Source organism: Pyrus communis, chromosome 10 (genome assembly GCF_963583255.1).
Source record: "Pyrus communis chromosome 10, drPyrComm1.1, whole genome shotgun sequence".
Classification (NCBI taxonomy): domain Eukaryota; kingdom Viridiplantae; phylum Streptophyta; class Magnoliopsida; order Rosales; family Rosaceae; genus Pyrus; species Pyrus communis.
The window spans coordinates 7,669,357-7,810,816 of record NC_084812.1 but is presented as its reverse complement, the minus strand read 5'-3'; the positions used below and the strand labels follow the sequence as shown (position 1 = coordinate 7,810,816).

The window sequence follows — 141,460 nt, the reverse complement described above, 5'->3', positions numbered from 1 at the left end:
TTTTTTTTTATTTTATAATTTTAATCAAAATTTATACATAACATATTTACTCATACCTAAGTAAAAATATAAATTATATATAAATACATAAATTGCAAAATATAATGACATATAGATTATAAAGTATTAAAACATACCGAAAATATGAGGAACAAACATATGATGAGTGCTCATCTGATATCTGGTAAGTCTCTTACAATTCATTGAAAAGATAAAATCAACATGAAAGTAATTGATCTTTTGTCTAAGTGAGAGTCACAACATAAACAAGTGAGAGATTAATTGAGGTGATGACCAGCTGCCTAGCACCTAAACGGCGGTAAACGGGTCTAGACATTTATTTTTAGAACAGTGTGCTTTAGTAGAGGCCCAAATGGATAATGTTGAACCTGAACAATGATGTGTCTTTCAAATTTGAACAACGAAGTATTTTTTCTCAAATTATTGTAGTTACTAATAACTAATGAAGTCATTAGTTAGTTCCTTTTTAAAAGAAAAAAAAAATTGCAAGTGGTCTTTCATCACAGTGGTGGAGATGAGTGTTGCCCTTGCACCACGGCGTGATTCGAATCATATCGGCTCCCTAATCTAACATATAATTTAACAAATCTATTGTTTGACAAAAAAAAAAAAACAAAAAACAAAAAACATTTTCTGCTTAAATGAATAAACATCTTTATTCCAAATCCCTCTTAAGGCATGATTACTTAAAGGATTGAGTTGCAGAGTATTAAGATCATGTCTTCGATAACAATCAAGGAATAACCGAGTCATTGATGTTGAATCAGCAAAATAAAACAGAGAATATTTTGACAAGTTGTATTGACTTTTTAATTGGAGAGGAGAATTTCTTTATTAACTCATGTATGAAATATGGATAAAGTATATATATTGATTGGTGACAAAAATATGAAATCATTAATTGGTAGTCAAACTTTTTCATAATTTTTTTAATCCTTGAATGATCAAATAATTGATAACTAATTGTTTTGATGTTACTGTCATCCTCTCAAACATTATTTATTTGGCAGGGAGTCCAAAACACTCAATAAGAACACATTTTAAATCAAATTTTATATTTGATTTATATATATTTTTCCAGTTATACTAATCATAATTCCATAAGTGACATATAAAATTGGGACAAAAAACCAGCAAACTTGGGAGACATATAGTTCGAGCTCCAGGAGACATTATTGATATTTCCTCCACCTCATTTGTCAACTTGTGGAAAGATACGATATTGGTGTATGGCAGTTGCTGAAAAATCAAAACCCTAACTTCACAAGAGAAAAATGGAAACCCTAGTTTTCTCCATGGGCGCATGAACCCAAAAACATGTCTGCCCTACAACTCCCCACCTCTCACCTGACCTACTTATCCAACACAATCCGTTTCCTGCATCCAAATTAACCAAATTTATTTGGGAAATCCCCAATTCAGAATAAAAGCAGCAGCACTGTGGTTTTCGCAAGATCAGAGAAAGAGACTTGTACCAGAAAAAGTTTTGTGGGTGCCTAATATCTTCCATGCAAATTCAGCCATGTGTTGGATTTTAGTTTCTCTTACATTCATCAATGTTAAATGTTTTGTTGGTAAAGATCTAAAATGTTGGGTTCTCCATGATTTTTCAATTTTCATGTATTGGTAGGGTACATGAAACCCTAAGTGAAAGGAAAGTTAGATGCAAGAACAAGATCTCCCTAGGCAATTGCTTAATTCATGATGGGAGTTAAGGGGCTTAATTAGTTAAATGTATGAAGCATGTTGTAAACCCATTTGGACAAATGACAAACTTTGTGTTAATTTCGGTATATCATCTTAATAAGATTATAAAAACAAATTTAATTACGTACTATTGTATGCAATTGCATGTCACAAATTCATAATATATATATATATAAAATTTAATTTTGTAGCTGACGTTGGAATTTCATCAGGACACGAGGCACACATATTTAGCCACAAATAATGGGACGAACTGTGTCTTCGATGTAGAAGGGATTGGTGATGAGATTAAGTAGGTTGGGGGGTTCATGTAGTACTTTCTACTCAGGCTTTTGGTTCTTTATGGAGAAAAACTTCGGCAGCCACTAGACCATGCTAGTGACACTCTCATTCACTCAAAATTGTTCACTTGTTAAGATTTAAGTTAAGTTATTGTCGGCTGCATTTTTTCAAATGATTTTTTTTGATAATTTTATTGTGGATAATATAACGAGAGAGTTCTTTTCAATCTACATTGTAATAGTAATCAAAATGATTTGATGTACACAAAAGGGATAAGGTACAAGAACTGAAATGGAAAGAGTAAAACTGATTGATATGGATGGAAAACTCTCAATCAATCAACATAATAATCAACTAAGAGGACCTAAATCTATGATTCAGTTTGAATCCAATAATTAATTAATGGTTTTTAGAAAAAGATGATGTGAAAGATTATGGCGTCTTTCTTTGATCACAACATTCTCATGTGAGCTTTGTCTCCTTGATTATATATCACAAATGTTAGGTTAGCGACCAATCCCTTTCTACCAAAATAAGGTTATATGCCTCTAAACGCAATTAGTTTGGAATCTTGGAGGTTAAGGAAATGGAAAGGAATTTGAACCGTCCAAATTGTGGTGTGCATGCAGCATTATACGATAGATAAGGATAATCGATCCATCATCAATGAATTAAGATCGTAATTAGGGTATGTACGACTAATAACAATGTGATAGATTAACTAAATTGTGATTAAGAGTCTCCTAATAGCCAAGAGCTTCAAAGTGGACATTGAGACCCACTTGCATGTGCCTCTAAACGTACAAAAATGGAGTCCAATTAATTAGCATAAAGTATGCGCGTCACTAGATTTTAAGCTGGTTAGGTTTTTGAATAATATTGGTTGAATTGATATCTTCTTTTTTCATGGCTTTTGAAGAAGGATCGACTTTGTGGTGCATGGTAGTGGTCTGTGGTTGGCACTTGGGTTAGGGTCCATAAAAAGAAAAGTAGAGATTAATTAACGGATTTGTTTAAATTAGTGACTTCCACAAATTATAAGAAGTAGGTACTTCAAGTTTGTACGATATAATCTGTCGTGTGGGTGTCTCTAACTATCAAATAAGTGCAAAGTTTTTATTAATTAAAATGTTCCTAAAGATTGTTTAGTGTGCAGCTAATATGAAACTAATTAAGTATGTAGAATTAGAGGATAAAACGATTTACATGAAATAGAATACCAAATGTGATTGACCAAGTGTTAACACAATAAAAGAAACACTAATGCGAACTTGAACTAGTCAGTACTTTTGCATCAATGAGAATGAAACAAATCCCTAGAAAAGTTCCACAACGAGAAATAGAATAATGCTAGGTCGACCAATTTTTTAGACCAAATTTGTAAATTAAGTGTTGTGTCATCAATAATAATTGAATTATCAACATTCATGTCATATGATTACAAAATTAAGTTTGAATATATAGTCTCGCTCGCATTAATATAGGCTTATTTCATCTTGTTGCGCGCATACAAATGATCCGCAACATTTACACAACCGTATTAGTAAAGCAACCCAAAACCCTAGCACAAAAACTTCTTTCAACCCTAAACCTAACATTAGAATTGGGTTTTGTTATGTCCTTTTTCCTTACGATAAACCTTTTGCTTGACATAATGTTTATTTATTTTTCATTGAATTTAGTTTCTGAGATAAACTTTCATTCGTTTTAATTTATCATCTGTATTGGTTATTTACGGAAGCATTAGTCTATAGTACTTTTTTTAAAAAAAAAAAAAAAAAAAAAGAGTACTATAGTACCATTTCTATTGAAGGATTATTTTCTGCAATGTTATTAATCACCTCCATGCATAACATCCTACCTCGATTTACGTCTATTGTAACATCCCACATCGTCCAGGGGAGTGATCCTTATATGTATATTCTCATCCTTATCTAGCACGAGGCCTTTTGGAAGCTCACTGACTTCGGGTTCCATGGAAACTTCGAAGTTAAGCGAGTAGCGCACAAGAGCATTCCCAGGATGGGTGACCCATTGGGAAGTTCTCGTGTGAGTTCCTAGAAACAAAACCGTGAGGGCGTGGTCGAGGCCTAAAGCGGACAATATCGTGCTACGGTGGTGGAGCGGGCTCGGGAAGTGGTCCTCCTCGAGCTCGGATGTGACAAATTGGTATCAGAGTCTAACCCTGGCCGTGGTGTGCCGACGAGGACGTCGGGCCCCTAAAGGGGGTGGATTGTAACATCCCACATCATCCAGGGAAGTGATCCTTATATGTATCTCATCCCTACCTAGCACGAGGCCTTTTGGGAGCTCACTGGCTTCGGGTTCCATGGGAACTCCGAAGTTAAACGAGTAGCGCATGAGAGCACTCCCAGGATGGGTGACCCATTGGGAAGTTTTCGTGTGAGTTCCCAGAAACAAAACCGTGAAGGCGTGGTCGGGGCCCAAAGCGGTCAATATCGTGCTACGGTGGTGGAGCGGGCTCGGGAAGTGGTCCTCTTCGGGCCCAGATGTGACAATTTGGTATCAGAGCCTAACCCTGAATGTGGTGTGCCGACGAGGACGTCGGGCCCCTAAGGGGGGTGGATTGTAACATCCCACATCACCCAGGGAAGTGATCCTTATATGTATCCCATCCCTACCTAGCACGAGGCCTTTTGGGAGCTCACTGGCTTTGGGTTCCATGGGAACTCCGAAGTTAAGCGAGTAGCACATGAGAGCACTCCTAGGATGGGTGACCCATTGTGAAGTTCTCGTGTGAGTTCCCAGAAACAAAACCGTGAGGGCGTGGTCGGGGCCCAAAGCGGACAATATCGTACTATGGTGGTGAAACGAGCCCACGAAGTGGTCTCCCTCGGGTTGGGATGTGACATTTTGGTATCAGAGCCTAACCTTGGCCGTGGTGTGCCGACGATGATGTTGGGCCCTTAAGGGGGGTGGATTGTAACATCCCACATCGCCTAGGGGAGTGATCCTTATATGTATATTTCTATCCCTACCTAGCACGAGGCCTTTTGGGAGCTCACTGGTTTCGGGTTCCATGGGAACTCCGAAGTTAAGCGAGTAGCGCACGAGAGCACTCCTAGGATGGGTGACTCATTGGGAAGTTCCCGTGTGAGTTCCCAAAAACAAAACCATGAGGGTGTGGTCAGGGCCCAAAGCAAACAATATAGTGCTACGGTGGTGAAGCGGGCCCGGGAAGTGGTCCCCCTTGAGCCGGGATGTGACATCTATAACGTGACATTATTACAGTAATAACAATGTTATACGTGTTATTAACTATAACTTTACCATTATATATAATTTTATGTTGTAAACTTTGACCATTATATATATATATAATTTAAGGTTGTAAACTTTGACCATTATAGCTTAACCTTACATTTTTTATAATTCAAAAGTTGAACATTAACATTATATTGTAACATTATTAAATGTGAATGTAGAAAAGCCTAAAATTGAATAACGATGATAGATAATTTCATGACGTCTACTGATAATAACTTAGTCTATAGTGTAACAAGATGTTCATAGTGTAATAGTCAACGTTGATGGTGTAATAAACAATATCATTTTATAATCTCACACATTTCATAACGTCTACTGATAATAACTTAATCTATAGTGTAACAAGGCATTCATAGTGTAATGGTCAACGTTGATGGTGTAATAAACAATATCATTTTATAATCTCACACATTTCATGGCGTATAATGATAATAGCTTAGTCTATAGTGTAACAAGACGTTCACAATGTAATGGTCACATTGATGGTGTAATAAACAATATCATTTTATATCTCACATTACAAAAAAAAAAAATCCCTTTCTAGACGAAAAAAAAATTGTCAGGCAAAATAGGGTTTTGTCACCTTTAAGTTTTCCTCATGGTTGTAGTTGTAAAAAATCAAAATCGGTGCTAAAATAACTGTTAAATCATAATTTTTCGTTTCTAACTGTCAAAGGATTTTGCCCCGTAACCTCATCCCCCAAAGTCTGTTTTTGGTGATTTTTGGCTTATGCGATCTCGAAGTATTAAAAACAAGTTTGAATGTTGGATTGTTAAATTAATTTTGCAAACTGTGAAAATCATCGAAGGAATTGGATATGCCAAAATGTACCTCACCTTGCATGACGAAATTGTATATTTTGCCCTATGAATAGTAAACACTAAACCTTTACACTAAATCATAAAATATACATTAGCGTGATGATGAAACTTGAACGGTTCTTTGCGTAAAGGATGCCGTATTACGTGCCAAGTTTTTTTGTTGGCGCAAAAACTATACCCAACGAAGGAAACTTTGCCCGTCAAACTAGTTTCATCAAACTAAAGCCTTTAAAGAAATCAAAATGTTGACCAGTTTTGCCCGACGAACGTTTATATTCCATTGGTTAATGTTTATTTGCCTGACGATATTCATCCATCGAGCAAAATTTAGTCAAGCAAATGATAATTTATGATAGTGTCACTATCATTATATATGTGACTTGAACGGTATACTTTTAACTCAAAAAGTAACTTTTTTGAAAGAACATCCCAATGTTTCTTTCTGTTTTTCCTATTTCAGGTTATATCATTGACCAAGACAACTAAAACGGGTTTCTCAAATTGGACCTGTACAGTTTATGAATTGCAAATTTGACCAAAATCTTATTCGCAATTAAACTCGGCAAAATATATATCAGTCAACTTTCATCGTGGATTATTGCATGAACTCCATCTTTATATACTAGTGCAAGATAAGGTGTGTAAACCAAAAGAAAGCCAAAATGAAACAGAATAAATTAAGAGAGATAGAGATTAAAAAAGGGGGAGCTTTGGAGCTCCTTCGAAATCTTTCATTAAATGTCTAATTGAAGAAAAACTCCTTACGTGTATGATCATATATGCATCATCAATATACGATCACTAACGTTAATAAATCACGGTCAATTAGAGCCACCAATTTTCGACGACATATACATCAATTTATATTACCAATTAATCAAAGGTTTGCAGAATGCTTGAAAAAAAATGAAGCAGCTAGCATGCAATAAGCTTCATTTCTGTTGCACATTCTGCAGAAACCACAAACCCCCCTCCCCCCCCCCCCCCCCCCCCCAAAAAAAAAAACCCCCTCCTTTTCTTTATCATCCAGACGACGATTAAGAAATCAATAAATTTGGTGGATTAGAGATCGAAAAACGACTTCTTCGCAAGGAATAGTTAAACCCATATCGTGGTTAAATCCAAACTCCTCCTCAGCTCTTTGGAGAAGAGTTTGAAACTCTGGATGCCCCAGCCATGAAATTGGGATGATGTATCTGCTTCTGTTTTCACCAACATACACTGCAAAATGCCCTCTTGGCACATCATCTGGAAGACCACCTTCATTGTTGTGCCCATTTTTCTTCCCAAAACTTGAGCATCTTTTCAGAATTTGCTTCAAGGCTGCTGTTTGAGGTAGCTTGTTTGATTTTTTGCTGATAGCCATTGTTGTGTTTGTGTAAAAGGTTTGAATAGTATTGTTTAATGGGTTGAGGGTAGAGAGAGAGAGAGAGAGAGAGAGAGAGAGGAGGGGAAGTGTGAGAGAAGTTTTGATGGGGAGATTGGAGGGATGGAGGGGTATTTATATGGGGAGAGAGTGAATTAGGGAATCGGTATTGTGAGTAAGCAAGGCCATGTGATATTGTGATATGTGGGGGCAAAGAACAACTCACAAGTAAATTGGGGAAAACAGTGTTCAAGAGGCATGCATGGCTGCTAGCAATCCCATTGGGGCTTGGCCTACCCATGCTTCCCTCATAACGTACACCATGGACCCCCCTCTCTCTCTATGTACTAGTTTAGTATCTACTCGTACAAGTACTTCGTTATTCCTATTCATTTTTAAAATCCGGTTGATAACCATTTTATCTTTTGTGTTCTTTTTGTCTCTTTAGATATCTAAGATAGTAGAAAGATAAAAGGAAGGAAGAAGAAACTGCAATGGAAGTTTACATAAATTGAAAACTAAAACAATATATATATGATTTTTCTTTTTTAAGTTTTTGTTTCGTACATTCTCTTTCATCTTTTCATCCTCTAACCCTTCTCCTTCTCCTTTGTACCATATGTCTTCTCTCCATATTTTAACTTAAACATGTAAAAACAAGAAACTAAAATTAAAATGATTATCAAATACAACTATTAGTTTTACTCATGCTATACGTGACGTCCTCTGTATATGTATGAGCTTTGGAGAATTATGAGAATGAGATTGTTCGAATTTTCTATCATGAACAGTTCATTGGCCAAAGAAAAATCTATAATGTTTTTATTGATGGAAGGATCTGTCACGCTCAACTCTGTTGTATCCCTCTCAATGTGTTAACACCGCATATTCTCGCAGTTAGGTTTTGTTTCATATTTACTAATGAAGACAAGAATACTGTATCATTTATATATAAAGTCAAAATTATTGGATGTTTCAAACTTTTATTACATAGAATATACAGTAGCTAAAATCGAAGTTACGTAATGCATGCTTACGTAGCTTTTTTGTTTTTTTTTTTTTTTAACATATGAATACTTGGGAAGGAGAATTAAATCTAAGACCTTGAGTGTACAAGCGTAATTTCAGGCGTTTTACCGCAGTGACGAAAAGTAATGATGCCTATGCATCATAGTACGGTTTTGATCCCCCCAATTTTCTTCTTTTAACAACTAAGAATTTAACCTACTAAGCTATTGTTTGTCAAAAAACAAATTGATCTTGATTAAACTAAAATAGATTGACAGTATGATAACCCAATTAAAGAGTTATGAAAGAACATTAATAAATAAAGATCAGTTTCCTCAAATCCATGCCTATATATGCCATATTTTCTAATGACTCAAAAGAGTGTGATGTATGAAAGTGGACTTTACAAATTTCATTGTCATGCACCCTAATATTATACGTAGACATTTTGCATATCCTACCAAGAAGGCAAAGAAATTGCGATCTCATTTTGTTTGATAAACCTTTTGGTAGAGTACAATTCTTGGTAAAAAAAATTAAGTCACTGTATTTATTTAATCAGACCCTTTATTGAAATGGATCTTTATTTTTTGATAAAAATGGGGACTAGTTGTCAAACTCACTTCACATAGAACTTCAACTATCCGAATCTATTTTTCAAGTTACACTTTATAGATCATCCTTGCAAAATATTAGTCAAATAAAAAATGTTTGAGACATCTAATTGACTTCAAAGAAATTGACGAATACTATGTTCTAAGAAACATTAAAATTTCATCATAATGATCATTGAGTACATGATTTTGGATGAAATCGATTTTTTTACAAGAATCTATAAATGAAGACTTAAAAAATAAACAGGTCGAATCATTGAAGCCCTGCAGCAAAAAATGGGCATCCTTTAGATAAACACCGTGTTTATTTAATAGATGGCACTATACATAATGCGTTAGTCTTCCTCTAAACCACACCGAAATTCAAGCCGTCTTTCTTAACAAGATTTGCCAACTTATTACCTATCCTGACAACTTTCATTCTGTGCTTTACGACTACAAAAATAATTAAAAATAAATATCCCAAAATAAATACAGAAATAAGATTTGTAAGGTTGTAAAAAGAAACTAAATAGTTAATTCGACTAATAACCTATCAACTATTAATCAAATAAGGACGCTTCTTACAATTCGTTTGGAGTATTTTTAAAATGATTGAAGTGTTTTTGGTGCTTCTTGCAGTATGTGTTTCTTACGGGAGGCATTTTAAGTATATTTTTTCAAAATTTACTTATATTTTTACTACTAGCTTTGTTCTAAAATTGGTTTCAGTTGTTTTAAAATCACACACAAACAAGGAGTAAGCATTAACCTAAACTAGTTACGTAGTGATTATAACTCTACTAAGAATAAAAGGCAAAATTTTCGTTTTTTAGTACAATTAGAGCAGATAATGGTTGGTTGCAGTACAACCATATATAATAACCCAGCTAGCTAAAACAAATATAAAATCTTTCAAGGACAAAATGTTGGAAGATTTTTTGGTTGGCAAGTGCAATAGAATTTATTTATTTTTTATTTTTCCCAAAAGGTGGTCCAAAATCTAAATAATGGTGCATTTACTTTGTTCTTCTTAGGTACCAAGTAAAGACACATGTAATTACTCAATTGCATACAAGGCCGTAAGATATAAAAGGTTGTGTTAGGTTTAAAGTTTAAACAGGTTGAGTATGTGCAATTATATATTCTGCAGTTATATATATGCATAAGTATATTTTCAGACGTAAAGCGTCTAAATTTACAACTCATCTCATATTCACAATTTTTATCACTAAATCAACAACCATACTTCAATTTATCCTTCGTGAACAGTCTACGAATGAATGTTTATATACAACAGTTTAAGGACAAATTGCCCCAACAAGTGAGGGGAATGGTTACAAAGCCTTTTGTTTAAGATTCAAGGTGTGCCATGAGAAATGATATATGGTTCCTAACTAGTTACATAAAAACTTAAGTGTCATCGAGATATAACCTTATATTACTACAACACTCACCACGTGCCTGAGCGCTACAAGGATTCAAAAATATGTAAGGATCTCCTCGACCTCCTCGATAGGGGACCAAATGAACACATATTTGTCTCACCGTTTTTTCTATGCTTGTCATGTACACAAAGTAACAGAAATAGCAAGATACCAAACATCCATATGCCCAACAGGTTAAGGGCAACCTTCCCTCGACATCCTCCTTAGGTCAGCCTAGTTGCCCGCCGGAAAAACGGGGAGCAAACTTCTCACAGTCACACATTTTTGTTGTTGCTTGCTGCCTTGTGGAACTGAAACTCATTGACAACCATACAATTAAAACACAAAAATAAAAAAATATATAAAAATTTTAAACTTTGCAGATGAGTTCATACATGCATGAATTTTGTGACAGATAATTCGTAAGGAGCACATGTTCAATTTGAGTTCCATATGCTGCATTGAGTTCCGGAAATGTCTCACCATTTAAGTCTGCCCATGTTACCTTCTTGATAAAACCAAAAACCAGACCATACATATGTAGAAGGAGCTGCTAAGTTAAAGACATATATTCCTCATAAAATGAGCACCACTTGTTACAGCAGTACTAGTCTCTCTCTCTCTCTCTTTGTGACTCGCTATTGAGAGAATTTAATTAACCCATGTTCTAAGGCTCAAAAATTCCACTCGTGGAGCTTCTAGCTAGGGCAGCAGCAGCCGGTATATATGGCCATCTGTCTTGTTTTTAATTTCTTCACCTTTTTTCTTTGTATTATTTCACATTCCCAATGATTACCCTAAATTTGTTTACATACATACATATGTACAAAGACACAATGTTTCATATCCATGCAAGATTGTCCATATACGTATATGTACGGGGTGATAATTTTGGAAACGACACGACAATCTAAATAAAAAAAGACGTGAAATAATCGGGCTTATGTTGATCATAATCGTGCCAAATGGTCTATCGAGTCAATCTGCCTAACTAAAAAATAACACACTTTAACATGTTTATGTAATTGTGTAACTCGTTAACACATATGTGATCCACATAGCTTGTAATATAAACCATGTTTACGGGCCCTTTTTTTTGGTAGTGTGTTGAATTCATGTCAACAAGTCCTGATATGATGTGAATACGAATTGCAACGCTTTCACGTGGAACATTCAAACTCTAAATAAGCCCGTTATTCTCCCGAGTGTTCATATATCTACATATGCGGCTACCCATGTTGTGGATATGAATATGGATAGAGAGTTCAGAATTGAATAGTGGAAGCACCACAGACCATATCATCGTAACTGAAGGCAGGACCATGATTGCCAATTGCCATTCAACAGAGAGAGAGAAAGAGAGAGAGAGAACCTCGTGTTACAGTAGAAGTTCAAAACCTATTAATTTATCGACATGTGAATGCCGTGTTACTCTTGTCTTTAAGAAACCTCTGAGAGACAAAAACAGATATGGCGGCTTTGATGACACCATCTTTAAAGAACCTGATGTGAGAGGAAAAGAACACAGAGAAATTGAACAGTATATGCACATTGCCCTGCAAATCACTGTATCGAAAGTCAGAATTCTCTGCATTTGAATTCAGAGTTCTACTCGAACACTCGATTAAGCCGATTATATTATTGTCGCTGCATCAGCAGAAGTTAATGAACAGATTAACGCTGTTTGAATTGACTAAAATGCTTGTTGTAACAGTAACTAAAATGTGTAAAATGACTGGATTCGGTTCGAATCATGTATTCAACTTTTAGTTGAGAGCTTATCTTGAACCTCTTGCATTCAGCGAAAGTAAACTCCGCTTGTAAGACCGAAAAACATCAAAATTACTAGGACAAAATGTTGAATTGTAAGTTGTGAGCTGATAATAGTAGTAAATAAGTTTTGATTTTAAATGGTGTATTCACTTGTGTAAAAGAATGACTAGTGTAAGACTCAAATATGTAAGGTCATGGGTACCATGTGTCTTTTGATCCTAGTTATTAGCTAGATGAGTGGCTGTGATCAAACTCAAGAGAGATAATGATTCAGCAACCTTTCCTAACGGTAATATTCTCTCTACATGACTTGTGTGTGAGAGAGAGGTGTGTAAGCAATCTATGAAATGATAATTACTCCTCTGCGACCTGCAGAGTGAGAGAAGCAGTTGCCATTTTTTCTTTTCCTCTTTGTGTAATCACCCCTCCTCTGAATATACCTAATCGGAATTTCAATATACTCTAACATGGCCTCAGAGCCAGCTTACGATTAGAACTAGGCGTGAACTGTGAATTCGATTATCACTAACATTGGGTTCTCTGAGCTATATCTAGGCTCACTCAAGGTCAGGTGAAGTTCGTCGGAGTTTGTTTGTGATCTAAGAACTACGTTTTTTGGGTACACTCAAGCTCGCGATGGCTGGATCTAGACGTACTGAAGTTCGGACTCTGATCTTCTCTGGTGAGAACTATAAGTTCTGGAGAATTAAAATGGTCACAATTTTCAAGTCACATGGGCTATGGAATTTGCTGGAAAAATGGATTACGACTTCCGATTTGAAGAAGAAGAAGGTGAAGGTTGATGAAGACACAGACACTGATGATGAAGATGATGAGAAAATGACTACAATCTTCATGAAAGATGCAAAAGCTCTTGGTATCATAGAAGGTGCTGTTTCCGATCAGATCTTCCCTCGTATTGCTAATGCAGACTCAGCAAAAATGGCATGGGATATGTTATATGGAGAATACCATGGTGGTGATCAGGTAAGATCTGTGAAACTTCAAAACCTTAGACAAGAATTTGAATACACTAGAATGCATGATGATGAATCATTATCTGGGTATCTTACTCAATTAAATGATCTGATTAATCAAATGAAGACATTTGGAGAAGCTATTTCGAATGAGAGATTAGTCCATAAAGTGCTAATTAGTCTCACTAAGATGTATGACCCTATATGCTTAGTGATAGAAAACACAAAGAGTCTGGAATCTATTGAATTGCAAAAAGTGGTAGCTATCTTGAAGAGTAAAAAACAAAGGTTTGATTTTCATTCCATTGATGCAACTGAAAGGGCCTTTGCTTTATTCATTGTTAGTCCAAAATGACAGAATCAGGGTATTGCTCAGTCTAGCACATTTAAGTCACAGATAAATTGGAATCAAAAGGGTAAGAAGTGGGATTCAAAACCCAAGTTTCAGCAAAGGTCATTCACCAATGCTGCATAAAATGGTAATTCTTCTCTAACCATGGGTCAAGAGAGTGTAAAACCTCAGTGCAAAGTGTGCTCCAAGTTCCATTATGGTGAATGTAGATTTAAAGGGAAATCTAAATGTCACAACTGTGATAGATTTGGACATTGGGCCAGAGAATGTACTATAAGAAAAGCTATTCAGAAAGCAAACTGTGCAAATCAAGTGGAGGTGACAGGAAACTTATTTTATGCAAAATGTGTTGTTGCTGAAACAAAGGTTAATGGAGAATGGTATATAGATAGTGGCTGTAGCAATCATATGACTGGGAATGTCAATCTTCTTGTTGATGTGAAAATTAATGTTGCAAGGAAAGTTCAAATGCCAATAGGTATATTAGTGGATGTAGTAGGAATGAGATCACTATGAATTGAAACTAATAAAGGGAGAAAATACATTAGAGAAGTCATGTATTTACCTGGTTTAAAGGATAATCTACTTAGTGTTGGGTAAATGGATGAACATGGGTATTATCTTGTGTTTGGTGGAAGGATGTGCAGTGTCTTTGGTAATCATTCTCTTGATTGTCTAATTATTAGTGTGAAGATGAAATGGAACATATGCTATCCTCTATCTCTAATGCCTAAGAAACAACTTGTATGGAAAAACAATCTTACTCACTGCACTTGGACCAGGCACAAAAGATTAGGTTATTTGCATTTTGGAAGACTCAAATTGTTGAGAGATAAAGACAGGGTTCATGGTTTGCCATACTTAGAAGAGTATGATGGAGTTTGTGGGGGTTGCCAGTATGGTAAACAACACAGGGAAAGCTTTCCAAGATATCAAGCTTGGAGAGCTAGTGCTCCACTTGAACTGGTCCATGTTGACCTGTGGGCTAATGAGAAATGAATCTACTAGAGGAAATAAGTACTTCATGCTGCTTGTTAATGATGCAACTAGAATGATATGGGTGTATGCTCTCAGGTATAAATCTGATGTTTTCACTTGTTTCAAGAAGTTCAAAGCAATGACTGAATTACAAAGTGGGTTAAATATGAAGTGTTTGAGAAGTGATAGGATGAGAGTTCTTATCTGCTGAATTTAATTAATTCTATGACACTGAGGGCATTCAAAGACAACTTTATCTTACACACACCCCTCAGCAAAATGGATTGGTGGAGAGGAAAAATAGAACAGTGGTTGAAATGGCTAAATCCATGTTGCATGATAAAGATATGCCTTATTATCTGTGGGCAGAAGTTGTGCACACTACATTTTATATCTTGAATCGATGCCTTACTAAATCTCTTGACAACATAACCCTTTTTGAAGCCTATAATGGAAGAAAACCAAGTATTGCTCATTTGAAGGTTTTTGGCTCAATCTGTTATGTTCACACACCATCTGAGCTAAGGCATAAGCTTGAAGCAAAGAGTATCAAGGGCGTCTTTGTTGGATATGCAGAGTGTGAGAAAAGGTATAGAATTTTCGATCGAATTTCTAAGAAATTGATCTTTTCAAGAGATGTTGTGTTTAATGAAAATTCAACTTGGGATTGGGAAAGAAGCACAAAGAAGTATATGTCATTGCCCAATTATGAATCTATTGATGTATCAAGAAGTGAGATCATAGAAAATAAAGCCAATACTCCCAATAGCTTGTCACCTGCTACACTGAGAGAAACTCCATGTGATTTTGATGATGCACATATCACTTCACAGTCACATTCATGTGAATCTTCTAGCAAAACATGTGAGAGTGTGAGAGACACTCAAGCTATCGACCATACTCCTTTAAAATGAAGGAAACTAGATGATGTACTTGCTCAGTGCAACTTGTGCATTATGGAACCAGAGAAGTATGAAGATGTTGCCGAGGATGAGTCTTGGATGAAAGCCATGAAGGATGAACTCTCCATGATTGAGAAGAATGCAACCTGGGAGTTGGTAAATAGACCAACTAACAAGCCTATAATTGGGGTTAAATAGGTTTTCAAGACTAAACTCAATCTTGATAGAACTGTGCAAAGAACAAGGCAAGGCTTGTTGCAAAGGGATATGCCTAAAAACTAGGGATAGATTATAATGAAACTTTTGCCCCTGTTGCCAAATTGGATACAATTAGAACTCTCATTGCTTTGGTTGCTCAAAATAGTTGGAAGCTCTATCAACTTGATGTCAAATCTGCCTTTCTAAATTATGTTTTAGAAGAGGAGGTTTATGTAGAACAACTTGATGGTTTTGTGATCAAAGGAAATGAGGACAAAGTGTATAAACTCTACAAAGCTCTTTATGGTCTCAAAAAGGAACCTAGAGCCTAGTATGTAGAAATTGACACTAATTTTGCACAATGTGGATTTTTGAAAAGTCAAAGTGAAGCAACCCTCTACTTCAAAGCAAGGGGAAAAGAAATTCTGATTGTTGCAATCTATAAGGATGACATAGTGTACACTGGTAATAGCAATGAGATGTTGAAGGAATTCATGGAAGATATGACGGTTAAGTATGAAATGACCGATTTGGGTCTTCTTCACCATTTCCTTGGCATGAGAGTTATTCAAACTCACTCAAGCATATTCATTCATCAAAGAAAGTATGCAGCCTTTTTGTTGAATAAGTTTGGTCTGAGTGAATGTAAATATGTACTCACACCTCTTGTTCCATCAGATAAGCTATGCAAGAATGATGGTAGTGGACTGGCAAGTGAGAAACAATATAGAAGAATTGTGGGAAGTCTGTTATACCTCACTGCCACTCGACCAGATATAATGTATGTTGTCAGTCTCCTTGCTAGGTTTATGCACAGTCCCACAAACAAGCACTTTGGTATAGCTAAAAGAGTGCTAAGATATGTCAAGGGCACTTTGGATTATGGTTTGGAGTATGTGAAGGGAAATAGTGCAATGTTAATCGGATTCTGTGATAGTGATTAGGGAAGATCTGTTGATGACAGTAAAAGCATTTTTGGTTATGCTTTCTCCTTTAGTAGTGGAGTATTTTTGTGGGCCTCTATGAAACAAAACTGTGTAGCTCTTTCCATTGCAGAGGCAGCATACATTAGTGTTTCTGAAGCCACTTCACATGCCATTTGGCTCAGATTTGTACTTGAAGACTTTAGGGAGTTACAAACTGAAGCAACTCCATTGCAATGTGACAACACAATTGCAATTGCAATCACAAAAAATCCAGTGTTCCACCACAAAACAAAGCATATTGACAAAAGATACCATTTCATTAAGGATGCATTGCAAGAAGGGATAATTGACTTAGTGTACTATTCAAAAAATGAGCAAGTGGCAGATATATTCACTAAGGCTCTAACCAAGGATCGGTTCAACTATCTCAGAGACATGCTTGGTGTGAAATTAGCTCAAAACTTAAAGGGGAGTGTTGAAATGTAAGTTGTGAGCTGGTAATCATAATAGTAGTAAATAAGTTTTGATTTTAAATGGTGTATTCACTTGTGTCAAAGAATGACAAGTGTAAGAGTCAAATATGTAAGGCCATGAGTGCCATATGTGTCTTTTGATCCTAAGTTATTAGTTAGATGAGTGGCTGTGATCAAACTCTAGAGAAAGAATGATTTAGCAACCCTTCCTAACGGTAATATTCTCTCTACACGACTTGTGTGTGAGACAGAGGTGTGTAAGCAATCTATGAAATGAGAATTACTCCTCTGTGACCTGCGGAGTTAGAGAAGCTGTCGTCATTTTTTCGTTTCCTCTCTGTGCAATCACCCCTCCTCTAAATATACCTAATCGGAATTTCAATCTACTCTAACACAAAATGTGCAAAGAATCCGAGTGGCTGGCTTATGATAGTTCAGGTCATGCTCACAAATCGATCGATCAAAACATACATGTAACTGTAACATATGCATAAGTGCATCCATAAATGTTTTACATTCAACTCTTTTTCGGTGATATGCTTTGCTAGAGTCGTTTGTTCTTCCTATACTAACCTTCAGTTAGCTCTAAAGGAGAGATTTAAAAAACATGGAGTTTAACCATAATTGTGGATACACATGTTTATATCAATAACGATTCTTTGATCTTCCGTGATTGACACAGACGAGGAAACTTCAAGGATGATCGAGCATGATCATGCATATTCGTATCCTGACGGTGGCATTGACAGTTGGGGCGGCCCATCCATCATACTCAATCTTCCTCTCACACCAAGAATGTGGGCTTGGACCTATCAAGTTGAAGGCAATGTAAACATGTTATACTCCCAAAAATCCCTATTTAGAAGTCCGCAGTCAGACCACTCAAACAGGCGCAAAAGGAAGAGCGAAACAAGCCACAACAACTCTGTACATTGAATTGGACATAGCTAAATGTCAATCCAGGCCGATAATAAAGCTCATCACATGCTTTCTGTATTCGTGAATAACACACAAGACACTCAACAGTAACCCGGCATTAGACTTGACCAACAGTTAGAAGAAAGAGGAACACAAGTTGCAAGAACTGATAAGGGCAACAGTACATGCAATGGCGTCATAGCTACACGTGAAACCCGAGATGAGTTCATACATATATACATGAACTTGGTGACAGACAATTTGTAGGGAGCACATGTTCAACTTGAGTTCATATGCTGCAAAGAGTTCTGGAAATGTCTTACCATTTAAGTCTGCCCATGTTACCTACTTGATAAAACCAAAAAAGGGACCATACGTATGCAGAAGGAGCTTCTAAGTTAAAGACATATATTACTCATAAAATGAGCACCACTTGTTACAGCAGTACTGGTCTCTTTCTTTGTCGCTTTCGAAATAATTTAGCTAACCTTTGTTCTAAAGCTCAAAAATTCCACCCGTGGAGCTTCTAGCTAGGTCAGCAGCAGCCGGCATGGCCACTTGTCTTGCTTTTTTCACTTTTTTTCCTTTGTATTATTTCACATTCCTAATGATTACCATAAATTTTGTTTGCATACAGATATACAAAGATACAATGTTTCATATCCATGCAAGATTGTCTATATACGAATATGTATGGGGTGGTAGTTTTGAAAACGACACGACAGTCTAAATAGAATAAAATGCAAAATAATCAGGTTTATATTGATCATAATAGTGTCAAATGGGTTGAAATGGTTAATAAACAAATTCGTCTATCAAGTCGATCTGCCTAACTAAAAAAATAACACACTTTAACATGTTTACATAATAGTGTAACTTGTTAACACTTATGTGATCCACATAACTCGTAATATAAAATTGAAGAGAAACAATAAATTTAACCCTTTTATTTGATATACATCATGTTTTAGCACCCACTATTAGGAGATATTATTGGCATCCCAAAAATGTCATTGTGCACTCTCAAATTTTTATATTTGGGAGAAAAATACAATTATAAAGAGTAGTGTGCGCATAATGACTTTTTTGGAGTGTCAGTAACACCACATTATTCTTATAACGTTTTGTGGGCAATTATTACTGTAACACCACATTAAAAAACTGTGTCATGCGCGAATTAGGGAAACAAAAATTACGTGTTTATAATCTTGTCGTGTTCAGGTTAACTTTAATCACGTTCGTGTTGAATTCATGTCAACAAACCTTGAAATGCGAATACGAATTGCAATGCTTTCACGTACAACATTCAAACTCTAAATGGGCCCATTATGGTCCTGAGTGTTCATATATCTATATATGCAGCTACACTAGATGTTCAAAACCTATTAATTTATCGGCATCTTAATGCCATGTTACTCTTGGCTTTGATGAGATGGCACTATCTTTAAAGAACCTGATGTGAGAGATAAAGAACACAGAAATTGAACAATATATGTACATTGTGTTGCAAATCACTATATCAAAAGTCGGAATTCTCTGCATTTGAATTCAGAGTTCCACTCGAACACAATTAATCTGACTACGTTCATTGCCGCTGCATCAGCAGAAGTTAATGAACAGATTAAAGCTGTTTGAAATGACTAAAATTTTGTTGTAACAGTAACTAACATTTGTGAAATGACTGGAATCGGTTCGAATCATGTATTCAACTTTTAGTTGAGAGCTTATCTTGAACCTCTTGCATTCGGTGAAAGTAAACTCGGCTCGTAAGACCGAAAAACATCAAAATTACTTGGACAAAAATGAGCAAAGAAACCGAGTGCCCTCCTTACGATACTCGCAAATTGACCAATTAAAACATAATATAACTGTAACATATGCATAAGTGCATTCATCTGTTCGTGCATGCAAACTTCTAATTCTTGTTCGGTCATATGCTTCGCTAGGACCTTTCGTTGTTCCTATACTAACCTTTAGTTAGCTATAAAGGAGAGATAAAACGTCGAGTTTACCATAACTGTGGAAGCGTGGATACACATGTTTACATCAACAACCATTCTTTGATCTTCTGTGATTGACACTGACGGGGAAACTTCAGGGATGATCTAGCATGATCATGCATATTCGTATCCTGACGGTGTTTTGACAGTTGGGGCGGCCCATCCATCATACACAATTGTCTTCTCGCACTGACAATGTGGGCTTGGACCTATCAAGTTGAAGGCAATGTAAAACATGTTATTCTCCCAAAAATCCCAATACGGTCCAGTCAGACCAATCAAACAGGCACAAAAGGAAGAGTGAAACAAGGCACAACTCTGTACATTGAATTGGACATAGCTAAATGTGAAGCCAGGCCGATAAATTAAAAGTTACAAAGTAAAGTTCATCGCATGCTTTCAGTATTGGTGAATATCACACGACACTCAACAATAACACAGTATTAGACTTGACCAAAAGTCAGAAGAAAGAGGAACACAAGTCGCAAGAAATGACAAGGGCGACAGTACATGCAATGGGTCATAGCTACAAGTGAAACCTGCAATGAGAAAACTAAATCAAATGCATTCAAGATAGTGTGGGACATGTAAGACATCCAGCAATAACGACTCAGACTTGAACACAATGGACAGACCTCGCGAGGATACACATACACTATAAGGGAAGAGAAACAGATCATAATCACCAGCCCAATAGAAGCTAGTAAAAGAACGTAATCTCTAGTAAGTAATCTTCTAAAGCAGCACCCTAAATATGACCACAATTTGCATGATCATATAAGCTCTTACATTAAAAAAGGAAAGGCCCGTATTAGGTCCCCCGGGGGGGGGGGGGGGGGGGGGGGGGTGGTGAGGCGGTGGAATTTGAGAATATGGTAGTTCCAAAGCATTAGCACTTTACAACGAGACCAAAACAAAAAACTATTAGCATTGTACAATGCACCAACACAGAATAAAACTTACAGCATTGACCACATTGATTAGTTAAAAAAGAAAGAGAACACATCTACTAATCTACTAATTCTAACCTCTTGACGAGCCACTGCAAGTTTTAAGAGCTCATCTGCCTCTGAAAAATTCAAGAACCACTGACCAAGTGTATGATCCTTCGTGTTCCCTCATTCCTTGTCATTCTTCTGATCTATCGGCACTGAAAAAAAATCCAGGTAAGACAAATAAAATCAATGGATTATAAGAAGCGAAGGTTCAAAATGATATAAAAAAGATACCAAAGCTATAAAATTTACCAGGATTAGGCAAGTTGAAATCAGCAGGTAAACAGGGCACTATAACAGCTGGATGGTTCTGCACACGAGCAAAACAGGCTTCTAAAGGATCAGGGAAAACTATTTCATTGTAAGACTCCACAACAACAGGTTTCTTGGTTGACTGGGGACCAGATTCATCTTCAGTATATAACTTCAAATGGTGATACCTGCATGATATGAGCTCAGGTAATTATTGTACTATCTTGTGGATGTTTTCAAGTAGAGGAAATCAATATCAGAATACGCAACTCACAAGTCTAATTGTCTCTCACAGACATCATTGTGGAAGAACAGACTGATGGAAATTTCAAATTCACCCCAACCACATTCCGTTAACCCAAATGGGGGCGAATCAATCACTCTCGTAGGGTTTATTGAAACTAGGATGCAATTGAAATATAACTCGCTATACCACCACTCCAAGATCCTCGTTTGTTGCCCCACGAACAGAAACCATCCACTTATGGGACTGAGACCTAATTAACGGAAAACATAAGCGGAAATTATTCAAAGGCACAAAAGGCATAAACGAGGACCCAACCAAATGAAAATACTTACTCACTGACCTTCCTGCCGAGGTAGAATGCAACTGTCCCGTATACTATTGGCACACATATATCAACATCCTTCAGTCTCCTGCTTGTGCTCTATCATAACCGAAACGGAAAAAAATCATCATAGATGTTATGCAATTACATCGAAAAATGAAAATTAAGCGGCATTCAAATATATGGAACCAACAAATGTATAAATCTTTCGCCCCTTCCCGTTGCTCCCTCAAAGTCAATGAACCAAAAATTTACAAATTGCAGAAATAAACAGCAAAAGGCTACAATTTGCGCACGAAAAAAGAAGAAAAGTTCAAAACTTTCAGCTTCTTATTGTCGTTCACAAGAAACCCACTAAATTATTGAGCTAATTTACAAATTTAAAACCAAAAAAATTGAACCCAAATGTTAAGAACGAACAGCAGAAGAATGCACTCCCTTCTTGTCTCCATCTTCTGTAGGCTTTGAATTTCGGACTGGCTGCGACAGTTGGGCGGAGCCGCCACCCTCCTCCGGCTGAGGCGGTTCAGTTTCACCTGCTTTTCTTACTGACATTGTGAGAAAATGTCAAGCTTTTCGTTTTCCAATTTAAACAAAGGAATCCAAACAAGTAGTTCGTCGAATAAAGCAGAAAAGGGCTTTTCAATTGGGCATATTTGCTAATTGGTATTGCAATTCCCTTGCAATTAGGTTTCAGAAGGGGAAAATTGGAGGAGTAAATAGGGGTTAGGTTTTTAGTTCGTTTGCCTTTGTTTAATTTAAGCGGGATTTCGAATTTGTTTGTTTTTTCACAGGGAAATTTTTTTTTATTAATTTAAAATCAGTTGATAATTATTTTATTTTAAATTTTTTTTACTCGTTTCATAACTACTTTTAGTTTTTAGTCAAATTCTAAAAATTAAAGAAAAAATAGCTTTCAAACTAAGTTACCAGCGATGAAAACGAAATGATTATAAAATAGGTAAGACTTGCATAAAATAAGAACGCCAAAGTAATGGTATCTTAAATCAACCATACGACGTCATGTGAAAAATTAAAACACACGGTAGCATGTTATAGATTTGGGACATTGCCGCCTCGGCATCTCTCCCTTTCCTGCAAGCCTTTATCTAATAATTAAACTTGTTTAGAAGCCAACACAAATGCTGAGAAAACAGGAGCCGATTAAACTTCACGTAGCCTACAGATTAAATCACCATGCTTGATATAAAACTTCACCGGAGTTCGGACAAATGCAGATCATTCACCAACAATATTCAAATGAAACCTATACAGCAAGTGATTAATAATTTAACAATGAGATCGCATTCCAATCAATGTATGATTTTCTGGGTTCAGTCCAGCAACAGCGCAAACGCAGAACTAGATAACGAGTTCAAGGGGCTCTTCACAATGTTACAATTGAAAGAAGGGGTCTCGGACATAGATTTCCATCTGGAGTCGCTCATTCCTGCATGCCTCTCTGGTATGTTGATAGGTGGAACTGATCCAAACTGTGTTGCAAGGCAAACCACCGGCCAGGTGAGCGTTAGCAAATTAGATGTTCAAAGCACTCAAAGCCATCACCTTGCATTGTTCATTCATGGCCAGAAGTTGGGCCTCTTTCTTGTCAAGAAGAGCGCTCAGCTTCACATTTTCTTCCATAAGTTTCTGGACTTCGGTCTCTTTCTGGATTTTCTCACCCTCTAACTGTGTTGTTTTTGCAACTAGCCTGTTTCAAAGCAGTATCAGATAATAAAGCACCAATATTTCCAGGTAGGGTAGATGGTTGTACAAAAGGACGAGTTTCGATTACCACACAGGCATAAAAATATTACGACTGCTGCTTTAGAAACTTAAAACCTTGTGTCCACAAGGAAATACATTCATGTGAATGAGAGTGCACATATGCAGAATAAATTCAACAGATGTTTTAAACATCATCAGTAGCATAAATACTTCAAATACATTTTCTCCATCAATATTCTATGTACCTTAACCATGTAATTGAGACCAAAACAAGCTAAAGCTACTTTCTTAATGAAAGGATCTAACAGTACCAACCTAAAAATCTTTTTCTAGACATATGGTGCCTAGCAAAGCACTCAATCCATGATAATTACCATGGATTATACCAAGAATTATACTTAACCATTTCATGTTTGATGTCACTTGTCATGACACAAGCAATAAAGTGCCTAGCAAAGCACTCAATCCATGATAATTTGTAGGACAAACAAGAGAAAAACAAAGATAGCAAAGAATCTGACATAACCAACTAAATGATCTAGCGGAAGCACTCAAGAAAAATGAATATGTATTTCAGAAGAAAACATACTCACCGCTCAAACAGTCTCTCTATAGTTTGAAACTGCTTCTCTGATGAAAGCAGAGTTTCTCGCACAGTGATAAGACTGCTGACATATGATTTGAGAGACTCAAAGTCCCGCTTCACATGACAAAGCTCCTGTTCGTTTTCTGCAGCTCGTAGCCGCTGTCTAGTAGTTTCTTCAACCAAATCCTCAACTCTCTGCCGCATTTCATTTAAAATACCATTTGTTCCTAGAGCGAAGCGTTCCATCTCCTCTAACTTCACAGACATGTTCTCAATTTGAACCGACTTTTTTTTAATTTCTTCCTGACCAAAAGTCACCTTCTCCTTCTCAATTGCAGTTTCAGATTCTGCCAGTAAAACTCTCTTGACAAGAGCTTCCATTACATCCGTAACCATCTGAACAGATTTAAGAAGTTCACCAATATAAGCCGCATCTTGTTCATCCAGAGGATCATGTTGGTTGCTAATCCCAACCCAAGTCTCTTCATCTAGACTATCAAAGATAGTGAGATCAACATTCCTAGACCAACCAGACAACGGTGTACCATTTTTATCAACAAGGCCCACCCCTTCTAATTGTTTGATGCCGCATGATGTATGTGCTAAATGCGGAACAGCCATTACTCTTGCTTTTGATTTCAAGTATGTTAACACAGTTGCAGTAGTTTTAACTCTACGCCAAAGAACCTCTAATTCCTTTTTTGAATCTTCCTCGGACCCCTCTATGCAAAGCTTTACCTCCATAAGCTTTGTTTGTAAAACATCCACTTGGGATTGGCGCTGTTCTATCTCCTGCTTCCAAGGTTCATGTGTTTGACCCAGCTGAGACTTCAAGGTTGACAAGTCAACATCTTCCTCTGCTGCCATCCCCTGTCCAAAGTTACAAAAATGAAAACTTTGAAATTTAATACGACAGTGACCAGTTCCATATCAAAGGAATAACTACCAGTAGATCCTTCAAAGGAATAACACATGTGATAAGCAGAAAGCAAGGTGCCTAGTAACTCAAATAAACTTTATAGCATAAAAATATATACGAAGTTTCCATCTTGCAATATTTGGCATAGTGCTCTAGTTAATGCAGCTGAAATGCACACAAATCAAAATAAATCTAAGCTTAATCATATTAAACACATTCACCACTCCAAATTACTCAATCACGGAAAAAGGCTTAAATCCAAGATGCATATGCGAGCACTAAGAACTGGGATATCTGAGTGATGTAGTTGTTCTAAGCTTCAAGTAATGTAGGTTATACACTCTAGCCCAACGAACCTAATACGTTGCTTAACCAAGACTTAAAGTCAAATAGAGCTATATCCACACCTCGAGAACAAATATTAACATGCATAAAAAAATGTTTTAGTTCGTCAATAGAGGAACAAATGGGTGATCATCACCAGAGCACTTTTCAGTATTTCACTGAAAAGCTACACAATCACTCAAACATGCAATCAGATCAACAGACCATCAAGTCATACGCATCCATCAACTACGACTCGGTGAGTATTACGCAAAATAAATCTACCCAAAAACAGATTCAAGAAGATACAAAATGTGAATCATAAATCCAAGTCCATTTCCAGTTCAAAAAGTCTGAGAAATGGAGGTGAAGATTAAGGAAAATATTATTTGCACGGAAACTTAAATTACGCTTAATTAACAGCAATTGCTGCAACAATCACCAAATAAAACCCTAATATCATATGTTGAATTTTTGCTCTACAGTTCATCAAACTTTGCAGACAAACAATCCGATCTTAACAAAAGACCTAAACTTTGACCAAATTAAAAAGCAGAAACTGAGAAAAGCACGTAAATTTCGAAAACAAAACGGAAAATCTAGCATCGGACGCACCAAAGAGAAGGAAACGATGAACGATTAAAGCAAAAAAGTAAAACATTGAGAGAGAGAGAGAGAGAGAGAGAGATGAGAAGGGACCTTCGGAATCGACGAAAAGGCGAGCAATTCCGACGGAGGTTGGAGTGTGAGAGGAGCAGATGGGTGGGTGGTGGGCACCGTCTTCCTTCGTCTTCGTCCAGCACGCCGGTCTTTTGTTTTTTTTTGGCTGGAGGGTAAGAGAGGGCAATGATAACAAAGAGAGAATGTGAGAGGGAAAGAGCAACAGTGCCTGCTTTTTTGGGGACAAGGATTGTCTGCCCATTGGCCCCTTTCGTTTTCTGTTTTCAAACGAGCCTCTGCCACGTATGTGAATTGACTCTCTTTTATTTATTTTTTTTAATTTGTAATGTATTTTTGTTCAATAACTATATTATTTATTGTTTCTTATAGATTTTCAAAAAAAAAAAAAAAAAAAAATTGGATCCGCTCCGGATCTTAGTGTTCAGATCCTAAGGATCAACTAATCTAGGCTGTACAAAGTGAATTCAATGGTCTCCATTTACTCATTTTTCTAGCCCACCACACGCGAATCAACAGTTCTGATTTCTTTTATACATAAAATCAGCACCCAGATGGATTGATCCTTATTTGAACACTAAGGTCGGGAATGGATCCAATTCCAAAAAAAATGAACTTATAAGGGAAGGGGAAATACAATTTATTTAGGCATTATGAAAGCTTCACTTTTTTATATATTGGGTAGTGTTATTCACACACCCCATTCTCAGTATTCGGCAATCAAATGAAATTGAAAAATATCAATGTTCAAAAATTCTAAAAAGTATATAGGAGGTAAAAAATGAAGGTATGAACATCACTTTTCTATATATACAGATAACAAATATAAACTTGAATTTTTCGTTTGTAATGAAAAATGTCACATTTAAAAAAAAAAAAATTAATACAACAGATATGGGCGATGAAGGAATTGAATCTATTATTCGCTTACAATGATAAATGTTGTTCCTTTCATGCAAGCGATACTAAGAGAGGACGAATCGAACTTATGACCTTAGGCCTTTTTTTTTTGTTATAACTCAATAGTAGGGTTCAAAATCTTACCGAGATGAGGGAGTCTGAATAAATATCATGTGATTCAAATATTCTTACCACTTGAGCTACAAATTATTTTTTATGATAAAATAGACAAGGCACATCAGTATAATTAGAATTATGAATAAATTTTTTTGACTAATTATGTAATTTAGCGTGATTCCTCACCTTCAATATCAATGTATAACTCTAAATAAGTTCTAAAAATTATGTTAGGTTTAGGTTTAAGTGGTCCTTGACTTCTGACTTTTGAGCAACAAGCTTCAAAACAACGTTAGCTTTTTTTTCTTTTTTTTTTTTTTTTTTTTTTTTTTGGAACACGTTCGTTTCCATTACACAGCATTTGTCGACAACAGTAGGTTGAGATAATGTGTTTCTAACTAGTTGCATATTTTTTTCGTGTCGTTTTCTCTCATCACGTAAATAATAATTAAAATTGTCTAAAGATCTGGAAAAAGACGAGTGGAGCTTAATATGCTTATATAGAATCCGAATTTTTTTTGTGAGGATCCCGAGAATCTATGAATCATATCCGTTTATCGTATATTATGCGGTCAGAATTTTTTTTAAATACTTTTATTTAAACTTAAATACAAAGAATACCTGACAAAAACTTATCGCAAGATGCACGATGAAATGACACGATTTACGGATCTCCATGATCTCACCAAAAGGATCTGGAGAGGATCTTGTTGGGTTTATATATACCGCATAAATCATTTTCTCTAAATATTACAACTTATTAAACAAAAATTCTTCAACAGTCGCACGATCCCCATGAGTTATATCTTTTGGAACTGTCGTGAACTTGGGTCCGACACGGTGGTTCGTGCCTTTTATGGGCTTATCAGGAAATATCAGCCCATTATGATTTTTCTAGCAGAAACGAAGATGAATGATAATACAGTGGATGGCATTCGGAGAAGAATGGGGTACCCGTCTGGCTTCAATATTTCTCTTATTGGTAAGTCTGGTGGTTTGACTCTCTGGTGGGATATACACTTAGAAGTTGTTATCGAGTTATTTTCAAAGAACCTTATAGATGCACATGTGCGAACGGTTGGGGCATCCACCTGGATGCGAGTGACAGGAATATATGGTACTGCCCATAGATCAGAGAAAGCCGAGTTTTGGCAATGGCTGCAGCACCAATTACGACCTACCTCTATTCATTGGCTTTGTAGTGGTGATTTCAATGAATTTCTTTGGGAATCGGAGAAAACAGGGGGCTCGCCTGTTTTGTATAATATGCCTCAATATTTAGCTGACTTTATGTACTCAGCGAAGCTAGTTGATCTTAGTTTCAACGGTCTTTCCTTTACTTGGCGTGGAACTCGGAATGGTGATCTAGTGGAATAGCGGTTGGATAGGGGACTTATCAATCAGATATGGCAAGATTCTTGGCCAGATACAGTGGTCACTCATGGAACGTTGTTGGGTTCCGATCACTGCCCGTTAATTATTCAAAGTGAGAACATGTACCTAGTAGGGAGGAAATTATTTCGATTTCAAGCTTTTTGGGCAAAAGATGAGACTTGTAAACAGGTGGTGACCAAGTGTTAGAAGCATCCATGTGGTGGCAATGCTTTGGTGAGATGGTAAAATCGTCTTGCTAATTGTAGATCTCAACTCATCCAGTGGAATCGGCGTACATTTAAGAGACGGGAACTGAATATCACGGCCCTTATGTCAAAACTTACTAAGCTACAACAGAATTGGAGTGCCCATATTGATGAGATTACGGAAACAACCAAATTGGTGGATCGGTTGTTGGTCCAAGAGGAAAGTTTTTGGCATCAACGTTCCCGAGTGAAATGGCTAAGGGAAGGAGATGCTAATACCAAGTTCTTCCATCAATCTACTTTGCACCGCCGGAGGAGTAATCATGTGCTAAAACTGAAAAACGGAGAATGGTACGTGGGAGGAGAGGCCGCATAGAGTAAAAGGGCTTATTGATGATTATTTTATATCGCTTTTTACCTCTACGAGGTGTAGGGAGTGGGGAACCATTTTGGAGTATGTTCCTCCTTTAGTCACTGACAGTATGAACATGTCCTTGTTGGCTTCAATATCTGATGACGAAATTCATGAGCCTGTGATGCAAATGGGTAGTCTCCAGGCTCCGAGACCCGACGGCTTTTAAGGTATATTTTATCATTCCTTTTGGGAGGCTCTTAAGACGGAGGTTCGTGCCCTCATCCATCTGTTGGAGTCGGGTGAGGTTATCTTTAGCCGAATTAATGCAACTCATCTACTGCTAATTCCTAAGATCATCTCCAATGGTGGCTTATAACCTAAATTTTTCCTTTTTTTCCCTTCCAAAATCCACTCCAACCCAAAACCTAAACCAAACCTAAAACTTAAAACTTAAAATGAACCCAAATACCGGTCACAAATTTAGCCCACAAATTGAAGTGGGACCCACAGATGAGAGTGAAAAGTGGGCTGTGAAGCCCACACCCCAAAACCCAATCTCCCTCACGCGCATAAGCAGTGCTGCTGAAGGCCCACCCATGTGGGTTGTCCCATCAGCTGTCAGTTTTACTGTAGCCCAACGGCTACTTTTCTTCATCCAACGGCTCCATTTAAATAGGCTGTTGGTTAATCCAACGGTCCAGGTTCAAATTATTTTTTTTAAGTTTTATATTTATATATTTATTGAATCCAACGGCTTAGATCGAATATAATCAAATTTAATGGTAAAAAAAAGATCTAATGGTCCAAATTTAAATCTAACGGCTAAAATAATTTAAAAAAAATTATTTAACTTAAAATTCAACCAAAAACTCTATAAATACTTATGTATTTGTTCAAACATCCACACAAAACTCACTTTTCTCCTAAAATTCTTCTAATTTTTCTTTCTACCATTTCTTCTCATTTCCAAAATTTTTGAGATTGCAAAAGAGCATCTTAGAGGTCGTAATTGGACCTTTGACAAAGATATTGCTTTATGTTTGACATGAATTTCTGTTAGTGAAGATGGTGCCGTCGGCACCAATCAAAATAGAAAGGTTTTGTGGGGTAAAATCGTTGATAAGTTCCATGAAAACTCCAACGCCGGTCGAAGGGAAGTTGGTGGTGTTTATGATCGGTGGAAGATTATCAACAAAGCGTGCACTTTGTGGAAAGGAAGCTTGGAGAGAGCCATGGTTGATATGCCTAGTGGAAGGGGTGCCTCAGAAATTGTGAGTTTCTTTGTTGATATTTTAGTTGTCATGTACATAATAGTATTTTGCAACTAATTGTTTTTATGTATTTGTTGCATAGGGTGACAAAGCAATGACAATTTACAAGACAAGAACTACACCAAAAAATCAAGCTTTTAAGTTGCATCATGCTTGGAACATCCTCAAGGATTGTCCGAGGTGGGGAACCGATGCGAATCAACAATGTGTAAGATTATTTCATTATGAAGCCCCACCCCCAAATGATGTCAATGAAGGTGTGAATTTTGCCGACAATGAAGGTGTCGACCAAATGAGCCCAACTTCTTCTTTTCCAAGGCCCCCAGGTAGAGATAAGCAAAAGGAAGCAAAGAGAAAAGGGAAGTCCCAAGATCCGATACGTGCACAATTTGCTAGCGAAATGGCAAGAATGAACGAAAACCAGTGCCGTCGGCAAGAAGAATCGGCCCAAATGTTTTTGGCCATGAAGGAAGAAGGGGATAGGGAGCAAGAAAGGTATAAAACTAATTTGATAATGGAGGACCTCGACAAATACACTCCAGAGAGGAAGAAATACTTACGTGGTAAACAAAAGGAAATTTTACGAAGGAATGCCACAAGGAGTATATTTCAAGATGATGATTCATCTCAAGACTATCACCCAAGTCCATCACCAAGTCAAGATGATGGATATCATTATTAAATTTATGTAGTCTATGAGTTTTCGATTGCATTAAGTTTATGTGGTTTATTAATTGTCTTCTTTTTTTCTTTTTTTCTTTTTTTTTAAGTTTATGTGGTTTATCATGATTTTCATGTATTAATTTAGTGATTTTTCAAAATTTATCGGAATTTAAATATTTTTATGTTAAAATATTCATAAAATTAATTTAAGATAGTCTACATAATTTTTTTTTAAAGTTAATTTTTAAAAAAATAGCCTTAATTCATTATTTGATAATCTAGGGCTAAAATTTTAGGCTAGAATAGTTGAAGTAGAAAAACTGTTTCTGTGCTAAAACCTAAATTTTCTGAGCTAAATATTTTTAGGTTTTAGGTCACCATTAGAGATGGTCTAAGGTTCCTAATCCGGAGATGGTCTCCTAATTCAGACCAATTAGCCTCTGTAACTTTTCTTATAAGATCTTAGCGAAGGTTTTGGCTAATCGATTGAAGCTGCTACTACCAACTCTCATCTCTCTTACGCAAAATGCGTTTGTTGGTGGTTGCCAAATTTATGATAATGTTGGAATTTCTCATGAACTATTTCATTTTCTCAAACTTCGGAAAACTTATCATAGATTTAAGCTCTGCATCAAGTTGGATATGCATAAGGCAAATGATCGAGAGGAATGGGATTTCCTTGATGCAGTTATGGCAAAGTTGGGGTTTCATGCTAGATGGCAGCAGCTGATTATGACGTGTGTGTGCTTGGTTACTTCTTTTATGCTTCTTAATGGACAGCCAGGTAGTTGGTTCGTTCTGTCACGGGATCTATAACAAGGGGATCCTTTATCTCCTTATTTAGTTCTATTGGTTAGTGATATCTTTTCCAGGATGCTTTATTCGGTGGTGGACCAGAAACAATTGGAAGGAGTGCAAATGAACCCGTATGGCTCGGTAATATCTCATATTTTCTTTGCGGATGACACACTTATCTTCTTGAGGGCAACTCGGCATAATTGTTGTAAGTTGGTCTCTCTTCTTAATCAATATTGTACAACTTCGGGTCAGGGTGTTAATCTGCAAAAGTCTTGTATGTTCTTTGGGGCTAACACGCCGGCCACTGTGGTGTCGAAGTTAGGTCAAGTTCTTAATATGCCAACAGTTTCTGATCCGGGCACTTATCTAGGCGTTCTTGCTTTGTGGGGCCGATCAAAGCGGCAAGGTCTTACTTATGTTAAAGGCCGGATTTTACAGAAATTACTAGGATGGAGGCAACGTACTATTTCTCCAGCGGGCAAGGAGGTATTAATCAAAGTTATGGCCCAAGCGATACCTACTTATCCTATGGCTTTATTTAAGTTCCCGGTTGCAGTCTGTAATGACTTAGATTCTCTAATCTCTAGCTTTTGGTGGGGACAAGGTGCAATTGAAAGGAAAATTCATTGGGTCTCTAAAAATACTTTGGGCATCTCGAAGCAGGAAAGGGGTACGGGGTTTTGGAACTTTAGTGATTTTAATGATGCCTTACTTGCTAAATAGTGTTGACAGTTGATTTATCACCCTCATTCTCTTTGGGCTCAGGTCCTCAAAGCTTGATATTTTTCGCATTGTTCTTTCCTTGACGCTAAGCGGGGGAGTTGGGCTTCTTGGGTGTGGCATAGTCTTTTAGTCGGTCGAGATCTCTTAATGAAACAGGCACATTGACAAATCATGAATGGGACTTCTATTCCTTTATGGGTGGATAAATGGCTACCCTCTCTTTCGTTGGGTCATATGTGTGCGTGGGATCTTAGCTTCTTTCACCTTTTTTTTGTCGTATGAGGAAATGACTGCTATTTTGGCTACTCCTCTTGGAGATCCTCATTGTGATGACTGTTTAGTTTGGCCTTCCACCAAAAATGGATTATATGTTGTTAATTCTGGGTATTACTTGGCGCGATCTCTACATGACCCTCAGGTTGATCCTCGGCCCTCTTCTTCACATATCCATCTCGGCAAGTTTGGCATATTATTTGGAAATTGCGTACTCCTCTAAAACTTCGACACTTTATGTGGAGACTAGCTCACTGCGCTATGGTTACAATGAAGAACTTATTTAAAAGGAAATGTGCTCCATCACCACAATGTCAGATCTGTAATTCTGAACCAGAATCTATGGAACATCTTCTCTTCTTATGTCCTTGGGTGGAACCTATTTGGTTTGGAAGTGTTCTTAACTTTCGAATTGATCGTTCTCGCATTTCTTCCTGGCTTTAATGGTTCCCAACTATTGCGAATGCGCAATTTGGGTCGAATGTGGAACATTGCTTTTTCCTTGCTCATGTTGCTTTTACTTGTTGACATATTTGGAAAGCTAGATGCCAATTTCTATATAATCAATCTCCAATCAACCCTTCTCAGGTCCTTTTTACCATTTCTACCTCGGCTTCTGTATTTTTGCATGTTAATGCTCTTCAGTCTATTTCCATCTCGGCTCTCTCAGGTGTGGCGGCCCCGGTGGTTATTTGGTCACCCCCCACATCTCCCTTCCTCAAGGTTAATATGGATGCCAGCTTGTCTTCATCAACACGAACAGGTTTTGTTGGAGTTGTGGTTCGTGGACCCCATGGTCTCTTTGTTGCTGCGGCACGGTATGCCATTTTTGCTCCCAATGCTACTACTGCAGAGGCTTTGGCTATGATGCGAGGCTTTGAACTTACTTCTGCGTTGGGGCATCCTCAGGTAATTCTTAAATCCGACTCGAATGACACGATTTCATTTTTATCACATTTGTTGGATGTTGGCAGATGTGAGGCTTTTCCCACCTTATCTCGGGTTAAACAGTATAGGGAAGCTTTCCACAAATGTCGCTGGTATTGGATTCCAAGATCAGCCAACCAAGCGGCGGATTTCTGGCGTCACCACGTAATACGGAGATGTGCAATTGAGTTTGGGTCATCCGACCTCCATCTTCGTTGGTTCATGTTCTGAGTAGAGATGGTTTGCCTTGTCCCCCTTTATCTTCCTGAGTAGCTCATGGGGTGACACTTGAATTTGGTTCCAGTGTCTTTCTTTTATCCCATTTGCTGCTTTGTTTATGTTGCTTTTGTTGTTGGCCTTGAATTAGGCTTTCTTTGTATCTCTCTAGCTTTTATGCCCTGGAATGCTAGCTTCTGGTTTTCTCCAAAAAAAAAAAAAAAAAACAAAAACAAAAGTTAACTTCTTAGTTGACAAATGGCACATTGCTCATCATGAGTGAAAAGTGATGGCCCTTGAAACCTACATGTTAACTTGGTAGTTGCATAATCATTTGAAAATAACAGAAGAAGAAAACCCTACAATTTCAAACCAAAAGTCTGCTTATATTACAAGGAGAACAACATAAAAAATAAAAAATAAAAGATATTGTACGAGTGCAAACCTAATGTAACCAAGCTGGTTGGCCAACGCAGTGTGCTCACCTTCTGCACCCAAGTTTGAATCCTTTACCCTAGTTTAGAGTACATTAAAATATCGCTCGAACTTATACAATCAAATCTACATGCTACATATTATACAAAAACACGGCTTGCCATAAGTGTAGTAGAAAGAGACGACTGCTTAAGGCGGCTTAAGGCCTCGCATCGAGAAGGCCCCATAAAAAGCTTATGTGTATATTAGAAAGTCTTGCCTACTGGAGAAGTGGTAACTAAGCCTGAGATGAGCCACAATAAGGGCACTATTGTATGTGATGGGTTCACCTTGTGTTGGATTGTTCCTGGAATCAATGTAGGTCTTATTCATGAAAGAGCCACAAACTAACGCACCAACAGCTACATTTAGGTTCGGATTGGGAGAGTCAAGCCACTTAAACTCGTCGCTCCAGCCAGTTTCTCCATCAACTGGAATTGAAACTTCCATGTGGTGAACATATTGAGGGTACCTGCTTTCGTACCCTACAAGGTAGCTCATCCTCATAGGGTTTTCGCCTGGCACATAATTCGCCTATGGTTTGCAATTAGGTCAGTTTGGTGAAACCATACAAGAAAAATCAGCTTATGAAGATCGGTGGGCTTGTAGGATTTCCCGACACCATACAGCATTTCAGTTTTAGATTACGCGTGTAGTCACTATAGAGAATGGCTAGAAATGCTGAAGCCACAACACTTTGTAGACTGTTCCATTTTATCACCCAAACAGACCGCCTAATGAATTGTCCCGATTCACGATCTAGCCGCCCCTAGTTATTCTAACAAGGTACTAACATAATACTAAGAGTGATGTTCTTCCCTTCTTATATCACAAGACCAACACTTTTCGTTGCTAGACTGTGAATTTAGATGACAAATTTAGGCAATGACAAACCTAACAAATTGTCTCGATTCACAATCTAACAACCTAAGCATCCTGGTCTATTCAAGATTAGAGTTAATAGCATGTCAACGGAGATTTGAAGTACATATTAAGCTAAAAATGTAACTAACCTCCACAAAAAGCACATTTGGAGAAGGATGTTCATTGATAAGGTAACCAATGATCCGCTTAAAGTAGTCATGGGCATGATCCATTTGCTTCATAGCTTTCATTTGGTCTCCATATTCAAGAATTGCCCAGGACAAGACAGTTGCAGTGAAAGCCAAGGGAAACCCAAACTTACTAGCTGCAACAACAAGAAAATACCACAACATCATAACATGCTTGGTTTACAACATACAAATCAAATCAAGGGCCTTTTGAGACTGTTCCTGTCAAAATAAGCGTTTTTGCTCAAAGTGTTTTTTATGACTCAAAAACGCTTGTAAGTTTTTCCGGTAAACATGCAAAAACGAATTTATTGATGTCAAAATAACACTTTTAGTCTTTTTCAGAAGCAGTCTAAAAAAAACCGCAAAAACAAGAAATGGATAATAAGGGGTGTCGAATGCAACCGGGGGGTCAGCGTGGCAGGTGGAGAGACGTGGCCGGAGAATGATGCCGTTATGAGCGTCGAGAAAACCTTATGAATTGCGAAAACAGCAGGCGTAGCTTGTCCGTTGTTTTGAAAGATTTTTGCTTTCTTTGTTCCACGGTTAAAAAACCCATCATTCACTTGCGATGAGCCTATTGGGCCTGAGTATATCAGGCCAGGGCCTTAAACAGGTGGTGACGGCGCATATTATTCTTTTTTTTTTTTTTTTCAAAGGCCAACTGGTCAAGGGCGCGAGAGGTAAGAGCTCCAACGGCAACTCAAAAGCTCCGTAGTCCGTACGATCCCTGTGTCTCGCTTGCTCGCTCGTCCATCCTCCGAGCTTAGCAGACACACAGATATATATATATATATATATAGGCGGAAGACAAAGGAGCAGAGTAACACTGAGAACTGTAATCTAATCGAACAATGGCAGAAGGAGGAGAAGGGGATTGGGAATGCAGTGGATGCAGGAACAGAAACTACGCCTTCAGATCCTTCTGCAATCGCTGCAAGCAGCCTCGCATCCTCGTCGACACCAAAACTCCCGCTGACTCCAAGTGGCTCCCTCGCATCGGCGATTGGATCTGCACCGGTTAGACCTCACCCCCCCTCTCTCCTCCTCTCTAACTTCCTCTCTCTGAGATTTGTAGAATTCTACTAGGGTTAATTTTGGCTTACTCATGGTTATGGGTTTTGGGAGTTGAAGGGTTCAAGGGTATTTATATTGGGTTTTGATTGAATTGTATTTCACGTATAATAACGGCTACTTAAGTGGGTTTGGTGTTTCCTTTTTGAGGAAGAAAGGAAATGAAAATGTTTTGAAAATTTTGAGTTTTAATCAAAATGATAAAAATATGTTGTAAGTGAATAGTATCAGGAGTGATTTTTTAGAGTAAAAATGTCTTTTTTTTTGTTAAAGTAAACAGTATCAGAAGTGTTTCGTTAAAACTCCCAAGAAGAAAAGCAGAAATGTAAACAATTCCCTTTTCTTATTTTTCATTAACCGTTAAAAAGCTTATGGCCCAATTGATCATTTCATTTTTAGTTTTTAGTTTTCATTGACGGTACTAACATGGACGGAGCTGGCTTAGGCTCGGTGGCAGCGGATGGCCCCACTCAATTATTTTTTGTTGAAAAAAATATACTCTTTTAGTTTCTTATGACATTAGTATTAACTTTTTAATGCACTATTGCCATCGTTGGAAGAGCATATTCAACCGTAAAATTTCTGTTGAGAAATTAGATATGAGATCAATGAATAAACAATAACATGATTAATTTTTTATAGAGAGAGATTTGATGGTATTAGTAATGAAGTTGTCATTCACTGTTTGAAAACATGAAACACATCGAGAAATATTGTAATAAGTTGTATAAAAAACCTTATAGATTAATTTACAAGTGTTTTGTTGAGTACATTCTTGAATTTTTTAATTTGTGATTTTGTTACTTGAGGATACCCCATCCATGCAGATTTCTAGCTTCCTCCTTGCATCATTTGATATAATTTAATAGACTTCAAATGTTTCATTGACTCCAAGATCTCTGGAACGTTTTCAAGTTCAAAGCTGCCGAAGAGATTGAGTTCCTCGAGATATTTCAACTTACAAATGCTCTTTGGGATACTTGAAAGCCTTTCGCAACCTTGTAGTTCAAGTCTTTTTAGCGCAGGTAGAAACTCAATTGATGAGTGTAGCTCTTTAATGGTTGTTCCACTTAAATTTAAGGACTTCAAATGTTTCATTGGCTCCAAGATCTCTGGAAAGTTTTCAAGTTCAGAGCTGCCGGAGAGATTGAGTTCCTCGAGATATTTCAACTTACAAATGCTCTTTGGGATACTCGAAAGCCTTTCGCAACCTTGTAGTTCAAGTCTTTTTAGCGCAGGTAGAAGCTCAATTGATGAGTGTAGCTCTTTAATCGCTGTTCCACTTAAATTTAAGGACTTCAAATGTTTCATTGGCTCCAAGATCTCTGGAAAGTTGTCAAGTTCAGAGCTGCCGGAGAGATTGAGTTCCTCGAGATATTTCAACTTACAAATGCTCTTTGGGATACTTGAAAGCCTTTCGCAACCTTGTAGTTCAAGTCTTTTTAGCGCAGGTAGAAACTCAATTGATGAGTGTAGCTTTTTAATCGCCGTTCCACTGAAATTTAAGGACTTCAAATGTTTCATTGGCTCCAAGATCTCTGGAAAGTTTTCAAGTTTAGAGCTGCTGTAGAGATTGAGTTCCTCGAGATATTTCAACTTACAAATGCTCTTTGGGATACTTGAAAGCCTTTTGCAACCTTGTAGTTCAAGTCTTTTTAGCACAAGGAGAAACTCAATTGATGAGTGTAGCTCTTTAATCGCTGTTCCACTTAAATTTAAGGACTTGAAATGTTTCATTGGCTCCAAGATCTCTGGAAAGTTTTCAAGTTCAGAGCTGCTAGAGAGATCGAGTTCCTTGAGATACTTCAACTGATAAATGTTGGCTGGTAGACTCACTAGTTTCTTGCAACCAACCAATGATAATTTACTTATATCCCTAGGAAGCTCAAAAAACTCACCAAGAGATATGAAGCCATCTAGATTAAAGCAACCAGAGACTTTCAACTTACACCTGTTGCTTGGAAGTTTCTCAAGGTATTTACAACCAGTAATATCCAAGTGAGAAATATTTTCGTTAGACCAAACTGATTCAGACAACTCCTTTATACCACTGTTATGTAAATCTAAGTATTTAATATTTCTTGGCATCTCTGGAAGATACTCGAGACTGGTGCAGCCTCCAACATCAAGATGAGTAAGCTTGTCAAGATGTTGAAAAGACGAAGGAATTTCAACCAAACTTGTACAGCCAAAGAGATCTATGCTCACAACTTTTAGACTCCCAGAGAGATTTGGAAGTTCAATTAGATTCCAAGAGTGCTTCAAATCGATCACTTCTAAGTTAACCAGTATCTGCAGCAAATTAAATAGAAATATCAAGAATTAAAATATAATTTCTACACTTCATTTAATAAAAGAATTAAAATAGGCATATAATATACCTGGTCTTCTTTACAAAGCTTCTTAACATTGCTATATCGCATATGAAGCTCAACTAGATTTTCAGGAGAAAAATTTGACGGCAAAGATTCCTGCGGATAACTAGGCCAGTAAAGATAACGAAGAGAATCGGGAAGGTCTAGAGAAGCAACAAAACTATCCACAATCAGCACTTTTAGGTTAGACATCACTTTGAGGTTTGCTCTATTCAATGGTTGCTTTTTAATCTTTGACCAATCAAACGTTATGGCTTGAACAGTTGGAGCTTCCTGAAAATAAGACCAAAGTTTGTAATGCTGTACAAGGGTATCCTCCTCTAGTTGTCTAAAAAAACAAACATTTGTTCCTATTCCAAAGACTTCCAACACAATCAAAATCCAATCAAATTTTTTATTTTTTTTATTTTTATTTTTATTTAAGAATTTGACTTCTTTATTATAAATGAGTTTTACTTTGTTGTGTCATCATCTAAAGTTCGTTATTTGTTTTTCTAGAAAAAGATAAGAAAAAAATTGAACGCATTTGTCTCTTACCTTGTTACTCTTCAATACACGATATATATCCTCATCATTGAACAATCTATTCCGTTTTCCAGGATCGTCAATGCATTGTTCCTGAACAATTGTCCTTCCCATTTCTTCAAGCAGATCATGCATCTCTATAATTTCCCATCTTGATGTTAACTTAATTGATATGAGAGACATATCAACGAGAACTTTGATTCCAGCCGCTGCAAAGCGTCCACGGATAGCTAACCTTTTCCTTACCTCTTTCACTTCATTCCCTTTATGAAAACATGCTATATCCAAAAATATCTCCTTCTCATTTCTTCCCAATCCATCAAAACTTAGTCTCAACACTCTCAGGAGCCTTTCATATGGAAATTCTTTCAGTTTGTCCAATTCATCTTCCCAGTCTGCTTTGCTATTGCAATTGAAGAACAAGGACCCCAGAAGTTTAAGAGCTAAAGGGACGCCTCCCGCGTAATCCACCGCCTTTTCTGCCAACTCCTTATAACCTGCTCTAGGAGTACTGTTATTCTTGAAAGCACGTGAACAGAAGAGTTGAAGAGCGTCATTATGTTTTAATCCCTCAACCTCGTAGATCTTACCCTCTTCAGTAAGTGTTCTCCTATCTCGACTTGTGATAATGATTCTACTTCCAATGCCATACCGAAGACCCTCGCCAGCTAAACGTTCTAGTTGTATTGAATCACTCACATCATCAAGAACGATGAGGACCTTTGTACGCCTGAGCCTATCTCGAACAAAAGTTGATCCCATGGATAGACCTTCTTCCTTTAATATCTCCTTAAGAAGTGTTTTTTCCAAGTGTTCTAGCCCATCATTTTGTTCTCTCTCCCTAACATTTCTAAGAAAACAACAGGCTTCAAATTTAGAAGAGAGTCTGTTAAATACGGCTTCAGCAAGGGTGGTCTTGCCAATACCACCCATTCCCCAAATACCAACACTGATGCAAGCGTCTTGTGAATGAATGGCCAATAGCTCTTCAATTTGCTGAATGCGGCTTTCAATTCCAACCAGGCCCTCTAAATCACATGATGATTCACAAATCAATTTGGTCCAAATACAATCGACAACATTCTTAATTAGATCTGCCTCCGTCCTGGCATATACATATATACATATATACATATATACATATATATATATATATATATATGTATGTATGATTACGTAGAAAAAGGCAATAGTTAGTCTTAAATATGCTTTACCAAATTTTAGCACAAATCGAACTGTCACAAGTTTAAAGAAAATTTATAACTTTAGACAAGTTAAAGAATGAGTTAGTTACCCGGATTTGTTTGAATGATCAAACCCAGAAAGATTCGCTGCAGTCGTCAAAGCATCCCTCCACTTGTGCACCTTGTCGATACTGTTATCGAAACGTTTTTCAAGTTGAGCAAATGCATCTGCATAACTCCCATGTTGTTTTCGTATATCAGATGGATTGATGTCGTAGAATACGGGTATAACCAGGCCTTCTCTGTTGTTGCATTTGAGTATATGCACAAGCTCATCCAAACACCATGTGGAAGAAGCATAGTTTTGTGAGAAAATAATCACCGAAATGGTGGATTTCTCGATTGCTTCTAGAAGGGCAGGTCTGATTTCTTCTCCTCTCTGAAGTCTGTTATCGATGTAGGTTTCAATTTTCTTCTGAAGTAAGGCAGCATGAAGATGGCTGGTAATACCAAGGCGGGTGTCCTCACCTCTGAAACTGATAAACACATCATACTTTTCTCGACGTGGGGGGTTATCAGCATCAGCATCATCAACAACAGCAGTAGAATCAGCAGCAGAATCAGGTACAACAGAATCAGCTACATCAGAATCAGCCGCAGGAGACGAAGAAGAAAATGATCTGCAACACATGTACAACAGAGTCCCGATGGCGATGACGATGATGTTGAAAACTTGAATGAAGCCAATCAACTCCATCTCCGTATTAGGCATTTGCACAAAGTTACAAACGCTTCAAGAGGACAAAAATTGAAAATTTAGAGAGACAAGGATTAGTCACTTTCACATACTTAAAAAATATTTGATAATTGATAATGCTAAACTAACCAACGCTTTCACAAAGTTACAAATGCTTCATGGAGGACAAAACATATTTGTCGAAATGGTTTGTATGGTTTTTATACAAACAATATTGGTGGAGGGGAATTAGACCTCAAACTCTGTCCTCAAATGTAATTCATGTTTATGAAGAAACATAGCGGATGCAATTAACTGAACTGAGGTGTCATACAAAATTAATTTGAACAATACTTAAGTAGTCACTAGTGAGTATTTTATGTACTCACTCATGACACGTGTTTTATGTTTTAAAAGCCCAAGAAAAATTAATGACATGTACATTATATTATACAAAAATAAAACATGTGTTAATTTATCATTGGACAAAATTAAGACGTGAGTACTCATTACACAAATATTGTCCTAATAATTATATTTTGCTTTCACAGTTTCCTAATTATGTTACAAAATGCATGTCTAATGACTACATGTCCACTAGGAAGAAGAAGCAGTAGCAATATCCATTACCTTGAATTGGCTTTTGGCTACCTGCACAAAGTTTCAAAGGCTCGAAAATCAACGAGCGAGAGATGAACGAAGGTGGAAAATGGGGCACATGATACCCACCATTTTTTTTTTTTTTTTTTTTTTTTTTTTTTAAAAAAAACTATAATTTAAAGAAAGATATTCATATATTTGCAATCTCAATATGAACAATGTCATCTCAGCATGTAAAGGAAGACAATTGATGAAGATGCGAACAAAACAAAGTGACATCCGGTGACAGGTCACCAGCGAAGAAATTAACAGCAGACATAATAAAACTTAATTAGCAAATTAAATGCCAGCATAACATAACACCTAAACTTATTAATTAAAAAGAAAGGACAAAAAATATAGAAAGAGCCTTAAAACAGTATCAGTAAACATTAAACACTGACGAACCTCTGGCAAGTTACCAATTTGACAATGGCTTGTTTGTTTTCTCCACCTTCAAAACAAGAAAACTTCAACTTCAAAATAATAAATCCAAAACAATTAGTTTTTTGTATCATCAGCAGGAGCGGCAGCGGATGACGACGAAGAAGAAGAAGAAGGCATATCCATAACCTCTAGTTTTCAGATCCAGGAGTAGTAGTTGCAGAGAGATTAATTGTGAATAGAGAGAAAGAGAGACTGGTTCAAAATTACGGAGGATACAATAAAGCGAGAGAAAGAGAGTAGTTTAGAATCAAGGAGGATCTAATGAAACAGAAAAGAGAGAGGGGAAGTGGGAAACTAGCTCAGATTTTACTTGAATTGGCTTTTGACTAGATGCACAAAGTTCCAAGGGATCTATGAGTAAGAGATGACCAGTTACAAAAGCATAAAAAGGGGCGAACCCGGATCCTCTCCGGATCCCTATAAATCTGAGCCTAAGGATCCAACGATCTCGACTGTTGAAATTTGATCCAACGGTTATAAACAAATATCCTTCTAAAATTATAATAATTGTAGTCATTGGATCGAATTTCAACGGTTCAGATCGTTGGATTCTTAAGCTCATATTATTAGGATCCGGAGAGGATCTGGGTTCAAAAAGGGCACATGGGATGAGGCCCTTTACGCGCTTTGCCCACTCGGTTTTGAATTTTCCTTGATTAGTATGTCACCAATTTCTTTCAAGAAATTTCCAAACAATTTCCTGGAAGAAAAACTGCTTGGAAATTGTTTGGAAATTTCTTGAAAGAAATAGGTGACATACTAATCAAGGAAAATTCAAAACCGAGTGCGCAAAGCCAACGATCTGGACCAATGAAATTTCTTTGAATAAATTTCCAAACAATTTCCAAGCAGTTTTGATTGAGAACTTTTCTAGAATTTTCAAAAGAAGATATGTCAATTCCACACTACAAAATCGTAGAGAAATGAGAATATTGTTCACCAATGAAAATTGAACAAGATTTCAATTTCAAAACAAAAGTAACTTTTGTTCTTAAAACCAAGAACCACATATGCATACCAAAATTACAAACCTTATTTTCCGAACATAGAGGTCAAAATCTAAATGAAGTCTACATTCTCAAGGTGTAATTCTTCACTTGGTATTGCACCCTCCCTAATCATTTACACATGCTACACCGCAATGCCTGCCAACCATTGCAGGTTCCACAGTTCCTGCACTTCAAGACTGCAGTTAAGAAATCATCCAACTTCAATACACTATGAACCTAGTAATGTCATCAAGTACACCAAGAAAAAAATTCACAGCTCAGATTGTTGTTTTTTTTTTTTTTTTTTTGCATCTAATTTGGCAGCTTAGAGAGTGACCATCAACAGTGCCATGATTTTGAAAATTTACACATAAAATGTTCTAAATTGTTGTGTGCAAATTATTTCTAAATGATAGAGAATAGTGCCTAGCATAATAAAAGTATACCACAAAATAATAGAAAGGCAACACCTTTACACACTAATACATATAATTTTCATTTTCTATTTAGTTTAGCATGTTTTTTGTTAGATGATTGAGCTACACACACACACCTACGCATATGTACACGGATATGCTGCAGTTATGTTGTTTTATTATTACGCAACTGGTACCGTAGATTGTAAATAATGCTCACTTTTTTACATCCTCATTTTTCGTATAAAGCTCTTGGAATGAAGCGATTAGCATCCGAAGAGCTTGTTCATGACTGGGATAACAAGAGACTGAACGTAGGACGTGTAAGGATGATCTATCTATTCTATGGAATTTTAGATTATAAGTTTATAAGATTGTTACATACAGTATCCTTTGCTTTCTTCTTCTCCTATCCTGGGTTTGAGCGAGTAGCAGGGACCAGTGGTAACCTCGCAACTGGACCTTACGCTCCTTATCATCCCAATATAAGCTCAGTCATGGCTCCGAATTTGCAAGTGCCCATGCCATTCACACAGCAAGCAATGACACCTGCACTCCTTGGAAAAGGGTAAGTTCGGAATCAGCTTTTCCTTTTACATATGCATACTTAGGTACCTCATTCGGTTGGTTAGATAACTATTTTTGGTCTTTGAGTCTTTGTTCTGATATGCATATTAGATCTTACAGATTCGTGTTTATTTAACTGTTTTCAGTGTGCTTCCACTCCTTTTTAAACGTGGATAATATCCCTAATTCCGCATACGGCCCTGATAAATGTCAATTATGACGAGCCTATATTTTTAGCATAAATTCAGCTTATTGTGAGGTTAGCTTCTTTGATAAGGACTTTCTTACTTATAGTTTATTGACTTCGCAGAGCAAAGCAATGGCGTAATGGGGATTGGATGTGCACAAATTGCAACAATCATAATTATGCATCTCGATTGAACTGCAATAGGTTAGTGTATACACTAAGCATTGATTCCTCTTTTGCTTAACATTCATTACTTCATCCTTTTCCTCGGGTTTAATCCGAACTTAGCACAGTAAACTGTTTTCCAGTATGGCATGGAATATATCCTGATAGAGCAGTGAACCTCTTTCTCAATATGTACCGATAGAACAATAGTTTCAAATCTGTGTATCAATTATTTTTCCAGAACTGCAATTAACGAGTGTACTTTCTGTTGCTTCAAGTTGAGACGCGTAAATGATCTGTGCATCATACATCGTAATTTGCTCTGAATGTTGGAACCTTTGTTATCTGCAGGTGCAAGACTGAAAGAGATGCGACCGCTCAGCCGGTCAATGCCATGTAGCCATTCAAATTCATGAAGTTGCATGCTTAGTGCTCATTCAAGTTTTGATTTAGCCTTTCATTTTGTACTATATTGAGGTGAAAATGAACCTTTTGCATTAAGCGGCTCGTTATCTCACATTATTCAGATAGCCTATCATTATTTAAATGTTAATAATTGCTCTCCAAGAATGTAGTTTACAGCTCCATGGTTTCGTCTCACAGAGAAAGCTATGTGTATACTTTATTGATCGAGTAATATTACAGAGTCTCCGATGCAGGTGAACGCTTTTAACCAGTTGAGCTACAAAGCCTATGCAAACGATAAAGATTTGGTATGCAGTCATCGAAATCAAAATGAGAAGTAGAAAATCTCTTGGAGAAGAGAGTGACTGAATCAATCAGGAACCCTTGAGGATGGAAGTGGGAGAGAGAGGAGGTGCATCCAACTGGTAAAGATTAAGAGCCGGTCCAACAAACCTGAACAGAATCCAAGCCCCAATCACTATGTAAATTGAAGCATAAGCAAACTTGTTTAACCAAAACAAAGCACCCTTCTCCCCCACATAAAGCTCCCATGCCTTCTCCCCCAAGCTCATATCTTCCCACTTCTTTGGAGCGTCACTAGCTTGAGCCTTCATGACCCGTCCGCCGTCCCCCTCATTGCCCTCCTCTCGCTGCTGCTTCGTCCGCCTTCTCGACCTCTTTTTGAACCGCACTCCCGTGGGGTCCGGTGCTGCCACGCTGTTGCCGTCGGTGTCCGGAATGCTAGTGCTGCCACCACCATCACTGCCGGTGGTGTTGTAAACTAGTGTGCTGATTCTGAGAGGCCGCGGACGGGTGGCGGGTGAGAAGATATGGTTCAGTTTTGTTGGAGAAGGTTTTGAGTGGGCGAGGTGGGTTGGGGAGGCTGGTGTTGAGCTGAGTAGGTGGAGGAGTTTGGCCTCCATTGCTGAGGAAGTTTGGTGTTGCAGCCGAGTGAGTGAGTGAGTGGTTGGATTTTGGTTTTATCACTTTATCTTTTCGTTGTTTTTTTTTTTTTTTTTCCACTATGAAAGAGGCCAGTCTGATTAAGAAAAGTGTGGTTGGGCTTCAACTTTAAGTGGGCCTTAACAAATTTTCAATTTACTTGTAATCATACTCAAACTTCACCAAAATCTAAGGGCATGTTCCTTAACGTTTTGCAAAACAGTTTTTCGTTTTTTTGACGCAAAAATGGGTGAAAATGCATTTAGTAGATAGATAATTTTGTGAAAATATACTTGCAGACACAAAAAACAATATTTAGCTTGAATTATGTAGAACATCAAATTGATGTTTCTTTTGTTTTTCAAAATAATATAAAATAAAATGTACATTAGAAAATAAATGAGTTTTAATAAAAAAATTAAAAAAAAATCATGTATGCTAACACTACCGTCACCAAGGCTGCCACCACCATCACCATCACATTTTCCATCGTCTCACCATCACCACCACTATGACCATCATCTTTGACACCACCATTGTCGCTACTATCATATCCTCAATTGCCATCACCCTTGCCACCATGGCACGCCCCCCTCCCTCATCTCACCTTCGCCACAACTGACATTACCACCACCCTCTCAGCATGACCTCCACATGTACCTTTGTTGCCATTATAACAGCCATCATATTATCCATTGTCACATTATTGCAACCACCACCATTACCACCATCGTCACCACTACCACCACCACCACCACATGCTCCATCCCATTACCCTCACCATATCCACCACCACCTCCACCATCTCTTGTCACCATCATCCCTAGCATCTAAACTACCATTTTCACAACCATCCCTATTCACTAAACTTCGTGTTTATAATCGGAACCGTTCATATTATAAATCACTCTGTAAATACCATTTAAAAAAAAAAATCAATTAACACAAAGATCATTTTGTCAACAAACTGTATAAAAATAGAAGAACGTATTCAATAAAAGTATTACAAACCATCTATCATTTTGTTTCAGTTGATTTACTAAATTATCTTAGTTTTAATTGATTTTTTCACAGAGATTAACCTTACAAAATAATTTAAAATATAAACAATTTTGATTATAAATACGAAATTCTATAACTAAGCAACGCTATATTTAAAAAAAGAACCCTTCTTCAACCTTAAGGAGCCGAACTCATTCTCGTATCCCAATTAGGAACGAAATCATTGATTGGACTTGGACAAGTGGGCAAGCTTTTATTATAGCCCAACGCAAGATGTTGGACGAGGATCTCAAATTCCAAATCCTATCCGGATCCAACTCTCACCACCCCTTATAAATACCAAACTACCCCTCCTCCATCCCTATTATTACAAACCCCTCGCCGAAGGTCCGTTTTACAGTCACTAAAGTACGCTTTTGGCTACCCGCTCTTTAGCATCTCTCTTTTCCAAAGCAAAAACATCCACTCACCCAGGCCAGTCAACAAGCCGGAGCAACCCAGCCCCACCAATCCATGACCGACAACACCACCGATAACAACCGGGTCGAACCGGTCGACCCGTTCCTCGTAAGGTATCAGCCCTCGGATCTCCGAATCGCCTCGGAGTTTCTCTCCACCTGGCTCTCCTTTCTCACCAGAGATCTTTGTCCACACTGCTCCGCCAAACTCACCGATCGCGTCCGCTCTCTCGGCCCAGGTACGATTTTTTTTCACTTTCTGTTTGTTTCCTGGGAAAATATAGGGCTAGAAAGTGTGTAGAAGTAAAAAGTTTCAGTCTTTATGTTGTCCTGTACACAGAAGAATTTTGAATGTTGAATTTTGAATTTGTGTTTTGGCATATCCTTAATGGGATTTTGTGATTTGGGAATTGAAGAACTTGGTAGGGATTCGAAACCCGTTAACCCGGATGAGAATTCGGGTGATTTGAATACGGAGAGCAAGGAATTGCAGGTGGGTAGTGATAATGATAATGGTGAGGATCATCATGATGATGACACAAAGTCACTAGGTAGTTGGGACGACGGAGATCAGGGGATATCGGAACCCGACCCAGAAGCTTCTAACAGTGGATTGGCCCCCTCATTAGACACTCCAAGCCCTCGAATGTCGTGGGCCGATATGGCACAGGAAGATGAGCTGGAAGAAGAGGAAGAGCATGAGTTGCCAAAGCGGGTGGTCAATGTGAACGAGGCGACTGGAAACTTGAGGATTACGAAGTCTACATTGTCTAGGGCGCAGAGTGAACGCATTAGGTTCATGAATGTTAGGAGGAAGAAAGATTATATTTGTTTGGAGAGGATTAATGGGAAATTGGTTAACATTGTCGATGGGCTTGAGCTCCACACTGGTATCTTCAGTGCGGCGCAACAGAATAGGATTGTTGATTATGTTTATAAGCTTCAAGAGATGGGCAGGGATGGTTTATTAAAAGGTTAGTTCTTTGCTTTAAGAATGCCATTACAGTACTTGATCTTCCTGTTGATATTTCTTCTTGTTTTCGTACATGTTATATATGTTTGTAATGTTTCCAATAACATGTTTTCCCTATCTATGATGACTTGATACATAGGCCTTATTGGTAAACCTTCTTTACCTAGCTAAAATGTTAGTTGTGTGGAATGCACATAATGTCTTCGATTTTCTTTTATGAATTTACATCTATTTTGTTCCTCAAATTTTAATTATTTATTAATTTAGTTCGTTGTAAGTTGCCAAAGAACTTTTTTCAGTGGTATGTATGTGCCAAATGTTAAGGTTCCCCCTCTCTTTTCACGACGAGTTGTAAGTTATCTTTTATGTATTTTTTTCTTTATACAGAAAATATGAAAGGTCTATTATTTAGCTCAAACTTGTTTCAGGATTTTCTAGTTGCATTTTATTATATTGATATAATTTAATTCTTATTAGGAAATGTATGATCTTTTTGGCTAACCTGTTCTGAAATTCTTGCAGCACGTACGTATACAGCACCTCAAAAGTGGATGAGGGGCAAGGGACGAGTAACCATTCAGTTCGGCTGTTGCTACAATTATGCAATGGTATGCCTTTTTGCTATGGCATTTATATTTAATTTCATTTTCTTACTTGACTAACATTTTGTAGAAATCAGTTACATTGTTATTCTAGTGGGTATAATTTCTGAACTTTGCTCAAAGGAACTATAAAGTGATACTGATTTTAATGTTGCATCTGTTGTGCTGTGTTGGTTGCAGGATAAGTATGGTAATCCACCTGGTATCCTACACGATGATGTTGTCGATCCCATACCAGAACTTTTCAAGGTGATCATTAGGAGGCTGGTAGAATGGCATGTGCTTCCCCCGACCTGTGTACCTGATAGTTGCATCGTCAATGTATACAATGAAGGGGACTATATACCTCCGCATATTGACAACCATGATTTTGTTCGACCTTTCTGTACCGTGTCCTTTCTTAGTGAGTGCAACATAGTTTTTGGATCAAACTTAAAGATCATTGGTCCTGGCGAGTTTGAAGGTTCATTTGCCATTCCCTTGCCAGTTGGGTAAGTATGCCATCCTGATTTGTGCCTGTGAATTTACTGCCCATGTTTAGACTCTACCTATTGTTTGCCATTACATTTTATTTATAGTTTTGATATATGCACCAACCTTTTCATGGATTCAAATATCTCAAGAGTCAGCATTTTCCCATGCAGGTCTGTTCTGGTTTTAAACGGAAAGGGGGCTGATGTAGCTAAGCATTGTGTGCCTCCAGTACCTACAAAACGGTAAGAGTTAAAAGTGTGCAATATAATTATTGTCTTTTTGTGGTTGCTTGTATTAATTATTTGTCTTCAGGATATTTACCTGTTTGTTATTGTATGTATTAGGATATCAATCACATTTAGAAGAATGGATGAAACCAAACGGCCGAATGGTTATGTTCCAGAACCTGATCTACAAGATCTTCAACCACTATCCTTTGAAGAGGACAAGAAAACTAGATTAAATTCACCTAGGAGCCAACGTCGGATGAGGAGGCAGCCAATTAGGGGATCTGCTGACAGACGTGAGTTCCACTCAGAAATTAGGGGATCTGCCGACAGACGTGAGTTCCACTCAGAAATTAGGGGATCTGCCGACAGACATGAGTTCCACTCAGAGCCCCGAGAGTCAAGTTGGAGTCGACGTGGATCTGGAAATAGGTGGAACCGGGGAAGGGTCAACTTGAATTTTGAGAGCTAGTTGACGATGGCTAACTTCTTTGCCAGTACAAGTGTTGCAGCTGGCCCCTTTCAACCTTTCGTCAAGGTACTTACATTTAATTTCCTAAAGAGATAAAAGATATCGTTTGGATTTGTATCTTTCTACATCTACTTTAGGCATGTCAACTGTGCTTTGGTTTCTTCTTTTACAAGAGCAATATGCATGTTTGAGTATAGATGGAAGTTCAGAGGATGCAGCGAAGGTGGTGGACATAAATGCAACTAGCTGGAATGCCACCACAGTTTTATTGGTATTATTTTTCTATAGCTTATAAGGCGTATGCCCCATAACTAGATTATCACTTCGCACTATCGGCTTTGTGAGTTTAAAACATATGGATGAGTTGTACTATATAGTTGATGAACCAACTTAAAGCTGGTTGTTGTTAGCATATTGCTGCTTATGTACCCCAGCAATTGATTGCAATCTATTGAGTGTGCTATTGTTTGATGATCGGAGATATCAGTTGTTCTTTCCTCGGTTTTATGTTTATGAAACTGAGTTTTTTACGCATGCTCAAGTGTCTTGTGTTTGAACGTCTAAAATTTCTGGCCGGTTTGAGCCATATATTTTCATTGTTGAGATGAGAATGAAATGTAGATTGGTAATTGGTACTTGTTGGAATAAGAACACAGTATCGTTGTTGATTTTGAGCTCGAATGTTATTCCATATTCTTTACTTTTCCCTTCTCTTTTCGTTACAGACGCAGTTACAGTTTCTGGGAATTTTCTGCTTCTCTTTTGTACCTTCAATTCCTTTGCTTTTTGACTCCTACAAAGAATGCCTTTATTCTTATTTCGTACTCCCTTGGGCCATGGCCTTGGGCTGCCTGACTGGACTGGCCATGGTTTGGGATCAGGGTTCCATGGCCATGATTTTGGGTTCGCTTCTTGAACCTAACCATGGCCATGTTTTCGGGTTCACTTAATGAGATCGTAAGTGAACTGACCCGGATTTACAGCCGGGTTCTATCGGGATTGTAAGTGAACCGACTAAGATTTACAACCGGGTTCTATCGTAGATCCACAGCTATAGATTAGACCAGAAAACAATCTCTCCTTAAATTTTAGGATGGCCAGAAAAATAAGCTTTTAATTCTCACTTATAAGAAACAAATCTTGCGAACATGGTATTCTGTGTATTGATCACATCATAGATAATCCATCGGAATGGGAGTTCTCATCTCTATTACAATGTGGTGCAAATAGTTTTAGGAGCCGTTATTAACATTCTAAAAAAGAGGGTGAATCCTAGCTCAACCAAAAGATTGCTCATTTGTGACTTAAAGGTCACAGGTTATAGTTGTAGAAACATCTTTGCAACGAAAAAGTAAAATTGCATACGAAAAACATTTCCCTTGATCCTCACAAAGTATGAAGCCTTGTTGGTTTGGTATCACCATTTGTTTTTATTAACATGCTAAAATAGTCCTTTTGCAATCCTTCCTAGCAAAGGGAGGAGTTATGACTAATTTGAGCTGTTAATAACAATTTTCAAAATTTTTTATTGAGAAAACTTTTATTGTCAACATAATTAATAAAATGTTATGTATTTGCCTTTATTCTCCTTCCATCATAACAAATAGATTTGTTACTAATGAGACTTTTGATTGGTTTCTCACTTTCTCTCGTAATTTTAAATTTCAGTGAATCTCCTCATTTCACATGCCCCGCTTCTTTTAACTTTCCAAATTCATAGCATGTGACATTTTTCTAATAGTAAACACACAAAACATTGAGTTTACCGTCATAAAATTTGGTGTTTATATTACTACTCAAACACTATAGCATCATAGTTGTTTCCAAACATTCCGTACGTAGACGTTTTCTTTCATTTATTAGCAAATGTCGCCAACGTAATTTAATTCAGGACATCTTCCAACCAAGTAAAATTTCATTGATCATGAGATTTGTGCACCTTTTAACCTTTAATATCACTTGAGTCGAGGCACATGTACATTCTATCTTATATGTTTGAGGATTGTAATTGTATATATTAATACATACATATGATCAAAGGCGGATGCATACTGAGATCTCGGTGGTCACATGATCTCCCAAAGTTCTTTCGAAGATTCTCTGAATGTTTTGTAGGGATCCCTTTGTACCTACTAAGTGTTTGATGTAATACCTGCTGGATACATCTTGACATGTCGCATGGATAACACTTAACAAATTCTCTCGATATTACTCATCAAGTGTTTGACGAAATGCCTCTGTGAATAAATTGAAAATTTTTTTGGGGGGGCTTCACTCTCTATTTCCATCTAAAAAACTTGGACCTTTAACATTGAGACCATCCAAGATTCGAACCATAGATCCGCCACAGAATATGATATAATATGATTTGTTTAATTTTATCTTAGATTAGACCTAGCACATTTACGCCACAAAATATTTATGGCATGAATTCTACTCTCTTTTTATTTTTACTCAATCAACCTAGACTCAAGTTCAAACTTTGAGATCTCTAGTCCTCCTCCTATCATTTAGGTCATCTTCAACCGAAGGGTCTAGAGGGCCAAAAATAGCTTGAAAACTGCCTCCAACTGAGGGTCAAGCCAAGGGGCTCGTGGGCCCCACTGAACAAAAATGGGCCAAAGGGCCAATCGGCTGACCTAATGGAACCAGCCAACCAGCCCCAGGCATGGGCGAATTTTGAATTCCAACAATAACTAGCTGACCTCACCTAGTCGTTATGTTTGAATTTTTTTTTTTTTACAGTTTATATTATTTTTTATTTTTTTTAACAATTTTTTTTTAAAATTAAAAATTCTATTTTTTTTCCGTATAACTTACTAAGCCATTAAACAACATTAAATAACATTAAGTAACATGAAACAACATTAAACAATGTTAAACAACATTAAATAACATTAAGTAACATGAAACAACATTAAACAATGTTAAACAACATTAAATAACATTAAACTACATAAAAATTATACAACATAAAAAAAAACATTTAACAATATGAATTGTAGCCCAATATCCATCCTATTTATAGGCCAAAAAAATTCAAATTCAACGGCTAGCTAACGTCAGTTACCGTTGGATTTATTTTATTTATTTATTATTATTTTGCCAAAATTAAAAAAAATATATTAAAAAAATTCTCATTTTTTCCTATAAATTTAAGTTGTTGTAATTTTTAAATTTAAATAATAAATTATGTTTGGCCCTATAACCTTTTGGCCCTTAGTTGGAGATGATTTTTTGTCACAAGGCTATGTTTGGCTCTATGGCCCTTTGGCCCTCGGTTGAAGATGGTAAGAAATATGATCTTACACTATTCATTAAAATATTAATTTATTGAAAAGCCAGAGAGCTAAAACGAATTTTAGCCTTCTGACCCTCATTCGATTGAAGTTGACCTTAAGTCAAACCACAGGACCTCACTATAATTTCTCAACAAAAAAATAGAAAACGAAAAACACCTCTACACATGCAATACGATCATAGAGGGAGGCATGAACTTTGAACATAACAGTGGCCGATGTTGTGGTCCAATAAAACCATAAACGCTGCAACTTACATGCCAAACCTGAAACTCCCAAAAGGGCCAAACCTGCATCAATTATATATGCGTGGGGAGTGGGCTCCACTCTAGCTCCCATGGTGCCACCCCTACTACCCTAGTGTGCTGTGCAAACAAAGCATATTAAACCACATGTAAGGGGCAAACTGCGCTCAGCTGCCATCAAACATCAGAAGCATGGAGTAGCAGCCTATGTGTAGCCCAGCTAGTAGGCAAAGGCAAATAGCATTCATATGATATGTGAGAGATTCTAACTATTCTAAGCAAGTGTCTTGGCATGTATATGTTCAACATATTTAAAAGGAAATGCGCTTATTTGTATACGAGCTTTTAGTATGCATCGGTGTATATACACTGATTTTTGTAATTGTTTTATCCTTACTGTTTGATTATTAGCTACATATTCAACTTCCTATTCATCTGTGCATATTAATATTTCATATACTGGAGTACAGTAAAACTTTTGGTATGTACATGAACATGGACGGAGCCAATAAAGGTTTACTAGAAGCAGTTGCCCATACTCAAATAATTCATTTGTTAAGCTGCAAACCGTAGTTATATATATATATATATATATATATATAGACACACACACGTGTTATTTTGAAGAAAAAATATATATATCTAATATTCATACTACTTTTCCTCTATATCAGATATTATAAAAGCAAAAGTGTTCTTGTTCAGTCATTCAAACCGAAAAACCCATCTCCCGCCTCTCATGTATTAATATTATTTTTCATCATTTTACCACTTTCCACTACTACACTGAAATGGGGGGAAAACTCTCTGTTCCTGGTTCTACTATAGCTAGATCCTCTATAACCACAAGAATCCTTAATTAGAATGGGATTCCAATTCATCACCCTTTCCTTTTGAGATTTTAAGAAGAGTTGCACAGTACAATGAAAGTTGTAAGTTGTGTTTCAGGGGGGAGGGGTTATTGTCTATCGTTGGTCTCTATAGTAGAATCAGTCGGGGGCTTGAGAGATGGTGGTTTACCCTGTGGCGGATGTCAACAGTTCGAGTCTGCTTACCTCCAACTCGCAAATTTAATTAGCTAATACAAAGCTATATGATAGCACCCAATTTTTTCGATTCCGCAGTTTGATCTAGGCTATGATTTATCATTCATGGACGTTGATAAGATTCTTCCATTTAGCAGCACCTTAGGAGATGGCATGACCTTAAATAAAGTTAAGGGCAAGGTTCAAACGAGGAATGGCGTAGTAAGCGACGAAATGACTTGGGAAGTTAAAAATAAGTGTAGATCCGAAGATTCCCAAATAGCTTAACCTTTCGAATTGCTGCTTGATCCATAGGTAGGCAAGAGACAACTTGACAAATTTGTAATTTTGAAATTGTGATATATTATCATTTAAAATCATTCCCATTAATTATCATATTGGGTATTAGCATGGACGAAGCTAATGAAGGTCCATTGAGGGCAGATGCCCTCAAGCAGTTTGTTTATTAAGCTGCATATGCATTTATATATATATATACAAGCATTATGTTTGAAGAAAATGTATGTATCTAACATCAAGTATACCTTCATAATACTTCGACTCCATATCAGATATTTATATGACCAAAAGGCTCTTGTTCTGTTATTCAAATAGAAAAACCCTCACCCGCCTCTCATATATTAATATTTTGCTCCACTTTGCCACTTTTCACTATTAGATTGAAATTTTTGTAACATTACATTATCATTTGAAATCATCCTCATTATTATACTGAGTATAAATCATACTATAATAAAGTTTTCTTAATTATTTTTCGGATTGTCCACACTATAAGAAACTCTAGTTCTGTCCTGATATGAATATTTATTCTGAATTAATATTTCAAAGACAAGAAAATGAATAGGGAGGGAAACTTGTGGCTAGGGTTTGGTCTAGATTGTTGCAAGTCTTTGTCTTAGACTTAACAGAAAGGAACCAAAAGACAGTGAGACTACTTACCATAGTAGTCTAGAGAGAGAGAGAGAGAGAGAGAGAGAGAGAGAGAGAGAGAGAGGGAGATCTGGGGTGATATTATTGAGATGTATCTTGAGAGAGATATGGGAAGAAAATAACATCCAAAAGATGATTACAAGAAAGAAAAGGAAGTGTACTCACAGCGGCTATGCACACTAAAGCCACTCAATTATGAGGTAAGCAGCTCAGAATTTGGATAAGAAGGGGACAGATATACAATTTCAGTGGCAAATCAAGTCTAAAAGTTGATCATCAAAGAATTACAAGACTGACTATTTGGACAAGGGTAGTGCTAGGGAAATTTAAATTGTAGACTGGATTTGTAAACTAAATGATGTGTCACCAATATGAAATAAGCACGTTAATTAATACTTAAATAATAATTTAATCATCAACTTCCATGTCATTTAGTTTACAAACTTTAGTCAACAAATTTAATCTCCCTTACATTATCCATTTAGACAAAGTAACAAAAACCCACGTCTCTCTACACTCCTCCTCCTATTGGCTTTGGCTAATTGGCTAGAGAGAGAGAGAGAGAGAGAGAGGCTCAGAGTCCCAAACCCTCCATGTAAATGCATGAAAGGAAAAGGAAATCTCATGATGATAGCACTGTCAATATCAAACATATTATGCAATCTGTAAAAGTTGAAATGAGAGAGAGACAGAGGAGAAAGAGAGATGGGCATGTACAACAGTAGTCAGGATTATTGAGAAAGGGAATGAGACAGGTTGAATTCAAGAAAGAATGCTTCCATTTGTCCAAAAGTTGTGTGTATAAAAATAAAAGATGTAAAATTGATTCTTGTTGGTTTGTAATTTTGTAAAGTAATTGAACTTTTTTTAATAACATGGGTATGGAACAATAACAAGTTTAAACTAGTTCGCCAAGGAAAACAATGAAGGTGCAATACTAACATCAATACAAGTTCTAGCAATGTGATAGATTAAGGGTTCGATCTTTGTCAACGTAACTATATAACACGTACAAGTTTAATGTTTAAACAATGCTTCAATTTGTCCATTTGGCGAAAAGTTTAGTGAGAAAAGGAAAGATGTAAATTTCTTCTTGTTGGTTTGTAATGTACTGAAACTTTCTAATAACATAAAGTATACAACAACCAAATCTTATCTCACCAAGTGGGGTCGGTTGAATTTTAGAATGTCACTATACTCGATTTTGTACTAAGTCTTCCGTTAACTCTAAATTTAAAGTAGGTCTCCAATGACCAAAAAAAAAAAAGAGAGATGCAACTGCCTCCTTGAATTTGTTTTGGTTTTGAAGGCTCTCTCATAGTCATACTAATATCAATACAAGTTCCACATATAGCAATATATAGATTTAGGGTTCAATCTCTGGTAACTATATAAACATGTACAAGTTCTTGCTTGCTTAGACATACGCGATTTAGTCTCTTATTTGAAAAAATATGTATGATTAAAGAGGAATATCGTGAATGAAAGTCATTGGGTTAGCTAGTGCAATGGTGAGAATGGATAGGGTACAATAACTAGAAGTAGGTTAAAGATTCAAGATTCGAAACTCTTTGTAATCGAAAAAAAAAAGAGTAATATTAATGAATTAAGAAAGTAATTACATAAAACCCAATTAAGGTTGAGGGCATTAGGGTTAGTCTCTTATCTTCAAAGCACAGACGCATGTACTTAAAGAGGAATATTGATGAATTATATATTAGGAAAAGGATATAAACCCCAGTTCGGGTTTAGGGTTCATCTATATAGTGCAGTAGATTGCGTGTGTGAGAATTATATAGAGATGATGGTACAAACAAAGTGGCAGTGGCAAAGAATGATTTGATGATGAACCTAGAGACATGTATGCATGAGAACTCCAGAAACCATGACACACACCATATTTAATGCTTTGGCATTTATTTTGAAGCGCGTGCTCCGTCGCATAAAGGACTGCTACAGACATATGATGACACCATGGATTCTTTCTTTTGCACTTTACTCCTTGATATTTGCTCTATCCTCCCTCATCTCTCCCATCTCTCCCTCCCTTTCTCTCTCTGTACAGAAATAGGATCATCGCTTCCTGCACTTGTGCTTGTGCAACACTCTTTTAATTAATAAGATTTCTTTCATGTTTAAGGTATGTTTACGAATGGCAGTGTCCAAAAACATCTCCTGCTAACAGTAGCGTTTTTTTGCAAGTGATGATTAAATTCTAGTTGGTTAGTTTTGTTCAACAAATGAATCCGTTAGAACTATGAAGTATTTTAATTTTTGACTTGTGTTCTCTAAAGCATTACTAAGTTTGTTATATTTTATTGTGATTTTTGAGATTTGAACTTAGTCACACATGCAATTTTCCATTAACATGCACTACAAGAAACCCAATTATAATAGCGCCTATACCTTGTTTCGCCACTGAAAGTATAAGCGATGAAATAATAAGGTCTCATGGAAAAGTGCTCATATACCCAAACAAAATAAATTTTGATGAAATTTCTAGCAAAGATTGATTTTGGTGCATGGTACATTCACGCTAAATATAATATGTGGTAAATTGACAAAATTTTAAGTTTGGATGGTATATATTTTCATACACCCCTTATAATACATCTGGTTGTTGTGAAAATTTCCATAAGTAATTTCATAGGCAACTAATTTTAAATCTAGGTGATGATTCAGGCTCCTTCTTCCTTTTTCACGCTCCACGCAACTAATTAGATAAATTGAAGAGAGAATCAAAGAATGCTTTGGTGGTTGAAAAGTGATTAGTTTGTTTTGTTCTTTAAGAGTATAAGTCAAAAACATAGATTAAAAAGGGTTTTTAAATCAAGTTCGTTAATGGTTCACCCATTAACGAATCGTTTACGGGATCAGGCTTCAGTTGAGCATTCTATCGTCTTTGTAGTAGATTTATACTATTTTCTTTTTGTGTTTATAGTAGCCTTATAGTGGTTTATCTGATGTCTTAGTACAATTTTCTTTTAAGATCAAAGAAATTGGTCAGTGAAAAATATGTACCCTCTTGTATATATTGTTTTTTTTGTCAATAAAATCACTCTACCCTTGCTTGTCAAAAGCTCAACGGTTTGTTAACAAATGACCCGTTATTCTAATTTGGGAAACTAGTCATGATCTTTCAAAGAATATATATATAGAGCTATTCTTTCACCAATAGCATAGTGATCATGTATTTGATCTTTATCTTTCATACTGGGAAAAAAACATTAGTTTCAATCAAAAGTATAACAGTACATGCATGTTACCTTAACAATAATGAACAATATAAAATCAGGGTAAACCAATTGGGGATAATTATATACTGGTTTTTTTTTTAACAAATGATATTATCTACGCTAAAGGGGGGGAGGTGAACTTAGCCTCACAATAAGCTAGCAGTAATGTGGTTCAAATTCGGTTTTGGCAAGAATCAAACCTAAGACCTATCACTTACAAATGAAGAAGAATATCACTAGATCATAGTACTAAATGGCGAGGATAACTATATACTTCAAAAACGTATTTTTTCTACATATATATATTTCTGTCAAGAATCAGATTAGATTGCACAGATGAAGATGAAAAATAAGAGGCTAGGAGCTGTGAGTAGATTGCATTGATTACCATGTTGTAATTGGCCTTGCTACTTCTCCAGTTATTCTCACTGCGGTATTACTGCTGGTTGAATTTCCTAGAGAAGATATGAGAGCTTTAAAGTGGGGTAAAAGAACCAAATAATAGAAACCCTAATGGCGAAAAGCCTCGAAGTACAGTTTGTAACCTATCTGTAAGGCACAGAGAGAAGTAATTCATCAAGTTCAATTTACAGTTTTGCCCATGACAACCCTAGCTCTAAGTACAGGAGTATCTTTGTGGTTCTGGGGCTATCTAGCTCTTTTGGCCTAAAGATAATAAAATAAAATAAAGGACCATTTTGATCTCCCCTCAGAAGAGGTATTCGCAGATTTCCTACCGAACTTGCAAAAAGTTGTTAATTTTTCTTTAAATTATAATTTTATTCAGTTATTTTTCTGAATTTTTATAATTGGTCAATATTTTTTAAAATTTTTATTTTAGCCAATTATCTCTTGATCTTTTATAATTGGCCAATTTACCATCTAAATTTTTATAATTGGCTAATTTACTTCCCCCAACGTTTATAATTCACTAGTTTCTAATAATAAATTTGTTAAAATGAGTAGTTACTTTTCTTATTTTAATTTTCAATTGAAATAGGTGAACCGAGATGGTCATGTGAATCGAGTCTCAAGGAAGGCTAATGAAATGGTATCACAACCCTAACATGTTGGTGAAAAAGCAAGACCATGGATTAGATTCATAGTTGTCCACATTGGCGATAAATTCAAACAAAAAGTGTACGGAGTGAACTAGTGGAAGAGAAGAAGTAACTAACTAAAGCTAAAGTTCAGAAGAATTTTAATTAATTATAAAATTCAAGATAGAATTTAGCAGCTCCTTTCAAGTGTAGGAGGAAATCCTTTTTTAAAAAAAACCACTAAATCCCCCATTCCATTTTTATGGCCATGGCCATTCATTCATTCATTCAGAACCCTCTCTCCTTTCTTTCTTTCTAATCCATTATATCAATTCATCATCAAATCATTTTATATTATTCTCTCTCTCTCTCTCTCTCTCTCTCTCTCTCTCTCTCTCTCTCTCAGTGCATCAAAAATAATAATTTTCATATATACCTCTTGGTCATGCCTTTTCAACCAAGTAATTCTTATGCCACTGATGGCTTCCCTTTCTAATCCCTCTTTTGTCCCTTCCCTTTTTATGAACCCCTCTCTCCTCTCTCCTCTCTCCCTCTGTCAACTTCAGTCTCTCTCTCTCAGATATTTCTCTGATTTCCTCTCTTCGTCTCTCCATGTGCCTCTCCTCACCTCCCCCTTCCCCCTCTTAATTATAACCCTTTGATCCCCAATCCCAAAATTAATTTCAATTTCATGCACTTCGTCTCTCTCTCTCTCACCCACCCTTCTCTCTCATTCCCTCATTCTCTCTTCCTCATCATTTTGTTTGCTTCCCTTTGTAATTTCCTTTCTCTCCATCACACTGCATCCCTAGTTCAAACACTCCTCTTCTCCCTTAGTGTAATTTAGGGTAGAAATTTTGCTCGTAATCAAAAGAATCTCTCAATGGACCCTCAACAGATGCCAAATGAACTACAAGACGGAGGCAACAGGCAGGGGGGTGGAATCATGTGCAGGCAAAGCAGTACGCGGTGGACACCCACAACTGATCAGATAAAAATCTTGAAGGACCTTTACTACAACAATGGCATTAGGTCACCCAGCGCTGAGCAGATTCAGAGGATCTCTGCTAAGCTGCGACAGTTCGGCAAGATCGAAGGCAAGAACGTTTTCTATTGGTTTCAGAACCACAAAGCTCGTGAGAGGCAGAAGAAAAGATTCACTTCTTCTTCTGCTCCTGATCACCATCATCATGCAGCACCACCAGTGCCAGCTGTACCACCAGAAGCCAATAATATCAGGCAAAGATCATCAGGGGTTGGGATTGATATTAATGCAACTGCTGCTGCTGCTTATGAACAACTACCCATTAATCACCACAGCAAGTATTCCAACATTTCTGCTCCACCAGCTGGTAATTAGATACCAGCCCTTTTCAGTATTTAATTTTTTAAAATTTTCCTACATTTTTTTTTAGTTTTTACTATTTGGATTTCTTTATATATAGGGTTTTCTTCTGCATCTTCTTCTTCAGTTGGTGTGAATGTTTCTGTTGGGGCACAGATGGGAAACTATGGGTATGGATCCATTGCCATGGAGAAGAGCTTTAGGGTAAGTTCATATATGTAAATGTACATACTTATATTCATACACAATAATGAATTAATGCAAGAAAGATGAAAAAACTTGCAACCCATGTGAGCACGCTAGTGCAAAGTAATCATCAATTAATCTACAAACACAAAAACACCCTACATAGAGTGATTTAAAATTTTCTATATTAAGGAAGAAACCATTTGGCCCTTTGTTTCCTTTAAGAACTAGAAAAAAAATTTCCGCCTTTCTCAAATTAAGCCAAACTAGTTGGACCAGAATTAAACAGTACATATAATATTCCTCTCTAGGAGTGGTACTAAAATGAAAACAACAATTGAAAATGTATAATTGCAAACCCAGCTTTGCCAATTTGGCTAGAGCAGTGTGCTCTCCCCTTCTCCACTCAAGTTCGATTCTCCCTTCCATGGTTTAGATGATTATATCGTTTGCAAGTAAGAAAAACGTACATTCTAAAAATAAAAAAATTCGGTTAACTGCAGGAGTGCTCAATATCATCTGGAGGAAGTACTAGCACTGGTCATGTGGGTGGATCTAATTATGATACTTTTAATCACAACTATGGATCATGGGTTGGTGTTGATCCATATTCCTCGCCCTACACTATCTTTGACAAGAAATCGTCATCAAAACCAGTGTTTGGTGATCAGGAAAATATGACGGAAGAAGAATACTACAGTCTGCAAGCTTCCCAAGAGATTGAGACTCTCCCTCTCTTCCCCATGCACGGTGAAGACATCCATGGCTTTGGCAACATCAAGTCATCCTCCATGGACGGCTACTACTCCGGCTGGTACCACTCCGGTGGCGGCAACGATGGTGGCTCTCGCACTTCCCTTGAGCTTAGCCTCAATTCCTACGGTCACATGACCCATGATTACTTCAGATCATATTGATTAATGTAATAATATTCCTCATGTCTCTAAATCTAAGTTCTAGCTAGCTAGCTGCTCTAATATCAGAACGAGACTATTTAAGATCCCCCATGTTTATGCTCTGATCTTATAGGTTAAATCTATTATCAGCTTGTAATTATAATCAGTATGGCTACTAGCCCTGCTACCTTATATATGATTAACTCCTCCTATTTTAAGGCTTTGTTGGCTTCAACTATTTAATTAGGTTAAAAGTTATTGGGTTTTATATACGTGTCATGCAAAGAACTTAATCTACTGATTTATTAGCTCACGTTTAACTTTTAGTTGTCCCTTTCCCGAGAATATTCCATGATAATTATTTGCTAATCAAGATGCATGGATTCAGTAATGTATAATAATAATAATCCCATGATTCATTCATAAATATAGAGAGCTGTTTATTAGGACAGAGACTTTCAATAAACAATTTACTGTCAGCCTCTTAAGCTACTAATACACAAGTCATATGAAGAAATTTTTATACGTAATCTTGTATTAGTGATCCGGACCGTATCGGTAGTAGTGAATAGGTTATATGTAAGTTCTTATCAATTAGGTAAGTTATCGGTCTTCATATTGTTCAATTTTCATTGTCACCAAGAACATGATCCGACGGTCCAGACTTTATTCAGATGGTTTGTAGTCACCTTCACTGAATTAAATAATGTATTAATGATGTAGTCATTTGCATGCACTAACCAGTTAATTAAAACTTCATCAGTAAAAGATCACGAAGAAGATGATGGTAGATATGGAGATTTCAATCTGATGGCCTTCCCTGATAAGTGTGACGTAATTTCTCGACAGAGATTTTAGGTGGGGCCCCTGAACTTGAGGCTAAACTACGGTGCTTTACGTCAAGGATTTGTTGTGTATACATGTGTGTGTTTTGTCGAAAAGATTTGCCAATGATATGAAAGAAAAATGTAAGATAGAAAGACATGCTGTTAGGGCAAAGAAGATGCAAGTGTGTGTGAATGTGTTTGTATGTGCAGCCGTTTTTATAAAGTAGAGGCGGGAGCTAGTGGTAGTGGGAGGAGTATAAATTTTGAAGTTTGAACCCTCTTGGTCTTGGGAAATTCCAAAATATTCTTCTTTCTTGTTGTTTTTGGTACACGCATCTCCACCCGTTAGTGGAATGTCAGGGTAATTAGAAGGTAAGGGTAATGAAATTGCTCTAATTATTCATTTTAAATAGTAATTATCTTTGTGTAAGTCCACACGTTTAGAAGAAAGAAAAGCAAAGACGATTACCATTCGCAAATATATTTTTATTTGTTTAATATTTTCTTCATGTTATCCTCCACATGTCATATCGCCATAGAATTTTGTTTAATTTTAAATGTTTAATTTGCAAGTTTGTTAAACTATGTAAGATTTTTAAGTGTGGATCTTGTAAGTTTTTTTAATTTTTTTTTTTGGTGATTTGTATTTTATTTTTTAGATCTGATTAATCATGACCGTTGAAATTTTCAATTTTTTTAAATCAAAGGCTCCTCAAAGCGCCATGTGGTGCAGTAGCAATTTTTTTTTTTTTTAGGGAGTGGGGGCGAGGGGTTCTGTTTGCTGGCCTTCAAGCGGGCGCAAGTCCCGTTAATATTTGGCAGGGCAACCGCAAGGGATCCTGCCTTCCACCAAATCGCCTCCAATTTTTTCACATTATTGGGCAAATGGCAGTTCAATCCAATTGCTTTTGCGCAATTGGGTGACTACAGGAGATGCTCTAAGTTGCAAATTATTTATTTGTTTATATTTGGATTTGGCCTCAAAATATATCCAATCACAATGAAGTTTAAGCGTTGGATCCAATTGCTTTACATTGTTCATATTTTATCTAATCATGGACCTTGCATGGTTTTTAGCAATTAAAATATTTTCACCTAGTTGCTAAAACTTAAGTAAACTTTTGATATTCTAGTAGTATTACAAAATAAAGAGTTTTTCAAAACTTAATAAGTCACCGTTCTTGTTGTTTGGACCAACATCGATTCCCCTTCACTTATTCAAAAAAGTGAGTTCACAAAACCTACAATATGCCTCTTCATATATATGGATCTATCAGTTAGTGCGTTGAGGTTATATTGAAAAGAATCGAATCCTGAATCTAATTCTAATTGTAACCCAGTATCACAACCATCGTCATTGAAGGCTGAAACTAACTCCAAAAGCTTAGCATTTAAAGTTTTGATATAAGACACTTTCATCCTAAAAGGTCAATTACATATAGGTCAAATTAGGACACAACTAGTAAAATTATCATATGTTCTAATACCGTTGAGTTTATGCGAAAACTTAGAAAAATGTGTCTCAACACCCCCATTTGGCTGAGTAACATGCATGTCCAAATAGTGACTAATACCAAAATATTTAAAGCAAAAAAGAAGGCAAAAGGAAAGGGTCATTTAGAATTAGAAAATACTTGGTTTCTTAGATGTAAGAAGTCATTTCTTTTTATTTTTGCTTAAAAATTACAATTTATCATGCATCATAAATTTTATTTTTAATATTTAATAAGCTACTTATACGTACATGTCAGACAATGATTTTTTTATGCAAGAAGGAATGTCTTCTTAATTACGTGTGAAGAGCTAAGGCAACGTCTTCTAAACTTGAAAATTATTTGATTCTATACCCCTTGTATGTGTCCATATACATGGCTAGCGTATAGAGGAATACTTGGCTAATATACACACTACATCAAATGTAAGGATAAATATTTTGACCACTTAGACTACATACAACTTCATTCATTTCCTCTCTCTCTCTCTCTCTCTCTCTCTCTCTCTCTCTCTTACTTTTATATAGCAAGTTAACAATTTCAGAGAAACCAAAACAACACCACCAAATGGGTATGAAATGAGTTGAACAAGGCACGTAGATAAAATGTGGGTGCAAATAAACATGATACGAAATGAGCCACATGATGACACACATTCACAAAGACTTTCACCAACCAAAACATATTCACTCTACATTATTCATAATTTTGGGGTTCAATTTTCTTGGGTCTGGTAGAGCAGCTTGTAGACACGTCCATAATCTTAAGAGGTCCCCATCACCAAGATTTTGGGTGGGATGGCATTCCTTTTTCTGGTTTGACCAAAGTTCAAACTTTATAGCTTAGGAGAAACCCTAATGTCGTTTAGGGCATGCAAGCCTTTAAGAATAGGATAATACGACTAGGGTATGGCCTCAATGAGGTAACAATGCTTCTTGTTCTTCCTTGCTGCATATATATATATATATATATATATATATTATGGAGAGAAGATTTAGTTGTTGATCGAATAAAATCTTTAAAGCTTTCTGTGACTTCAAGTACGTAATGTCCCTTACCAGCAAAATGAGGGATGCCATACATCATGCTTTTCGGCCAGTTTCATGTAAAGTGTTTCAAATCAGTATTTTCCAAGTTGGTTTGGTTTCCATTTTTATCAGTACTTGTGGCTCAAGATTTTCACCTATTAATTGATCCTCACATATGACTCCCCACATTATTTTTGTTCTATCTTCCTCTTCTTCTCTTTGAAGGGAGAACTTCCTTAATCAGTCTCTTAGTTTGAATTCAGGGAAAAATTTAGCAATCTCTCCTTTAAATTATAGACCTTGTTTCACTTTATTCTCTAATTTCAATTTGGTTATGAACCCCCTAAACTTTCAGCTCGTGTTAATGTCTCACTCGTTGTTTAGATTTGTCAATTGTTCTATCAAATTGAGGACTTTTTCGTCCATTTTGTACAGTAGAAGCCTTCGTAAGTTGTAATTCCTCTTAATTTTTATTGATGGGTCATGCTAGTTGCTAGGTAGATTAAAGTTTTAAACTAAATTTTGTAAACTAAATGATGTGGTTGTTGATGATTGAATTATTACTTAAGTATTGATTAACGTGTTTATTTCCTATTGGTGACCCATAATTTATTTTGCAAATTTAATTTTAAAATTTAGTCTACGTAGTTGTACCCTCCTTTATAAATTAGTATTCTCGAGACAAAGAAGAATATATTAATTTAGCAATTATTAATAATCTATAGTGAATAAATTACTAATATGAATTATTTATGATTTATTACAATTAATTATTAACTTATTAATTTAGCAAGATATTCCTTGTTCTCTTAAAGATTGTCTACTATATTTAGTTTTCGTTTTACGAACTAACAATTTTATGTATTGGTTTAACAAGTAAAATTCATGAATCTACTTATTTTTCTCAAAAATAGATTGTACATTGTTCAATGTACTACATTATTCTATTTTATGAACATTTAACCACGCAAAAACTCTATTTAAATAAACAAAAGTCATGGTAACACAACAAATCATACATACAACAATTGAACAATGGCTTCTCATCTCAAAGATGTAAATAAATCAACAATGACGGATGAAATGCATAGCATTGTGCGAGTACAACATAGATAATCCAGGTAGCACTAAAATACAATTACAATAGTGGGTTTCTTCAACCATTGTTAATTTATAGGGTAAATATCAGTTTATTACCCTCAAGTTTCGTGGTTTTCAACATTTGGTACATGAAGTTTTTTTCATCCCAAGGTCATACCTAAAGTGTTAATTTTGGGACAATCTCATACATCCGTTAGTCTGGCTGTTAAGTCTTCCATTAACTGATGATGTGGCACCCACGTGGACAATGATTGGGCGCCACGTGTCAATAAGGGTCCCATGTGGATATTAAAAAAAATTACAAAAAAAAAAAAAAACTGTTCTTCTCCTTCAAACATCTTCTTCTTTTCCCTCCCTTCTCTAACCCTTATCTCTCTCCTCCTATGCACACCATCTCCACTTTCTCTCTCTCTCTCTCTCTCTCTAACCCTCCTCTCTCTCCTTCTCCACACACCCTCTCCCCTCTGCATCTCCACTTTCTCTCTCTAAGCTTTCTCTATCTCCTCCTCTGCACACCATATCCACTTTACAGCTTCTGGCCCACTCTGCTTTGCCAAAGAGTTACTGAGTCGAAACCCCGAACTCGCCGATGAGCTGGACTCCAGCGACTCTTCGCCTCTTCACTTGGCGATAGCAAAAAGGTCGATGGAAATGGTGAAAATCTGATGCGGGTCAACCCAGATTTGGGTTTGGTGTTGGATCGCGATGGGTTCACTCCCCAACATCTGGGTGTGATCAAGGGGCGAGCTGGTCGAGTTGGCTTGAGTCAGATTGGCGGCGAGGGTGTGTGGAGGAGAAAAGGGAAGGAGAGGGCCGAGGGTTGAGGTAAGGTGCCCTAAAACTTTTTTTTTTTTCTTTTTTAATTGAGTGGGTCGGGGGTTGAGGGAAGGAGAGGGTTGGGGGTTGCGGTCGGGGGTTGAGGGAGGGAGAGGGTTGGATTTGCACATATGGGTGGAGGCCTAGAAGGGAGGGAGAAGGGAAGGACGGTCGGGGTTAAGGAAGAACAGCTTTTTTTTTTTCTTTTTGTAATTTTTAATTTTTAATATCCACGTGTGACCCTTAATGACACGTGGGGCCCTATCATTATCCACGTGGGCGCTATGTCATCAGTTAACGAAAGACTTAACAGCCAAACTAATAGATATATGAGAGTGTCCCAAAATTAATACTTTAGGTATGACTCTGAGACGAAAAAAACTTCATGTACCAAATGTTGAAAACCATGAAACTTAAGAGTAGTAAACTGATATTTACCCTAATTTATATATTACGTGGGACCTATATGAATTTTTTATAATGCATTATTTTATACATTTAGCAAATTAATAATCACATAATCTTCAAGTCCAGATTGGCTAAAAATCTTATTTAACCAAAATTATTAATTTATCGGGTATACAATTATCGAAATTCTAACACCAGCATTGTGCAACTCTTATACCGCACCAAAGCGAAGAACTTCCATGTAACGGAGAATTCCATGAAAAAGTTAAAACACAATAACAATTCAATTGGTTTATGATACCACCACCGAAATGCCACTATGACAATACATCTAACTCAATTACACACACTATCATGCGAAAAAGTTAGACCGTAAAATAATGCAATAACATGGTCGTGCATGTGAGTTTTCTCTCAATCAACAACTTCGAATTACTCACGCATGGGAAGACCGACGCCGTCGACAATCCTCCTGGATTTTTGGTGGGCATTGTTTCGTCTAGTAATTCAACAGAAGGAAACACCCATTTTGTCTTGCGTGTGAGTGTGGCCCCCACCTATGATCTGACACTTCATCTCCATAAAACGAAATTACAGTCAAGGAAGAAAGAAAGAAGCATATACTAATACTATCACGAATTTGGAAGTGATAATTCTGCAAAAGTTACATTCAGGTCCCTGACACCGACTTTACAAGGCAAGGTAATACTACCAGGACATTACGTGCAGAGCATCTGCATACACTTTCAGAATCTACTTTGTAGGAGTTAAAAAGAATGACTCGTAATATGTAGTACAATTGTTTTTTTCTTTCTGTTACTGGGGTCCCGAAGGCAAGAACGAAACACGACAACAGTTTTGATGGAACTCTGGCGGTAACTTCAAGTTTCAGTAACAAGTCGACGGTTATATGGTATCCTCGAGCTGCTTTGGGCTAGAAATTTGCGGGGAGATGACCGGAGATTTCTACTTTCTTCCAACGTAAGATCCCAATTTAGACAAATCTGGAATCCAAAATGATAGTTCAGACGATCCAGTTGCAAACATTAGGTTTCCAGGAGCCCATTTAATAACTGGAGGTTCATTTTCGGTGCTCTTCCAGCTTGTGACCTGGATAGGTTACAAACACAATTAGCAGTGTTAGAACCATCACAGACTGTATTAAAGTGGGTACAAATCATTACAGATAAAAGAAGAATATTATTTATCTTACTTCTTTCCCGCTCCGAACACTCCAAGCATAGACACTACCATCACCTGAACCTGCCAAAAGTTTAGAAACCAATAGATCACTTGTAGTCTTGTATGCCAATCTGGTGATCATGCAGGTTATTGTTGTCATGGATAGGTTTATGGGGAACGTTAGGGAAAGCAAGTATTTTCTGGGAGGTCTAATTAATAAAATATATGCATGAAAATGAAACGACAGCCTTCAAGAAACTATGTGTGAAAATGAAATGAGGGCCTTCAAGAAACTACGCAAGAAAAGATGAATTTCATTAACAGTACGCAGCCAACAAGATGATATCCCAGAGCTTACTCACATGGCATTAAAAATGAAAGAGGAGAAGTGCATACCTGATATGACAAACATCCCCTCGGGGCTAAAAGAAGCCTCTAACGTTGAACTGCTGGAGACTGGCTTTACATTGTATGTGGTTAACTAAACAACAATGATAGGGAAGCCATATCAGAAAGAATAAATCGTGCAGAGTCTATCAATTTAAGATAATCTGAGTTAATTCAAAGCACTATTAATTACGCTAATAATGAGTTGTTGTCGAGAACTTACAAGAGTTCCACGGAATGAATCAAGAACATGAATATGTCCACCTGTGGTTGTTAAAAGCATAAGTCTCCCATCGTTACTGAACTTGATAACATTTGCATCTGACATATCTCCCCCAACAGAAAAGATTTCAAAAGGACCCTAACAAGATAAAACAGTTTAGGCAATCAAATCAGCCATGCACTGCAAACTTCCCAATTTTCATTTGTACTCAAATACAAATTACAAAGCAACTAACCTTTTCGTACATTCTGGCATCAAACATTCTTATGTAACCACCAAAGGCAATTGCAAAAACTAGCCCTTGATCATCATAAGCTGTGGCAGGCCTTCCTTGAACGCGTAAAAGACCCTAAAATACAGGTAAATATTATAAACCATTTGAAGAAATAACTTAAATGTAAGAAACCGTACCCAATAACTACCTGGCACTTCTCGGCACGTTGATCCCAAAGCAGAACAGTTCTATCAAGAGAGCCTGAGATGAAGCAGTCTTTACGAGAACACAAGCTAAGCGAGACTACCCTACAAAAAACATATAAAACCCAATTTTATAATTGCGCATATAAGCTCGCTAAAAGCACCCACTTAGGAGAAAACAAATAGCCATTGATCCTGAAACCAAACCTGTCATGGTGGCCTTTGAAGTAGCGCAAGTACTTGTTGTCATTCAACGAGAGAAGCCTCAAGGATTCTGAATGAATAAATCATAATATCACATTAGTAACTGGCCAATTCTAAGTAAACACATGATATCAAGCATATATATCAAATGCGAATGGTGAGATAAAAGCGTAAAAATGCAAAGCATACCATCCCAGCCATTTTTGGAAGAGTATATAACCGTTGTCGGATGTGAAGTAAAGCAAACCAAATCAACTCCATACTTTTTGCTATTGATGGTCTTCAAGCATGTTGCAGTGGAGACATCATACAGGCGAATCGACTCGTCATCACTAGCAGTCACTACATAACTATACGCCTTGTGAAAGTCCAACGAACTAATTCTACCACTCTGTGCATAAAAACCCAAACAATGACTTAAATTTCATTTCTTTTTAACACGACGGTGTTCTAAAATACTCTAATACGAGAAGGCGGATTCGAACTCGAACCCACATATGCAAATAATTACTCAGATTCAAATAATAACTGATAAAATTAAATAAAACAATCAAGAAACAGAAAGGTAAACGGAATTACATAGTCTCTGAAAGCTAACCCAACTTCCATGCTTTGAATAATTTCCTCCGTCAGCTCCAGAGACACCTTATCTTCTCTTTCGGATCCCCCTTTTCGCAGCAAAAATTATACCAAGTTAAATTAAATTAAATCAGTAATTCTACACCAATTCGCAACAAATTAAAGCGAAAAATATGAAAATTTTCATACCAGCCATTTGGGATTGTTGATATTGTGATGGGTTTATCTCATTTGGCGAAATTATAAATTTCAGTGACGCCCTCCGCCGCCTGCCTGCGTTTCAACCTCCGCAACGTGAAATCCTCCGCCCCTTTTTTCTTCTTTCTAAAACCTGCCCGGCTCCAACTTTTTTCCTGCCAAAATTAGAAAACCGGGACATTGCTATTGGCTATTGGGTGAGCTCAAGCTCGGCCCAATGGGCATTGGGTTAGACTTGAGCTCTTTGGGTCCTATTCGGCTTAAACTTACGTCATGTCGTTTAAAGATCTTTTCTTGGTCATGTTGCCAAAGCTTCTGCTTTTGGTCAAGGTCTTTTTAACATTATATCGTATTTAATACTGTTCGATAAGTTTAATTTTTGAAATTTCTGTCGTGGATAGATACAAATTTTAAAATTTAAACTCATTTAATGATAAGATGCAGATATACTGATGGTTAGATGACTAGCAAACATCCCATGAAATAAGTTTATTTCATAAGACTAACTCATAACATTTATGCCGCTGCGTTAGAGAGAATTGGGAACTCCCGAGTGTATGATGAGCAATACCACTACTTGAGGATGGGGAGCAAAAATGCACCGGTGAAATGATTGTGTATTTAGGTCTAGTAGCGATGTTTCCAACTTAAGTTATGTCATGTATCCAACTTAGGGGATTTACAAACTTATTATGTGAGAGTGATTCGCTTTAGATTCTGGAGGCTGTTAGCGATTCTTCTGTCAATCTGTCTTCCATTGGACAAGTTATAGAAGACATCAAGGCCATTATTTCTATAGTCATTGAAGTTTCTTTTACCCACACTCGCCATCAAGCTAACGGGGCTGCTCATAGGCTCGCTTGTACTAGTTTGTCTGTGGATCAATTTTGTGAGTGGTTAGTATCTCCTCCTAGTATTATCTTGGATATACTGGTCGAGGATAGTTCTTTTCCCTAATTTCTCTCTTTGATTCATTATTGCCTTATTATTGAAATACAACTACTATTGTTTCCTTAAAAAAAAATTAAATAAATAAAAGTTATGTGATGTGTCCAACTTGTCTTTTACCTTATTTATTCAACAGGACTTAAACGTATATACGGATAAAACTAGTTTTAGGTCTACTAGAAGTGAGTGTTTTCACGAAGTTAGAGAAAGTCCCAGGTTAAACTAGCATAAATTTCAAAAGGATACACCTTGACAGTAAGTTTGATACTCAGTTGAGCCAGTGCATTGTTAATTTAAAGTCGCATAAATTCCAAAAGAATACATCTTGACAATAAATTTGATACTCATTTGTGCCAGCACATTAGCTCTAACACCATTAAAAAAATGGAGTTTTAACGAAAAGTTCACGGTACTGTTTACTTTAACGAAAAATCACATTTTTACATTAAAAAGTTAAACCTGGTACTATTCACTTTACCCTTTATTTTGTCATTATCGTTAAAACTTAAAATTTTCAAACCATTTTCATTAATTTTCCTTTAAAAAAACACTTCAACATCGGTCTAAACTCCGACGAAGAAAGTTTTGAGTGCACGAGGACAAAGCTTTTCTTTTAGTTAATAAGCATCCATTGTATTTATTTAGGGAAATGGGTTTAGCATAGCAATATCACAGTTATGCTTCCAAAAAGTGAAGTGTGGTCGGTATATGATAATTAAACAATAAAAACGTTTTCATTTTCAGCATTTTAAACAATGGTATGGGAATGATGGATATTTGGCTTGACTCGTTTTTTTTTTCTTCAAATAATAACGTTAATAGGTTAAATAGTTAATTATTATGGGAAGAATAATTGGTGGAGATTAAACCCTCATCATGATGTAAATACATAATTGTTTTCCGCCACTACGATAATGTGCCATCTGCTTCACTTGTTTGAGTATATGTTGCATTATTTCTTCTCTCTTCCAAAATTATGAGAGTTTACTATTATTCAGCTGGTTTTTATAATAAATAACGAATTTAATGAATTATGAATATAGAATCAATTCCCTGTAAATATGCATGTCGATAATTTACAATTCACTCTCGCATTTTCAACCAACACTCTCTGTGGAAATAAATTGGTACAAACTCATGAACAATATATACTCTCACATCTCACAAATTCAAGATAAATCAAACACTTAATAACTAAAATCTCACATAACTAGCACAGGTATGACCACGTCTCAATCCGCTGCTCCATCAACGGAACTACTAGCACTAGCAGAAGAGCCGCGGTTGTCTTGGTCCTCCGGCGAAGCCTTCTTCTTGATAAACTCAATGCAATCCGCGACAGCCTCGCTGTGGTGAGAGTCGTTTTGACAGTAATACCGCTGCACATCTGCACTAGATCGGCCACCGTGGCTCGCGGCCTTGTTGGAAGAGACTGCCGACAACATGATCAAGCGAAAAACAGCCTCGCGAAACCGGTCGAGGAGAGTCATGGGAGACAGACGTTTGCTGATCTTGTTTGTGCATGAGGGGTTGTTGCTTCTCATCCTTGGAATGCATAGATGGGTTTTCATAGTTTTCTTGGAACTTGCTAGCTTGCTCTATGGCTTCCTTCTCTCTTGGTCTCTCTGTGTCTGAAATTCTTAATTCAGTTGTGGTCGTTGAAGCATGAGAGAGTACTAGCTACTATATTTATAAGAGAATCTATTTGCATGGGACGACAACTCAGGATTTGTGTGTATATATATTATAATATATGTGTGTGTGTATATATATATATGTTTGTTTTTATGTAATGTGTTTGACTTGGTTTGTTTGGTAATGTTTTCTTTGCAAAACTTGGTTTCATTTTGAAGAAGTTGGAGCTTTTTTTTTTGTATCAGAGCAAGTTGTCTTATGTGCATGCGAAGCTCAACGACCATCTATACTCCACATCATTCAATTTGTGTTGTCCACGTCCTAGGTTTGAAAATTCGCCACACAGGACGTGCTGAGAGTATTAATTAAACATCGGGGAAAGAAGGAATCTTGCATGTGCTTATAAGTAATTAAGCTACCTCCTGCATTGCCAATTGATTTTATGATGGAAGTCAAACTTCTTCACATTATACCGTGAGCTTCAAATAACCAAAAATGCTTATGATAACTTTTGAAAGAAAATCTAGTGCTTCATGGATCGTTAGAGTATTTTTTTGTGGTTTTTTTTTGGAAAAGCAAATAATAAAAACACTTGATTTAAAGATAATCAATATCAAATTTGGGGGTGTTTCTAACAGAAACTTTGTCAATAAAAGTTTTATGAGCATAAATTGTTAGAAGACACATTCAAGTAATAATCAACATAACCGATAGATTTTCAATATATTAGATATTATCTACGTAAGGGTGGAGAGTCAAGAGTGTGTTGTCTTCACAATGGGTTAACAACAATAAATTGGTTCGACTTTATCTTTAGCTAAAATCGAATTTAAAATTTCATACTTATAAATGAAAATAAGCACATTAAACCGTGATAATAAACGACGACATAATCGATTATTTAGATTCAGCATATGCATCTATCAGAAAAAATAATAACATTTAATATATATTGGTTTGTTTGGGGCAGTTGGGAAGAAGTAGGGTACTATAACCATGCATGCATGTTACTTGAATAAAAGTTGTCTTCATCACTGATGACCTTCACATGGCCTCATGTGCATGGTACATAATTTAATCAAATCTATATATCAACCGCATGGTTTCTATTCGATTCCGCCGACTTACCGGCCAGGAAAAATTAAAGGACAATCGTTTTTGTTTAATTCTGTGAACTACCATGCACCACAACCCCAAGTTACTGTGTTTGTAGCTTCCACAAATTTCTGTGTGCGTTTTTGCTCGTTGTTTTAAAGTGGTGTGGTGCTGATCAGTGATCACCCTATTGTTATCATTATATTAGTTTAGTTTTCGAAACTTTTATGGTAAATAGATTAATCAAACTTTTCAAGAGTCACACTCTCTTAAGGTTTTCATTTTGAGAACGTATGAGAACCAAATACATATTAACTAAATGATTATATTAATTTATATCAAAAGGCTTAAAATATTTGACAACTTAATAAAGCAAAACAATAAAATGAATTTTCTAAACGGTTTATGGATTTTATGTTGACTTTGCTTTATCAAATTGTCGAATATTTTAAACCTTTGAATCTAAACTAATATAATCTTATAATTAATATACATTTGGTCCTTACTATTCGCAAAATAATAACATTAAAAGAACAATACTGACTCATCAAACGATAATTAATAGAGTTATAGCATTGTCACCGACTCACCATCACTTTGGTAGTGAGCAAAAGCATTTCCCAAATTTCTGGGTGGGAAGATAAATAAATTACAAATAATAAAGAATTGGGGTATATATGTGAGAGATGGAGCATAGTAACTAGGGTTCGTGGGGGGTCAATGTCTCCACCATGCTACCAATTTGCTGTCGCTCTGTTTGTTGCTAGTTTTGTATATACAAAATATTGAGGGAGTACTTGCTTTGACAATAGATAGCAATGGAATTCATGCCATGAGTGTGATAACAAGATTAAAGTTATAAATAAATAAACTTAATAGTTCTATCCTTCTTATTCACTCAATTGATAGTTGAATTTTACTTGTAATGATTTAAAGAAAAAATTTAACAATCAACCGTCACATCATATGATTCCTAAAATATTGGGGGTAATGCTAGAAATATCAAAAAATTTAAACTAAACTTGTAAACCAAATGATGTGGTGTTTGATCGTTGGATTATTACATAAGTGTTTATTAATATGTTTATTTCCTACCACATTCACAAAAACAGAGCTCTTATGTTTTTGTTTCACTCGTTTCCACCCGTAATCTCATCCCCTTGAGAGAGAGAGATTGCATGCGTCAATTGTACACAAGACTTTCTCACTCGTGGGAGCCTTACGCTCTCGGAGACCCACCTTCCTGGATTGCCTTACTTTTGCGAAAAAGCCATCCAATCATCATAGGCATCAAAGGCTTCTTCTTATTTGGCTTTCTAACAGAACTAGGGTTTCCATATCCCTCATGCAACCCTTCTTTGTTAACAATAACCTGAGCCAACGAAGGAGGACTTGCAAACTTCACATGTCTTTCCTTCTGCACAAATTCCTCAGCCTCTTGGCTCAACATTTTTTTGGTTTCGAACTTCGTGTCTCCGGTCGCGATGAACTTAAAATCTTCTTCAATCTCAGGATCAACTCGGTGCTTCTGATCATCAAACTCTCTTGCCTTCAAGTAATTGTGGAGCTCTTGTTTTGAACGTTCAAGATCTTCTCTTAGTGACTTGATGCTGTATGCCATTAAGTTGTTTTCTTCTCTAACTTTCTGTAGACGTTTCTTTGTTTCTTCGAGCTCGGCCATTAAGACCTCGATCCTCGACTGAGCAGCATGTCCATTAGTGTCATTCGACCCTGCAGCTCCAATCTAACATAGAAAATAATACACTATAAATTTATCATATGTGACAAAAAAGTTGTATATTGAGAAATGAAATTCAAGTAAAATGGTTTGGTGGTGATGGGTTTTCGGTCAGTCGCTGACATGAAAACGGGTGACATGATCGGAATGGTGGGTGGGTTTCAAAGAGTGGTGATGGAGGAATGGTTCTAGTACGTGATCTGTGGGTGCACGAAGAACTTGAATACGCTCATGCCCACAGAAAATGCCGGGTTTAGCCAAACGCGCACATATGATAATTACGCTTCGACACCAATTTAATTCCAAAAACTCGAATAGTTAAAAGGAGCAAAGCTAGCTAGCTAGATTACCTCTTTGAGCTTATTGGCATATATTTCTCCGACCAAAACTCTTTCGCCGAACAACATAACTGCTTCTTTGACTGACCGGAAAGGTGCTCGGGTGTCGATCTCTGCCCGGCCCATGACCACCAGTTTACCCTCGTCGGCGTTCATGGTTAGGCAAACTAATGATGGATATTAATGGTGGAGTTGACGAGTGAGGGACCTTTTAATACAAGTTTCAAAACGGTGGGCTGTAGCTACAACTGGAGGTCGTTGGAAGCGGATGGTGTGGTGTGAGATTAGCTTTCTACTTAAAGGAAGTTAAGAAAAATGATCATATGAGGGGTTTTGTTTCCTTGGCGTCCACTTCACTGAATTTTGTTAATTGAAGTTGACAAGGGTGGTTGGACCATCTTGATCATTTTGTTAGCTCTTGACTTCTAGCAAGAATTTGGGTTCCATCCTTTTTACTAATAAAAATTCAATGTGTCTTTAGATAGATTGCTCTAGCCGATAATGTCTTCTTTTTTCAACCCACAGTGTTTCGTATTCATGAGAATTCCGTAAAAGTTTCATTCCCAATGGAGAAAGTTTGAAATAATTGGGATCTTTTGGAGATTGGATCCAATTACTAATTAATGATATGAGCCAAGGATCATAGGCGGATCAAAGTTAAGTATTGCAAATCCTAGTTCGCTTTCTAATCACTTTAAGACTAGTCTTCAATTGCATGAAGCTTTAGTGGCATAGAATTTGCTAGACAGATGAAAGTAGAACTATCTAGTGATGAATATTTGAATCATTCTCTCTCTGTTTCATATGCTTAGAATACTAACATCGCTTGTAATGAAAAAAATAAAAACAAATTCAAGTTTTATAAATGTTTATAAGGGTTATGAAATCGTTATTGGCACTTCAAATATCTTATTATGCATCCAAATTTTATATATTTCTAAGAAAAAATTATACTTGAGTGCAGAATAAGGTTTTTTATGGAATGCTAATAACAATTCTCGGTAGGTCATGATATTTATTGTTACTACTTCATTGTTAAACATGTGCGGTACAATTTAAGAAGTGTGCAATTAACTGTAGAGTCCTATAAAAGAGTTTTACATACCATTCTCATATGTGATAAACTCAAGAGAGCGCTCCGACCAAATAATGTAGTACAACTTTGCAATCCGGTGCTACCGCATTACTTCGTGGCGATGTGATACTTGCAACAAGCATATATATGAACTTGCTGTGCAGGGGTGGGAAGATTCATACGCTTGGCTCTCCTTGGGAAATTTCCTTCTACTTGGAAAAGCATTTAACGCAATAGTATTATTGGAAATAAATTTTGATTGCTAAATATGGGAATGGAATAAACCAATACTTTTTGGTCGCATTTTACACCGTTTCCAAACACGTGATTGAAAATGGTAGTTTCAATTCCAAAGAGTCTAATTTGTAAATCAAACAACTTAAGAAAATAAATTTAAAATTACTCTATTACCATTACGATGTTTATACAACAATAATATCTAATCCCAAGAGGCACGAAAGAACATCGGCCAAAAAGAACACCGGTCCAAAAGAAGGTTTTAGCTTGACGTATTTGGAAGAATGGTCCCAAAGCACTTTGGGAGCTCATGGCCTCCAAATGCCCTATCAACAACTAGGCCGAATGCTTTACATAAAGTACTTTTGACCGCTGAAGGGCAAGTTGGTGCACTGACAACTTTATGGCACAAGGTTCCAGAAGCAAAGGGGCATGTCTACTAAGACATGAACTCCAGGCCATGTGGCGGTCAGCCAACGAAATATAGGCATATGAAGGGACATAAAGGTTGACAGGTAGGGCGTTCGGGTGTAGATTTCCACCAACCCGAGAGCCTCGAGCAAGGCGCTCAGCTATGTTGTCCCAAGAAAGCATGCAAGTAGACTTGCACAAATGTCACATCGTTACCATGTGTCCGCCAAAACGGAGGGACAACTAGAATGTCAAATTTGTATATTTGGTGCATTAATTGCAAATGAAGTGATAGGCTTGAGCCCATAGACAGAGGGCTCATTGAGGCCTTATATTAGGAGGACAAAGTATTTCTTAAAAGGGGTCAAAGGAATGGAGAGGGATAAATTACTGTGTTAAGCTGAGTGCTATTTCTAACCTCATATTCAATATAGTGAAAGAAGCTCATTACATGTAACCCAATTTTGAAAGGTAAACTACTTAAATTTTGCTATCAATTTCCTATTATTTTCCTCTAATGAACTTGTATTAACTGTCGATGTTCTGATAAACTTATATTTTAGTCAATTTTGGCATTAGTTATTTTAAATGGCCAATTTTTACACTCATCTCACTCAATTTTTCATTAAAAATTCACTAAATATTATTCTTTATTTTCCTTTTCTGAAATATTACTCTTAATTTTTTTTTATTTCTTAAGACAAAATATTAGAAAACCACTGATTGCTCAAATACAAGAAGATCCATATGGGCCACATCCAAGTTTTTGGCCCTAACGTTCCACAATTTCGTCAAACCACTATATAGAACGGCCTTCGTCCCCAAAAGACCACTATTCCCCTCAAATGTCGATTGTCGAGTCCTCCCCGAAGGACCTTAGTCTTTGACAGAGACACTGTCAGCGTAAATAGCTTAACCTTTACGGAAATTAGAACGATCACGAACAACTCACCAATTTCCAAAACCCTAATTTCGCAAACATTCAAAATTAAATCCCCTTTTTCTACCATCCCTTCTATTTCAGCCACTGCAGCAAGTAGCGGAGCTCCGGGTTTTGCTTGGAGTTGAAGAAGCTAGGGTTTTTGGGTGGTTTGTGCTCATGCTACTGAGTCCATGAGTCCTGTTCAGAATTTCGAGCAACATGCTCGGCGTCTCGTCGAGCCCGACCTCCGTACTCTCTCTCTATCTCTCTCTCTCTCTCTCTATATATATATATAGATATAGATATATAGATATACGTATATTTATCTTTCAAGCATAATTCAACTATGTTTTTGAACTTTTAAACCTCCGTTAGTAATAATTTGATTGAATTTAATCGGACGAGCCATTTTAAATTGAGAAAAATTCGTCTTCCTGTCCATTGAAGACTTGAAATTTTAATATTTTCCCGTTAGTGCATGTCTAGTAAACCAAACACAACCTCCGTTTTCGGACCCAATTAACTATGATAGATAAAGCTTAATTTTGATTCAACCAAGTTTGATTGATGGGTCTTTAAGATGTTATTGTTCGTTTTTATTTGGAACAGCAATTCAGGCAAGGCTTCAGATGGCAATGGAGGTTCGGGACAGCCTAGAGATTGCACACACTGCAGAATACTTGAATTTTCTAAAATGCTACTTTAAAGCATTTTCAACGATTCTTGAGAAAATTACAAAGCCACAGTTTACTGACAATCCCGAACACAAGCTCCGGAATATAGTGGTGGAGATTCTCAATCGTCTTCCCCACAGTGAAGTACTCCGCCCTTTTGTCCAGGAGCTCTTGAAGGTGGCAATGCATGTACTTACTACTGACAACGAAGAGAATGGCTTGATATGTATTCGTATAATCTTCGACCTCCTCAGGAACTTTAGGCCTACTCTGGAAAATGAAGTTCAGCCATTCTTGGACTTTGTTTGCAAGGTTTACCAGAACTTTAAGTTGACTGTTAACCATTTCTTTGAAAATGGGGCGGTGGGCGGGGAGGATATTAAGCCGATGGATACTTCTTCAGATCAATTGTTGAGTGGTGGTATTGGAGGTGGTAGTATCGGCGGTGGTATTGGCGGTGGTATTGGCGGTGGTATCGGCGGTGGTATCGGTGGTAGTGGGTATGCTGGGGGTGGGCAGCTTAACCCCAGTACCCGTTCTTTCAAGATAATTACCGAGAGTCCCCTGGTGGTCATGTTTTTGTTTCAGTTGTATAGTCGACTTGTGCAGACCAATATTCCTCACCTATTGCCTTTGATGGTTGCTGCTATATCTGTTCCTGGCCCTGAAAAGGTTCCTCTGCATTTGAGGACTCATTTCATTGAGTTGAAGGGTGCACAGGTGAAGGTAAGCAGGTGTTTTTGCTGAATATATATGTATTAAATTCTGTGAGCGGGGCACTGTTCTTTCTTACTTATCATCTCATGTTTTTGTCCACTCATCAGTGTTTTCTTCTTTAGTTGTTTACTAGTTTGTTTCTCTTCTGTTGCAGACAGTTTCATTTTTAACGTATCTGTTGAAGAGCTTTGCTGATTATATCAGGCCCCATGAGGAAAGCATATGTAAAAGTATAGTCAATTTGCTTGTTACATGTTCAGATTCTGTATCGATTAGAAAGGCAAGTATTCTTGTCTCTAATTTAATCTTTCTCCACTTGGATCCGTTTCTTCTTTCATGACTGTAGTCTGAATGACCAATATTTTGTTGGGCGCAGGAACTGTTAGTAGCCTTAAAACATGTTCTTGGAACGGATTTCAAGAGAGGTTTATTTCCTCTGATTGACACACTATTGGAGGAAAGGTAACACTGTTGACTCAATCATACGGTGACCTCGAAATTGCAAAAAACATGATACAGAAAGTTTACTTCAAGCTGACTTGTGAAATCTTTGATAAATGCAATATCTTCATATAATGGAGAAGAGATGTTCTTGTTTATAGCCTTCAAACATATTCTTAGAAAAGATTTCTAGAGGGGTTTGTTTTCTCTGTAATGAATTCATGGTTAAACGATAAACATTATGTGCCAGAGAGATGTACAGAAATGTGGCTGCTAAGGACATGCAGGCTGGAGAAAACATTTGGCACATGGTGCATATAGGTTGCTCTTTTAATATTTATGGGAATCTCTGCTTCCACCTAGACCAGTCTTATGCTATAAAGTACTGTCGGTTGCCAACAGAATGAAGTGATTTCTTTTTCGGTTTTGCTGAGATATAGAAATAATTGGTTAGCTTCGTATTATGTGTCATGGAATGTGCTAAGATGTTGACTTTTATAGCATTTATATATATGTTCAATTATATTCTCCCCCAATCAGCTTCCTGTTTGAGCATCATTTTTCCTCCTTGTAGTTTGCAATAATCACAAACTTGCCTGAACTGTAGTGTCCATTCCCACATTTTTACATGTCAATTATTCCGACTTGTTTCAGTTTAAAACCTCAGTTTCACCTATATGCTAACCTGTTTCATTGGTGACAAGAAGTAAGAATATTGTTGTAGCTAACTTCTGTTCCAATTTTATTTAACCCCTATATGCTTTAACATTTTCAGGGTTCTGGTTGGAAGTGGTAGAGCCTGCTTTGAGACATTGAGGCCATTGGCATATAGTCTACTTGCAGAGATTGTTCATCATGTTCGTGCGGACCTCTCTTTGTCACAGGTATTTCTATTGTGTTTTGTCTAATATAAAACTAGACTGCTGTTCCATCACTATCTTCTCATTAATGAGGCTCGACCCTTCATTATACACTTTTCATTCACTGTGTATTGGATGGTCTTACCTCCTTATCATCATCTTCAATTAGGCCCGGTGTCAGCCTTCAGTTATGCATTCTGAGAATTATGGATATTGACTTGATTGTTGCACTTCTGCAAGGTGAGAGAAGAAAGCCGGTTTAGTAGTTCATAGGTGGGAGATTTATGCTGATTTTTTTTTCGATGAAAGGAGATCTCCCTTTTACTTGATTTCTTTTTTCAATGAAGCTCGTTTTTCCTATCTAAAAGAAGTTGGTTCAACCTGAATCCTTAAATGAACTTTGTTTAAGTTTAAGTGCATTGTCCAGCGTTATGAGTATGCTTCCCAATAAGTCTTTTATGAGCCAAAGTAACCTTCCTTTAATATGATTGAGAAGTGTGAAATCAATCAATTAACTGGGTTTTGTGTTTTTCTTCTGTATTCTTCCTTTAATGATCAGTGCCCCATTTGGCACTTCTTTTCCTTTTTTATTTAGTTTCTTAATGTTTGATGGTTGTTAATCGCAACAGTTGGCATCATACTTTCAAATCACACATTCACACAGTATTTTCGAACAAGCTTACCTTTATAACCTTTATGCTGCAGTTATCCCGAATCATATACTTGTTTTCAAGCAACATGCACGATGCTTCATTGTCGCTCAGCATTCATACTACTTGTGCTCGCTTGATGCTGAATCTGGTGCATATGCTAACTCTATTCTCCAGGAGATTATGTCTGTTTTGTTTCATTTGGGGATGCACTTTATGTATTGTTTTTTTGGTACACTATGCAGGTGGAGCCAATATTTGAGAAAGGTGTTGACCAACCATCTATGGATGAAGCACGGATTCTATTGGTCTGAGTTACAGCCTAATTGTTTGCCTATATTGGCTTGACTTGGATAACAGTACGAATTTTCTCTTTCCTCCATTCTTATAAAATATTTTGGTTCTTTGTAGGGGCGTATATTGGATGCTTTTGTTGGAAAATTTAGTACTTTCAAGCGCACTATTCCTCAGGTAATCTTTGATTGCTGTACCACAAGGGCCTCTTGTTTAGTTGATAATTTGGTTTCATGTGAAAGCTTTCATATTTTTTTTTTTGAGAAGAAACTATAACAGTTTATTAAAAAAAGAAAAGTGTAATACACAGAAGTGGATAAGAAATCCACCAAGAACAGAACAAGAAAATCTCTCCAGAGGATCAGATTACAAGTAGGACAACCTCAACCAAAATCATTTTACAACTGCTAACATATCCCACAGTATGTGAGAAAGAGAGTAATTCTTAAATTCATTTGAAACTGAAGCCCAGAAGGCTGCCCAATATCTTACTCTTCCCCACAGATCTGCTACCCCCACACCAGTATAATCGTCAAAAATTCTTTTGTTACGCTCCAACCAAATGTTCCAAAAAACTGCCGACACCAGACAACCCCACAAAGCTTTAGCTTTCCTCCCAATTCCTAGAGCCTCAAAATTAGTGCTTAGAAGCTCGAAACAACCCTTTGGGATGACCCAACTTACTCTAACCTCCTGAAACAATTTCCACCACAGTTGAATCGTGTAAGAACAATGAAGAAAAATGTGGTTAACACTTTCCTCCTTTGCTTTACACAAACTGCACCAATGGGGAGAGATGCAAATAAAAGGATTTCTCCTTTGAATTTGATCACAAGTGTTGAGCCTCCCAATAGCCACTAGCCACACAAGGACTTTGACCTTCGGAGGAACTTTTGATTTCCAAATCTGAGAAGAGGGTGGAAAATGTTGCACAATCCCATTGTTGCTCAAGAAAGAGCGATAGGATTTGCAGGTGAACAATCCTGATAATTCCAGTTTCCACCTTCTATCATCCGCTCTTGATTGAGACAAGCGAACATTTTCCACTTTCTGTAATAATCTAGCCGCCTCTTCTATCTCCACCTCGTTCAAATTTCTCCTGAAATCAAAATTCCAGCTCAAAGAATTGATAGAAAGATCCACAAAACTTGCGATGTTCTGGTTGTGCATTCTTGATAGCAAGAATAATCTAGGAAATTGTTCTTTCAATGGTCCCCCTTCCAACCAACCATCCTCCCAACACCTCACCCTCTCCCCATTGCCCACCTTAAACTTGCAACATTGTAGAAATGATTGGAGACCACACGAAATATCTTTCCAGGGGCTTCGACTTGAACCCCGCACTGGAGGGTTTGCATTCCACCCATTATCCTGCAGCCCATACTTGCTTCTTATCACCTTGTGCCAGAGAGAATTTGGTTCCTTTGGTATAGGTGCGTATAAAAAGAGGTGATAAATTTTGGCACAAGGTGATAAGAAGCAAGTAATTCGGTACATATACTACAGTGGGATTTATACGCACACAAATTAAACCCTCTTTTTATCAATTGTAGTATAGGTGCAAGTAGGGATCGTTCTGGACCGGGGATTAGGAGGGATTTTTAATCACTTGGATTTGACTCAAAAACGTAAAAACGTAATATAAAACACTAAACTAGACTCAAAGAATGTAAAACTAAACTTTAAAACACTAAAACAAACCAAAAGACTCAAACATCACACAAACACACTCAAAACTGCCTTTCATATTAGCATATGGGCTTATGTCAACATATAATTGTGCGTGTCGTCTTTGTATGGTTGTTGTGAGTAAAAGAGTTTTGTGTTGCATTTCATACTTTTTGGACCTCAAACAATGATGTGTTTTCCAACAATGTATTTAGATTTATATTTGAGGGAGTTGGTTTTTGAAAAGAAGAAGCTTAATTCCAAACCAAAGAACTTTACATATAAATTTATAAAGTGAACAAGTAATCCACCATACACAGGCAAGATAAATATAATTGATTACGCTACATCGATCTTAATACACCTATATTATGATATTACAGCTTTCCAATCTCGAATATGATCAGATAAAGATATGTTCCTAAAGACAGGAGAAACATGAGCCCAAAGTGCCACCCAAAACTTAACCTTCTCTGCACGTCCTCCACTTCCATCCCTCTGACATCTTCATAGATTTGTTGATTCCTTTCTGACCAAATAGCCCAAACAACAGCCAGCATCAAGCAGTTCCAGAAAACTTGAGCCTTTTTTTTCACCACCTAAGATCATAAACTTCCCACTAAACAAAGAGAAGCAAGGTTTTGGTACCACCCAGCAAACATGGATACCGTTAAATAAAAAACACCATAATTTCTGGCTAAAAGGGCCTGATAAGAAGGCATGATCAGCACTCTCTCCTGAACTTTGGGAGAGTCGTTGGCTTGTGCGGTTCTTTGTATTTGCTTATTTCTGGGTGATTTTGGTTGATTGTTATTTGTTTCATGCTTATTTGTCAATACTGACATGTATTCTGTCAACTGATAGTTGTTGGAGGAGGCTGAGGAGGGAAAGGACCGTGCTACTCTGAGGTCAAAGCTTGAGCTCCCTGTGCAGGTAGTTTTGTCAACTTTTCTTTGAGATGCTGTTTGTGTGTGCATTAATGCCTTATGGTTTCCAGTTGTCTGTTAATATTTTGTCTTGTATCACTTGTCCGAGCTCTCTTTTCCTTTTAATGATAGCTATAGGTTTATCACCTATGTTGCACTTGTGACTGATGTTAAAAAATGGTAGTAAATATGGTTACCATTAGGGATTATGAGCCAATGGAATTACACGTAGCTTTCAGTTTCCTTTTTGAAAATTTCTGGAATTATGAGGAAATTCGAGTGGCACAGGTTTTGAAACTGCTTGTATTGATGTAATTCTTTGGAAAATCAGGTCGATATTACTTTTCGTATGGAAATAAAATGCAGGCATATTAGTTGTATTGCTGTGGTTCAAAGAAGGAGGCCCCATTCTAGTTTATCCCCTCACTGGTGCATCCTTTGCAAATCCGATTTGGAATTGGTTGACCATAGTTTCTTGCATTGTCTGGTGACTTTGAGTTTGTAGCTGAAGCTGGTTAAGGAGATGGGCATCACACGGGTAGTCCCGAAAAATTATCACCCCCCCTTTCTCTAGTGAATTGGAAGGGAACGAAAGCCAAGTTCATGTGGGGTTGTATGTTTCATGTGAAAATTTGGGTCGTTTGGATGGAGAGAAATAAAAGGATCTTGGATGATTTGAAGGAGCTGGTTTCACAAAGCTGTGGGATATAGTTTTGTTTTTGGCTGTTCTCTGGGCCTCTGTTTCCTCAGAGCTCAGGGGAATTTCTCTCTATTTGACTAGGCTAGACTAGAAAGCCACCGTTCTAATTGCTTTTTGGTGTTTGTTTGTGCTGGGTTGTTTTCTATGTTCTAGTTTCTAACCTGTGCTGTTTTCATTTTTTGGTTCAGTCTTCTTGACCTACCTCTTTGCTGTTTTCTTTGATCTTAATACAATCGTTTACTTATAAAAAAACTTCTTCCATTTCTTTAATTGCTTGATTGAATAGCCATCCTTTTTCATTAAGCACAGGATCTTTTTCATTTTTTATTTACTTTGTGGCATATCATTTGGTTGCAGGCAGTTTTGAACTTGCAGATAACCGTTGAGCATTCTAAGGAAATCAATGATTGTAAGCATCTGATTAAGACATTGGTCATGGGTAATTGATCCTCACCACATTTTTTGCTATTTCTCTCCATGCCATAGATAATAATGATACTTGTACTTCTGATAGTTATGTTCTTCAGTTGGGTCCTTTTTGTTTTTATTTTTTTAATTTATAAATAATTGATCAGTCTTTGCTGTATTTGTCAGGAATGAAGACTATCATATGGAGTATCACTCATGCACACTCCCGTGCACAAGTATTATTATCTCTGTTATTAGTTTTTCCTGAGTTTGTTAACATTTGTTATCTTATTCAACATTTCTGATGGTTTAAGGTTTCTCCTTCCACGCATGGAACACACCCACAGGTGCTTGTTTCACCATCATCTAATTTACCAGCGCCTCAAGCATTTAAAGGGATGCGAGAAGATGAGGTATTACAAATTTACAAATTCATATAATGAAATTTAACATTTGTATTGTGGTCCCAATTACTTGATACGACTTCGTTATTGGGTAGGTTCGGAAAGCTTCTGGTGTTTTAAAGAGTGGGGTGCATTGCTTGGCTCTATTCAAGGAGAAGGATGAGGAGAGGGAAATGCTGCAGCTCTTTTCCCAGATTCTGGCTATTATGGAACCTCGAGATTTAATGGACATGTTCTCGTTGTGTATGCCTGAGCTATTCGAGTGCATGATTTGCAACACACAGTTGGTTCACATATTCTCGACACTTCTGCAAGCTCCTAAAGTATACCGCCCCTTTGCAGATGTTTTGGTTAATTACCTTGTAAACAGTAAACTTGACGTTCTGAAGCAGCCAGATACACCTTCAGCAAAACTAGTATTGCATCTCTTTCAGTTTGTATTTGCTGCAGTTCCAAAAGCGCCTTCAGATTTTGAACGTATTTTGCAACCTCACATTCCTGTTATAATGGAAGTGTGCATGAAAAACGCTACTGAAGTTGAAAAGCCTCTTGGTTATATGAAACTTCTTCATGCAACATTTCGAGCACTTGCAGCATGCAAATTTGATCTTCTTCTGAGGGATTTGATTCCTATGTTACAACCTTGTCTTAATATGCTGTTGATGATGCTTGAGGGTCCAATAGGGGAAGATATGAGGGAACTTTTGCTGGAGTTGTGCTTAACCTTGCCTGCACGCTTAAGTTCTTTGCTACCCCACCTTCCCCGTCTTATGAAGCCTCTTGTTTTGTGTCTTAAAGGAAGTGATGATCTTGTGAGTTTAGGTTCACTTGAGTTTTGGGTAGATAGTTTGAATCCTGATTTTTTGGAACCCAGCATGGCCAATGTAATGTCTGAGGTGATTTTGGCCCTATGGTCTCACTTGAGGCCTGCTCCCTATCCTTGGGGTGCAAAAGCATTGCAACTCCTTGGTAAGTTAGGAGGTCGTAACAGGCGTTTTCTCAAAGAACCCCTTGCACTTGAGTGCAAGGAGAACCCAGAGCATGGTCTTCGCACAATTCTTACATTTGAGCCTTCAACCCCATTTTTGGTGCCACTGGATCGATGCATTAATCTTGCCGTGGAAGCTGTTATGCACAGAAATGGTGGAATTGATACTTTCTGCCGAAAACAGGCATTGAACTTTATTCGCGTTTGCTTATCGTCCCAGCTTAATTTGCCTGAAAAGATTAAGGACGATGGAGGCACACCTAGTCGGTTGTCAACTTTGTTGGTCTCTGCGGTTGATTCTTCGTGGCAGCGGCCTGAAACATCAGACATGAAGGTTAGTTTGGTTTAATGTTATTTGTTAAGTGCTGAAAGCTGTCTTCTAGTGATTTGAACCTTATGATAAAAACTTTTATTGCTTTATATGTTAGTCATATTCATGTCTGGCCATGTAGTTGTGATAATGGTGCTAAAGTGAAAGTTGAATTATATGGTCATCCTGTTATTGGTCTTCACTGTAAGACCATCTTCATTATTTAGTGCTTTACTGAGAAGATGCTGCAAAATACTTCAGTTAATGCACGAGTAAATCTATGTATTAGAATATACCTCTGTGGCTATTAATTGTCTGTATACCTTGACTTATCTACATAATGTTCATTCTTACACCATTGTTTACTATGCCTGATCTTTTCGAAATTTTATTGTCAAGATACTTTTAGTCCCCCCTCTCCCAACCAAAAAAGAATGAAAAGTGAATACTCTGTCAATGGCTTACTGGGTTTTGTATTCTCGTTGTTTGTCTATTACAATTGTTTTATTGTAACTTCTATTCCATATCTTCTTTACCTGTCCCTTAATATTCTTTCCACTGAGTTTATGTTATAATAAATCTGGACATGATTAAAAAAAATAAGTATTACGTTATAATAAATCTGGACATGATTGCAGGCTGACTTAGGTGTAAAGACGAAGACCCAACTTATCGCTGAAAAATCTGTTTTCAAGACTCTCTTAATGACTGTTATTGCTGCCAGTGTGGAGCTAGATCTCCAGGACCCCAAGGATGACTTTGTTGTGAATGTATGCCGCCATTTTGCGATGATGTTCCATATTGATTCATCCTCAACTAATACCTCGGTTGCCAATGCTGCACTTGGGGGTCCTATGCTTTCATCTAATGCTCATGTGGGTTCCAGTTCCAGGTCAAAGACTAATACTTCTTCGAACCTCAAGGAGTTAGACCCGCTGATATTTTTAGACGCTCTTGTTGATGTGCTAGCAGATGAAAACAGGCTCCATGCCAAGGCTGCACTTAGTGCTTCAAATGTTTTTTCTGAAACACTTCTCTTTCTTGCTCGCTCAAAGCATGCTGATGTTCTGATGTCAAGAGGCCCTGGTACTCCAATGATGGTCTCGAGTCCATCAATAAATCCTGTATACTCTCCACCCCCAAGTGTTCGCATCCCTGTTTTCGAGCAACTTCTGCCCCGTCTTTTGCATTGTTGCTATGGTACAACCTGGCAAGCGCAGATGGGAGGTGTTATGGGACTTGGTGCTTTGGTTGGTAAGGTCACTGTTGAGACCCTGTGCCTTTTCCAAGTAAGAATTGTGCGCGGTTTGGTTTATGTTCTTAAAAGGCTTCCTATATATGCTAGCAAAGAGCAGGAAGAGACAAGTCAGGTGCTTACACAGGTTCTTCGTGTGGTTAATAATGTTGATGAAGCAAACAGTGAACCACGCCGGCAGAGCTTTCAAGGAGTGGTTGATTTCCTTGCTGCAGAATTGTTTAATCCCAATGCATCTGTTATTGTCAGAAAGAATGTTCAGTCGTGTTTGGCACTTTTGGCTAGTAGAACTGGTAGTGAGGTATCTGAGCTACTTGAGCCATTATATCAAAATTTGCTTCAGCAACTTTTAGTAAGATCACTCCGGTCAAAAACTGTCGATCAACAGGTAATCTATGTTGTTAATGGTTATTACTAGAATTTGTTGTAGTCCTTTCTGACTTGATTTGGTGGTACATAGGTGGGGACAGTTACAGCTTTAAACTTCTGTTTGGGCTTGAGGCCACCTCTTCTCAAGCTGACACAAGATTTGGTTAATTTTCTCCAAGAAGCATTGCAAATAGCTGAGGCTGATGAAACTGTGTGGGTTGTGAAGTATATGAACCCAAAAGTGGCCACATCACTAAATAAGCTTCGAACAGCCTGCATTGAGCTACTTTGTACTACCATGGCGTGGGCAGATTTTAAAACTCCGAATCATTCAGAATTGCGTGCAAAGATCATTTCCATGTTTTTCAAATCTTTGACATGTCGAACAGCTGAAATTGTTGCTGTGGCCAAGGAAGGCCTGCGACAGGTTGTTTTCTTTTGAATTAGTCAATCCATCTCGCTTTTCTAGTTGTATTGTAATGCATGCCTGGATGTATTAATGATGATTGTTCTAGGGAATTATTGGCTTCCTTTTTTTTTTTATTTTGCCTTAGTGATTGCCCCATTGTTGCTTGTCTATTTTTCTGGTAATTTTACTCATCTGGGGTCCATCTTGTTTATTTGGTCAGTTGAGCCATAACCATTTGGTGGGTGATTCATGGAATATAAATGACCATATTATGCATCATCTGGTTTCTTATTTCCTTTTCCACGGCATATGCTTTTCTTGCAATATTACTGGAAACAGTGTTTTTTATTTTTTATTTTTTATTTTTGAAAAATGTACTTCATTGCTGTGCAGGTTATTAATCAGCAGAGGATGCCAAAAGAACTTCTGCAGAGCAGCCTTAGGCCTATTTTGGTGAACTTGGCACATACAAAGAATCTGAGCATGCCTCTTCTGCAAGGTCTGGCCCGTCTTCTTGAACTCTTGTCCAATTGGTTTAATGTTACCTTAGGTGGCAAGCTGCTGGAACACCTAAAGAAATGGTTAGAGCCTGAGAAACTAGCACAAAGTCAGAAATCATGGAAGGCTGGTGAAGAGCCAAAAATTGCAGCCGGTAATGTATTTTTGGTTGTTTACTTTTGGTGATTTTCTTGTATGCCTATACATATGCATGTTTACAGATCTTATTACGTCACATTTGTGTTTTTTCCAGCTATCATCGAGCTTTTTCATCTTCTTCCTTTGGCCGCATCAAAGTTCCTTGATGAGCTTGTAACCTTGACTATTGAATTGGAAGGAGCTCTTCTTCCTGGACAAGTATACAGTGAGATTAACAGTCCATATCGCCTTCCACTCACAAAATTTTTGAATCGCTATGCGACATTAGCAGTCGATTATTTTCTTGCTCGATTAAGTGAACCGAAGTACTTCAGGAGGTAATATTTAGTTATGATATTCATGTGTGTGTATTTATGCATGGATAAATAGACAGTTAAAACTGAACCAATCCCCAACACGGTTTGGATCAGCCAATTTAGGCAGCCTTGTGATCTTTTGTCCATCATTTACCATGAAAATCCATGGTCACCAACTGTTGAAATAAAATAAATGGTTGGCATTATTTAGATTCAGGGATAATTGACCATGGAAGTATTCATGGTCATTGGTGACGAGTGGTCTATAAACTTTCTACGGATAAATGTATGTCTAAATTTTCAGACATCATATCATTATGATTAAATTGTGTTTGTACTCATCCGGCGTCCATACTCGTCCAGTGCTCTTTGTGTGCATTTAATATATTTTCTCATTTAACCTAGGTTTATGTGTATAATCCGATCGGATGCCGGCCAGCCTTTGAGAGATGAACTTGCTAAATCAGCGCAGAAAATACTTGCAAGTGTTTTTCCTGAATTTTTGCCAACTGCTTCGGGAACGTCAACTCCACCTTCTGCTTTGTTGGGTGACGAAGGTCTTGTTAAGCCCCCATCTGATAGTTCTAATCCCCCATCTGCACATCCTGGTGCAACGCCAGATGCTTATTTTCGGGGACTTGCACTCATAAAAAGTTTAGTCAAATTGATACCTGGCTGGCTACAAAGTAACCGCATGGTGTTTGATACCTTGGTACTTGTTTGGAAGTCACCCGCAAGGTTATCTCGTTTGCATAATGAACAGGAGCTGAACTTAGTGCAGGCAAGTTTAGTGGCTTGTTATATTGAAGTTCTATACTTTCTTTGTTGATCATCTATTGGGTAATATTAAGATGGGAAAAACCCTTGCTTTCTTTCTTAAACTAATTATATGACCTTTCGGTTTTTTAACTCTCTGTGTCATGTAACATGCGGCCGCGTCCGTCCCTATGGTCTTTTTACTTTCTAATGTTTTTAAATGCAGGTTAAAGAAAGCAAATGGCTTGTCAAATGCTTCCTGAATTATTTACGGCATGACAAAACAGAAGTGAATGTTCTCTTTGAAATACTCTCCATCTTCTTGTTTCATACTAGAATTGATTTTACATTTTTGAAGGAGTTTTATATCATTGAGGTATGTACTTTTCTCCCTGTTTATGTCATTTGTATTTTACTTAGTTGACTGTTTGTGAAGCAATCATCATCTGTTCTCAGGTTGCAGAAGGTTATCCACCTAACTTTAAGAAATCACTTCTCTTGCATTTCTTAAATCTTTTCCAATCAAAACAACTTGGTCATGATCATCTGGTGGTTATTATGCAAATGCTTATTCTTCCGATGCTTGCTCATTCCTTCCAAAATGATCAAAGTTGGGAAGTTGTTGACCAAGCTATAATAAAAACAATTGTTGACAGACTTCTCGATCCTCCAGAAGAGGTATATTTCCTGCAAAAATTAAAGGCTTTCAGTGCCGCTATGTCTTATCTCCTTAGTTCCCTTTTTAAATAATCAAAAGTATTTTTTTTTTTTTTTTGGTAGATTATAAATTTTTTTTTTTTTTTATCTCACCATTTCTGTACATCCATAGGTTTCTGCTGAATATGACGAGCCCTTGAGAATAGAACTTTTGCAGCTTGCCACTTTGCTTCTTAAGTATCTGCAGAATGACCTTGTACATCATAGGAAAGAACTAATCAAATTTGGTTGGAATCATCTCAAACGCGAAGATAGTGCCAGTAAACAGTGGGCATTTGTAAATGTTTGCCACTTCTTGGAGGCCTATCAAGCCCCAGAAAAAATTATACTCCAGGTATTGCACATTGTGGCCATGATATCTATTTCAATCTTTTGTTGGCACTTGGCACAAGCTGTTAATCCCTTATTGACATTAAATTTTACTGCTTCGGAAATTTTGGTTTTGGTGCTCTATTTGTCATAGAATTTCAGCTTTGTGCTATTATTTATGCTCTGACAATAGGTCACTTCCCCTTTTGTGTTTGAAATGAAAATAACATAGATCCTATAATTCTAAGCTATTTACCAAACCTTTGATTGTTAGAGTGGTCTATTAACACATATGCTTGTTCTTTGATAATATGGAATGCACCAGCATGTGCTCACAGCTCGTGCACCCCCCTAGAATGCACATTCTTTGGGTTCATTGTTGACAATTTGTTAAAATAAAAATATCTTATTTTAGTACCCTGACGTTGATTTGAGAATGCAGGTTTTTGTAGCGCTCCTGAGAACTTGCCAGCCAGAGAATAAAATGTTGGTCAAGCAGGCCCTCGATATACTAATGCCAGCACTACCACGAAGGTTGCCTCTTGGAGATTCTCGTATGCCAATTTGGATACGGTACACCAAAAAAATTTTGGTTGAGGAAGGCCACTCAATCCCTAATCTTATCCACATTTTTCAGCTTATTGTGCGCCATTCAGATCTCTTTTACAGCTGTAGAGCTCAATTTGTACCTCAGATGGTCAATTCTCTTAGTCGCCTTGGATTGCCTTACACCACCTCTGCAGAAAACAGGCGTCTTGCAATTGAACTTGCTGGCTTGGTTGTTGGATGGGAAAGACAGAGACAAAATGAAATGAAAGTAGTGGTGGATGGTGATGTTACCAATCAGAAGAGTGAGGGTTTTAATCCAGGGCCTGGTAGTGCTGATCCCAAGCGTTCTGTGGATGGGTCTACATTTCCTGAAGATGCAACAAAGCGTGTCAAAGTCGAACCTGGTCTTCAATCCCTCTGTGTAATGTCGCCTGGAGGACCATCCACAATCCCTAACATTGAGACCCCTGGGTCTGCTAGCCAACCCGATGAAGAATTCAAGCCAAATGCTGCTATGGAGGAAATGATTATCAATTTCCTTATAAGGGTAACACCCTTCTTTCAACTTTATCACACTTGTTTTCATGTATGAGTGAGATGGTTTGAAAATACTAACTATGGTTTTCGTTACTTTGGCATTAAAGAATGTCATTATTTGAACCTAAGCTTTCTGGCCGATGATGCTCTGCCCGTTGACATTCCTTCCATGGAACTTCTGGGAATAGAAAAGATGTCTAAACTTATCTTGGGCTTTGACATTATATACTCCATATATAGTTGAATTTGTTCTGTTTTGGTTTTGTTTTGGAAACTCTTATGCTTGGTTTATAGGACACCTATAATTGAATAGGCAATCTTTCTGTAGCTGCACTAATGTTTAGCTGACATGGAGTCCTTGTATATTTGTTTGTAGTTCATAGTTCATAGTCTCACCACTTTCATGGGTTTCTGGAAACAGGTTGCTTTGGTCATAGAGCCCAAGGACAAGGAAGCAAGTATTATGTACAAACAAGCGTTAGACCTACTATCACAAGCTTTGGAGGTGTGGCCAACTGCCAATGTTAAATTCAATTATTTAGAGAAGTTTCTGAGCAGCATTCAACCTCAGTCCAAGGACCCTTCCACAGCCCTTGCGCAGGGCTTGGATGTCATGAATAAGGTCCTAGAGAAGCAGCCTCATTTGTTCATCAGAAATAACATCAATCAAATTTCCCAGGTATGTTCTTACTTCTTACACCACCATCTGTTTATCGTTTTCTTTTGCAAAGTCTGCTCTTACCTGGAGTTACACACTGAACTTTGGTGTTATGGGGATTTTTTTTGACAGATTCTTGAACCATGTTTCAAGTATAAACTGTTAGATGCTGGAAAGTCATTGTGCTCCCTGTTGAAAATGGTCTTTGTTGCTTTTCCTCTAGAAGCAGCTACTACTCCACAAGATGTGAATCTAATATATCACAAGGTTGATGATCTAATAAAGAAGCACATCAATACTGTTGCAGCTCCTCAAACTTCGAGTGAGGAGAGCACTGTTAATTCAATTAGCTTTGTGCTGCTTGTGATTAGAACCTTGACAGAGGTGCAAAAGAACTTTGTTGATCCTAACATCTTTGTCCGTATTCTGCAACGCCTGGCACGAGATATGGGGTCATCATCAAATTCTCATTTGAGACAAGTATGTCTGTTTTCTTATATGCTTACCTCTTTCATGCTTCATATACATTCATAGAAATTTTCTTTGTATATTCCTCGTGTATATGTTTACTTGCTGCTATTTTTCTCTATTATATGTGCGTCTATTATGTTGTATCAGCTGCCAGTGATCTGCTTTTCTATGTTACTTTTTGTTTGGTTTCGGGTTTTTAAATACATCATTGCATTTTCTAGTCTTGGTCTTCTGAAGTTAGAATTTATGTTGCCTTCAAGTTGTGGGATAGTTCTATCAATTATTTTGTGAGCATACCTTTGAGACAGGAGCATACGTTTTCGGTCAGAAGGAGAACTCCGACAATTTGCAACCCAGTTGGAGAACACACCTGTGATTTGGCATTAATGATAATTGTTTACTAATCTTTTTTCCAACTTATACACGAAGTCTTATACACAAGATTTTGAACTCAGGACCTCCTCTATCAAAAGTGGGGAACTAAATGCCACTGGCTAAATGGTAATTGGTGATCGTAACCAATCAGGCAGTGGTTTTAATTTGTACAGCTCATTCAATATGCTCTGCCCTTCTAGTCAACTTATATCTGGAATGGTTGAATATGTTTCTGTTATTTGGGAAAATTTTGTATCGTTTAATGGACGTTTCTTTTTGTTTATCTTATAATGTCTTATATTGGATCATATCCCTTCCCACTTCAGTTGAATTATATTTAGCGAACCTTGTCCTCTATTTCAGGGCCAAACAAAAGATCTGGATTCCGCAGCTTCATCTTCTCGTCAAGGTGCCGATGTGGGAGCCGTCATTTCTAATCTGAATTCTGTTCTGAAACTTATTAGTGAAAGGGTCATGCTTGTTCCAGAGTGCAAAAGATCTGTAACTCAAATACTAAATTCCTTGCTTTCTGAGAAAGGTACTGATTCTAGTGTGCTTCTTTGCATACTTGAGGTAATAAAAGGGTGGATTGAAGATGACCTCGGAAAGCCAGGCTCATCTGTTGCTTCAAATGCTTTTCTTACTCCAAAGGAAATAGTTTCCTTTCTTCAAAAGCTTTCACAAGTTGATAAACAAAACTTCTCAATTGCTCTGGAAGAGTGGGACATTAAATATCTTCAGCTTCTTTATGGATTATGTGCTGATTCAAATAAGTAAGTAATGTAGTTGAGTTCATTCTTGCTGTACTTGAATAAAAGGATATACTAAAATATCTGGTTGACTTCCAGATATCCTCTCTCCCTGCGTCAAGAGGTGTTTCAGAAGGTGGAAAGGCAATTCATGCTTGGTTTACGTGCAAGAGATCCTGAATTCCGGAAGAAGTTTTTCTCACTTTATCATGAATCTCTCGGGAAAACATTGTTTGCTAGGCTTCAGTACGTCATTCACCTTCAGGATTGGGAAGCCTTGGGTGATGTCTTCTGGCTCAAACAGGGCCTTGATCTTCTTTTAGCAATCTTAGTTGAGGATAAACCTATTACTCTTCCTCCAAATTCTGCAAAGGTGCCACCACTTCTTGCTTCAGGTTCTCCAGACCCTCCTGGAATGCACCAACAGGTCACTGATATTCCAGATGGTTCCGAGGATGGTCCTCTAACATTTGATACCCTTGTTTGTAAGCATGCACATTTTTTGAATGAGATGAGCAAACTCAAGGTACGATGGTTCATTAGTTTTATCTTTGGTGAATCTATTTTGCAACGATGAGACCATCTGGCATGCTGACATGGTGTTAAGAACTCCAGAAGACGTTATAATTTTGATGGATTCGTAATCCCACTTCAGCATGACGCTTGGCATTATTGTCACATACATTAATGTTTTATTACATTTGCCCTAAAACAATGCCTGGTTTCTAACTCTCTCTTCCAGATTCTGTTACTATTAATTATGTTTAATAGGTTTAAGTAATTTCGCTTCCTTATCTGTTGTCGGTGTCAAACCATCTTCAGACAAGCTTGTGTAATTGATATTCTACTCAAATGGAAAGTTCTGACCTTTCCTTTTGAATTTTTCCTTCGTTTTAGGTGGCTGATCTTATTATTCCATTGAGAGAGCTTGCTCATGCGGATGCCAATGTCGCTTATCATTTGTGGGTGTTGGTGTTTCCCATTGCCTGGGTGACCTTAGACAAGGAAGAGCAGGTCGCACTAGCTAAACCAATGATCGCTCTGCTTTCAAAAGATTATCATAAGAAGCAGCAAGGCAGCAGACCTAATGTTGTGCAAGCCCTTCTGGAAGGGCTTCAGTTGAGCCACCCTCAGCCTCGGATGCCAAGTGAGCTCATTAAATATATTGGGAAAACCTACAATGCATGGCACATAGCATTGGCTCTGCTGGAAAGTCATGTCATGTTGTTCACAAATGATACAAAGTGCTCTGAGTCTCTTGGGGAACTTTATCGTTTGCTCAATGAGGAAGACATGAGGTGTGGATTGTGGAAGAAGAGGTCAATCACTGCAGAAACTAGAGCCGGGCTTTCGCTAGTTCAGCATGGCTACTGGCAGCGTGCTCAAAGCCTCTTTTACCAAGCTATGCTTAAGTCAACTCAAGGCACATATAGCAACACAGTACCGAAGGCTGAAATGTGTCTCTGGGAAGAACAATGGCTGTATTGTGCTGGTCAACTTAGTGAATGGGAACCATTGGTAGAATATGGTAAGAGTATTGAGAATTACGAAATACTACTTGATACTCTTTGGAAATTGCCTGATTGGGTATACATGAAGGATCATGTACTTACAAGGGCTCAGGTGGAAGATACTCCGAAACTTCGCCTTATACAATCATTCATTTCGCTTCATGAAAGAAATGCAAATGGTGTGGGGGATGCTGAGAACACAGTGGGCAAAGGTGTTGAACTTGCCTTGGATCAGTGGTGGCAGTTGCCAGAGATGTCTATCCATGCTAGGATTCCTCTCTTACAGCAATTCCAACAGCTAGTTGAAGTTCAAGAGTCGTCAAGAATTCTTGTGGACATTGCCAACGGAAACAAACTTTCTGGGAATCCTGTGGTTGGTGTACATGGAAATCTTTATGCTGATCTCAAGGACATTCTTGAGACTTGGAGACTGAGAACTCCAAATGAATGGGATAACATGTCTGTTTGGTATGATTTGCTACAGTGGAGGAATGAAATGTACAATGCAGTCATAGAAGCATTCAAAGATTTTACATCAACGAACCCACAACTTCATCATCTTGGTTATCGTGACAAAGCTTGGAATGTTAATAAGCTTGCTCACATTGGTCGTAAGCAAGGCCTATACGATGTTTGTGTCTCAATACTTGAAAAGATGTACGGCCATTCAACAATGGAAGTGCAGGTATTACTAACTACAACCATATTATGTAATTTGATTTAGTTGCTTATTTCCATCCACCAGAAGTACAAATGAGCAAAAACATGGTTGTTGGGCCTTTATGAACATCCTCCACTACAAGCCAATGACTATTCTGGGGGTAACTAGCTGATATGTTGAAAGCCCTCAGTGTATTATTTTCGTTTCTGGAATATGTTTTGTAACTTGGTCATATGTTAATTACCATCTTGAACCTTATGTTGCTTGAATCCTATCATCTTAGTTAATGTTTTATACTTGTTGAACTGTGATATGTTGTTTTGGTGGTATCTTTTCATAAACCACTTCTGTTTTCCCTAGATACAGGTTTCTAATCTCTTTCCATGTATTTTACCAGGAGGCCTTTGTTAAGATTACAGAACAGGCAAAAGCTTATTTGAAAATGAAGGGGGAGCTTACCAGTGGTCTCAATCTAATCAACAGCACCAACTTAGAGTATTTTCCTGTGAAACATAAAGCAGAAATATTTCGTCTGAAGGGGGATTTCTTGTTAAAGATAAATGATTATGAAGGTGCTAATCTTTCATACTCCAATGCTGTCAGCCTTTTCAAAAATTTGCCTAAAGGATGGATAAGCTGGGGAAATTATTGTGACATGGTATGTCCTGTAATCTGCTTCAAATGCATTTGATAATTTTAGCTTCTTTTTTCTTTTTTCTTTTTTTGTAAAAAAAAATTATTTTATTTTGGTGCGTGACCTATTTGCTATCTGTTTTGCACAGGCTTACAGAGAAGGGAATGATGAAACATGGTTGGAGTATGCTGTCTGTTGCTTTCTTGAAGGCATCAGATTTGGGATATCTAACTCAAGAAATCATCTAGCTCGAATTTTATATCTTCTAAGCTTTGATACTCCCAATGAACATGTTGGGAGGTCTTTTGATAAATATATTGACCAAATTCCCCACTGGGTCTGGCTTTCTTGGATTCCACAACTCTTACTTTCTTTGCAGAGGACAGAAGCTCCCCATTGCAAACTCGTTCTACTAAAAATCGCCACTGTGTTTCCCCAGGTAAAATGTTAAGTTTGTCAAAGAAAAAGACATCCAAATATTACAGTATTTCACTCCAACATAATATTGATTTTCTCGAGGATTATAATCTCAGGCCCTATATTACTGGCTGCGCACATACTTGCTCGAACGGCGTGATGCAAATAAAACTGAGCTTGGTAGTAGAATGGCAATGGCTCAAAGGATACAGCAAAGTGCCTCTGGTGCGAGTGCTGGTTCAATTGGGTTAGCTGATGGGAATGCTAGAGTACAAGGTCATAGTGGCAGTGGTTTATCGTCAGACAACCAAGTTCTCCAAACTGCCCAATCTGGTGGTGGAATTGGTTCTCATGATGGTGGAAACTCTCATGGGCAAGAATCTGAAAGGTCCACAGTTATCGAGAGTGGCATGCATCAAGGTAATGAGCAGCAAAGTTCCTCAACCATCAATGATGGTGGTCAGAGTGCATTAAGGCGTAATGGTGCTTTGGGCTCGGTACCCTCTGCTGCCAGCGCTTTTGATGCTGCAAAGGATATAATGGAGGCTCTTAGAAGCAAACATACTAATTTGGCTAGTGAACTTGAGGTCTGATATTTCCGTCTCAGAATTTTAAAGTTAAATATTTGATGTACTTTTGTTATTTATATATAGGGAATTGTTATTAGCACTCCAAAAATCTCATTTGGCACTCCAAACTTTCTATAATTAGAAAGAAAAATACACTTGTGAGGAGTGCCAAATGAGATTTTTGGAGTGCTAATAACAAGTCCCTATATATATATATATATATATAAGAAAACCAATCCTAATTAATTTTTTTTAACTTTCCGGTTGCAGACTCTGCTGACTGAAATTGGTTCAAGGTTTGTCACTCTGCCAGAGGAGAGACTTCTAGCTGTGGTTAACGCCTTGCTCCACCGCTGTTACAAGTACCCAACTCCCACAACAGCTGAAGTTCCCCAATCGCTTAAGAAGGAACTCTCCGGTGTTTGCAGAGCTTGTTTTTCACAAGATGCTGTGAATAAGCACGTTGATTTTGTGAGAGAGTACAAACAGGATTTCGAGCGTGATCTTGATCCTGGGAGTACCACTACTTTCCCAGCCACACTCTCTGAATTGACTGAGCGGTTAAAGCATTGGAAAAATGTCCTCCAGAGCAATGTTGAGGACAGGTTTCCAGCTGTCTTGAAGCTGGAAGAGGAAAGCAGGGTGTTGCGTGATTTCCATGTCGTTGACGTGGAAGTTCCAGGACAGTACTTTAGCGATCAGGTAACTAAATCAGTGTTTTGCACATTTCTGCTCGTATCATTGTCCTGCCTTTATTGTTTGTTCTATGATTTTATCTGATTGGTCTTCCTGTGCCATTGGATGAATGGAGGTGGTTGTGACGTATCCCAAGTTGATTCTATTATGTTAAATGACTATCAAGCATTTGATAAACCCTTTCAGATCAAGTCGATTAAAAATTCTATTTCCTTTCTTAATGTATCTTCTTATATAAAACAACATTATTGTAATGTTTGCAGGAAATTGCACCTGACCATACAGTAAAGTTAGACAGGGTTGGAGCTGATATACCAATAGTGCGAAGACATGGAAGTAGTTTCCGGCGTTTGACTCTTATTGGCTCTGATGGTTCCCAACGTCATTTTATTGTCCAGACATCTTTAACCCCTAATGCTCGAAGTGATGAACGAATATTGCAGCTTTTCCGTGTGATGAACCAAATGTTTGATAAGCACAAGGAATCAAGGCGACGCCACATATCCATTCACACGCCAATCATCATTCCTGTTTGGTCCCAGGTTTGTCACATTTGAGGGATTAGATTCGATATGTATCTATGGATAAACCTATTTTACTATGCCCTGGTTGGTTTGTAGTTAGTTTGTCTTTGGAATGTGGTTGCCATTGCAACCATGGAAAGAAAAAGGAAGTTGCTTATTAAAATCGACTATTGCTGTATGTGCAGGTCCGAATGGTAGAAGATGATTTGATGTACAGCACCTTTCTTGAGGTGTATGAGAATCACTGTTCAAGGAATGACAAGGAGGCGGATCTTCCCATCACCTATTTCAAGGAGCAATTGAACCCGGTTGTATCCGGCCAAGTCATTAACGAAGCTGTCGGAGACCTTCGCCTCCAAGCTTATAATGACATAACAAAAAATCTTGTATCTGACGGCATTTTTTCCCAGTACATGTACAAGACTCTGTTAAATGGGAACCATATGTGGACTTTCAAGAAGCAGTTTGCCATCCAGTTGGCCCTCTCGAGCCTTATGTCTCTCATGCTACAAATTGGAGGGAGGTCCCCAAATAAAATTTTATTTGCTAAGAACACAGGCAAAATATTTCAAACCGATTTTCATCCTGCATATGATGTAAATGGAATGGTCGAATTGAACGAGCCAGTGCCTTTTCGTCTTACAAGGAACATGCAAGCTTTCTTCTCTCATTTTGGAGTGGAAGGCCTCATTGTGTCTGCAATGTGTGCTTCTGCACAGGCTGTTGTGTCACCCAAAGTGAGTTTTTCTTGGCAGTTGCTTTCTATATGAGCATAAATTATACGTAAGAAAAGAGATTGTGTCCTATATCCCAATCTTTCTATTTCGCAGCAAAGCCAACATCTGTGGCATCAGTTGGCTATGTTTTTCCGTGATGAGCTGCTGTCTTGGTCTTGGAGAAGACCCCTCGGTATGCCTATGGCCCCGTTTGCTGGAGGGGGCAGTATGAACACCGTTGACTTCAAGCAGAAGGTCATCAGCAATGTCCAGCATGTTATTGGCCGGATCAATGGAATCGCCCCCCAGTACTTTTCCGAAGAGGTAAGCCAGTGCCTCCAATCTTATAACAACACAGAGGCTCGTACTAGCAACGATGTTGAGTGCCTGTGTCATAAAATGAGCAAAAATGCATGCTGTTTGTGCCGATTTTTCTTCTCTATAAGTTTTAGGGTTCATCGGTTTCCAGAATTGATTCAGAATGCAGAATCAATTGCTAATTTATACGCCCCTAATAGCGTGTCGTGTGTGTTGTGCTGCGTTCAGGAGGATAACGCCATGGAACCACCGCAGTCGGTGCAGCGCGGAGTGACTGAGTTGGTTGACGCTGCCTTGACTCCGAGGAACTTGTGCATGATGGATCCAACGTGGCACCCCTGGTTTTAAAGTTGCAGCACAGATTTTGTAGAGTCGACAAGAGATCAGAAACCTGTCCGGACAACGTCCTATTTATGTACATATCGTGCTCTTGTTAGTGATTATGAGAAGTCTTTCTCAATCGACATGTTTTGAATGTAGATTACATGTCGTGTGTAAATTTTATTAAAGTAATTGAGTGAGATCCGGGGCCCAGGTTTTAGGTCCGTCGTTACAAATTTATAGGGATGGGTTTATCGTTGGAAGAACTGCATTGCTGATGTTGACCCTAAACAAAACAAGTAGGTAAGTCTGTCGCTCTACGGTCATTTAGGTCTCCTAAAATCATCTCCAACTCTTGGGTAAAAATTTAAAATTTTGAACTTAGGTAAAAATTTAAAATTTTGAACTTAGAAAATTTAGGTTGCAACTTAGAAACATGTTTTCTGCTCCAACTCTTTTGAGTTAAATTTTTCGTCCAAAATTATTAGAGAATGAATTTAAGATTCTTAATTAAAACAAAAACAATCTAGACTATTCTAATTTAATCTTATGAACATTTTAATCTAAAAGTATTTAATTTTTAATAAATATTAAAAAATCATTAAATCGACATCACTATGAAAAAAAATATGAAACACATGAAATTTTTTTTTAAAATTATTTTAGACATTGGATTTAAATTTGAATCATTGAATATTTTTCTTTATCGTTAGATTTGATCATATCTTTTACCCATTGAATTCAAGGAAGTTATAAAGCTTAAAAAAAAAAAGCCAATCCACGCTTAAACCCAGGGAATTTCAAGGTTAAATTAGCCAAAGCACATGAAAGATTTTTTTTTTTATAATTATTTTAGCCGTTGGATTTAAATTTGGACTGTTAGATCTTTTTCTTTACACTATATTTGATTTATATTAAATCTTATTAATTCAAAGAATTTATAAACATGAAACTTAAAAAATACACATTTAGTGAGCCAACCTATAATAACCTGGGAGATTTATGGGTTAAATATGCCCCAAATACGTGTTCGGAAAAGGGTTGGAGCAAGTTTGGGTTGGTGTAAAATATAAAACTTCAGAAGATGAAATTCATCCGAGTTGTTCCAAAGGATCAAAATGGCCAAATTATTAATGGAAATTTCTTGTTGGGTTTCTGTAAAATACGTGTTTGGGGCGGGGGGCTTCAAAATACATCATACTGGTAATAATATCCACAAAAAAATAAAAAAAGCAAAAATTAAAGTGAGGCATGACACATCATTTTTTGTCTCATAAAATCCAAAACAGAAAAATAAGCAAAAATTACCGAAAATTTAGCAAAAGAAACCAAAGCACTTTCCCTAAACATGGTTATCAAGACAGACAACCAAACAACTTTAGCACTTCGAAACCAGACACAATCTTTCAATCTTCCTCCTCAAGAAACCGCAGGTGCTTCCCCTTTGGTGTTGGCAAACCCTTCAGCCGCAGGGCACCCGGCGAAGCTGATTCCGGAGTCTTTGCAGATCCTTCTTCTTCTTCTTCTTCAACAATTTCATCTTCACTGTCATACGCAAATCTGGTGTGCTTTCCAGCAAACTTGGGAACCCTTCTCGTCTCATCGACACAAATATTGCTTATTCCATCACAGAGCTCATCCACATTGTATCCTCCATCTTGTTCCTTTTCTTCTTCTTCCATTCCATAACCTTCATTAAGCTTCAGATAATAGTCTTCTTCTTCATCGCTGTCTGCTAATTCTTCCTCGTCTTCATCTTGGGTGCTAGCATTGACCTGCATCGACCAGATGGAAGCATTGTCATCATCTGGGGACGATGACTTCTCTTTGCTGTCAGTAATCACAGAGGAGAACTCGGATGAGACTGAGGAGATTTCGGACTTCTCGGAGAAATCCAGCAGCAGAGACCGGCTCAGGATACTCTTCTGAGATTCGAGGCTCCCCTGATTTTTTCCTTCAAAGATGTCACATACCACCTACCACATTTTCATGGATTAAAGCAAAAAGAATCAGTAGCTAAAGTAAGAAAACCCAACAGAAAATTATCGTCACAAAATGAATACATGAGAAGATCCCAACCTGAGAAATCAATTGTTCTTGGACGAGGGGAGAAGGTTTCTCAGAACTCAGACCAACATTGCTGCTTCCACTTGCACCAACAGAGATATCAGATACCTGTGGAGTGTTTGCCGGTGTTGGCGCGAGGAGCCCCATTGGAGAATTGGCGATAAGGCCTTGAATTAGGTGAATAGGGCGGCTTTCGAGCGAGATCTTTGAGAGCTCAGCCTCCTCTTCAACTTGCTGCAAGAGGGTCTTAACTTGACCTCTCAGCAAGGCCTCTCCGGACCCGGGTGTGTTCTTGGCTCTGCTGCTTCTCTGCTTGAGTATGCCCGATGACGGTGTCTTTAAGCTTCCCGTTGCAAGCCCCACAATCGGAGAATCGTTGGTGATATCAATCAGTGCAGACCGGTCTTGCTGTTGCTTCCCATTTCTTGGTCTCGATTTCGACAGAGCTTTCTCAGAATCTTCAGTCTTTCCTGAAGACAGATTAACAAAACAAGAAAAGAAAACAATCTATTAATACAAAGCAACCAGATTAATGATAAACCATTAAAACCCCATGTATTAAAATCCCCATTTTTATTGAAAATTCATGATTAAAAAATTTATGGTAAACCCATCAAAACCCATGTATTGAAAGAAAACGAATTCCAATTAAACCAAGAATCTGTACAGAACCCATATTTTATTTTCCACGATTGTTCGACTGTTTGGAAGAAAAGAAAAGAAAGTGAAAGCACTCACTTGAAAGGGGAATGTTGCTGCTGTTCTGAGCAGCCGAAGTCTGAGACCTCGTGACTCTTCTGATTGACGACGGAGTCTCCATTGGATCCGAATCGAGAAATTCGTCGAGAAGAAAAGCGGTCAACAGAGCAGAAATTGGAGATCGGAAAAAGGAAAGCAGTGGGCTCTGAAATTCAAAATCGATGGTCTTAGGGTAAAGGTTGGAACTTGGAAGGATTATAAAGAGGGCGTTTGGTGAACGGGGAGGTTCAGAAACGGGAATGTGACCGTTGGCGCGTGCGGTTCGTCAAATTTGACACGTTTGCTAAACTAGCCGTTAGGGCTTCGTTTGAATTGAGACGGCTTTAAGAGCACTAATGGGCCTCGAGTGGATTAGGTTAAGGATCGTTTGGGCTACCATTGAGAAAAGAAAGTTTTTTAATTTTTTTTCTTAGTATATTTCAACAATATCAAATTTTTGATTGAATGAGTATATGAGATGAAATCAACCCCAGATTTCTTTCTAAAATAAAAAGATAACAGATGGAGATTTTGCGTGTCTAGATCCACCTCGACCCCAACTATCATCGTAGTCCCAAGAAAATCATCTCGTCTCACATTGTGTAATTGAATAACAGACCGCAATTGAGAGAGTGATATATTATCCTTTCACTTTATTTAAATTTACAGAAAAATTCAAATTAATATAAGATTTAAGGTTGTGACATTAGGGGGGGAAGGGGGAGGAAGAAAAAGAGGGGGGGGGGGGGGGGTTGGGGGGGGGGGGGGTTGGGGGGGGAGGGGAAAGAAAATTGGGAGAGGAAAAGAACCTGGGGGACAAGGTCGGAGAGTCGAGAGAAGAGTAATTTCTCTTTTAATTTTTAATGTTATTTCATCTTTAAATTAAATATATGATTTTATAAAGAAGTTTATAATAATTTATGAATTTTTAATTGGATGAAATATCTGTAATTGGTTAACAGAGATAAATACGAGGACCAAATTGGCCAAATTAAAAACACAAAGAACTAAATTGGTCAGGCAATAACACAAGGATCATTTTGAGATTTAAGCCTACATTACGAGAACCTCTTTATCAATCAAAAAGGGTGAAATCAAAATGACCCTTTTACTCTTCACTGAGTCTCATTGAACTCCCTATACTCTATTGTGTCTCACTTTACCACTTATACTCTTCTTCTGTCTCCAAGTTTACTCTATTCCGTTAATTTTCACAACCAAACTGTTAAGTATTTAGTGGTCAGAATCCAAGTAATATCCTATCTTGTAAGGTTAATGGTAAATAATGTAGGGAAATGCGAATGGATTCTCTTAAAAGTGGAACTCTTTATGAATGTTGACACAGAAATTAGGGTTAAACTATGAGGTGACAAAGAATTCATGGAGAATTTTACTTTTGAGAGAGTCCCTTAGTGTAGTCCAACAATGTATATGCATGCATGATTTCAGCTATATATATGAATCATGATATTTTTAATGTATTTGTACCCAAAAAATTTCTCAACGCACCATCCCAGGCCCAAAGTAGGGTATGGTACTGGTACCAGCCTTGAAGATGGTGTGAAGTCTAGTTTTATTGTTTGGCTTCTCTTGTCAAATATTGTAAATTGTACCACACATGCTCTAGTTAGATTTAGGGTTTAATTGCTTCTCTGGGATCATTCTGCTAGAAATATCACTTCAAGAGCTTAATTTCTCTCATCAAAAGTTTGTTCATACATATGCATTTCATGTCATTATTTCCAGTTCATTCTGTTTAGTGGTTCTGTCTCGTTAAAACTTCTCGTTGCTTTCACGCGAGTTGAGTACACACTTTAAGACAACCCACATGGGCTTTCTGATAGCTTTTTCCCCGAAAATGTTTTTTAACCCTAGATCTTTTTAGATTGATTTTGCACATGACACGTGGCTTTTCTGGTCCCCTTTTTGTTTGAACAACAAACCCTCTTTAAAAGCTAATCTAGGGTTTATTTGTCTTTGGGGTTGAGATTGAAAAAGTTTTTTAGAGCTTTATTTCTATCTCTATCTTAGACCTCCTAGGAGCATTAAACATATTTTATGGGTAATGTTCTTCTTTGAATTTTTATAAATCTGTCTTTGAATTTGCTTGCTTAAATCTCTTTATATGCTCATTTGTTTTGGCTAGGATATTTACATTTAAAAAAAAAAAATTGTTTTAGCTTTGAGCTACCTCTTATATTCTTACTTGAAAACCCTAGCCACAAAATCACACTCATGCACTAAATACCCACATCATTGCATATTAAGATAACATTTTTTTGTAATTTTGATCTTTGTTTTTAGGTCAAAATTTTCAAGTTTCAAATCTTCAAATTGACCTATTTTGGGATTTGTGTCAGTTTCATCTTTCAAGTGTTTGACTGGTGAAATTGACTAGACATCGAATCCAGATTTGTATATCATTGCCATATCATCATATGCATAGTTTGTGTGTGGGTCTCGGTGCAACAAGGTAAAGAGTTCAGGAGGAGCTGCCATCTTGTTGAGACAACACCTTTTCAATGCCACAAAGTGAAGAGCTCAAGATGAGTTGCCACTTCATGAAGACCAAAGGAATCTATCTTGTGTAAGGCAAGGTTGCACAAAGGTAAAGCTGCTCCGTAGATTAGGTCTAGCAATTGAGTTTTACATGGTACTTTGTAAGTATCTTGATTATACTAGTGGATTGGACTCAGTGGAGAGTCCTCGTGTTTTTAATCCAGAGGTGGGTTTTTCTGGCCAAAAACTTCTTGTGTTCTTTGTTTCTTAAGCTTGTCCACATATCTTATTTACTTGCAAATGTTTCATGCATCCTGAAATGTTATTTGATATGTGTTAGAGACTAAGTTTACACTACATATTATGAGCAATGAACTAATTTGTTGTTGACTAAGATAACTTGCAGTGAACTAAGTTGGATTTGTAGATTTGCGTTAGACTAACTGACGAATTTGTACTTAATTAACTGATGAGCTTCACTAGTCAATCCAGCATACTTTAATTCATAATTGCTTTGTTATTACTATTTGCATAATGAACCGATATGTAAATGTGTTCAAACTTAGGAATTATTGTTGTAAAACTAATTTGGGCAGACTCTGATTAGTTGAAAGCATTGGTCAGTTAGGTTTTGTTATTACAACTGCACTTTATATCATTGATTAACTTGTAACTAATTGACTAGCTTATTTGACTAGTCTACTATGCAAATTTAGTTTTTATTTGCAGAATATTCCACCTTATACCCAATTTCAGCTGGACGGGTTTGGGCTTTGAGGTTGGACATTGGAGGTGGATTAGGAATGGGTCCGGAGAGGCTTACAGTTTTATATTATCTCTATTTGGAATGAAAAGGGGATAAATATTGGCAAAAAAAAAAAAAAAAAAAAAAGGGTAAAAAGGCAATGGGAAAAGAAATGAGGAGAAATTTTTATGTGGACCAAGTGAACGAAATTGTTGATATGTTAACTTTTAGATTTATTAATAAAAAAATTACATGTGTTATATAAAACTATAACACTACTAGGCTTAGTAAACGGATCGTGTTTATCATGTTCGTGTCATACATGTTATATTAGCGGGTCGTGTCGTGTCAAACTCGTTATCTAAACAAATCCTTATAAGATGACCCAATATCAACTCGATTCTTTAAGGGGTTGTGTCGTTTTATATCATGTTAAAAAGTCATGCAATAAATTGTTATGCCTAATGTCTAGATCTAAAAAACAATCTTATCGGATTCTTAACGAGTCACAATAAAAATCTAACTCGTTAACGAGTTTTTAACAGGTGACCTGATAACGAATAAAAACCTATTGATGATCCGAATTGTTAATAAATTAACCCGAAGCATATTATTTTTATGTCGTTTAATATCGTATTAACAGGTGGTGCAGAAATTATTGTGTCACCACATGATAGTGTAGTACACTAACAGATCTCTCTGAAATAGGAGAATATTTGGTGGCCAGTTGTGTTGTATGGGACTCCTTAATTGATGAGTAGCATACAGCTCAGCTCTTCTTTTTTATTTGGTTGGGGAAATGAACCCAGCTCATCTTCGTTCGACCAATGGAGTGGGAACAGAGTGTACAACCTACCATAGTGACAGAAAATAATTATGTTTATATATTTTGGTACGGGTTTAATCTCAATTAATTCCTCTCTTATCTAATAATTAATAATTTAATTCACTAACGTTATTGTTTGTTAAAAAAAAAAAAAAAAAAAACATTGAAACTTGGGGGGATTAAATTAATTTTAAACAATCTCACTCTCACTAAGCTTGATTAGTATTAGAATAATACTTGCATCCCTCTATCGGGAGATAACTCAGATAAGTATATTCCTCCACTTGCAAATAACGTATCTTCACCATAAATTTTTTATAATTAGACTGTTTAATTTCTTAATCTTTATTTGAATATCATCCCTACAAAAAAAATCATTAGAATCCAAGATTGTTTAGTCATTCAAATGAATCAACAGTATAGGTACCAAATAACATACTAATGATAAACCTTTCATTTATTTGATATATTTGGATGACTAAACGATTTCCGTTTTGAATAATTTTTTGTAAGAATGTTCAAACGAAGATTAAGAAATTGAACAGTTTCGATTAGAAAATCCTATAATGAAGATAGGCTATTTGTAAAGGTAATGCAAAATAATCAAAAAACAGAAAGAGAGAAAGACTCCAACATGTACTGCATATGTACGTTTTATACACTTTCTTCTGCAAGCTTATATCTACAGTGGTACATTGTTATCTCACACATAATCAAGAATTTAATATTACGACCACACGAAGGGGAGTTATATATTAATAATGAACCGTTCATTTATTTAATATATTTGTATTGGTATATTACATATATGTTTATATTTTTGTTTATTACAAACAATACCGCTATTTTAAATTAAATTAACGATAAGAGAAAAAGTTTGAACTCGAAATACATTAAGATAAAAAGGAATACAATATTCACTAGTGCAACAAACTACTTGCATCATTTTTATTTTTATTTTTGAATCAAGAAAAATATATGAAGGGGAAAACCCTCGAGTACAACCGTTCCCTACAGAATCAAACTGAAGAGCATGAAGAGCAAATGAAGGAATTCAATGATCCCAAATATGACAATTGGTAATAAAAAGGCCGTGGCGAGCGAAGGCATCCGCCACAAAGTTAGCCTCTCCAAAAATATGTTTCTAGTCAATGCAATCAACATTGGTCGCCGTCCACTTGATATCTTCAATAATAGGAACCAGATTCCATGGTGTCGCATCCTAATCCAACATTGACTGAATGACCAACTTAGAGTCTCCTTCAACCATAATCTTTGTATAGCCCTTCCTTTGAGCAAAAAGAAGGCCCTCTCTAAGAGCCCTAGCCTCCACTTTTGAAATAGTGGCACCATCCATATTTAAAGCTCCACCTCCACTGAACTGCCCATTATGTTTTCGTAAGACAAATCTTGCCGCCGTCATGTCCCCGGCCACCGAACCGTCAAAGTTTATTTTAATAAAACTCTTATCCGGCGGATGTCATTTAACAATTGTAGAAGTATCATCAGTGTTTCTTCTCCAACCTTTACCATTGGCTTTAAGATATCGCTCACCCATAGAGATAGCCAATAACTTATAGATCTTGCTGGGATGGGCACAACATTTCTAAACACCATATTATTATGGTGATTAGGGAACTTATAAAAATACTGATACCTTACTTAAAATGGAAAGAAAAGATACATCATCTAACAAATTAAAATACTCATCAAATCGAACAAAAGGACTTAAAAATAGTTTTTATTAATTACAATACAATACAATCTTAATAGAAACTCATACAAAAGCAGAAAGCTTTTACGTTTTACATGCATGCCAAAACATTCTCTCTCTCAGTAAAAGAGATGAGAAAAGTTTGTGCACTTTATTTATTTTGGTGGGATTTGTTGAAATTAATTGAAAATTTGAAAGAAATTAAGGGCACTTGCGGGTTTGGTTGTGGGTTTTGAGGTTAAAGTAGCAAGGACAAGATTCGTAGTTGCCAGAAGTGCCTGGAGGAACACAACTGCACTTGTCACAACAACTCCCACATGCCCTTTTGCAAAGACGAGGCCTCGATGATAGCTTGCATCTTCCTTCACATGCCACTCCACAATCTGCATCATAAACGTATATTATGCACAATTAATTAACTGGATATATATATGACATCGTAACTAACAACTCTCATCAATATATACGATATGAATTCAGGTTTTCTTAAATATTGGATGTTACTTGACCAAATGATCATGATTACAAATTTACAGAAGTGGTGAATTAGTTAAAGAATTGAAGATGTAAGCGCGTGACATACCTAAAGTTGGGGGCTTGGGGCTCGGTGCTCCATTGACGCCCAACTGAAAATAGTTAGTACAAACTTTTCAGTTCATATTTTACTTAAATCATTGAAGAAAAATTGAATACACTACTTGAAAGTTGAAAGAAACGTATGAAATATATGCATAGGTCTATTACCATCTCATACTGGTGATCAGCTGCTTCGGTGAAACATTGAAGAAGCATAAAAGAGACAAGCATGGAAACCATGAGCGTTCTTGATGACAAAGCCATCTTGATTATATATGGAAGAAGAGGAAGAAGTATCTTAGTTTGGCTTGTATGTTGTGAAATAAGAGTGAGATATTAGTGCGTCTATTTATAGAGAGAGACTGGTGGTATCGATGGTGCATGGAGGGCAGTAGGGCTGATGCAATGCTAGTGCCTGCTTGCCTGTCCAATAATATTGGACCTACTATTTAATTATAATGGTCGTCATTTTCAGATGGTCTCCGCGAAAGTCACACTGCCAGACTGCTCACAACTCATCACCCTTTACCAATGTTTTCTTCTTTTGTTTGAAAAGGCATTCTCTTCGGATCTCTTTCATCTAATCATTCTTATCAAACAATCTGGATTTTTAAAATTTGATCCAACGGCTAAAAACACAGGTCAACTTTAAAAGTTATAATAACTTTAGCTGTTGGATCAAATTTCAAGGGTCCAGACTGTTTGATAAGAAGGATTAGGTGGAAGAGATCCGGAGATGATCCCTTTCCCTTTTGTTTTGCTTGGTTTCTGTTTAACATTAAATATATTTGCTTAACATTTGAACCAATAATTAATGGCCAAATAGATTATAATGGATGGAGTGCCTAATTTATGGCTCGTTTGGAAGTACTTTTAATGTAATTGAAAGCACTTTTGGTGAAAATATTTTTGAAACAAATCCTTATTAAAAATCCAAGTGGATCATGGAGAAGCACAAATCCTTCCTGCAAGAAGCACTTATCTGATGCTTCTTAAAAAAATCACTTAAAAGTACTTTTGAAATCCAAAATATTTCACCAAAAGCATTTTCAATAATTTAAAAACATTTTCAAACAAACTCCTATTTATTTTGAGGTAAGACTTTCATTGTGATTTTTTGTTCTTTCGTTGTCGAGGTTTCTTAAAAACGAAAATTTAAGTCTTATTTAAGTTTTATGCGGGTGCATTTGGCTACTGCCATTCATACAACATTAATTTGAAGTGTAGATTTGCATGGACTCCCTCGATAGTAACATGATATATCGACCATGTGATATATTTTAATCTTAACTTATTAGTTATTACTTCACCGTCTCTTACGACTTAAACTGATCTACACAAAGGCTTAACAAGAAACTAGTTTATTGAAATTGTTTAATTAATGGGGAAGATTAGGAAGTGTGATTAAGTTGATCTATACACTCGACTTCTTGTTGAGAGATAGACATATTTTTTCTTTTATGGAAAATAAAATATTAATTAAAGAGAGAAACATTTAGGACAACCGTTTCCAGTACAATCAAACAGAAAAGCATTTTTAGCAATCATGTGTAAAGTCCTACTGCAAATATAAGTATCCAGACGAGTGTCCAACACTAATAATAATATCAACAAGAAAATTCACCTCACGAAAAACATGCAACCAAGAAATAAAAGAAAATGAACTGACAAAAGATAAATTCACCTCACGAAAAACATGCAACTAAGAAATAAAAGAAAATGAACTGACAAAAGAACTGATATCGTCAATGATTATCCTCGGCAGCCAATGTGTACTACACTCGTTCAAATTGGCATCAATGATTGCAAATATTAAGAATTGAAGGAAAAAAAGTCGACAGACGAGTGTTGGCCAGGTGGCCCTAGCTTGCTAGCTGTTCTACAATCAAACTTTGTTTGCCAAACCCACCCCCGTCGGTGCCCAAAGAAAATGAAAGAAAAACCCTACACTGTACTACTATCTATTAAGGCAGTCATGCCTTCCAGTTTGGTGCTCTACTGTGGAGAATGTCTTTCATACATGATACGAGTATATATTGTTAATTTGTTATCATGCCTTTTTTATATTAATTAATCTTACATATAAAGTTAACACAAAAGGTGAACAGTACTTTTAATGTCACCAAGTATCAACAAAAATATTTGGACAAAAATACCCCCAAAACAAAAAACTTCAAAAGCATCCCAAAATAATGCATCAAATAAGGTAAGGGCATTTTTGTCATTTTAATAGTGTTTTTTTAAATAATTAATTTTTTGTTACAGTTTTTTTTTTTTTTTTTTTTTTTAGTACCTCACAATAGGCTAGCAATAATGTAATTCAATTTCTATTTTTAATTCAAAACATTTTAAGAGCCGGGTAATGTTGGTTATAAAAAGGTATTTCGTACGCGGATAATAATGTGATTAAATAAGTTCTCAAATTTATTTTTTTATTTTTTATACAAACGATATTATCTACACTAAGGGAGAGAGGGGTGGGCTTAATCTCACAATAGGCTAGCAATAATGTGATTCAATAAGTTGTTTATTAAATATTATTTTCTCTATTTTTAAACATGTTAAAAACATCTTAAGAGACGTATAATGCCGGTTATAAAAAAAGTATTTCGCACGCGGATAATAATGTAATTAAATTAATTATCAAATGATTGTTTTTTTTTTTTTTTTTTTTTTTTTTTTTTTTTTTTTTTTTTTTTACACTAAGGGGGAGGGATGGGCTTAGCCTCACAATGAGCTAGTAATAATGTGATTCAATCAGTTGTTTATTAAACATTATTTTCTCTATTCTTAATGTAAATTCTATAGAGACCGATTTTATTATGTGAATTCAGCTGCTTTAATTGGTTTATGAGAGGTTTCTTCTAGTATGATCTAAAATTATTCATTTACTTCAAACATTTGACTTTCATTTGTCAATTTACGCATATAAATACATTTAAAATGTGTAAGTTGAGTGCAGCACGCCGTGATACAAAAAATATCATGTGTGTGCATGAAGACTAAAAGTATAATAATATGTGTAAACTTTTATTTATATAATATTTTATTATTAGCACCAAACGCTACAATGAGGTATACCATTACTGTAAGTTGGTCTCTCTTCATTTACTTTACACCTGATTTTTTATGTCTGATTGGTTCCCCTTCTCAATATCATTTTTCTAAAAGAATAAGGAAAAAAGGACGTTGCAGCAACAATTTTTATTAGAAAACAAAAACATCTAAAATTCATCAGTCTCGTTCTCCTAAAACACATAGTTTAGGAAAATTATGATCACTTATCGTTTTATCTTGACCTAACAATGAAGGAGAGAGTATAACAACATTGCGGGTTCAATATCCTAGTAGATAGGATGTTGAGTTTCTATGCATTCATCCCTCGCCGAAACCCCCCATCCCCTAAATTATTTTAATAGTTCCGAACCATCCTCATTCCCTTAATAATAGTAAATTAGAAAAACAGAAAGAAAGAAAAGAAAAAAAAATTAAATGACCACTTACTGTTCGATTAAAATCACATGACAGGTGACTACAATTTTTTTCGCATCATATAATTAGAAGGGAACTTAAATTCATATCTCCCTAGAAGTGTGCTATAACATTGGACTTTGCTATGTGTGTATACATATGGCCAGCCAACCATACTCAGTAGGCCTCTTGCGGTGCTCTGGTGGCTAATTTGCCATACCTGATGCCTGATGGAGACAAGGAAAGGGTTGGAATTCCACAACCTACAATTCTCATTGCATGTAAATTTTTTTTTTATTTGTAACACGATCAAAAAAAAAAAAAAATTCCCCTTCTTAACTTTTGTAATTTTAATTAACTTTGAGTTGGTAACTATAATACTCACATCTTCAAACAAAAGAAATAGAAGCAGCTACACATTGGTAGCACCTTCTGCAGATCGATGAGCCCTATCTTCGATTGGATTTTATTGAGTTGGTCCTGAATTTCATTTTATTTTAGGTTCCGTTGAGTTAGTTCGGAATCCAAGATTCTTGTTCATGGAGTTACCCAAGTTTACGCTTGTGGTTGTAACTTAGGGTTACAATGCTGGATATTTGAATTTCAGTAGCGAAATACGGTAAACCTTATAGAGTTAGAGTTGGCTTTATTAAAAATTAGTGAAATGATACTTGATCATGTTGGTTGATCAATGTAATTAAATGTTAATATTGTTTAGATTCATGGAATCGATTGTTTGTTGTGATTGTGGAATTGTGTTGGAAAACATGTGATAGAATTGAATGACGAAATTAATGACAATCTTGGCTGGCATATAGTTTCATTATGTAGTCTGGAATCTAGTGATTCATGCTACTCGAGTTTCATTGAGCGATTCTTGAACTCTATATTTTTCTACTAGCACTAGTACAAAAAAACAGTTTGTGCAACGCAGGTACTTTCGTCGCGCAAAGTCGAAAAACGTTACCTGAAAATTAGCCCAACGAAGCCTTTGTCGCACGCCAATCGTCGCGCCAAGGCAACGAAGGCATGATTTGCACCACATGTTGCTTCTTCATCGCGCAAACCCTTTTTTTTTTTGGGGCAAAAATATATTTTATTTTATTTTTAATAAATATTGTAATTAAATTCTAAACAATAATTAATAAACCAAGAAAAAGTATTTAATTATAAAATATATGAAAATGTACATACAAGATGTCCGAACAAAAAAGAAAAAACTATAGTCTTCTAGGTTTGATACATCAGGCTACTGGGTATCGACAGGGCGAAAATGGAGCAAGATCAAGTGCTGACATCGGGATTTGAAGGCCAAACATCTGTAAGGCTCGTAAGATCACGCCCATCTTCTTATCCTAGGTCGAAAACTGGTCTGCAATCTGGCATCCTGGGATGCTTCATGGGCCGCAATCTTATCTTTTAGGGTTTCCACTTCCTCCGTCAGGGCAACGACCTATCCTGTGGTCGATCTGGAAGAGGAGGCACCCGTCTCACGAACCCGCACCTTCCACATACCCCGAACAACCTTGCCATGACAACGACCAAGCTTCTGATCCAGGATCTCAGCAGAACATTAATCACCTACAATTTATAACTGAACATTTGGTGGAATTGACAAGTAAACAAAGGAGCCAACTTGCACCCAAATGGCAAGATGATAATCTTAAACACCTTAATTCTGAACAAGGTGCTTCACGTCTAGCATCTTGAATTTATTCACATTCAAATTTTCATTTCAATATAGTAGAACCAGAGTATGGAAAGGGTACTATGTGGAGAATGGCAGCACGGACCGCTTGGGAGCATGCAGCATTTGTGCGCATGTAATGTACAATATCTTATGAGTCTGAACCAAAAACATAATATTCTAATTAAATGCATCAAAAAGTGACACGATGAGTGCTCTCATTAACTTCAGAAGCTCAAGTCTAAATGCAATCAACACAAACCTGACAGAAAGCTTAAATATGTAACAAACTAAACTTGATGAAAGTCCAGGCCAGTCACCATGGATCCTTTAAAACATATAGATACAATAAAAGTAAAACTAACTATCTTGCAACTTGCAAGGATATGTTGTTTACCGTACTCTACCAAAAACACAGGAAACGGTGCACGAATCAAGAACCTATAAAACAAAGCAAGGGATTGGTTGAATAGTTACTTGTTTCAAGCTGGAAGTACCATATCCACTGTATGAAGATGACAAGAGTGGTTGAACAAGTGACCATTTCTCTTTGTCCAAAGCAATTGCAAGAGGTTCCAAGTATCTGTAAATCGCATAAAAGAAAGATATGAAAGGAATAACACATTATCAAAATTTTCTTTAAGCACCTCACAACATTATGTAGTGATCTTGTGTTTATTAAATGAAGAAAAACCTCTGTGAGTGAAAATCATACATATGATGCAATCTAGTCACACAAACAAGCATTGGTGATGGAAGACAAAATATCACTTCTCTTCAAAAAAAAGTTAACAAGCAGTGTTCCATACTATGTTGCCAGAAAACCATCAGACAGTCCACCAATAAAAATGACTTGCTGTCGATAATCACCTGTTTTAAATGCTACCTGCATTGGAAGGATAATTCTCATTCATCATCAAGAAAATTATATGTATAAGCATACAAGATAGATCTCCTATAGGTGAGCACAATGAAAGTGAATGAACTATACTCGATAACAATAACAAACAGCAAGAACTTTATATTAAATGAAAATTGATGATTTTTCGAAAAATAATTGACTTATATAAGACATGCACTGGAAAAAGAGAAAAAAAATCCATAGTATGATCTGGTTGAACTAGTCTCTACTATGATAGTAACTTTTTTTGTTTGAATGCTGGGCTTTACTCCAAAATCCAAAATACTTAATTCTATGAGCAATTTACACAGAAATCTAGTTTACAAGTTTAATCTTGCAAAATGTTAACCAAACCACTGCAACCAAAAGGCATGAAACTTGTGTTCTTGATGCAACTCACTGAACCTTCCAACATTTTTTACGGGGAGCAGTGTGTTTTATTGAACAAAAAGGAATAGGCACAGTCTACAGAGTAGTAGAAACAACTGAACCTTCCAACAACAGAACCAGGTAATTTCTCCTCTTATTTTCAAAGATAAATAGCATCTAAACAAATGACTTCGAAAATCCTATCATTCTTGAAATGCTGTTCTCCCCCAATAGCTGTCAGTGAACTACTACACATCTATTTTTCGCATGGTACCAAAACCCATCCTAACCTTCTAAGTTCTCACCCAAGCTCCAGCATTTCACCTCAAATCCCAATCTCAGTAATTGGCATAAACTTTATTCCGACTAGCTAACAGTTAAAAATCGCATTTTTCGATAGCAAAATGGCACCAATTATCCCCATTCTTTCAAAATACCAATCTCAGTAATTGGAAAGTGCTCAAAAAATACTTTAACCACCAATTTCAAATCTTCCCAACTCACCATTAACATAATTCAGACCACCAAACAGTTAAAATTTGCATTTTACGAAATGGCACCAATAGCCCCAATTATGTCAAATTACCAACTTTCAAAAAAGATTGAGCTCTCGCAACTCAATCACTACTCAAATGCAACACAATCCAGAAACAAAAAGCATAAACTGACATAAGAAACAACAGACCTGATTAGGTTTGGGGTCGTACTTGAAGAGCACACCTCGGAACTGATTCTTCCGCACAACGGGGCCAGAATTGTCGCTGGAATCGCCCGAAAGGGAGTCTGCTCCCATCTTGACGGACCCGGCCCGTTCCGACCGGCCCCAGACGACGCTAGAGAACCATGAACTGGAGGAAGATGACAGAGAAGAAGACTTGAACTGACTGAGGGAGGACTTGAATTGGAGTGGTCTCTGAAGGGAAGAATGAGAACACCTAGCCTAGGGTTATACAAAATAAAAAGCCGAAAACCGCCAATTTTTTCCAACTAACAAATTGCGCAAAGCAGTTTGTTCGTTGCTCAAACACCTTTTGCGTGACACATTGGTTGATATGTTATGCAATTGGTTGGTGTGTCACCCAAAATATGTTTGCGCAACAATCTCATTATGACATCACACAAATTATATATATCTTTTAAATTTTATTATAAAATTTAAAAGATATATATAATTTGTGTGATGTCATAATGTGACCTTACTCTTTTCAAATTCATTTTTTTTTTTTACATAAAATACAATAATATATTTTTCTAACAAAAATCTGATCCGAACTACAATAATAAATTTAAAGCTACTTAATAAATATATACCATTCAATTTCTTAAGTGATATAACAAAATAAATAAATTTAAAGCTACTTAATAAATATATATATATATATATATATATATATATATCATTGAACTTGATGGGATACGCATTTTACGAAAATAGTTTTAACGATCCAACCGTCAAACTTATTTGTACATACTTCAAGATCGCATATGCCAAAAATTGCAAAAAACAAACATTCATAGGTCAAGTAACATGACAAAAATTTTCGACGGTTATAAATGAAAAATCACTATTTAACGATTTTATTTTCTCAAAATGTATCCTAATTTTTGGCCTAGTTATTTATTTGATGATCGATTCAACTTCTGATAATAAAGATATACCTTAGTTATATTTCATCTCTTCGACAAGTTTAATAATTAGCATAACCACCCTATTAATATTCCGAAATGAGGTAATACCATTATCTCATTTACTTTACAGCCAGTTTTCTATGTTTGATTGGTTCCCCTTTTTAATATCAAATATTCTAAAAGAGTAAGAAGGAAAGGATGTTGCCGGTAACAGTTTTTATTAGAGAACAAAAACATTTAAAATCATCAGTCTCGTTCTCCTAGAATATGGTTCAAAAAAATTATGGTGACTTATTCTTTAATTTTAAAGATATTGACACACCCTGACCTAGATCGAGGCGTGACAGCCAGCATGTCTTGATCTAAGTCGGGATGTGTCAGATATAATTTACTTAAAATTGAAAGAAAAACTACATCATCTAACAAATTAAAATACTCATCAAATCCAACAAAGGACTTGAAAATAGTTTTTTTATTAATTACAATACAATCTTAATAGAAACTCCTCATAGAAAAGCAGAAAGCTTTTACATTTTACATGCATGCCAAAACATTACCTATCTCTCACTACGTAAAAGAGATAAGAAGAAGTTTGTGCACTTTATTTATTCTGGTGGGATATGCTGAAATTAATTGAATAATAGAAAGAAATTAAGGGCACTTGCGGGTTTGCCTTGGGGTTTTGAGGTTAAAGTAGCAAGGACAAGACTCATAGTTACCAGAAGTGCCTGGAGGAACACAACTGCACTTGTGACAACAACTCCCACATGCCCTTTTGCAAAGACGAGGCCTCTTTGATACCTTGCACCTTCCTTCACATGCCACTCCACAATCTGCATCATAAATATATATTATACACAATTAATTAATTGGATATATGAAATCGTATCTAACTTTCATCAATACGATATGGACTCGTAACTAACAACTTTCATCAATACGATCATCAATACGATATGGACTCGTAACTAACAACTTTCATCAATACGATATGTACTCAAATTTTCTAAGACTGAATGTCACTAGATCAATGATCTTGATCATAGTAATGGTGAATTAGCAGCAAAACCGAAGATGTAATCATGTAAGTGCGTGATGTACCTATTGTTGGGGGCTGGGGGCTCGGTGCTTCATTGACGCCCATCTGAAAATAGATAGGTACAAACTTTTCAGTTCATATGTTACTTAAATATATTGAAGAAAATTTGGATACACACTACTTGAAAATTGAAAGAAACATATATATATATATATGTGTGTGTGTGTGTGTGTGTGTAGTTGTATTACCATCTCGAACTGGTGATCAGCTTCAGTGAAATATTGAAGAAGCATAAAAGAAACAAGCATGGAAGCCATGAACGTTCTTGATAACAAAGCCATCTTGATTATATATGGAACAAGAGAAAGAAGGATCTTAGTTTGGCTTGTATGTTGTGAAATGAGATTGAGATATTAGTATGTGTATTTATAGAGAGAGACTGGTATCGATGGTGCATGGAGGGCAGTAGGGTTGCTGCAATGCAAGTGCCTGCTTACCTATCCAAATAATATTGGATCTACTATTTGATTATATGGTACATTTCTTTGGAAAATGATCCTCTCCAGATCCCTTCCTCCTAATTCATCATGTCCGAGGATCCAGGCTGTTGAAATTTGATCCAAAGACTAAAGTTATTCTAACTTTTAAAGTGGACCCCTGTTTGTAGCCGTTGGATCAAATTTCAACGGTCCGGATCCCCGGACTTGGTGGATTAGGAGGAAGGGATCCGGAGAGGATCCCTTTCCCATTTCTTTATTAGAGGGTCTCCCGAAAGTCACACAACTGCCAGACTGCTTACAACCCATCACCTTTTACCAATGGGTAATGCTAGAGAAACTAAATTTGTAAACTAAATTTTGTAAACTAAATGATATGAAAGTTGATGATTAGATTAGTACTTAAATATTGATTAACATGCTTATTTTTTAAGGCAAATTAACAAAAATTATTTGAAAACTTTGAGTTTTAATGATAAAGACAAAATAAAGGGTAAAGTGAATAGTACCATGATTGACTTTTTAGTGTAAAAATGTGGTTTTTCGTTAAAGTGAACAGTACCGTGGGTTTTTCATTAAAACTCCCTATTTTTTATAGGTGACACATTATTTAATTTGCAATTTTAGTCTACTTAGCATTATCCTTTACAAATTAATGTTTTCTTCTTTTGTTTTGCTTTGTTTCTGTTTAAGATTATATCTTTGCTTAACATTTGGACCAAAAATTAATGTCAAAATATGTTAGAATAGATCGAGGTGCCCCTATCGATGCAGGACACTCTTGTTGATTAGAGGTTTTTCAGTGTGCCGTCTCGTGTTTCGGGCACACTAAAAAAATTTCTCCTTATGAGAACCTATTCATTTTGAAGTAATCTAACAAAATTCTATCGTTTAACCAAAAAAAAAAAAAAGACCATGTGGTATAATCTAACCCTAATTGATTAGTTATTACCTCACCGTCTCTTACCACGACTGATCTATACAAGGACTTAACAATAAACTAGTTTATTGAAATTGTTTAATTAATAGGGAAGATTAGGAAGTATGATTAAGTGAACCTACCTAGCTAATTCTACACTCAACTTCTTGTTGACAGAGAGATTTATGATTGCAAATATTAAGAAATTAAGGAAAAAAAATGTCGACAGACGAGTGTTGGCTAGGTGGCCCAGGCTAGCTAGCTAGCTGTTCTACGATCAAACTTTGTTTCCCAAACCCACCCCGGTCGGTGCCAAAAGAAATGAAAGAAAAAACCTACACTGTACTACTAGCTCCTGAGGCAGTCATGCCTTCCAGTTTGGTGCTCCACTTTTGAGGTCGTCTTTCACGACAAGAGTATATATATTGCTATTATGCCCTTTTATGTTAATGATATAATGATATGTGTAAGTTTTTTTTTAATATAATACTTTATTATTAGCATTGGAAAACTTTGTTCTTGATTCTACGAGAATTTTTATGGAAGTCTTTTGTTTGCTTCTCTTCAAGAATGTATCCTAATTTTTAGCTTACTTCTTATTCTGATGATGGATTCAACCCCTAATAAAATAGATATACCTTAGTTATATTTCATCTCTTCAACAAGTTTAATAATGAGCATAACCGCCCTATTGTTCTGGTCCTACAATGTGGTATACCATTACCGTGAGTTGCTCTCCGTTCGTTTACTTATGTTTGGCCTATGACCCTTTGACATCTTCGGTTGGAGATGATTTTTTGTCATAGGGCTATGGTTGGCCTATGGCGCTTTGGCCCCCTCGGTTGGAGATTGTATGAAATATGGTATGTCATTGTTCATTAAAATATAATTTCTTTAAGGGTTATAGGGTTAAAGGGAGCCCTATGACCCTCATTCGGTTGGAGATGACCTTAGTAGATGCACTTCAGGTACAAAACTCTCTCATTGCCTAAATTATTGTAATAGTTTTAAATCTTTCCCATTCCCTTAACAATAGTATATTAAAAAAAAAATAACAACAACAATAAAAATCAAAATCAAATAATCACGTACTGTTAGATTAAATATGAAATAATGGGTAACTACAATTTTCTCCGACGATAGGAGAACGGGACTCAAACAGTCAAACTCACACTAGAAGTGTGCTATAGCATTGGACTTTGCTACATGTAGATACATATGGGCCAGCCAAGCATACTTAGTGGACCTCTGGCGGTGCTCTGATGGCTAATTTGTTATACGTGATGTCAAAAAAAAAAAAAAAACAAAAAAAAAAAATCACCTTCTGGAGTTTTGTAATTTTAATCAACTTTGATTTGGTAACTATTGCAATACTCACATCTCCTCCAAACATAAGACATAGAAGCAGGAACACATTGGTAGCAGCTCCCGCAGATCGATGAACTTTCATAATTTCTTTCCCTTTGGAGTTTGTATGGTATAGGCATTAACTTTCAATATTTTGGCATAGCTACCGCACTCGTTTTTACCAATGAATGCATTGTACTCGTAAATAGTAAGTATAGTAATGTTTTGCCTCAAATTAATGTGTACTCTACAACCTATCTACCTGAGTGTTTAAGAGATCATTTTTGTTACCAAAGTTTGTTACTCTAACTTCACTCACTCACACTTTACAGGATATTAGATTGATGAATTTAAAATACGTATATACGATGCATTAAGAGGGATTGCAAGTGACTAAGAATTCATTCGCAAATCTCTTATTTGTGTGATCATGTGTCGCATTTTAAATTTATCCATCTAACTAATCTTTTGTCCTCCATTTCGATGGATACTTAGTCTACATATATTTAGCCCTAAGGGTTGTGATGCTCTTATGCAACTATACATGAAATTTCTCTAACGTTACATGTGTGCCTTTCTATCCCTACGTAGATGTACTGCATTAGGAATTTAGGGGTTGTGGTTACATCTAGTACTACTTCATTAGTGTGGCTATAATGACTACTTTGTTTGCTTCATAATAGGAGTCAAGGGTGAGAGACATTCAACCTAGTAACTTAACTTTGTATTTTCTTTGTTATTATTTTTCATCGTCATGCCGAATACTTGTTGTTGAAGGAATGCATCAACAATGCTTCACATGGAAAAAGTGAATTGTGTAATAAAGGGGGACTACTTTTCTCAAATTATATCAATGTCTTGTAAGATAGAACTTTATAAGTGGACAGTACACATGATTAGAGAGGAGTTAATAACATGCATTCTAAAACAAGTGGTATCAAAGCTTGGTTCAGATTTTAATTTAGTTTAAATCAATTATTTATTAGTAATTGAAATTAAGCACTCAGAAGTTTTCTATCAAAGCAGTGACGGTTGGTGACCTTGTGGGAAGTGAGACCAAAGGGAAGTCATATATCCATACACAAATGTTATTACCAAAGGGGGTGGTAGGTACATGCATGGGCATGGTTAGGTGAAGATCACGTGACTCGATTTCCACCTACAAATCGCCTTGTTTTTACTGTCTTTCACTACCAAACCCCATATCTTATTGGCTATGCTCAATTTCTGGTATTTCATTGGTAATCCGTACTTTAAACAAAGATTACAAGTTACAAGTCATTGACTTAAGAATTGAAAAGAGAGCAAAAAAAGTAGGGTGCATTTTTGTTCATCATACCCTCAAACGGTGGTAATGCACATCATCTTACTTATTATCGCTGAATGAGTTTAAATTTTGAGATTTGTATCTATAAATTACACATATCTCGAAATTTAAATTATTGTAACAATGATAAATAGAATGGTGAGCAAAATATTTCCCGTGATGGAGTGTCTTGGTAGTTAGGATTTTTATCTTCAACTCATTGTTTTTCGAGTTCCAGTGAGTAAACAAGTCAACTAACAACCAACTGACCAAGTATGTAACAATCAAAGTTGTATGGTAACATTTTTATTTTTGACCCAACATTAATAGACACGTTATATATTCACTTCTTGTAATTAACTCATCATTAAACATTGTAAAGTGCAAAGTTAGGATTGTTTAATAACGTTTTTGCTTTTCAATTGAGTAATTTCGTTCTTAATTCTTTTAATTGTAAGTTATATTACTATTCTAAGTTATAATAAGAACAGTCTGATATTTGACCTTGGAGCAATTCACGACTTGTATTTTCGTTCGTATTTTAAAAACCATTATATGTGTTCTTCTTTTTTCTTTTTATTTTCTTTTTTTTTTTGGAGAAAATATATATTCTTTCTAAATTGTTTTTCATGCGAGGGAATGAATATAGGGTTCAATATTAATGACTGAATTTATTTGTTATAATATGAATAGATTAGTTACACCATATGACCGTGGAACCATCTGAAAATTCTTTGTTTCTCATATCTATTATCCTTTTTATCTCCTTCTTCATTCTCATTCGTCAATCCGAAAACAAAAAGAAAAAAAAATCACCTGCCTATGGGATTGAAGCTTCTTCGTTAATGCAATATTTTGTTTTAATCAAACATATTAATTTCAATATATAAAAACTAATACAAGGTTAGGAAAGTCCAAAGACAATCTAGAATGTAACCAAGCAAAACTACAACCCAATAGATGCTAGAGAGATTATCTATTGAAACGATTTTTTTGTAGATAACATGATGTGGCGATTGATGGTTAGATTTAGAATTCAATAGTAACCGTCACATAATTAATGGACTCCCTAGAATGTTTTGAAAAAGATATCAATCTAAAACATGGATAGATGCAAGTGGCTCTTTTCCACAGTGATGAAAATGTGTTGAATCTTTGCATGACAGCGTGAATTCAAATCCTGTATCTAATAAAATTTATCGTTTGACAAAAAAAAAAACATGGATGAATACACCGCCATAATACGAGCATTTAATATTTATCCATAAAAGATTGTGACATAATATTTCGGTTTCGAGAAGCCAAAAAACAAAGTGGTTTGGTAGCTGTGAGTCTTAATTATGAATGTAGGTGACTCCACGAGCCATGAGGTAGTTGTAGCAAACCTAACCATAGATATATATATTCACCCTTTAAATCTCAATATATATACACCTCATCCTACCCACAATTTTCAAGCACTGATCACATTTTTTCTCTCACCAAAACAAACATAAAACGTATTTCGTTTGAGCCAAACAAATTCGACACCAAAATATGGCTCCTGCTACTACGCTCACATCCATAGCGCATGAGAAAACCCTACAACAAAAATTTGTCCGAGACGAAGACGAGCGTCCAAAGGTTGCCTACAACGACTTCAGCAACGAAATTCCGATCATCTCGCTTGCCGGGATCGATGAGGTGGAAGGCCGCCGGCCCGAGATTTGCAAGAAGATTGTAGCGGCTTGTGAGGACTGGGGTGTTTTCCAGATTGTTGACCATGGGGTTGATGCCGAGCTCATATCGGAAATGACCGGTCTCGCTAGAGAGTTCTTTGCTTTGCCATCGGAGGAGAAGCTCCGCTTCGACATGTCCGGTGGCAAAAAGGGTGGCTTCATCGTGTCCAGTCATTTACAGGTGATCACAATGCTATATATAGGAAGTCGAAATCTCAGGTTCTTTGTTTTGATGCTAAAATAAAATTTGTTAGTTTATTACCATTTTTAGATATAACTGTTAAAATAAATTTACTAGCTATTAGTTTAGTAATATTATCTATAGTATACAAAATATTGACGGACTGTAAATTTAGGGAGAAGCTGTGCAAGACTGGCGTGAAATTGTGACCTACTTTTCATATCCGATTCGTCACCGGGACTATTCGAGGTGGCCAGACAAGCCGGAGGCCTGGAGGGAGGTGACAAAGAAGTACAGTGACGAGTTGATGGGGCTGGCATGCAAGCTCCTGGGGGTTTTATCAGAAGCCATGGGGTTGGATACAGAGGCATTGACAAAGGCATGTGTGGACATGGACCAAAAAGTCGTCGTGAATTTCTACCCAAAATGCCCTCAGCCCGACCTAACCCTTGGCCTCAAGCGCCATACCGACCCGGGCACAATTACCCTTCTGCTTCAAGACCAAGTTGGGGGCCTCCAGGCTACTCGGGATGATGGGAAAACGTGGATCACCGTTCAACCAGTGGAAGGAGCTTTTGTGGTCAATCTTGGAGATCATGGTCATGTGAGTAAACACCACACAATTTTATAATTAAACTTGCAATTTACAATTACATTTTTGGCTCGAACAATAACAGTTTTATTAGAACGTTACAAAGTTGGTGCATAAATAAAATTATATTTAGGAATGTGATATTCATATACCATTTTTTACTTCTCACACACCTTTTTAATTTTCGGCCATCGGATCGGATGAATTGAATAAGGTCAAATGACATAAATTAATAAGAGGTGTGTGAAAAGTAAAAAGGGTGTGTGGATAACACACCCCTATATTTATAAACAATTGTTAGCATGGTAATTGCTTCAAAGTCGTACATAATGGAATTATATTATCTCTACACATTTTTCAGTTTTTTTTGTTAAAATTATAGAGGTGCTCGCTTGTCTTTTAAAAAACTAAATAAAATGGGTATATTCATATGACGATGGTGGTGGGCAAATGTCATTTTCTTCATGTGAATAAGCAAGATAGGGACGTATATATATTTATTTAGTATTATTAAGTATTTAATTTCTATTTTATTATTCATATATTTAATAATTGGTTGAAATTTGGTGGAGCTATTGATTATTATTTATAAGTTATTAAAGGAATTAAAAACCAGTAAAAAGTTGAGTAAATAACTGGTTATACGGGGTTTTCCCTAGTACATAACAACGCACATTTTATCCACCACCTGCGGTGTGCTGTTGGCAATTGACATTGAATCTCACATTTATATGTTGACCGTGAGATTCATGGTGCATTAATAATCAGGATTTACTCACACGCGGATGAACGTAACACTAGGGTTTAGCATGAAATGAAAAATAAAATCGGGGTTTGAGTCAATTGAACTGATTGAATTATTGTGCCTAATTGGTTGAGCAGTTTCTGAGCAATGGGAGGTTCAAGAATGCTGATCACCAAGCAGTGGTGAACTCAAACAGTAGCAGGCTGTCCATAGCCACATTCCAGAACCCAGCGCAAGAAGCAACAGTGTATCCACTCAGTGTGAGGGAGGGAGAGAAGCCGATTCTCGAGGCGCCAATCACCTACACCGAGATGTACAAGAAGAAGATGAGCAAGGATCTTGAGCTTGCCAGGCTGAAAAAACTGGCCAAGGAACAGCAACTGCAGGACTTGGAGACAGCCAAAGTGGATACAAAGCCAGTGGACGACATTTTTGCTTAGACTTCTCCAGTCACTTCAAAGCTCTTTGTGGAACTACAGCTACTTGTACCTTTTCCTTCCACTTCTTGTACTAGTAATTTCGCTTTGGTGTGTTGGTGATATCCCATATTTTGTTTTTGTTCTTGAATTTTCATATTAGTTTATTATCCTCCAACTTAACTCTGTGTTGCATGAATGATCCTTCTATCAAATTTGCCATTTTTCCGTCAAATTTTAGGGTATACTGGTCTTTTCCTACAGAAAAAATGTAACATTTATGAAAAAAAATAAAAATAAAAAATAAAAGAGCTTGGCTCCTCAAGGTTAAGGAGGAGTTCCTCCTTGACACACCCTAACCTAGAACATCCACCTGGACTCCAAATCGAGTTGTGTTGGTCGACACCTGGAGGGTGACGAAGCTATAAAGTGTAGTTATGTAGAAATGTGAATAAATTTAAACCTAAAAGTGCCTAAATACAAGAGTGCGCTGTGAGCGGGAATGAACCCAATTCACACGTGATGACAGAGTATAAGTACAGTACAGTAAAACAGGGTGAGAAATTATACCATCGAAGGTAACCGTCTACCTCAAGATTTGCCAAGAATCCTTGTCGATATGAAAACTCAGCTACTAAATCCTAGAGGGGCGAAAAACAAGGTTGAGTGGGCTGGAAAATAAAGTTTTAATAAAAACCTTTGGAAACGTTATAACCCTTTGTCGTAAAACATGTATAGTTTCTAAATTATACATACTACGTATAGTATGAAAATACTTATTGTAGCCTGCAAAACGTAAATAAGGCATGACATCCCAAAATTACAAAATCTTAACAGTAATATAAGTAAAATCAAGTGCTCAACAAACTATGCTAGCACACGAGTCGGAGTCGCCTAATGCAACATGTACGACAGGACTAGGTGTAATCATAATATACGCTCTTGTGCTACGATCACGTGAAGATTGTTGATTATCGCGGTCACCTACAAGTCAGAATCGCTCATTGCGACATGTATGACAGGACTGGCACCTACTTGGATCCGAGGCAAGCGTGTAGTGTGGAGGTGAACATACACGTGCAATTGGCCGTGGCGCTAGGCGAGCACTAACACCAAGGTGCAACACTGATGAGCAGACGCCATAAATATAAGCATGTCATAACAATTCAATAATTCTAATCAACATAATAAACTTGCATGCGCATCCCGTAGGATTATTTTGGCATTTCACAACAGTGCAACATTTCTTATAACAATATTTAATCATGGCATCAAAGATTATAAGCATACATGTGCATCCCGTAGGATTTATGATAACTTCATAATTTTTCGTTATTTCGCTAATTCTTATAAACTTTAGTCTAAACCAGGCGTACGTAAGAAATTCTTTTCCAAATGCATAAATGGAAACAATCAATTACACACACACACACACACTATAAAAAGGAAAAGGCCTACTCAACTGAAGTCCGCCCTACAACTCCCTAACACGAATATCGAAGCGTCACTAACAATTGTCGCCTAGAACAAATATCAAATCATGTCTTAGAATTCTTATTGATAGAACACGTAACTTACATAAAGCACATCCTCAAGAACGTTCTAGAATGATTTGAAACTCATTGACCAAAAGTCAATCGTCAATCGAATGTCGATGGTAGGGTCCACAACCCTACGTAACTCAAACCGGAAGATCCGCACCTTGGATTTCCGATATGAAACTGCCAAAGATACACATTATGCTTCTAGAACAACACACTAAAATTTTATTATGATCCAACAGTTGGATCTCCAACAACTGCAAATTCAAGTGGTGGTCGACGTTTTAGATTTACAAACTTAGAAAATCCATCCGGGAATATTCATACGTCAGATTCCCGATCTATCAGTTCCTAATATCCTTAAATATTATGTACTACAATGTATTAAAGTTTGGTGATGATTCAATGGTTAGATCGTTAAATCATATAATAACCAAGTAGTGGCCCTTAACAGAAATATAACCAAACAACGGAATTTCGTCAATCGGATGTCTAATATGGAAATCGGGGCTCCCATTTTAGCCTAGGAAGGTCAAGTGGTGTCTCTGCCCATGCGCCGGCGGCGGCGGAAAAATAAACTATTTCCAAAAGTTATCAAATTTCACAGAAATGAAGATCTCAACGAGTAGAGCAAGGTGTATACATGTGGTCAAGTCCAATTTGGCCGGGAAAGGCCCCAAATCATCCTCAAACCACCGGAAACCCTAGAAATGGTGGGATTTGATTCGACTCTATTGATGTTCTGACGCCCCTGCTAGTGTTTGGGCCTTGTTCCTGGGCTCTAGGGGAGTCAACTGGAGGTGGTGATCGAAGGAAATCGTTGCAGAAAAGGCAAATTCGCCGCCGTGACACACGAACCCGTACTAGTCATTCTTCGCGATACGAGGTCAAAACCCCATCAACCTTAGGTGTTAAATGGAGAGGGGATGATGGTGATTGATTTCCAGGTGGTGGCGAACCTTGGATTTCCGGAAAAACGCCAAATAACGATGGAAAAGTAGCCGGGTCCCATGGGTCCAGGGGGAAGAAACGGGTTATGAACCGAGTCAAAGGTTTTACTGGAATACGGTAAACTACTAGTTCATACGCGTCATGAACTAACGGTCAACGAAAGTCAATACCCTCGCATCGCCATATACGGTGGTTAATCAAGGTGGTTCTTGGGTGGGTTTTGTAAAGAGGAGTGAGAGCTTCAAGATGGTGGTGGTGGCGTCGAAAAACTCCACCGGAGTTGGCCTAAATAGGCGTCGAAAAATAGGATGTCGCAGGGGTCAATTGGGTGGGTTTCTTGGTTTTGGGTCAAGTTTCTCGAAATGGAAATTGCTACTTTTGGCATATTAGGCTTTGGAAACTTACTACTAATAGTAAGTCCACATGTCTAAAAGGTCTCACTACTTTCGAGGCTCGTAACTTCTCCGTAAAAATTTATTGGGACGAGTTGTCACACTCCTCAAAATACTTTGTACCTTGCTCACAAAATTTTGTGTTTATGATTGAAACCGTTTATATTATAAGACACTATGTAAAGATCATCTTTATAAAAAATCAATTAAAACTAGGATCATTTGGTCAATCTTTAAAGAGTTCTGATTATAAGTACAAAGTTCTATAAATAAGTCATGAGGTATCTTAAGCAAGAGTTGCTCCTCAATTCTTAAGGAGCCAAGTCTTTCTTTTTTAAAAATACATTTTCTTATTTTTGGTTGAAATTTTTATTTTATCCCTCAACTTAATTGAAAAGTTGACGAAGTTAACGAAAATGACTACTAGTGGAATAAATGACATAATTCGAGGACGAGAGAAACTATTAGTAGATTCAAATTATTCATCCCTTATCTTGTTCTCTAAAACTACTAAAAATGCAAACCAATAGGCCTATATTCAGATTAAATAACCTAAATCAAATTTATTTAATACCATTCACCATCTAACGGGTAAGTATGCAAACTAACGATGAATGTATAAAATAAATGCATGCATGTGTACAGTAACCAGTTTTCTAATGAAAAACGTTTTATGACTACAGTCAAGGTTATTTGTTCGACTCTCTTGGTCTGTTGTACAAAGAAAGGGCAATAATATCCAAAACCCCATCAAACTAACTCTAAAGTCTAGAAAATTTGATGAAGTGGTACCGTTGATAATTTAGAGCCGTAGCAAAGTTGAGTCAAGATTACTCAGCCCAATCCCAGTCTTGTAGGGCTTAGGAGCTTAATTATGGACTGGACAGGAGTCATCTCCAAATTCACAAAACCTGAAAGCAAAAGGACCCAAAAAAAAAAGAGAGAACAGAAGTGTTTCGGACCTTTGTGAGTTTCTTGTCAGGTCTTGAAAGCAGGTTAATCTTGTTATCAAAGGTCTTTGTCTTTGGAAAGTGACAAGATAAAACCTTTTTCTGGGACCCTAGATCACTAATTGTTGTTTAAAGTTTAAACACATGCTAAATTTGTGAAGCACACATAACACACAAGTCATAACTCAATCTCTATCTGTCTCTCTCTGTCTCTTAGATATTTTATCACAACCAGTTATAAGAACTCTGCTTTCAGCCTAGTTGAATTTCAAAGCTTATACATAGAATTCAGTTCTCAATAAGGATATGGGGTATGCGATACTACCTTTATCAAAGAACGGTTAGAACTTGCTATAACGGGTGCAGGAAAACCCTAGCTTCTGATACGAAATTCAGACTAAAGGGACAAGTAAATGAGGCAAACCCTAGTTTTTCTATAGCTATACAGAGCATTAAGAATAGGATTCAATAAGGTATGCGAGAGCTTTCACTTTCTACTTAATTAATAACGTGCTTCCATTGTTTGTTCTTAATGTGAAGTAATGGTGTAAAAAGTAGTAGGGCAAAATCTTCAACAAAATCGTCTCACAACATGGATGATCTTAACAACCTCACAAAATTATGTGACCCTAACTTATATAATTTATCTCATCAACCCTAGCTTATATATATTATTTTATCAATTAGTTTCGCGATGATTCTACTCATTTAAAAGAGCTGCTTTATGCAAGAACCCTACCAAGGTTGTTGTATAGAATCATTACACAAGTGACATGTTCCAATCTCTTTTCCCAAGTCACACTCAAAAGCCATGTGAAAGAAGAGGAGAATATTACATCTATCACATGTTTATAATGTGTGTACCTCTACTGCTGCAAATTCTGCGAGATTGAGAACAAGAGGTTGATTTAGTTATTTACTTTTGGTCAAGGAGGTTGATTTGTTAATGTTTAGGTTCCAACACCCAAGTGCAACTTTTGCAGCAGAACCGAAACACTGCTAACTTATCTGCACGCACAGAATCGGCATTTGATTCTGGATAGCTGATGCGGTAGATGTGGACCGATCATAAGTCGCCGGACCAAGATTGTCTGCCTTCCTAGTTTTCATTCCCTTCTATACCCTCTTACTTTATCAACCATTCACTCCATATCAAGTTAGTTTAAGGCTCCAGATTTTGCCATGTCACCAACAACACTCAAGTTTCTTTAATGCCCAATTTTTCTGCCTTTCCTGCTGCCTTTCCCTCCCACTCAATCTTGGTCCATTTTACGGCAGGAAAATTGGAATGGGAGGGAGTGTTGTTGGTGACGTGGAGAAATCTGGAATCTTAAATTAACTTGATATGGAATAAATGATTGATAAAATAAGAGAGTATAGAAGGGGATAGAAACTAGGAGGGTAGACAATCTTGGTCCGGTTACCACCGGCACCAGACAACTGCATTGGTCTGTGTGTCCACGTGTGAAAATAATGTTGGCAGGCTAGTCCACTTCCAATAAAACGTGATTGGTTCCTCACATTTATAATATTGTGAGTGTGAATGCTACCTAATTGTGTTCATACTGCATAACAATTCTTAGTTCTATATTTCTGAAGTTAACTATGATCACACAATTTCATCTCTTCAATTTGCGAATTGGTTACATGCACTTTGGAGTGAAATTTACTTTTTTATACAATGAAATATTCTATACTAAATTAGCTTAAATTGCAAAAAGAGCGATGCGAACTCGAGTACAAAATGAAGCTTTCAATATCATAAAGATGATAAGTATGAAAAACCAAAGTAATAGCTAAAAAGCATTTAGTTCAAGAAGACGGGTAAATTTCAGAAAATTCTCAAAAAATTCTCAATATAAAATCATTATGAAAAAACCCACAGTTAGAAATCGCAATTTCAAAGTATCTTGTTGTAAATCCATAACAAGTACAAAATATCATGGCATCAATGAAAAACAAGTATAACTGAAAAAGTGGGTATAACACATAAATTCTAAATAAATCAGGTGTGGTATGCTCATAAAAAATGCAAACACACGAATCCATGCAAAGAGACTCTAACATGAACATGCTCTGTGTTTATATAAGTTACATTCATATACCACAATCACATGAAACTGGCGCTCAGCGCATTGCACAAAGTCCTAATTGCCTAATGCCAAACTAGTACAGGCTCACACTAAGTGAATTCATTATGAGTGTAAGTGCAATGTGAACGTACATATGAAACTTGTTTCGGCTGTAAAACAGGTACTAACACAAATGTAAGCATCCTAAATGAGCCGGTATATCAAATGAAAACATGTCATGGCTAGTCTCCCGTATCTCATATCACAAATATCAAGTAATTGCGCAAAACATTGCATTTCTAAAAGTAATGCATAGCCATAAATCACATCATCAACACATAAACCTTTGAATTTCTAAAACAGGGCATGATACACATTGTCATCTCATCCCTTTGCAATTGGTTTATATGTGTTTTGAGTGAAACTTTTTTTGTGGATACAATGAATATTCTATACCATATTTATTTAAACTGCGAGAAGAGCAATTTAAACTTGAGTATAAATGCTTTAATCAACTTTTTTAAAAGTAGAAAATTAATTAAACAAAAAGCAAACAGTATTGATGAGAAAATGAACCTTACAAAGGCCTGTAAGTAAGTTGGACTCTCAAAATTTGTGTTATCTATGTGCAGTGGCGAAGCCAAAATTTGCCGAGGGAATGGGCGAAATTCAAAAGAGTGCAAGATTTAATCGAAGCGGTTGCTTTCACATTGGAGAGTGCAAAGTTTTGAGTCAATATTCAGCAGAAAATAATCTCTCCACCAAAGCGGTTGTAAGCAATAATATCAAAGCCAATGTAAGAAGCTTAAATTGGCTAAGATTAGATCCTAAAAAATGTTAGGCACTAGTCAAACAACGGACTGAAACCTAGATGGATTTAAATTACCGTAAAATAAGCATTAAACAATATTTACTTTGTTTTGAAAATGTAATACAATATTTATAAATAATGTAAGAGTTTAAGATAAATACGTTGGAAGTCTTAATAGGGAAAATAAAAATACATACAATAATTAAAAAAGGAAAAAAAAAAAGAAATGGGTTAATAAGCCACAAAAAAAAAGAAAAAAAAAGGAGGGGGTTAGAAGAGGAAAAAAAGGGAAAATAGTTGGGTCCTCACCGGTGCGGACCCAATATATTGACATTAGCATTTAACCCAATCAAATCAAAGCCATCTGTAGCCATCTGTCGTTTCAAACTCTCTTTATGCCTATAACCAAGCAACCAACTTTAACCTTACACTTATAACCAAACAGTTCCTCTTTCCTGCGTCCCATGCCGCATATCTCATCCTCGTCCCGGTCAAATTTAACCTGAATTTCTCCATCAATCTCTCTCCTTCAACGAACCCAACCCTGCCCACTCATACCCAACTTTCTCCACTGCCATGGCAGCACCTATTGAACTGCTTAATTACTGGTAGCGGAGTAGCCGCTTTCTCTCCTTACTACCCACGGTTGTATTGAGAGTAGCCGCTTTCTCTCCTTTATGCCCATGGTAGTGGAGTAGCCGCTTTTTCTCCTTTCATCCCTCCAACCTCTCTCCTCCGTCTTCGTCATTCCTTTGCAAATCCAACCAAACTATCGCCCTTCCTCTGCAAATTTGATCAAGACAATGCACCGGCCAATACCAATTTTTACAAGTGTCATGAATTTCAACAAGAGTGGAGGGGCTGAACTAGCGCTCCTAGGCGTGTTTTCTGGCAAGGGGAATGGCGGCTCGCCCTCACGTAGCTTCGCCATTGTCTATGTGTTAGGCTTGAAAGGCGCATTACAACCCACATTTATGATGAAGTCTCAACTTTTTTCAACACCAATTGTTAAAGCGTAAAGCATTCCTTACACTACTAGTGAGAGAATCAAACCAAATACAATTTAAAGAATTAGAGTGCCCTGTAACATCTAATTTATCCATCGAGCTCTAATCATCCCGAAACCAAATCCACAAGTTTTGGAGTGAAATCTTAATCCGAGAGGAAGATTAGCGCAAAGAAAAAAGAAAAAAATCAATACAAAATTATTTTACAAATATTGGATGAGAATGATTGGTTTGAACTTTGAAGCATACGCTTCCTCATCATAGGATTGGGATCATCTTTGGATCCCAGCCCACAGAGCCAACTGACCAGAAGATTCCAGCTTTCTAATTTCATCTTGTCTTTGTTTTGTGTGAGAATTTTTCAACATTTAAACTTATTCCTGACTACAAGATCAAAATAAAAAGATGAGATCTTTTGATTAGTTGGCTCTGCAGGCTAAGATCCGGAAGTGATCCCAGTCCCCCATCATATTCTTAGGTAGTGTGAACAAGATTGGTTAATGGTGGTCGTCCACGTGCACGTGATGCTGTTGATTGATGTATAATATGTGTAGGGCTTGGATTCTTTGATCGATGAAAAACTAATTTTAATGGGAAAAGTCCAAGTTGGAAGTGTAATTCATCACTGACCATCACAAATCTAAATTTAAAAACATGGCTATGTCAGGCATGCGCTGGCGGCTTCTCTCAATTAATTACTCAAAGTTGATTAGTTTTTTTTTATTGTTCGTGTTATTAAACTCCATGCGAACTGTTCAATTGTTTATGTTACATTTCGTATAATATAATAAAATCTTTCTATAAAGAAATATATTCTTTGTAATCATAAAAAACTTCGGTCTCAACTTGAGTTAGTTATGTATAAGAATAAATTCTATTTTTAATTAGGATGAAGTACCGATTCACTCTCTGAACTATTACCTTAGTAAAAATTAGGTCTCTGAATTATTTTTTAGGTAAAATAAATCTCTAAATTCATTAAAAATTGTTAATTTCATCTCTACCATTATATTCAAAGCTATTTTATCCAACTTTTCGTCAACTTAGGTACTTCATACACTTTAGAGTGTAATTCCGTCATTTTCTCGCATCTAAGCCCTTAACATTTCATAGAAGTTGCAAAACTAATGTTTAGTTTACCCTCCAAAGTTAACTCCATACATTATTTTTTTAATGATAAAATTACCAATTTACCCTCCAATGTGTATCACATGCAAGTAACGTGACTTAAATTAACGGAAAATTGAATATAGTAGCTCCGAATCTAATAATAGGGATGTAATTGGTAGATTTTTATAATTCAAGGAATGTTCTTTTTGGAAGAAAAAAAAAACAGTTTAAAAACCTAATTTTCACTCAGGTAATAATTCAGTGACTAAATTGACAATTCACCCTTTTAATTAAATTATAAAATTCTTCAGCTCCTTTTAAGAAAACCCTCATCCCACATGATAATAATTGTCCATCAGTATAATTTTGTTTGGGACAATCCTTTATTTTTTTAGAGTCAATACTACGCTTTAAGTTTGGGGGTACGACGTAGAGATCTTCTTGTTGAAGTCAAAACATTTCTTGTTTCTCAAGCATGTTTATAGCTTCTTGGCGTGAAACTTTTGGTAGTTATGTACTGTCTCCTTCCCTTTCTTGCCTAATTGCAGCAATTATTTCTTCTTGAGTTAAAGCATACACAGCTTCTTGCACAACTCAACATGAATATTTTCAGGTAGATGACTTCACATATTGACCTTGAGTGTCATGACTGATTTGGTAGAGGAGAAGGAAAAGTATTCACTTGAATTAGTTGAAGATTGCATTGGATGCATAATATGTATTTATAAAATTTACTTAGAAATAGAAGGATTAAAGAGAGCATTACATACATATATACACTAGCTTTTAAAATTTGGGAGATTTTGCTCATCACCATAAACTATGGTGTATGCTCACATCTAATTATTTGTCACATGTCCTTTCATTTAATCTTGGTTGATTTTTTTAATTGAAGAAATAACATTTAATGTGAAAGTTAACCAGAGTTAAGTGAAATGATACATGACAAATGATTAGGTGTATGGTAAGCATACACCATAATTATGTGTTGGGTAGAATTGCATCACTAATGTTGGAAATTAGCAAACTCCATCACTTATGTTGTTCTTTGTATCCATACAACTTTTATTAAGGATAACTAAAGTCAAAATAATATTAACATTTTGACTATGTAGACGTTTTACATAGCTCGTTTGAAAGTGATTTTAAAATGACTGAAAACACTTTTAGTGAAAATGTTGTTGGAATCAATCGTTAGTAAAAATGCAAGTGAATCTTAAAAAAACACTTAAAGTGCTTCATGCAAGATGCATCTAACTGATGCTTCTTACAAAAGAATACTTTTAAGTGTTTTTAGATCCCAAAACTATTTTTTTTATTTTATAGTAACACCACATGATAAAGTAGGAGGATTTGAGCATAGAATCTTTTGGAATAATACGAAGAGAAATACCTCTAAATTATCACGGATTAGGTTGATTTAATTACTTTATTAGAAGAATGGACTAGAAAATTAGAAATGATGGAGATAAAGCCATAGTTGACAGGTCACTTTCTATTGTTTCCCATTTTGTTTATTACATTAGTCAAGCCAAAGGTTTATTCTCTATTATTTTTATTTGTGTTCCGTCTCCATTCTTTCCTACCAGTTTCCTGGAGTTCATACTCAACATTGGGCATATTCTAATTCCAATAAAGCACTCCTCTTAAAAAACATTTCAGCAGCCTATATTGCACAATCATTATCTTTTTCAAATTTTAACACAATAATATTATGAGAAATGTTAAGAAGACTCTCTCAAAAACGAAATTCTTTGTCACCTCATGTTTTTGACACAATATTTATAATGTTGACATGTAAATTAATATTAAACTTTGAGATTATAGAGGGTTCATGTAGAGCCTCGCTATGAATGAGCCTCTTTAGCATTTATGTAGTATTATTTACACTAGGCTAAGTCACACATTAAACCAACCATATTAATATAGTACTAAATTCGTTATCTACAAAAATTGAACGTAAGACTTTCTACTCACAAGTGGAGAAGAAAATGAAAACCCAGTTTTAGGAATATTGAACATTCATAATAATTTTCACAAGGTCAAGACCTTTAAATAAAGTATATTTAGGATTTAAGTATCAAGGGTGTTTTTTTTAAGGGACTAATTGGTGACTTTACCATGGTAGTTTACCTTTTATAAGGTCGAAAAGACTTAATGTGAGTCATTTTAGTCTCCCTATAATCACTATTGCGCACCATAAAATCTTCTCTTTGGTAATTTTTTATTTTGCGAGTGGCAACAGGGTAGAGCACTAAATCTTTCATTCCATTGACCAAGTCATTCACCAAATACAATGTAAAACCAGAAGATAATTCTCCAACTAAGCAAAAAGTCACTTTATTATCCAATGTAATTTGACTTTTTGTTTCTTATGAAAAGAAAAATGACTGTTTACTGGCTTAAGATGGTGAACAAAATTGTAGATGCATATATGAGCCATGACAATATATCACACAAGTAAAGAACAAAATAGTGAACATAAATAATAGAGACAAGTGTTTCCACAAAATTATTTCATTGCCTACCATTAGGCATCGGCTATGATTTAAAAAAAAAAATTGTAGTGGCTTTGGGGACAAGGACACAATTTGCGCATGGTTGTCGTCAACCAACGATCATGAATGAGATAAAAAGTTAGATATATATATATATATATATATATATATATATATATATATATAGGGATAATTTGATATAGATCCAATTTTGTGAGCCATTACTATAATTAGTCCACTGCATTGAAATAGGTCCAATAATTGATATTACACGTAAGCTTATTTATAATTTGTACCATATTTATCTCTTAGACTTATAAATTGTAGTAAATATTCAAAATTTCTTAATTATATGATTATTTGTGGTTTATCTAATCCCTTAATTGTAGGATTAGTTATAGCAATAAAATCTCAACCCCCAGTCTGTTTTATCCCTCCTTTTTTTTCCTTCTTCTAAACAATTCCCTTTGTTAGATCATGGAATCAATCATCCTCTTTCTTCTCTCATCTTTCATGGGTGATATTTTGTGTTCCTCCCTCCAAATTCCTTCATGACAATTTCAGTTTTTACATAGCTTTCACAATTTTTTTACATATTCGTTCGGCAATACAGTATCAATTGCAAGCACTAATACAGTATCATGCATTTATATTTGCTCTATTATATTTTTGTGCGTATCATAAGGGTAAACTGAAACTTAGTATTTGTTCCTTTTTTTTTGTTTAGTATTTGTTCCTTTAATGGAGGTATATTATATCATATTTCTATTCTAATGTTCTGCCATGAAGGTTCAGCATTTTTCTTCCTATACAATAGGTAGTTTATTTTTATTTTGTTGGTAGATTATATCTATTTTGTAGGTATAAAGCATTTTTC

At 36.7% G+C, this 141,460-nt stretch overlaps 14 protein-coding genes, 1 long non-coding RNA gene and 1 pseudogene across 20 annotated transcripts; 5 read left to right on the top strand and 11 right to left on the bottom strand.

Annotated features, from left to right (window-relative positions):
- Positions 1-7,120: 7,120 nt before the first annotated feature.
- Positions 7,121-7,559, bottom strand: LOC137749004 (auxin-responsive protein SAUR50-like). The gene has a single exon (XM_068489185.1). The coding sequence runs from the start codon at positions 7,484-7,486 to the stop codon at positions 7,166-7,168; it is 321 nt and encodes a 106-aa protein (XP_068345286.1). The 5' UTR covers positions 7,487-7,559; the 3' UTR covers positions 7,121-7,165.
- A 12,296-nt stretch (positions 7,560-19,855) lies between these two features.
- On the bottom strand, positions 19,856-22,557 carry LOC137748827 (transcription initiation factor TFIID subunit 14b-like; annotated as a pseudogene).
- A 451-nt stretch (positions 22,558-23,008) lies between these two features.
- LOC137747311 (uncharacterized) lies at positions 23,009-26,270 on the bottom strand. The gene is made up of 3 exons (XM_068487402.1): positions 26,084-26,270; positions 24,149-25,011; positions 23,009-23,538 (listed from the first exon to the last, which is right to left on the bottom strand). Exons 2-3 carry the CDS (start codon positions 25,006-25,008, stop codon positions 23,364-23,366), a joined length of 1,035 nt encoding a protein of 344 aa, XP_068343503.1. The 5' UTR covers positions 25,009-25,011; positions 26,084-26,270; the 3' UTR covers positions 23,009-23,363.
- Positions 26,271-27,874: 1,604 nt separating this feature from the next.
- Positions 27,875-28,456, top strand: LOC137747790 (uncharacterized). The gene has a single exon (XM_068487935.1). The coding sequence runs from the start codon at positions 27,875-27,877 to the stop codon at positions 28,454-28,456; it is 582 nt and encodes a 193-aa protein (XP_068344036.1).
- Positions 28,457-37,146: 8,690 nt separating this feature from the next.
- LOC137747579 (disease resistance protein RPV1-like) lies at positions 37,147-42,873 on the bottom strand. 2 transcript variants are annotated; one of them, XM_068487710.1, is made up of 6 exons: positions 42,353-42,873; positions 41,936-41,956; positions 40,680-41,360; positions 39,398-40,490; positions 38,867-39,133; positions 37,147-38,777 (listed from the first exon to the last, which is right to left on the bottom strand). In XM_068487710.1, the coding sequence occupies exons 3-6, from the start codon at positions 41,339-41,341 to the stop codon at positions 37,317-37,319; spliced, it is 3,483 nt and encodes a 1,160-aa protein (XP_068343811.1). In that variant the 5' UTR covers positions 41,342-41,360; positions 41,936-41,956; positions 42,353-42,873; the 3' UTR covers positions 37,147-37,316. The 2 variants fall into 2 exon arrangements, with proteins under 2 accessions (XP_068343811.1, XP_068343810.1); XM_068487709.1 differs by lacking the exon at positions 41,936-41,956 and having other exon boundaries at positions 42,353-42,872.
- A 2,432-nt stretch (positions 42,874-45,305) lies between these two features.
- LOC137747580 (uncharacterized) lies at positions 45,306-46,362 on the bottom strand. The gene has a single exon (XM_068487711.1). It carries the CDS (start codon positions 46,041-46,043, stop codon positions 45,495-45,497), a length of 549 nt encoding a protein of 182 aa, XP_068343812.1. The 5' UTR covers positions 46,044-46,362; the 3' UTR covers positions 45,306-45,494.
- Positions 46,363-47,478: 1,116 nt separating this feature from the next.
- On the top strand, positions 47,479-50,749 carry LOC137747245 (RNA demethylase ALKBH9B-like). 3 transcript variants are annotated; one of them, XR_011069933.1, is made up of 7 exons: positions 47,479-47,761; positions 47,939-48,496; positions 49,018-49,103; positions 49,278-49,588; positions 49,742-49,813; positions 49,916-50,336; positions 50,468-50,749. XR_011069933.1 is itself a non-coding variant. In XM_068487316.1 (6 exons), exons 1-6 carry the CDS (start codon positions 47,578-47,580, stop codon positions 50,268-50,270), a joined length of 1,566 nt encoding a protein of 521 aa, XP_068343417.1. In that variant the 5' UTR covers positions 47,479-47,577; the 3' UTR covers positions 50,271-50,749. The 3 variants fall into 3 exon arrangements, 1 of the variants encoding a protein (XP_068343417.1); XR_011069932.1 differs by having other exon boundaries at positions 50,444-50,749; XM_068487316.1 differs by having other exon boundaries at positions 49,916-50,749.
- A 10,200-nt stretch (positions 50,750-60,949) lies between these two features.
- On the top strand, positions 60,950-62,596 carry LOC137746720 (protein WUSCHEL-like). The gene is made up of 3 exons (XM_068486721.1): positions 60,950-61,418; positions 61,512-61,615; positions 62,101-62,596. The coding sequence occupies exons 1-3, from the start codon at positions 60,950-60,952 to the stop codon at positions 62,512-62,514; spliced, it is 987 nt and encodes a 328-aa protein (XP_068342822.1). The 3' UTR covers positions 62,515-62,596.
- A 6,180-nt stretch (positions 62,597-68,776) lies between these two features.
- On the bottom strand, positions 68,777-71,515 carry LOC137748210 (protein ANTHESIS POMOTING FACTOR 1-like). Its single transcript, XM_068488323.1, has 10 exons — positions 71,348-71,515; positions 71,159-71,247; positions 70,769-70,970; positions 70,583-70,649; positions 70,381-70,480; positions 70,194-70,307; positions 69,959-70,096; positions 69,745-69,829; positions 69,380-69,429; positions 68,777-69,276 (listed from the first exon to the last, which is right to left on the bottom strand). The coding sequence occupies exons 1-10, from the start codon at positions 71,352-71,354 to the stop codon at positions 69,133-69,135; spliced, it is 996 nt and encodes a 331-aa protein (XP_068344424.1). The 5' UTR covers positions 71,355-71,515; the 3' UTR covers positions 68,777-69,132.
- A 4,480-nt stretch (positions 71,516-75,995) lies between these two features.
- On the bottom strand, positions 75,996-77,266 carry LOC137746613 (WEB family protein At3g51220-like). Its single transcript, XM_068486622.1, has 2 exons — positions 77,123-77,266; positions 75,996-76,778 (listed from the first exon to the last, which is right to left on the bottom strand). The coding sequence occupies exons 1-2, from the start codon at positions 77,264-77,266 to the stop codon at positions 76,254-76,256; spliced, it is 669 nt and encodes a 222-aa protein (XP_068342723.1). The 3' UTR covers positions 75,996-76,253.
- Positions 77,267-79,654: 2,388 nt separating this feature from the next.
- LOC137747058 (uncharacterized) lies at positions 79,655-103,505 on the top strand. Of its 2 annotated transcripts, none has more exons than XM_068487063.1 (35): positions 79,655-80,004; positions 80,365-81,155; positions 81,301-81,426; positions 81,523-81,608; positions 82,363-82,471; positions 83,153-83,248; positions 83,343-83,405; positions 83,509-83,568; positions 85,924-85,992; positions 87,043-87,124; positions 87,280-87,329; positions 87,441-87,506; positions 87,593-88,819; positions 89,434-90,438; positions 90,511-90,846; positions 91,222-91,480; positions 91,580-91,802; positions 92,187-92,562; positions 92,764-92,913; positions 92,994-93,215; positions 93,367-93,588; positions 94,006-94,659; positions 95,071-95,328; positions 95,440-95,787; positions 96,517-96,926; positions 97,002-97,428; positions 97,800-99,098; positions 99,472-99,732; positions 99,857-100,147; positions 100,242-100,712; positions 100,965-101,396; positions 101,654-101,932; positions 102,100-102,651; positions 102,745-102,954; positions 103,177-103,505. In XM_068487063.1, the coding sequence occupies exons 1-35, from the start codon at positions 79,947-79,949 to the stop codon at positions 103,294-103,296; spliced, it is 11,688 nt and encodes a 3,895-aa protein (XP_068343164.1). In that variant the 5' UTR covers positions 79,655-79,946; the 3' UTR covers positions 103,297-103,505. The 2 variants fall into 2 exon arrangements, with proteins under 2 accessions (XP_068343164.1, XP_068343163.1); XM_068487062.1 differs by having other exon boundaries at positions 87,408-87,506.
- A 945-nt stretch (positions 103,506-104,450) lies between these two features.
- Positions 104,451-106,245, bottom strand: LOC137748958 (uncharacterized). The gene is made up of 3 exons (XM_068489143.1): positions 106,075-106,245; positions 105,349-105,806; positions 104,451-105,245 (listed from the first exon to the last, which is right to left on the bottom strand). The coding sequence occupies exons 1-3, from the start codon at positions 106,154-106,156 to the stop codon at positions 104,676-104,678; spliced, it is 1,110 nt and encodes a 369-aa protein (XP_068345244.1). The 5' UTR covers positions 106,157-106,245; the 3' UTR covers positions 104,451-104,675.
- A 5,620-nt stretch (positions 106,246-111,865) lies between these two features.
- LOC137748595 (gibberellin-regulated protein 11-like) lies at positions 111,866-112,778 on the bottom strand. The gene is made up of 3 exons (XM_068488764.1): positions 112,603-112,778; positions 112,442-112,484; positions 111,866-112,241 (listed from the first exon to the last, which is right to left on the bottom strand). The coding sequence occupies exons 1-3, from the start codon at positions 112,696-112,698 to the stop codon at positions 112,060-112,062; spliced, it is 321 nt and encodes a 106-aa protein (XP_068344865.1). The 5' UTR covers positions 112,699-112,778; the 3' UTR covers positions 111,866-112,059.
- Positions 112,779-117,064: 4,286 nt separating this feature from the next.
- On the bottom strand, positions 117,065-119,825 carry LOC137746487 (uncharacterized). Of its 2 annotated transcripts, XR_011069861.1 has the most exons (4): positions 119,548-119,825; positions 118,402-118,478; positions 118,070-118,175; positions 117,065-117,486 (listed from the first exon to the last, which is right to left on the bottom strand). It is a non-coding gene; the product is annotated as an uncharacterized lncRNA (long non-coding RNA). The 2 variants fall into 2 exon arrangements; XR_011069860.1 differs by having other exon boundaries at positions 117,065-118,175.
- Positions 119,826-121,110: 1,285 nt separating this feature from the next.
- Positions 121,111-121,871, bottom strand: LOC137746508 (gibberellin-regulated protein 11-like). The gene is made up of 3 exons (XM_068486533.1): positions 121,779-121,871; positions 121,593-121,635; positions 121,111-121,324 (listed from the first exon to the last, which is right to left on the bottom strand). The coding sequence occupies exons 1-3, from the start codon at positions 121,869-121,871 to the stop codon at positions 121,143-121,145; spliced, it is 318 nt and encodes a 105-aa protein (XP_068342634.1). The 3' UTR covers positions 121,111-121,142.
- A 5,178-nt stretch (positions 121,872-127,049) lies between these two features.
- On the top strand, positions 127,050-129,399 carry LOC137747151 (naringenin,2-oxoglutarate 3-dioxygenase). The gene is made up of 3 exons (XM_068487183.1): positions 127,050-127,498; positions 127,674-128,102; positions 128,973-129,399. The coding sequence occupies exons 1-3, from the start codon at positions 127,136-127,138 to the stop codon at positions 129,273-129,275; spliced, it is 1,095 nt and encodes a 364-aa protein (XP_068343284.1). The 5' UTR covers positions 127,050-127,135; the 3' UTR covers positions 129,276-129,399.
- The last annotated feature ends 12,061 nt before the right edge of the window (positions 129,400-141,460 follow it).

Bases quoted from the DNA above. Each gene is read 5' to 3' on its own strand.
- LOC137747579 (XM_068487709.1), bottom strand. From the start codon at position 42,462: ATGATACAAAAAACTAATTGTTTTGGATTTATTATTTTGAAGTTGAAG. The intron at 40,491-40,679 runs GTAACTAACTCA...TGTATATGCCAG, and splicing joins GATCATTCAAACAAATCCGG to GACGGAGGCAGATCTAATTA. The intron at 38,778-38,866 runs GTATATTATATG...AATTTGCTGCAG, and splicing joins AGCTTTGTAAAGAAGACCAG to ATACTGGTTAACTTAGAAGT.
- LOC137747790 (XM_068487935.1), top strand. From the start codon at position 27,875: ATGAGTTATATCTTTTGGAACTGTCGTGAACTTGGGTCCGACACGGTG.
- LOC137746720 (XM_068486721.1), top strand. From the start codon at position 60,950: ATGGACCCTCAACAGATGCCAAATGAACTACAAGACGGAGGCAACAGG. The intron at 61,419-61,511 runs GTAATTAGATAC...CTTTATATATAG, and splicing joins CATTTCTGCTCCACCAGCTG to GGTTTTCTTCTGCATCTTCT. The intron at 61,616-62,100 runs GTAAGTTCATAT...GGTTAACTGCAG, and splicing joins CCATGGAGAAGAGCTTTAGG to GAGTGCTCAATATCATCTGG.
- LOC137747058 (XM_068487062.1), top strand. From the start codon at position 79,947: ATGAGTCCTGTTCAGAATTTCGAGCAACATGCTCGGCGTCTCGTCGAG. The intron at 100,713-100,964 runs GTCTGATATTTC...TTCCGGTTGCAG, and splicing joins ATTTGGCTAGTGAACTTGAG to ACTCTGCTGACTGAAATTGG. The intron at 101,397-101,653 runs GTAACTAAATCA...TAATGTTTGCAG, and splicing joins GACAGTACTTTAGCGATCAG to GAAATTGCACCTGACCATAC.
- LOC137747151 (XM_068487183.1), top strand. From the start codon at position 127,136: ATGGCTCCTGCTACTACGCTCACATCCATAGCGCATGAGAAAACCCTA. The intron at 127,499-127,673 runs GTGATCACAATG...CTGTAAATTTAG, and splicing joins TCGTGTCCAGTCATTTACAG to GGAGAAGCTGTGCAAGACTG. The intron at 128,103-128,972 runs GTGAGTAAACAC...TTGGTTGAGCAG, and splicing joins ATCTTGGAGATCATGGTCAT to TTTCTGAGCAATGGGAGGTT.
- LOC137747311 (XM_068487402.1), bottom strand. From the start codon at position 25,008: ATGGCAGCAGAGGAAGATGTTGACTTGTCAACCTTGAAGTCTCAGCTG. The intron at 23,539-24,148 runs GTGAGTATGTTT...GCTTTGAAACAG, and splicing joins ATAGAGAGACTGTTTGAGCG to GCTAGTTGCAAAAACAACAC.
- LOC137747245 (XM_068487316.1), top strand. From the start codon at position 47,578: ATGACCGACAACACCACCGATAACAACCGGGTCGAACCGGTCGACCCG. The intron at 48,497-49,017 runs GTTAGTTCTTTG...AAATTCTTGCAG, and splicing joins CAGGGATGGTTTATTAAAAG to CACGTACGTATACAGCACCT. The intron at 49,104-49,277 runs GTATGCCTTTTT...TGTTGGTTGCAG, and splicing joins GTTGCTACAATTATGCAATG to GATAAGTATGGTAATCCACC.
- LOC137748210 (XM_068488323.1), bottom strand. The intron at 70,971-71,158 runs GTAATTCCGTTT...TTTTATGCACAG, and splicing joins GGTTAGCTTTCAGAGACTAT to AGTGGTAGAATTAGTTCGTT. The intron at 70,308-70,380 runs GTAGTTATTGGG...CCTGTATTTTAG, and splicing joins AACGTGCCGAGAAGTGCCAG to GGTCTTTTACGCGTTCAAGG.
- LOC137746508 (XM_068486533.1), bottom strand. From the start codon at position 121,871: ATGGCTTTGTTATCAAGAACGTTCATGGCTTCCATGCTTGTTTCTTTT. The intron at 121,636-121,778 runs GTAATACAACTA...ATCTATTTTCAG, and splicing joins CTGATCACCAGTTCGAGATG to ATGGGCGTCAATGAAGCACC. The intron at 121,325-121,592 runs GTACATCACGCA...TTTATGATGCAG, and splicing joins CCCCCAGCCCCCAACAATAG to ATTGTGGAGTGGCATGTGAA.
- LOC137749004 (XM_068489185.1), bottom strand. From the start codon at position 7,486: ATGGCTATCAGCAAAAAATCAAACAAGCTACCTCAAACAGCAGCCTTG.
- LOC137748958 (XM_068489143.1), bottom strand. From the start codon at position 106,156: ATGGAGACTCCGTCGTCAATCAGAAGAGTCACGAGGTCTCAGACTTCG. The intron at 105,807-106,074 runs GTGAGTGCTTTC...ATCTGTCTTCAG, and splicing joins CAGCAACATTCCCCTTTCAA to GAAAGACTGAAGATTCTGAG. The intron at 105,246-105,348 runs GTTGGGATCTTC...AAAATGTGGTAG, and splicing joins AAGAACAATTGATTTCTCAG to GTGGTATGTGACATCTTTGA.
- LOC137748595 (XM_068488764.1), bottom strand. From the start codon at position 112,698: ATGGCTTTGTCATCAAGAACGCTCATGGTTTCCATGCTTGTCTCTTTT. The intron at 112,485-112,602 runs GTAATAGACCTA...AACTATTTTCAG, and splicing joins CTGATCACCAGTATGAGATG to TTGGGCGTCAATGGAGCACC. The intron at 112,242-112,441 runs GTATGTCACGCG...TTTATGATGCAG, and splicing joins CCCCAAGCCCCCAACTTTAG to ATTGTGGAGTGGCATGTGAA.
- LOC137747580 (XM_068487711.1), bottom strand. From the start codon at position 46,043: ATGGAGGCCAAACTCCTCCACCTACTCAGCTCAACACCAGCCTCCCCA.
- LOC137746613 (XM_068486622.1), bottom strand. From the start codon at position 77,266: ATGAACGCCGACGAGGGTAAACTGGTGGTCATGGGCCGGGCAGAGATC. The intron at 76,779-77,122 runs GTAATCTAGCTA...TTTCTATGTTAG, and splicing joins ATGCCAATAAGCTCAAAGAG to ATTGGAGCTGCAGGGTCGAA.